The sequence below is a fragment of the Arvicanthis niloticus genome, chromosome 4 (assembly GCF_011762505.2).
Source record: "Arvicanthis niloticus isolate mArvNil1 chromosome 4, mArvNil1.pat.X, whole genome shotgun sequence".
NCBI classification, from domain to species: Eukaryota; Metazoa; Chordata; class Mammalia; order Rodentia; family Muridae; genus Arvicanthis; species Arvicanthis niloticus.
Window position 1 is genome coordinate 122,616,405 of NC_047661.1, and position 144,179 is coordinate 122,760,583.

Below are 144,179 nucleotides of genomic sequence, written 5' to 3' on the forward strand. Positions count from 1 at the left end.
CTCTGTCTTGGCGATGAATTACGGGTGATGCCGAATGTTGAATGCACCCAAGCCTCTGCCTCTGCTCAACAGGAGCAGGGAAAGCAGCTCTTCCTTACTGACCTTCAGGCTGCAGTCTGTTAATCGTAGGAAACTTAGCTCCCGTGCCTTCTCCCTGTGTGTTATCAGGCTGCTTTCTTCACATCACTATAATATTTTTACAGCATTATTGTTGTTGTTATTATTATTTTACTTATTGTCTTTACTTTCTTGCTTGTTATTTAAGCTTACACTGAAGTTGGATTTCTGCTGAGACTCTCTCGAGGTCATTGGGGCTCATCTTCCTTAACCTTCCTTTTGCCTTTGACACTGCCCACTGTTCTTGAGAAGTTTTCTTGTCTTCCAATAATCCCTCCTAGCTGTCCTCATGAGTCTGTGGGTGCTCTGACTCAGTTCTCATTAACATACTGTTAAACAGAGTTGGTGCACCCCAAATGTCTGTCCGGCTCAGCTCCTTTCCTCTCCCACACCCTATCTTTAGCTGGTTAAACCCATGCCATGATTTTACCTCGGACGCACAGGTTAACATATTGATAGTTCTTCAGCCTGGCTATGGGTTCAGGTTCTGCCGGATACTAGCTTCCTGGGCAGAGTGTAGTCAGGTGTGCTTACTTGCACATCTGTACTGTGATGGGCCCACTTCTTCCCCTCCTTGGTTTTAATGTCAGAAATCAATTATTCCCAAGGAGAAAGAAACCAACATTTCTATGGAATTCTCTCTCTTTTATTATGAGTATTAAGTGATTATCAAAAGTTACCTGTTAGCAATAAAAGTACTTTCTTGTCTTCGGTTTTCCCACAAGTTCTGATGGTCAAGAGCTACCTTAAGCGCCAGGCTCACCACGAGTTAAAAAAAAAAAAAAAGAGGTAAAGAAAGAGTCACAAGCAGCAGAAGACCTGGGCCCTGACAGATTTCTTTCATGTCTCATCACATGGAAGAGAGGGGGAAAAAACCCCTCTCCAGGTTTTTTATGCGCGTTTCTGAAACCCTTGGAATATAATTTTGCAGGTGAAATTCGAAGCTGTCTGTTCAAAGTGTCTATCCGCCTCTTCTGTTTTGTTTTAAACTTGGGGGTGGAGGAAGCAAAGCAAAACCAAGACAAACCACAATGAAAGCACCCAGGAAATCAAATCCAAAAGCCTGTGTTTCTGGTCAGCAGGGGGCGCACTGTTCCTTTACTCGGAGAAGATTTTTTTCACCTAGGCAACAAGTCTCCTTTAATAATGACTACATCCTAGCAACAGGAGGAAAAAATAATGAAAAAAAAATCGATACATTTTCTCCCTCGTGGTTGCTATTTTTTAAAATAGCTATTTTTTGCCAGTATAATTGAGGCATGTTTCCATAGGAAGGGGTCCTTGGCTGTCTTTTTGTTGTTTCTCTGTTCTGTCCAGTCACATTGACGTGGGTGGTAGAGTGGAGGTAGGGGTGTGTGGGTGTTTTAATCAAGGCTGTGAGGGCGTTGACAGCGGTAATGGGGACCAGGGCTGTAGCACAGGTCAGCATCCCTCTGACATAGAAACAAAGACTCTGATTTGCTCATTTTCTGTAAAATGGTCAAATTGGCCAGACTGGGTTGCTGTCTGTGGTGACCTTTTGTTTGAGTGAATTGATTCAAGGAGACAGAGATGGGAACATGATGTCCTCAGAGGCAGCTGGAAGGATCCTGTCTAGAGGGCCATGGGTAGCTGACTGAGAACGGGAGAAAAGGGACCCTCTCTTACCTGGATTCTATTTTGATTTTGAAGAAAACATTATGTTCTGTATAATTCTTTCTGCAGTCCATATTTTTATAAAGAGGAAGAGAACACAATGGATTTGAGAATCAAGCTAGTATATTTCTACATAGCAATTCATACAAAAGGACCTAGTTTGGCTCATTAGTATCTGGGCATGTAGGCTGTGCTTGACAGTGCAATATGTGTCCTGTGTACACATGCATAGCTATGTTATATCTACTTAGCAAGCATATGCATATATCTAGACACCAACCAATAATACAGAGGTGCCAGAATGAAGATAATTCTGTTTCAAAGGATTATACTTTTAGAATAATTGCTCTATTCTATAATAATAGCTCATGGGCAGAAATATTAAAGATTAAAAAAACCCTTTACTTCTTCAAATTGTTATTCGATTCAGAGGAATTTATGTCATTTACTTCACTAGCACATTTTCATCAAGAAAGAATTAAAGATGATGCATCTAGTAAATCTTTTAATACAGCTTCGTTCTTATTCAATAATGTGTCTGATTGGACACCCTGTCAGAAATCTTCCTCTCACCCCACTGTTAAAATACTGTATGAACATTTTAAGAGAAAAGGGAATCCAGTTTAACACTAAGAAACCATACATCTTCTTCACCAAAGCTCTGAAATGGCTGACTTTTTCCCATAGTAAATTGTTTTGTGTTTCTAAATGACAGTAGGGGGTTTAATCTGAAATTGACATCACCATCATCATCAACACCAACATCAACACCAACAGTAACAACAATGGATTGAAGGCGCACAAATGGGGCAGGTTTGGCTGCTACCCTTTGCGGAGTGGGATCAGATCTTGCCAGTTAACTCAGAGGTTAATTCAGCCAAGGTGCTAATGAAATCAAGCAGCAATTTTAATTCCCATGTGGCTCAGCGTTACCTGTGCCTGTTGCCACAGATACATCGCTAATCCTACATAACCTTTCATCTCACAAACTGTTGCTGTTCAGATCAGAGACCAGGCAATAAGACTGTCATCTGAGTACGCTAAAACAGTCTCCCTCAAGCTCCCTGGCCTACTTCTGAGCGTTTCCATACCATCCTTGGAAAATCCCTGCAGAACGCTTATGCCTAGGAAAAGAGACCTGTTTCAGGAGACCTGTTCTCGGACTAGACCAGAGCTGACATGCATTGAAGAGGAACCTGGATAACAGGAACTCAGCAATGGAATCCTGGCTTCTTACTCGCCAGCTAGGAGCATTTAGGTCATCCCTGACCCCTTCTCAGTCTCTGTCCCCTCACGGCAGAGGAGAGACTGGTCCCCGTCTTCCAGCTCATCATAGTCATGACATGATTTCACAAATACAAAATGTTCAGTGAAGAGCAGGACTGTCAGCACTATAAATATGTCAGGACAGGGAGCTGACTTTACCTTCCTGGTCACTGAAACTTCACATGTGAAATAGCATAGAGGAGGCAGAATTGAGGGGTAGAGGTGATTGTGAAGATGGAGGAAGGGAGAAAATGAAAAAGTCTTCCTGTCCCCAAAGTTTCATTATTGGATGTATTGGGTTCCTCCCCAGATAGGATGCTATACACACTCCAGTGTGTCCTTGGATACAGTCTTGTGCAAAGTCTCACATGAGTGAGAACTATATCAGTAGGTATAAATATGGTGGCCCTCAGAACAATCGATAATGGGTTAGATTGCTTGGGGACAATATTTCTAATGAGATGAGATCCTGGGCAGAACACTGAGCGAAACAACTTGAGTTCAAATGGAAGAAAGGAAACCTTGGAAGACAGTGATAGGAGAGATGAGGGAGACACACCACACTTACACACAGACACTACACGTATGCACATACATGCATCCCACACACATATCCCACACATACATATATGCCACATACACCACACATACAAATACACACATCACATGACACATACACACATCATATCACACACACACACACACACACACACACACACACACACACACTTTAGTGGACTTATCAGTTAAGAGCACTTAATGCTTTTGTAGAGGCCCTGGGTTCAGATCACAGCACCCACACAACTCACAACCAACTGTAACTTCAGTTCCAGAGGCTCCAACTCATGTATGTGGTACACAGACATATGTACAGGCACACACACACACACACACACACACACACAGAGAGAGAGAGAGAGAGAGAGAGAGAGAGAGAGAGAGAGAGAGAGAGAGAGAGAAACATCTTTAAAACAACACACAAATACAAATGTATATGTGCATAACTTATGTGTGACTCATGCTTGTACACCAGAAAGAACATAAAGAGGAAAAAAACCAATTATCTTTGGATGAGATTTTTAATAGTGTAGCCTGAAATAAATCTCATATTTTAAGTAGAGATGATATTAAAAGCCAGAAACAGAACCTAAACTTGCCAATCTAAAATTTTTATTTTGGAAAGTAATTTCTCCAAGATGCTTCATGTAGTAGTACTTTGCCCTTCTTAAACAGAATGTTCTGAACACGATTTGACCTTTTCTTCATAACTCACTTTAAACATCCATCATCTTGCAGAGCGATAATCTAGCTGTGCCCTCAGGAGTGTCTGGGGTGCACACACAGGGCTGCAGGCCAAAGCTAAATGGCTCCAGACAGCTTAAGAGCGTTGTGTTCCCACCCTGTCATTTGTTACTTCTCTGCCGCTGTCAGTGTGCCCCGACTTCTTTGTTTTGTGTACACCTGCAGAATGAGGGATTCTAACCACACCCAAGGTACAAAGACACAGGAACAGCAGTCTGGTGGGTTCCCCATCCCTCCCCCCCAGCTATGACCCCAAAGAACTCAGGCACTTCCTGCCCACCTGGATCAGGAAGGGGATGAAATTTAGCTACAAGCTGACTTCCTGGACACGGGGAAAACCCAGCGAGTCATACAGCATGGACCAGCCTGTCCCTGGTTCCCAGACCTCCTCCTCCTCAAAGACGTGTAAAACTGAGTCACCAGGAAGCTCTGATTAAGCCCTTATCTACAGATGGTTCTGAGCTACTGGGCACTGGTCTACATGACTCACCAAGTTCAGTGCTTTGCTCCTGTTGCTTTTTTGTCATTTGAGTGGAATTAAATTTGTCCCTACCAAAATTGGCTGTTTCCCGAGCTACTTTTCCTGGTCTCCAGGAACCAGCTATCCTAGAAACAGATTATGCCATAGTTAGAATTTGTTGTTTACTTCCCACACATGAAAATACTGCCTCCATGGGCTGCAGAGTTACCTGCTCACATGGTCATGGGCACTCCCAAGGGCAGAGACAGGACCAAGTGTGACACGTGTCCAACAGCCAGGGCTCCAGGCTGGCAACCATGGAAACAGCAGGGCTGGTTTGACTTTGTACTGAGTCCTTCCTTATGCTTGGAGGTCTTGTGCAGATAGACTTAGTTCTCAGAGGTTCACAATTTTAAACACCAGAAAATGCTAACTTTGTCTTTGGAAGACATGGTGAGAATGTACTCTTGTCTGAGCCCCCACCCCCAGCCCCCTCCTTAATGTATCTGTCAAAAGTCCAGATGCAGAGAGTTATGGCCAGGCACCAAAATACAGATTGAATCACCTTTTCAGAAACAAGTGGACTGCATTCACAGACATCAGCAGGAGCCTCCAGTGGGTTCCTCTGCAATCAGTTGCCATTAAATTATCAACAGCAGACACTGCGATGCAGTCTTTATATAACAAGGCCTTACTCACTAAGTGTGTAATAGTTGTTAAGTCATCAATAATGAGATCCCAGAGGCTGTGAGGGCCGAAGCAGCTTCCTGTCTCTCCCTCCCTGGACCAATGTTCCCTCTTGGGTTTTACCAAGTAAGCTTTGTGGGGCCTGCCAGCTTGGATGGTGAAGTACACATTCAGGTAAGGGAGTAGGAAACAAAGTAAGTAAAAAATATGTTACATCTAATTTAAAAGGCAATGCTATCCTTTGTGTAAAGACACTGAAATGTACAGGAAAATGCCAGATAGGATGTATATAAGAGTATCAACACCATTTTTTTTTTTTTTTTGGATGAAGGACACAGTAGACTTTAAAGTAACTAAGTGTTTAGAGGTATAATTCATATACAGCCAAGTCTTGTCATTTGAGAATATAATCTAATAAATTTTCTAAATGTATATGCATTTGTAACCACTAACACATAAAGAACCAAACCTTTACATAACTTCCAGAACTTGCTTGGTGCCTCTTTTAACCTGTCTCGTTTCCCTTAACCCTCCACCGACTACTGGCCTGCTTTCTCACCTTACATTAAATTTTCCTTTTGCTTAGATGGAATTATGATCTTTTATAGTGAGCACTTTTTAAAGAAAGAAATGACTAAATTTTTTTAAAACTGGAAAGTTACGTTAGAAACAGAGTTGAGGGGACTGGAGAGAAGGCCCAGAAGTTCAAAGCACGTGCTATTCTTCAGGAGGCTTTTGGGTCAGTTCAAAGGGCCCACATTAGGCAACTCACAGCTAGCTGAAACTCTAGCTTCAGGGGATCTGATGCCCTCCTCTGGCCTCTGAGGGAAACCTTCCTTCACCTACATGTGCACATACACACACAGATACACACACAGACAGACAGACAGACAGACAGACAGACAGACAGACACACACACACACACACACACACACACACACAGACAGACACACACACAGACACACACACCCCAAAATAAAAATTGAAGAAATTTTAAAAAAATACAGATGGGCCTTTTATTTTCTTGATTTGCTCTGACTCTCAACCCTGTCCTAAAGACATACTCCAGCCATTTGGCTGACGCATTCCCTGGGACCAGCCTTGTCTCCAAACGCCGAGGGTCCCACCTTCTTGAGTCAATGGCCTCTAAAGATTATTCCAACCTTCTTGCTCCAAGCTGAAAAAGGAAACACAGATCAAATTTTAGATTATATATAAACACATCGTTAGGGTATTGGTGCCAATTTAGGATAACTATTGAGTTACCCCTCTTCCTTCAAGTCTGTCTCAAATATCATATCTTTCTACAGCTAAGGGTCTGGCAGAATGAAAGCTTTAGTAGAAATCCAAATTCATCAAAGGGTTTGCTTTCTGCAGAGAGTTCTGTACCATAGGAAATGAAGAAAACATTGCCAAACGAGATAGGACCTTCCAACTAGAGTAGGATGCTGGAGACTTAGCAAAACAGGAGCTTCCCTACCTGCAAAGGTTATGAAGATGATCCCAGGCTTGGTAGTGGGTACACAAAGTACTTCTATCAGAGCCAAAGCAAACTATCAGATATTTGTTGAACATCACCTGCCTGCCTAACATCCAGATACAAAGTCCCTCTTTGTACTCAGACACTGTGTGTACCTGAGATGGTGTAGCTTAGCAACCCCACTCAGAACTCACACTCTGATTCAGCTAACTTTTCCCACCGAAGAGAAGGATTTCATACCCTCTGAGTACCTGCTTACAGACTTTACATGTGTTGTTTTTTCCTTAATGGTCTTCATTTTAGGAACAAGAAGTCAAGTCCTTGAGGATTTAAGTAAAGCACATGTAGCTAGGCACTGGCAGACCTGGAACTTAAGGCTCCCGCACGCGCTGCCGCCATGGCCTCATGCCTGTTTGCTCTGCAAATAATTGCAGCCTCGTCCTTCAGTCGGCTGTTAACGCAATGTTGGGAACCTGGGGCTGAAGGGATTTGAAAAGAGTTTTTGTGGATGTTTGTAAGATTTAACACATGTGGTCCAAAATCTTCTATATGTGATTTTTCCAGTGTGAAATAAAGTAAAACTGACAGAGTTTTCTTTACTTGTTATTGAGAAAACACCATCGTGTGGAAAAGGGGAGACGGGCCAAATAGTATTTCCAATGCCTCTCTTCTATTTAAGGCAATCTGCTAGATGGATTTTTTCACGCAGCTGAGTAGTTAAAATGCAGCTCAGACAGAGAATTGGTTCCCTGAACCTCTGCAGTAATATGATTAATTAGTATAGTTCATAGTGATGGTTTTCCTGGCAGCTGAAAATGGAAGACAGAGGAAAGATATTAAATGCTAAGCCCTGAACTATTTTACTTAATTACCTCATCCCTTTCAGGAACATGCTTGCTTTTCCTTTTGGAAACTGGCATAGAAAGGTTAAGTAATTTGTTCAAGGTCACACGGCTAGTAATTGCTCAGGGTCATTGGAGTGGCGTTTGTCAAGCTTGGGTGATTCCAAAACTGTTAACCAGTGCTATGATGCCTCCCGGATTCATCTGGGCTCTCGAGGGATGCACTTTTAATTGATTCGAGTAACATGAATATATTTAACATTTTGTTCAAAGAGCCTGGAAAAAAATATGGACAATCCTGAAAGCAGCAAAATCAAGTAGTATTAGAAATAAATGCGCCATATGGAAAGGCCTGTGTAGAAAAAGATGAAAACAGAAGCCAGTTAACCAGGAAGGGGGAAGTGGGATTAGAGAGAGTCCATCTTGTTCTCTACCCATGGCTGCCTATGGAGGGGAGGCATGCAGCTGCTTTGAAGGGCGTTTGGCAGAGTCACAGGACATGGGTCAGTGCTACAGAAAGATGAGGTGATTTCATCATTTGGCTGCTGTGCGGCTTCTAAAAACATTTCTAAAGAGAAGTGGCAGGAAGAGAGGAAGGGATAGGATCTTAAACTGCGTGTGTGTGTGTGTGTGTGTGTGTGTGCGTGTGTGTGTGTTACAGTACTGGGGATTGAACTCAGGGCCTTTTACATGCTAATCAAGCACTCTACCACTGGGCTACATACCCAGCCTCTTCTTATTTTGAGACAAAGTTTCAGTAAGCTGCCAAGGCTGGCCTAGAACCCACTCTGTATTCCAGTCAGGCCTTCAACTCACATCTTCTTGCTTTTGCCTGCGGAGTAGCTGACATTCTAAGCCTACACTAAAAGGCCTGGCTACCTCCACATTGAAAGTGATTAATTAGGAAGCAGTGTATTCACATAAGAGCTGGCAGGTTAGATAAGAAATCATTTTCACAGAGGCCCAGTCTGGCTACATCAAGGGATTCCTGACGGCCTGTGTAGAACACGATTCTAATAAGGCCTCATCATGTGGGTCAAGGGGCTGCATGTGCACCACACAGGATATCTTTTCTGCCCCAGTGTGCTTGGTCAGCACCTTTGAGGCACTCCTAGCAAAGAAATCTGAATGAGAAGTCATGTTACTCCTAGACAAAGACTTAGAGGTGCTTTGCCAATGTTCAGTGAATGTTATGGCATATAAGCAAATATTTCTTAGATACTTGCTATAGCTTGGGCTGTTAGTGTGGGAATGTGGTTCTTTTTAATTTGCAAGTTTAATATGGACACTTTTATTTAAATGCCTTGCATATTGAGCCTGTCTTGCTCCATTTGTTTTGTTTTGGGGCCAGGATGTTATTTATGTCTGGATTGCCATGTAGAGTCCTTTAAAATGGAATAAAATGGAAAAGAATGTACTACTGTAGACCTGGAGGGACTTGGCCATCCAGAGTCACTTCCTTAAGTCATAGCTTTGTCATGGTGTTCATTTGTCATCTCATTTCATGGTTGAAGACACAGAGGCAAAAGTACAGGTATTAAATGCGCTGTTATATTAAAATGGGAACTAGATGGGCAGCAGATGATCTTCTGAGACAGATGTCAAACCTGTAGAAAGAGACAGAAAAGGTCACTGTATAATGATTAAGGGATAAACTCACCAAGAAGTTACAGTAATTGCAAATGTACCTAATACTGGGGTTTTCAGCTTTATGAAGCAGACAGTAAGTATAACCTATCGAGAGGCTACAATACATGGATATCCCATTTCAATAATTAGGTCATCGGCAGAAATTCATTTTAATATTGAAGACAGTAGTGATGAGAATGTCCAGCATGCACATCTGGAAGGAACTATTTAGACAACCAGAAAAGCAAGTGCGTGACTTCCAGGGGTGTGGGTGAATTGGTTAAATGTGCTGTGTTGGGAATATTGGAAGAAGAGCTGTCGATGACACGTTGTGTCTCGGTGGGAGTGGTTTGTAGAATAACTGGGGGGACAAGCCAGAGATAGATGTAGAGTTCATAGCTATCACAAGAGGGTTGCACTTTGTTTGAAGTAGACTTATTTCAGCTTTCCATGTCTTTACCTCAGCCTCTAGGCAACATACTGAACAAGTGCATGCTCCATCCCGTCAGCCTTTTACACAGCCAATCTTGTCCGTAGGAGACTATTTGGAAACAAACATTTTCAACTCTCCCTATTGTCCCATCTGTCATCCTGGGAGCTGGCTCTCCTTAGTAAGTTTCCCATACTTTTTCTATGGTTTCTATAGTTCTTGTAAAACTGCACTTCAACCACCAGCATCGGAGAGAGTAGGGCACTTCCTTGTAATGTCTTCTTTCTTCTCCATTTTTACTCCAGCCTCCCGTCTTGTTTAGTCCTGCTGAGGTCACTGCTGGAGCCTCTACATAATTTTCTATACTGTTGCTGCTACATCACATCTCTTCGCCCTGTGTCTCTCTGGTGACCACTGTGTTCTATTTGGATTTAGAGAAAAATATCACGTCTACCCTTAACATATTTAGTTTTATTCGATTTAACCCATGATGACATGTAGAGATCCAATCTCATTATCTTTTCTGGATCTGCTGTTCCTCTTACCCATTTGCCAGGGCAACAATAGTATTCTCAAATGCTCACATCAAATCACTGTGTCAACTCTCCACTATTGTAACAAATACCTGAAAAGACAAGGCTTATCCTGGCTTGCAGTTTTGGGAATTCAGGTAAGTGATTGGTTAGTCTCATTGAGTTTGATTCTGTGGCCGTGCATATCTTGGTAAAGGCATGTTGTGGAGTAAAATTATTCACCTTGTGGTCAGGAGGCAAGAGAGAGAGGTAGGGGGGAGGGAAGGAGAGAGAGAGAAAGAGAGAGAGAGAAAGAGAGAGAGAGAGAGAGAGAGAGAGAGAGAGAGAGAGGAGAAGAGAAGATGCTTACTCATGTTCACTTTCAGAACATGGCTATAATGATGTAAAGACTTCTAGGCCCCACTTCTTAGAAGTTCCTCCTAGGACTCCTGCTCGGAGGACCACACCTTTAACACATGAACACTTGAGGGACATTGACATTCAGAGCATAGCAGTTAGTTAAAAACATTTTTGAAAACACAAAGGGCAGAGTGAACTATGAGAGCAGAGCAGAGCATTTATCTTTTCTCTGCACATTAGAGTTCCTGAGACACAAAACACAAGTGGATTAAACTGGAAAAGCGTTCGGAGTCTCTCCTGGTTGACAGAGGCCCACTTTTGCTACCTCTGACAATTGCATGGGTTTACTGGGCTGTGATCTTGGTCACCCAATGTTACCATGTTGACCATATTAATACCAAAAAAGGCTTTTAATTGTTGCCATCCAAGGATACTATACCTTTGGCAATTTTATAATGCACCAGTCTTTAAACTCATCATGAATGGAAATGAGGTATCCAGAGACGTCTGGTTCAGGATTTGGACTCAGGTAAAGTACTTACCTAACTTGCAGGAGTCTCTGGGCTCCATCTTCATCACCTCTGAGATGTCTGATTCGTAGACAAGCTGGTTCATGCTGTAGGCTACCTAGAAGATAGTTTTCTCCATACTTATGATCTTATTCTTAAGGTTACTGAAGATTCAGGCTGAGAAATGTACTTAAGACATAAATTCTAGCCAGCTTTAAAAATTAGGATCGTATTTGTCTACCTTCGGTGTCACCTCACAGGTCATTGCACCTTAAGAAGTCCTTGCTTTCACTCATTGACCTGGGAGTGTAACTTAATTGTAGGGAGCTTGCTGTCTTGAAGTTGCTTTATAGAAATCTTGACTGAATTATTTCTGATCATTTTTCTATATTTTAACCCAAAGAAAGAAGACAAAGTTTTTTTTTTATTGAGATTTCATAAATTACTGTTAGTTTCTGATAAGAATCTAAAGTATTTTTAGATATTGATTCTTATTATTTGTATGCACACATGTGTGCATTATGTATATATGGGGGTGCATTCTCGCTATGGCACCCATGTGGGGGTCAGAGGACAACTTCTGGCATCCTTCTACTTTGAGGCAGTTTCCCTTGTTGACAACTGTGCTGTATACTCCAGGCTAGGTAGCCTGCAAGCTTCTGTTAGATTCTACTGGCTCTGCCTCCCACCTCATCCTCTCATCATGGGAGGGCTGGGATTACAGATATGCACCACTCTGTCTGGCTCTTACATGAGCAACTGGGATCCAAATTTAGGTCGTTGAGCCCATGCAATGAGTGCGTTTACCTGCTGCGCCACTTCCCCAGCCCCACAAAACATTTTTAACCATAGCACTTTTTATGAACAGCTGCTATTAAGTCACGGAAGGCCTTAAGGAGCTTGTAAACGGGAAGCTGTGTAGCTACACTGCTGTCTTTTCTTCTTTCTAACATCTTGAACCAATTCCCTTTGAGCATCTTCTTCCAGTGAGCTGTATTCTCTTTTACGGCTCCATCTCAGATCTCATGAATTTGGAGTCTATTCAACCTCTCTTTCCTAATGATCAGTTGCCCCCTAGCCCCGCCTTTTCCCTTGGGGTATCCAGGCACCATTTAGCTCCTGCGCTGGACAGAAGGAAGCTGGGGAGTGTGGTTAGGCAGGACATAAGGGTTAGGCATGAGTGCTAACCTGGCCACCAGGCTATGTGATTACAAGGGCGGCAGAGGCAGGACATGCAGACCCAGAGCAGGGAGGAAGCCATCCTACTCCTGCAGGTCTCAGGATGAGATTTTCGGGGTTTGGACCTCACTCTTGCCCCAGACCAGCTCCTCTGGTCTCAGAGTCTTCTAACTCCACAATCATTCAGATACCCTTGTGGCTAAGGATACTGTTATTTTTATTTGACCAAAAGGGTCTTTGTTTTCGTGAGTCAGACTCAGAGTTGGGACTTCCTCTAGCTAGTAAGTACATCTGTTCCATGGGAGTTGATTGTTTGTTGATTGAATTGTCAGAGTATTAAGCCCAAAGTCAGTCAAGAATTCTTTTAGCTGGGTAACAACAGCTTTAACAAATGTCTGCATATTTGAAGTCCTAACATAAATTCTTCATTTCAGCTCATCCCACCAAATTCTTTCCACTGCTTTTTGTGAAAACTTATTTTTCTGCCCCTTGCTACATTCTCAAGCTTATGTCCTCTTTAATCCACACTCCATGCTGGTATGGAAAGCACCCGTAATTGTGACACGAGGGATGTATACTCCGTGTCTCCATTGGTATTTCTGTTGAAAAGGTTTATACCAAACCTTTTCTGTCACTGCTGGTTCTGCATACAGGCAGATGGTGTCTGCAAGAAGAGGAGCAAGAGCTCCGCTGTGACGGGTGGTTTTATGTCAGTTGGCACGAGCTAGAGTCCCAGGAGAGGAGGATGCCTCAATTGAGAGGATGCTTTCATAAGGTTGGGCTATGGCAAGCCCATAGAATAGTTTTTTAATTAGTGATTGATACCAAGTTTACTAGACAGGCACTTTTACCTGATGAGTCATTGTAGCGGGAAAATTTTATGCCAACTTTTTAAAATTTTATTTTAAAAGGAAGGGTGATAAGTAGCTGGAAATTTTCCCACTACAAGTCATCACACTGGTCCTTGTTCCAATATTAAAACCATGGTTTAAGACTTAAATTTAATTTATTATGTCCAATACTCTCCTCTTTCTTCCAAAGAGAAGTTAGTGAAAATGTTTGTGGTATCACTGAAGTCTCTCAGATTCCTTCAAATGATGTCATATTTCTTGAAGACATCTCCCAGATCTTCCTGAAGGATGTGCTTGACAAAGAGTATGACTGGCTACTTGTATAGCATTGTGGCTGCCTGAAACTCCACCACACAAATTACTAACACAAAGAAACAGACAGAATTGTTCTTCACAGTCTTAGGACCAATAGGGTTGCTATTTTCTCTCTTTCTTTCCTTTCTTATGGGAGGTTGACTATTTCCATTTATATTTCATCAGAAGCCACGGCCTTTGGCCCCGAGGATGGGAGAGTGGGAGAGCAGAAGAGCTTCAGCGTTTGGGAGACAGGGCCATGCACCTCACATAGGCAGCACAATAAAGCTGGCTCTGGTGGCATCAGCACAGTAGAGCCAGTCCCAAGGGCATGAGAGCAGGAGAGCTGGCCCTGCCCCTTGTCTGAGCAAAGCTGAAGCACTGGCCCTGGTGGTCCAGGTGCAGGACAGCTGGCAGTCTGACCAACTCAGTTTTCACCCAGGTCCAGATCCAGGGCTCTGAGTTGGCCTACCCCAACAGCTACCCTATCTATGAATTGCTGGAGTATGTTGAAGGAGCTGGTCCTGCAGATCCAAAGCTGCAGGATCTCCATGACACAAGGGAACAACAGGATATCTGAGAGTGAGAGGAGTTCTAGTGAAGATCCAGTACTGATAGCATAGCAGAACTCAGAGGCCTCAATCCAGACCAAAGACTCATTGCAATGAACATTCACAAGTAAAGGGTATACTGTATAACACACTGTGACACACTGCAGCTTCTATGGCAAGATGGTCTTTGTTTTTGTTTTGTTTTTTTTCTATTTTGGGGGAAGTTGAAAAGGTGGAGAGTAGGTATGAAGGTATGGGGAGTGGGAAATTCATGAAGAATCAATAAAATGTCTTAAAATAAAAGGAGAAGAAGAAGAAGAAGAAGAAGAAGAAGAAGAAGAAGAAGAAGAAGAAGAAGAAGAAGAAGAAGAAGAAGAAGAGAAGGAGGAGGAGGAGGAAGAGGAGGAGGAGGAGGAAGAGAAGGAGAAGGGGAAGGAGAAGGGGAAGGAGAAGGAGAAGGAGGAGAAGGAGGAGAAGGAGGAGAAGGAGGAGAAGGAGAAGGAGAAGGAGATGGAGGAGGAGGAGGAGGAGGAGGAGGAGGAGGAGGAGAAGGAGAAGGAGAAGGAGAAGGAGAAGGAGAAGGAGAAGGAGAAGGAGAAGGAGAAGGAGAAGGAGAAGGAGAAGGAGAAGGAGAAGGAGAAGGAGAAGGAGAAGGAGAAGGAGAAGGAGAAGGAGGAGAAAAGAATTAGAAGAAGCAGCAGCAGCCATGTCCTTCAGTTGTGTGTCTACAGTGGGCCAGCACCTTCCTTTTCTTTTGCTGCTTCTACATTCTTGTTCTATATAATCTGACTTTATTCTGTCTTCCTATTTTTATTTATTCATTTTTGTGAGCATGGGATGTGTTGTTCTCTAGACTGGAGCTATCTGTCGGGAGACAGTTAAACCTAGTGTATATTTTTAGCTCACTAGACCCCTCCATTTGAGCTTTCTTTACATTTGGTTGCCCTTCGCTGTATTACTGGGTCAGTTTTGACCCTCTCCACCTGGACTCATCGTCACCTTCCCATTAACAATCCCATTTCAAGGAGATTATTATACTAGGATGTTTTCTGTGAGACCAAACATTGCTCCCAGCTTTTCACATACCCAAGTAGTCAGACATCACCATAAATACCTATCTTTTGCACTTGATTTTGACAAGAGAACAAGTAACTTTTTCACAGCCTGTCATTGGACCATTAGACCCTACAAACTTTGGTCCGTGTTGAGATCTCAAGATAGTTCTGATCCTATATTTGTTCACTTCCTTTAATTGTCTTCTGGAAGCTCAGTTAAGAGCACAGCTCCAGAGGCCAAATAGACCTCTATTATACTAGGCAAGTGTTTGAAGCTCTGTAAGCCTCCATTGACTTGTCAGTAAAATGAGGATAGTGATACTTATTGCCGAAAAGAATTGCTATGAAAATTAAATAAGAGAGCAGATCGTGAATGTGGACTGCATGCTTCACAGTCACTAAGCGCGGGGCCCAATCCATGTCTGATGACTTTTGCTTGACTCCAAGCTTTTAAACTTGGAACCCACATCCCACAGTCTATTAAGCAACCAAGTTGTGATTTCTTGACTCATATTATGCTTAGATATGATCTCCCTGTTGTAGATTAAAAAATTTAAGAAAATTGCAAGAGAACTCAAGTGGGCAGCTCAAGAATATATTATCAGTAAAGAACACCTGTAGAGGCAACAAGACTAAACTAAAAACCAGGTGTGGGGGAGAAGTTCATGGGCACTATGACCATATGGCCAAACAGTATGAAAGAGGAGGGAGAGAGGGAGGGAGCACCTTTATTTTCTTCAAACAGGACAGTCAAGGTTGCTTTGTGAAAGATGAAATTTAATCCACAAGATAGATTACTGATGATGGTTTATCTGGAAGGAAATATTTCATTCTGTTCCCTTGTGTTATTACCTACATACAATGATTTGGATTTCTAATTCGATAAATACAAATGACTCAGATTTCTCCTGATTTGAACATAGAATGGTAAATGTGGACCCACGGTGTTTTATTGGATGCTAGGTTGTGCACACTCAGAAGCCTTTAACATATGGAGACTAGATCCAAGGAGAGATGTTCCAGTGCCAGTGTTTTCAAGGACACTTGGTGTGACCTTTCTCCAAGCTTAGTAACAAAACTTATAACGGAGAACTAACTTATGAAATGACTGGTAAATGTACCTATTCTTTGTACACATGAATCCTCCGCCTCTCCAGGTTTGGTGTGGGCTTCGATTTAGGTCTCCAATACAGGCCCAACGATTTGTAGAGCCCTTTACGGAAATGCCCCATTTGGAATGGTCATGGTGAGAACTGAAGTTAGTCTTGGGAGTTAGCTGAATGGCCTCGATGTTGTAGACATGGTAAGGCAGCGAACAGTTTGAAGGAAGCTCATAGTTCTTTCGATGCCAGGTTTCTGCTAGCAGATGTGTCTTCAGCCTTTGAGCTATCCAGGCTGCAAAGATGTCTAGGGATCAGGAGAAGAGAAAAAGTAAAAGGGGTCAACCAGATTAATCAATGAAAAGTCCCTCTGGAGCCCAGTCACCCTGGTTCTATGCACTTGACAATAGTAACAACACGACCACATTAGAACATAGTGGATGGGAAAACATTTCCTAAAGCAATGTTCAAACAAAAGTTATAATTGTCATATTGTAAAGATGTTGGATGTCTTCTCTCCCACACAAAGAAAAGCAGTATATGTTTTAGCCATGAAAAGACTTCTGAAAATGATAGGGGTAGAGAATTAGAGAAAATTTCAAGGATGTTTGCGAGCCATACAATTATGATTGGATTTTCTTGAAGCCAGTGGAGGGGATTTTTAGGACAATGTTAGTTGAAAATGAAGAGAAACTAGTTTATGGTCATAAATGTCGGTTGAGAGACACTGTCTAGGATGAACTTGGGAGGGTAGATTTCAGAGGAGGTAGGAAAGACCAGGTGGTCACAACGGTGGGAAAGACAGCACTATGGCGGGGGGGCGGGGGGTGGCGAAGAGCTGGGGAGGGTGTGGTAAATGTAAAAGCTATGACACACATGAAACTGGACAGAGCTGGTGGTTTCTGGAAGGATGGAGAACGGAGTTTGGAATGTCTTGGAGACTGTAGAATGTGAAGGAAAGAGTGGGTACCTGGGAGATAATGGGGAGACCAATTTGGCACGTTTCATCTGGTGTAACTTTACCATCTCCATGTGAAAACAACCCATTCACTGCTGAGTACATCATTAGTGTAGCAGTCTGGGGTGGAGATCCAGCCTTGGGAACCATCCAAGGACATGTAAAACTCAGAGCAGGACAAGAAGGGCAGAAAAGCATACAGCAATCTCCTCTCCTAAGGAGCGAACTCTGGGATAAGGGACTTCAATAAATCAGAGAAGACCAAGAGGCTATTCTCCCAAAATCAGTGGAGGGGAATGTTCTAGGAAGGGAGGGTTTTCATCAGCACAATGGCCTACAATGTCCTTTTCTGTCCCGTTAGCCCCTGTATCTCTAGTGTCTTGACATCAGCTGTAGGTAGTCAGTAAAGTCCCTGTACTGTATACAAGAAAGAAGAAAGCAAAAAGCATGGCTGACCACAAGGTTATGTAAGACTAGCATTCGTTTATGCCTGGAGAGATTGTTTATAGGCAGAGAGGCAAGACTCAGAGTGAAAAGAGTCAAGCCACTGAAAGCTCTCAGATTGTTTCAAAAGAAATTTGGGTAGAAAAAGAAAAGCCAAAGAGATGGCAGTTTAGAGTTAAGGGTTGGTTTTTAAATAAGCTTGCAAGCCTCAAGGAAAGAGCCTGTAAGAGTAGGAAGCTTGAAAGGGAAAACAGATCCAGTAGAAACATTATCAAGGTATTTTGATGCCAGAATGGGTTATAGAGCTGGTGTGTGGTAGCTGTTGGAATGTGTACAAACCCAGGTACAAAAGTATAAGAAAAACTAAGAGTGAGGGGTGCAAACACTGAAGTGATTGCTCCCTTGCTCCCTTGTCATCTTTGTTCTCACTGTGTGAGAGAGAGAAGGGGGCAGGGAGAGAGAGATGTATTATGTAAGGGGCTTGAGAATGAGGAAAGCTCATGAAAACTGTCTGGCGGATGTCAGAAATAGCTGTGGCTTCATGGCCAGCAAAATCTGAAACTGAGCTTCCAGTTTGGTGTGTGTGTACGAAATGCGAAATGCACTGTGGTTGAGTCTGTAACTGCTGCCGTTCCCATGAACAAGTTGGTGCCAGAACTGTCTCTTCCTTTCCCTCCCTCTATTCCCCCCCCCCGCCCCCATTCTCTGTCCTGTATAGCCAGAGTGTCTTCTCTAAGCAGTCCACAACGATTCCTACTGACACACTCTTTGGTGATAGTCATTCATACCATCAATATAAGAATTTGATTTTGCAAAATGGACGAAGTTTAGACCCTGGGCTGACTGAAGTACACCGAGGCGCCGCTTGGGGATCTTTGAGGAACTGGAGTTGGTACACATCTGGGGCATGTGGATGAGTTCCCAGCGAAAGGATTTTGGGATGAAACAGCTGTAGATGTGTGGTTGAAGGACCAAGAGCTGAGTATCTACATTGAGACAATAAGGAAGAGTTAAGAACTTAAGCACAAATGGAAATGCTTCCCGACACTATGGATTTTTGTGTGGATTAAAAATGTCTTTTTTTTTTTTTTTAAATGCAACAGCCTTCAAATGCCTTGTGGTCAAAGTACTAGAAATATATATCTATATATCTATATATCTATATATCTATATATCTATATATCTATATATCTATATATCTATATATCTATATCTATTGTCTGTCTGTCTATCTATCTATCTATCTATCTATCTATCTATCTATCTATCTTCCCATATACTGTTTATGGTATATGTAGTTTTTCATCTTTTCAGGGGTGGGGGCGTATGATGCTTGTGTGTGTATGTGTGTATGTATGTATGTATGTATGATGTGTGTGCATATACATGTGTGGGCATGTGCCTGCCATGTGTAGAGGTCAGAGGACAACCTCAGGTGGCAATTCTTGTCCTCTGTTTTATTTAAGACATGGTCTCTCTGCTGTTTGCCACTGCATATATGAGGTTCGCTGGCCCATGAGCTTCTGTCGCCTCCTCTTTTCTTGCAGTGGGAGTGTTGGGATTCCAATGTAGTGCTCCTATGTTTGACTTTATGTGGAGTCTGAACTTAGGTCCTGGCAAACAGTTTATTCAAACCCTCTCCCCAGGATGAGTTTTGTTTTCCTCACATAATCCTTAAAGTAACATTATTAGCTAAATTCTGTTTCTACCTACAGCCTCATTTTTGACATGAATTAGCTGAGACTCTGGGCCATATACTTATGATTATAAAGCTTGCAGATGCTAGAGTTAAAACTGACTCTTAGACAGCCTTGCCTTGGAAGCCTTGTTTTCTTTCCTATATGTACATGTATAAGAGGAGAGAACTCCTTTGCCAGTTATTCAGCTTGACGAATAATAAACTCATTGTAAATCTTACCACTGTAGTGCTCAACACGCTAATTAGAGAATAAATCCACCAGTTAAATGAGGGATATGACAGCTCTTCTTGGTTGTCAACTTGACTACATCCGGAGTTAACACTGTGCGGGATTTTTCTTAAGTCATTTGGGGTGGAAACACCTACCTTTAATTGAAATCTTTTGAGGTGGAAAGACCTACCTTTAATCTGGGCCACACCTTCTGCAGGCAACATATATAAAGAACATGAAAGAAGGAAGCTTTTCCTCCTTCCTGCATGCCTTGTGCATTCCTTTTTTTTTTTTTTTTTTTTTTTTTTTGGTTTTTTGAGACAGGGTTTCCCTGTGTAGCCCTGGCTGTCCTGGAACTCACTCTGTAGACCAGGCTGGCCTTGAACTCAGAAATCCGCCTGCCTCTGTCTCCCAAGTGCTGGGATTAAAGGCGTACGCCACCACCGCCTTGTGCATTCCTGATGTCAAGGTCAACCCTTCACTGAAATTAGAGCTTATTTCTTTTGATTCTAGTATATATGTAGAGCAGCAGAGACAACCAGTCTCATGGTCTGAATAACTGTTGGATGCTTGAATTTTCAATTGGTAGACCTCCATTGTTAGATTAGCTGTAAGCCACTCTAATAAATCATATATATGTATATATGTATATGTATATGTATGTTTTTAAAACATGTTTTATAAATTGCATATATGTTTATATATGTTTATATATGTATTTTAAAAGTCATATATATATATATGAATATATGTATATATATTTTTAATCAGTTCTATTCCTTTATAGAACCAACAAATACAAGGATGAAAATTGGGTGTGAAACATTTTCTAAGCTTCTTATACCTGGAGGTCAAAACACTACATCTTGTCTTTCTTATGTATCATAGTTTGCCACACATAAGTATTTTGGTCTATTTGAGTGTGAGACTTTAGAAGTTTATATAGTACTGAGGTGTGATGTTGGTGGTATGAAGGCAGCATTTTGTCTGAAGAAATTAAAAAAAAAAAAAAACCCAACATTGAACTTACATTTAAAAATAATGGTTTGTCTCTTATCCCCCCACCTCCCACCATGATTTTTAGTTCCTCATGAGATGTACAGAAATCTCTAGTCAGTAGTCTTGTGTTTCTGAAGGGATCCAAGGGAAAGCCAACATCCAAGTTTGTCACTGTCCCCAGGACACTAGCAATATCTGTCTACCTCTTCTATTTGTTGTTACTCGCCTGGCCCTGAATTCATTTGAAAGTATTACCCTGATCAAGTTCAACTATGTCCTTTACAGACTGGGAACTGGAGCTGGGTAAGGGCTCCCGCCCACACACAGTACAAGAGCACCTACAAATAGACTTACCTGAAGGGGCACACTTACTTACCAGACAGACTCCTGCTTCCCCCACCCCCATGCACGTGCGCATGCGTGCTGCCTCTGCTCATACCTATTGTCTCAAACTGGCTGTATTTGAAAGTGATGCAGATGCCGCTTTGTGCATATCGCCTCCCCGAGTTTGGGTAGACATAGCCAAATTCTGGAACTGGAGGAAACCTGGGAACAGAATGTATCAGCCAGAACCCCTGCATTCTGTTCCATACCAGCAGACCTACCAGAGAAAGACATTTGATTTGGATAAAAAAACAAAATCAGAAACAAACAAAAACAGATCTCCCGTCAAAATACAGTTCAAAGCTGGAATACTGAAGCCTCCTTACACGGTAGGCTAATGTTTTCTTAGGCCCTTGAAAATTATTATGCTTGTTTTTCAAGTATTTCAGTAACAACTCCGTTACACATCATGGCGTGCCTCCGGCCGAAAAGGGGAGCCTGGGCAGACACTTTGTGAAGGGCTAAGAGTAATTCTATGTCGAAACTAGTTTGGCAAATTTGCCAAATTGAAATTTGATCTTGTTAAACATAGGGTCACCTGGCAAGCTTCAGCTAGAGTCTTCAGTGCTAAGTTACTGTCAAAGGGTGGCAAAAAAAAAAAAAAAAGGCAAGATCAAACAGAGGAGGATGCTGGCGGCACTTTGTTTTAAGGGACAGCTGCTCACTTCATTGGAGAAGAGTAACCCAATTTCTACAGATCTGACTTAAAGGAGACAAAGGGGGAAAATACCAGGGAGGCATGCAAAAGCATCCTTGTTGAGCATGGTTCTTTTTTTTTTTTCTTTCTTTCTTTTTTTTTTTTTTTTTTTTTTTTTAAATCTCTGGAGCCCACTAAAATGAAAGCCATGAAGGAAACAAGTAGATTTTCATCACCTTTGTCCTGCACGTTATGTGTTTATCAATGTATGGCGGATTAAGAAGACTTTCTTGTTCACATATAACATGCCAGCGAATCCATTCAAATGTTGGTTGACTGTTGCCTTTCAGAGTCACCATGAACAATACGTGTGGTGGAAACTGGGGAGGGTCTGTCTCCTAACAGGTCTCATGACCTTGGTGTCACCACCTTTTGGGTGTCAGTTACCTGTGGACCAAATCCTTGCTGCAGCTAACAGGTTGGAGGAGGAAGGATGAGAGGCACTTGGTGCGAGGGTAGAAACTATGGCCTGGGTAAATGCCCCTGGGTTCCTTGTTAGCAAGGCTACCATAGGGGCAGCACTGAGATCAAAAGCTTTCAGTGCCTATGTTTGACAGGTGTTACACATGATTTATGTTTGGGGAGGTGTAGGGAGTAGACAGAGTATCATACTAAACCCCAGGCTGATCTCATACTCATGCCAATGCCCCTGCCTCAGCCTCTGCAGTACTGGAATTATTGGTGTTTGTGACCATGCTTGGTGATACACTGTATTTTTAATCAGATATTGCAAATTGGCTGCCCTAGGGCCAAATGTATCTTAAAGATATATTAGGTTTGCTGTGTATTGCTAAACGTGAATTTATTCACTGACAAATGTTAAATTCCAAAATATTTTCTAAAAATACTAATTTTCAGTATCTTCTGAAAAATTGTATCCACACAATTCATGGTGACGGATGCCTTGTTAGATGTTTGATGTACTCTCTAGTCACCTCTTAGTTCTGCTCATGTCACACGCTGACCTTACATGACTTCCTTTGAAGGTATTTGGGTTTGGAACTTTCTGGAGACTACTTATTGTCATAGAAGTTATTTGTGATGTATTAAGTTGAAAACATTGAAAAATAATAATTATAATAGTTTTATAATCTACTGAGTGTTAGCATTACAGATTTTTGTTTTAGCTACATTTTTGCATTTTCTATAAAAACATATACTTACTTATATATAGTTTGCAAATTAAAAAATAACAAATATTGCTATGTTAAATATTACTGTATGAGGTAATAACTTGGAAAGAGAAACCAAGAGCCGCTGATGTACCTTTGGTATGTGCATATGCTCTGCTGTAATTCACAGATGGAGGGACACCGTCGTTGTATATTAGGTAGGCTGTGTCATTCTGCAAGAGCACATAAGGGTTATAATGGCACAGAACTTCCATTTCCCATGACTTTCACTATTTCTATCAGCTGCACCCTGATAGTGCAGCGCTTTCATTAATACACAGACAGGAGCATGAATTCTGTGACATGTAAGATGGGGGATGGGGAAGAAGTCCATTTTCAACCATGAAGATTTTAACTGTATGTGTGCATATTTGTGTGTGCACGTGTGTGTGCAATCTAGAGAACAACCCTGGGTATTTTGCCTGCAGAGAACTAGCCAAATGAAGGAGGCTGACTTGCCAGCTGTCTCAGGGATCCGCCTGACTCCTTCTCCTCAGTTCTTGGGACTACAGGCATGGGCCACATCTTCCAGAGCTTTATTTATTTATTTTTAACCTGAGTACTGGGGCTCAAACTCAGATCCTTCTGCCTGACTGGCAAGTGCTTTCCTGAGCAAGCTGTTTCCTCAGCTCCTGAGCACGTTAGCCCACGTGACAGGAGCCCTGTGTGATCTGTGTGAGGATGAGCGTTACATTTTTCTTGGTTGTTTTGGAAGCAGGTTTCTGATTGAGCAACCAGCGTATGATAAAGAGTGCTCAATTATTTGCTCAGGAAATGAAGTCGGAATAACCAGCCAAAGGTTAGCACCTGGTTTTTTTCCACTGATGTTGTAGGCGCGGTGTGGAAGCTGTCTGGATCTGATTTTCTCTGCCTGTGCCGTACCTCTCTGCCTTCCCAAAGCTTTGATTTAGTCAGGATTCCTTATTGCCTGCTCCCATTCTCTCTCCTGTGAGAGCTGTCTTTTCCTCCAAATCACCAGCACCACATCACCTTCTGACAGTGATATTTTCCTGCTTAGAAACAGTGGTGAAATTTAATGTGCGATATTGGCTTTCTACTGCTAAGATTCTCCAAACACATTGTTTAATCTCTAAGTCAGAGAAAAGCTATTATTTTTGATAGTGTCTGTCTGTCATTTGGGGGGGAGCTGACATTTGTTTTGGGGGGGTCCATTTTATCCATGATGCAGTGATTTTTATTGAAACTGATGATATTGATATTGAAAAAAAAAAACTCAGTCACGAAATAGCAGCAAGGGCTACTCATTTCTATACAAAAACAAAATAACCCTATCCTTGAAGGTAATTATTTGAGGTAATCAAAAAACAGTTAAAAATACATAGTAAGGTTTGGCCTGTCTGGCATTCCCAGGAAAATAAGCGGTTTTATTAGGCCCCTCCCTTTAAAATCAGCTACAAATAATGTGTCCTTCTGAGAATTCTGACAGTTACCCTGTGCTGGCACTTACTGTGGTAATAAGGCCTTATGTATGCCCTTTAGGTGCCACATGGAAGGATGATCTGGTGAGAAGATTTATTCTTATAATAGATGATATCTATTATTATATCTGGGAGTGTACAGCTATGGAGAAGATGGTATTGATAAATGAAGTTAGCATGATAGACTGATGGCATATAGTAGGTTAAGGTTGGCAGATCATGAGTTCAAGACTAGCTGACTAACCTAGGCTACACAGGGAGGCCTTTTTCTCATAGAACATCTGTGTCTCTAGGTGCATTATTTGACTGACTATGAGCCCGTGAAGGCTGGAAGTCCATGTTGGGGGCGTGGTCTTTCACTACTTCATCTTATTTTGAGATTCGTTCTTCCATTGAACCTGGAGCTCACTGGCACAGCCAAGCTTGCTGCCATTAAATCTCAGAGATCTGTTTATCTGAACCCCACAGTGCTGTTGTTGCAGGCACCCCACATTTGGCTTTGGGGGTCCTTATGCTGGCATAGCAAGTACTCGACACACCAAGCCACCTCCCGGGGCCTAGAGATATTCCTTGAACTCATATGTCAAACACTGTCTCAATTATTGGATGTTGGGCAGAGGGGATTATTCTTTGGTGTTAGTCTAGCAGGAGATAGAGTTAGGCAAGGGTAAGCCACTGCAAAGTAATTTGATGATTAAGGAGTATAGAGGGTACTTATTTTGCAAAGATAAAAGGATAAAAACAATTCAAGTGTAACCGGGCTGTTGGACTCAATCACCTTGATATTTGTGATGCAAAATCAGTTAGTTGGTCTGATCTTACATCCCACTATCATCAGATGATCAATACCAGGTCAAAGGCTAGTGACCTCTGTCACTCGGGGCAGATGGTTCTTTGAGTCATACCACCAACAGTGTTCTCATGTAGTCACACCTACCTGCGGTTTGCTCTGTTGCTTTCCTTTTTTGAGCCAATTGGACATGGAAAACAGCCCCCTTCCTGACCTTCTCCTTCCTAGAACCAAGTGTCCAGAGCACCTTGGGTGTCTGGGCTTTACCCAGACAGTCAATGCTTTTACACTTTATGCTTCTCTTTTCTCTCACACTCTTAAATTCCTTGCTTCCTTTAGTTTTAGGGTGAGGGTGGGCAAGATTTTAGTCTGTAATCCAGATGAGCCTGGAAGTAACATTGATCCCAGGCAGGCCTTGAACTCACGGTGATCCTCCTGCTTCAAGCACCCTCTTAATGTTAGGATTATTAGTGTGAATCACACCTGACCCTTGCACTTGTTTCTGTTTTGCTAGACAGTACCTTTTCTCTCCTAGGCCCCGGGCTGCCTTTGCACGCCCGAGGTCATCACTGAGATCTGCCAATCTGAGAATCAAAGGCTCATCTCTTCCAACTAAGGTAGATGACAGTGGCCTCACAGTGTTATCTTTTTTTTTTTTTCTCTGCTCCAAGAGTCCCTGGGACAGAGACGAGAACAATGCAGGGGTTTATTTTCTCGGTAATGGCTTCTGTTCCAGGTTGCCATCACCAACCTTGGAAACAGAAGTGGCTCAGTCAGTTTTCATTTTACATAATAGCCTGGTTATTCAAAATGGGTTTGTTGCTGAGATTAAATCACTTTGGAAAAAAAAAAAAAAACCACCTGAAACAGTGCTTGGTACATCACATGTATTCAAACAGCCTACAGAGTCATTTTAACTGTGGAAGTTTGCTTGAAGCTTGCTTTTAATGGTAAGTGGGTAAAATGAATGTGTCTGCACACTGACAGCTCCGAGTGAGTGTTCAGGCAGACTTGTGCGGTAGCAATGGAAGCTGAAGCAGTCCTGTACTGAGCATTACAATATCTAACAGGCAAAACCTTCAGCAACAAATCTAGCATCTTATAGAAACAGCCAACAAACCTAGCATAGTATAGAAACAGTCATTTTAAACATGTCCATCACGGTCAGGGAATGCATTCGTGAGGAGAAACTGTGTGCCACATCCAGCTTGGTTTTACTTGTCACCCTTCTTTGGGAAACAGTCACTGTAAAACAAATAGATCCTGGAATACTGCAAGGCCAGCCACCCCGAAGCAGCACGCTTTCTTATCTATGTCTTCGTACAGTTCATTACCTAAAGTCTAGGTAACAGACTTCGTCGTCCCTTGGGTGAGCCAGGACTGGGCTCCTGAAGCTAAGGCCTTAGCTGTCTGTCTACACTTCTGAAAACAGCTAATTAAAAGGAAAACCCAGGAGAAACTTTGCTTGAATCATCAGCACTCAACACCATGATTTATACAATCTATAACTCCAGACATAACACTCACAGACCTGTATTGCCCAGCAGAATGAGAGGGCTCTTAACCCCATTTCTGTTAGATTCCTAAGTGCTGAGTGAGTTGGCAGAGGTCTGAAAGCCTGAAGACTTCCAAGATCAGTTCACATCTTCCCTAGTGATGCTGTATCACCTGGGGCCAAATCCCGAGAAACTGTTTTGTTTTTTGTTTTGTTTTGTTTTGTTTTAACCAAAGGTATTTAGCTCGTCAAGGACTTATATTTCCTGAACCTTCCTGGTTTCCTCTGTTTCATCATCTAGTCCGGGATAAAAGATGGAAATCATCTGACCAAGTGTTTTAGCTAGCCCTGTTCGGGTCTCTGCACACCCTTTTTGTAGAAAGAGTTGCCTTGCTGGGCTGGTTTTGCTTGTTTCATGTGTTCCTTTGCACAGCACAGGGATTATTCTTTGTTTTAATAAACTGAGCCAACAATTTGACATTGGTGTGGATTATGATGATGTGCTCCTTAAAGCCTTGGTCAGTTCAATTCAGTTGTCCTAGACTAGTTCTCTGTGAGTTTGTCTCAAGTTTCCGGAGTTAGGTTAGTGTAATATACATATACATACACGTACACGCACAGGTACACATACGTATATATCATTTACATATACACATCATCATATACATATATCTATACCTATATATCATCATATACACATACACATATACATCATATACATATATTTATACATAATATACATATACATCATACACATATTTTAAAAATGTAAGCATGCAAAAGTATATATTCCAAACATGCTTTTTTGAGGAAGGTTTGGATTCTGTTTCCATACCTTCTATGATCCCCACACATGGTTGACTGTAACCTACCTTGGAATTATATGCTTGATACAGCTGTGATAAGGTCCTTCCCAGAGAGCTCCAGTTGCTGTCAATCAGGTGGTCGCTCTGGCTCCAGGTTTCCATTGTAGAGTCCAGGTACAGATACTCTAGCCCCATTGTCTTCTTACTTGCATTGCCAGTCATTTGGGGTAACTTATAAAAGATAAACCTAACAGAGCAAAGAGTTATGATTTGCTATGATTTATTGACTGCTTTTCTAACGACACTTCCTGTTAAATACCTGTCTAGCCATTGGTGTTTCATGGGAGGCCTGCAAGGAAAGGGAATGCCTGAGGCTTCTGCCTCTTTCTCCATTTCTTCCTTTTGACTTTCTCCAGGGAGGGCAAGCTTGGTATGGGTGGTATGTTCTAAGACATTAGCTGGCCTAGGGGCTGGAGCCCCTAAAAGGAAAGCCTGTGTGTCCTGAGAGTGATTCTCGCTGTTGTGCCCATCGCCCCAGTGGTCACAGGGAAGAGAAGGTCAGGGGCTTTGTCTTCACTGAGGAACTGTTGGATTCATTCTCACCACAGTGCTTAGCCTGGTCTCTTTGGACCTACTCAGGTGGGTATGAGATCTGGGTGTGAGCATAGGCGGAGGGGAAGGCTTTCTTCGAGGCTTGGTCCTCAGCAACATTCTTCAGTGGTTTCCCAGAATGCTCTGGATTAAGGATTTGCTTGGTTAGTATGCGAAGCAGGTCTTTTCTATCTGCATCTATGGTTTTCGGCTTGTTATCTCCTTTGAATATCTCCCAGTGAGGGCAAGTGGTTGGATCTATGTAGAGTTCTGACAGCCTTGGAAAAACCAGCCCGTGCTTTCTTATGTGCTGTAGTCCCATTGTGGTCTAACTAATTTTTGCTGAGTTGGTCTGTGTCCTGTAGGATATCTGACCCTTCACTTTTAGATGCCAATAGTATCCCAATGTTGTGACCCTCAAAACTGTCTCTAGATCTTGTCAAACGTTCCCCAAGGGAAAAGTCTCCTTAGTTTAAAAGCTGCTGGCCTAGCCAAATATATTATAATAGGCATAAAACCCTGTAACCAACCCCAAGAGCCTCTGTAAGCCAAACATAATACAAACATAATTACAACGCAATGGCTTTCCCAAGAACATCACCCCAGTGCTTGTGTGGGTCTCTACACACTTACACTTCTGTTCCAGTGTCCTGCCTTCTTATCCCAAGGCCAGGTCCTCGCACATGGCAGGAACTACACTAACTTTGTGACAGTTCAGCAACATCTCTGCTAAGCAGCTATGCTTGTCTCTTGACGTGTATTGCTAAGTAATACACCCATTCAGTTATGATTTTTTTTTTTTAAAAAAAAGGCTATCAATCACACCCCTCCCAAGCAGAGCATCTGAAGACTGTTATTGTGCCACAGTCACTAGGTGAGAGAGGCACTCAGTCATTTCTCCTGGGTGACCATCTCTGTACTCATAGACCTCTGGGCTGAGTTAGACAGCCAGAAGAAAGGATGCCCAGAAGCTTCCAGCTCCACATTTTTAAAACCAAATTTATAGAATTTTGCACCAAGCCAATTCATCCTATGCTATTTTTGAACGTATGTTCTCAAGAGCCACTCATCCCAGCTGCCCATCCACCTTCCTTCTTCCCAGACTCTTCTCTCTGTTTGCACTGTCACCTCTTAACTTGGGTCTTCCACTATGATACTGTGGATGACCTTTTACTCCGTGGTTCCAGGCTGGTTCTCTCCCATCTGTCTTTTGCACATTGGCATGCACATCAGATAGTAGCGCCACCTTGTTCCAAGTCCTTAAGCAGCTCCCTTTCAAACACCAGGTTCAAATCCCAAGGCACAGCCCACAAAGCCCTTCATGACCTACAACCCCATTTGTGGTTTGTTTGCAGACACCTCTGCATATGACTCCACCCCAAATGCCAAGCTTGACGCACTGCCCCTTGATTCTGCACTAACTCTTTGATCCTCTATTGGGCAGAGCCCCCATGGCATCTCCTTATTATTTTTTAAACAACATCATAATTACTCTTAAAACTTAGCTCAATGTTACTTCTTCAAGGAAGCCTTCTGGACTGTGTGCTCCCCAATGTCCTATGCCCACAAATCTGAGCTCCTCAACAGAAAGATCTACACGTTGTTCGTATCTCTGTCTTTAAAACTCAGGGCAGTGCCTAGTCAGAGCTCACAAATGCTGAAAGACTGAACTGATTGTTAGCTTGAACTTCACACTATGACATCAACCACCGCGGCAGACCTGAACTCCGGAGTTGAAGAGCAGAAACCTGGCCAAAGCTCCTAGGAGGATCTCACCATTGTGACTTACTGTGGTTCATCTCTTTGACACTGTGCTATAGACCAAATTACCTCCTGCCCGCTGCCTGGATTGCCTCATGAATGAAGGTTAACCAAACAGGGCTGGGCACCATCAATACTTCTTGTCCCCATCAGAAAAAAGGTATGGCTCAGCTTTAGAAAAGGCCATATGCTTTCTCAGCTATGTGTCTCAGCAACGGTACATGTAATGAAAGGAAACTGCCAGGTGACAGTTATCGGCTCAGTCCCTTTCTGCCTCCCAGCTGTGTCCTCTCAAGAGCACTGACTTGGGTACTGACTTGAGAGCTGCTTCACACTTTCTCAGGGCTATCTCATGCACTCAGCAGCCAGCTCTGCCTGGGGATTGAGCCTGTTCACACATTTTACTCTCCTTCTTTTTAGTTTATTTATTTATTTATTTATTTATTTATTTGACACAGGATCTCATACAAACCAGGCTAGTCTAAAACTCATGTTGTTCCTTGAACGCCAGGTCTCCTGCTGAGATCACACATGTGTGGCATCCTGCCCAGTTTATGTGGCACTGGGGACTGAGCCTAGAACTTCATGCATGCTAAGTAAGCACCCTGTTAACCCAGCCATATCCCCAGCCCCAGTTTCTTTCTTTTTAAAGGGAAGAAGCCAGATGAAGGTTTTCCTTAGGGTCACCACAGACATACCCCGACTTTCTATTTGTACACACCAATCACCTCATTTCTTTGACCTACCAGTCCACAGCTTCGCCATCTTCACTTCTGCATGAGATTTCTGGTCTCCCCAGGACCCCAGAGAGGGCAAAGAAGAACAAAGAAAGAGCTGTTCGTAGAGGCTTTGCTGTCATTTTCTTTCTGTGGCCTTCATTCTCTGTGGAGTCAGTCTTCTTGGGCCACACTGGCTCTACATTGGGTTCTAGTCACTTTTGTTGTTCACTGTTTGGGCACAAACAGAAAAGGCTGAGTCCCGTGTCATCTGATGGTTCTGTCACAGCATTCCAGTGTGACCCTGGATGCCTTTGTGCTCAATTGTTGACTAGTTTTGCAATTTGCAATTTGCAAACAATTTGCAATTGTTTGCAAAGTCATAGAAAAATCTGGAGGGGAAAGGGTATTTATCCAGCTACCTATATAGTTAGCTCTTTGGAGTGAATTCAATAGTGTGAAGTGTGTAAGAAAAGGAATTCCTGACAAACTGATGTTGAGTGAGGTGTATTCCATGTCTCCTTTCTCTTCTGATTGACTATCTGTAAGCGTAAATACATGTAATTCATACATTAGCTAGAAATGACAAAACCTTTGCCTTCGTAATAACTAGGATCTGTCACCTATAATAACCCCTGTCCTTTAGGGAATAACTTCTAAACACTATTCTGAAGGTTGCTTCAAACTAAGAGCAAATTCGATTGCGTTTCAGCAAAAATGTTGACCTATCTTCCACACGCCCCTGGTTCTGACCACTCAGCGAGGCACTTGGCTTTAAAAGGCCTTTGTGTCTCACCGTTTACTACGCAACCAGGTCAATATTGACTGCTTACTCTCCGGGGCTAAATAAAAACCGTTACCAACCTGTCTTCATTTTATACTATTCGCTCTCATTCTTGAAACTGAATCTGAAGTTAAAGGCTGAGGGAAAAATGGCACATTACCATAGCGACTATGGAAAGGTGAGTCACCCTACTCTTGAGAAGAGGGAAGGAAAGATGGATACACACATACATCTGCAAGTATTTCTTTACATATTCTTGAATTCACACTCAGCTGTCATGCTAAGTAGCAGTCACTTCATTCCTGGGAATCACGGTGGCTCTGTCGTGTTCCTCTCCATGATTATGGATTCAGACTGGAGTCATCTGGAGACCTGAACATCAGGTCACTTCTATGGACTAGCCTCACTGGTATACCCCAGGTTCTCGTTTGTAGGAAAGGAAGGGCTTGTGAATCTATTTCTCCTAACACAGAGAACCAAGGAGCACTATAGACGCACTGACAAAACTCACATTATCTGTGTTACCCGTAAAAGGGCAGAATTCTGGGCTTCATCTCAAACCATCAGAATCGGGCTCCCTCCAGCTGGGATCAGGAATCCATAGTGTGTGTACAGTAGTGTGATCACAGTTGCGTGTGTATGTGTGCGAGTGAGATCAGAAGTCCATGTTGAGTGTTTTCCTCAATCACTGTAATTGTTTGAGGTAAGGATTTTCACTGGTCTGGAGTTCACTATCTTGGTTGGGCTGGCTACCTCGTAAACCCTAGTTATCCTTTTACAGGCGCTTGCCACCATGGGCAGCCTTTTAAATGTGGCCTCTGGAGGACTGAACTCAGATCCTTATGCTTGCGTGGCAAGTACTTTATGAACTGAGCCATTTCTCCAGGCTCCCAGAACTTATACTTTAAATAAATTTATTGGCAGCACGGGTTCATCCTAAAATTTAAACCCACTGCCCTGAGGCTTAACTGATGTGCTAACCCAGCAGATCAGCAGCTTTCTACGAGAGAGCTGTCAGAATCAACTAAATCGAGAAACATTTTTCTTACCTTTTCTGCATTTTGATTTATAGGTTATAATAGTGTTCCGAAAAACAATTTTGAAAGCTGTGAATAATGAAATATTCATGGCATGAAGTTTAATTTATTTTAAAATGAAAAAAAAGATTGGGCACATCAAGTACAGAGTTTGTTGAATCGTTTTGAGGACATCAGCCGCTCATTTTCACTCCTGGAACCTAACGGCAGCTTTGTGATCAGGGTAGAGGATAAGTTCTGCTCTTTCCTTGTTGCCACACACATATCACAGCGCTGGGCTGCTGACATCTTAGTAAACGACCCTTACGTGTTAGCCACTGCTATTCTTACCTTCCTTCGAGTGAGGCCGAAGGACATCTGTATTTAGGGTTCATTTGCTAAATCCAATTTTATTTCAAGGCCCTGAAAGACACTTTTAATAAACTTTCTTTTTTGGTGTAGCTGATTCTGTCATGTGGGCTGTCTGTCTGTCAATAACCCTCCTTATGTAACTGCTTCTTTGTCCAACACCGTAATCAGCTGTTGAGAGTTTTCAGGGACTCCAGGATGGCCCCAACTCCTGGAAGCCAATATGTCCTTTTGTTTTTTCTTTTTACTAAACCCAACGAAGTGACATTATAGAAAGAAACCTGAGGTTTGCTGACCAAGGTAGCTGCAAACGGGACAGACGCTTGCCATGATGTCCATTGCTTCTGAAGCCACAGTGTATACACCATGCTTGTTCACAGCCAAAAGATTTGTAAAAACAGTAAAAATTGCTTTCTTCTTGACGTGACCAAGTAAACAGGGAAGAGCCCATTGCTTGGAAATGGACTGACCTTGTGTTTGTTCACCCAGAGATTCTGGAAGATTTGAGCCCTGATTGTGTGGAGAGTGCCTCTTCTTTCTGTCTTTCTCATGGCCCTTGTATGGTTTCATCATTCCCACATTCCAGCTCCCGGGTGTCTGCATTAGTGCTGGACTCCTCTTCCACACATTGTGCTTTGTTTTTAATTGTGTGTGTGTCTATGTGTATGCGCGGGTGCAGTGCACTCAGAGGGCAGAGGCTTGGATCCCCTGGGAGCTGGAGGTGACAAGTATGACCAACTAGACATGGGTGCTGGAAACAAACTCAGCTCCTCTGCCAGAGCAACAGGAGCTCCTGTCTGCAGAGCCAGCCCAGCTTCTGTTTGCAGAACCAGCCCAGAGCTTGATCCTTTATTTGGCTTTTTGCATTCTCTGGAGAATTAATCTGTTGGTCTACCTCTCAAAAATAACCAACTTTTTTTTTAAATTGTGTTCAACAGATTCTTATCTAATTATTAATTCATTGCTAGAATCTTTATTTGTTCATATGTCTATATGAAGTATGCATGCACACGTGTAGGTATATGTGTGTGTGTGTGTGTGTGTGTGTGTGTAAGTAAAGGGATCAGACTTCTGAGTCATCTTCTCAACTTCCTAATTTTATTTCCCCTACATTAATTTTTAAATATCTGCTTGTTATTTGCTTCATGCCCAATCATCTATTTCTCTCAAGATATTAGGTGTATTATTCTGTACATCGTACTTGGTTCTACTAGCTCCTGTACTTCCAGGTTAGACGTGGAAGCGGCTGGTTTTCCGCCGCTTGCTGTCGGTGTCTTTCTCCTGGTGTGAGCTTTTTGCTTTGGGCTGTAGTTTACGTTCCTTGCAAATTTATCTGTGAGATCGCTTAAAAGACAAAGGTAAAGTTGGGGTTTTTCAGCTTCTGCAGCCGCTGACTTAATCTGTGAGGGCTCCTGTAAGTCAGGCTGCTGGCTTTATTTATGTTTCTGGAGTATGATTTACATCCCATAAGATGTGTCTGTGTAAGCACGGCTTTCTTTCTGAGCAGATTTTACAAGTCTGCTGATAGACCGAGAGGGGTCTAGAACGTGACAGCCTGAAGGAAAAGTTGATATGTGCTTGTTGTGTGAGCAGAGGCAGGGGCTTTGAATTGTTGAAAAAAAATAATAAGGAGACAAGACAAGCAAATGTAGAACAAAGATACACTCACATGGGGTGTGGCTAAGGAGAGTGTCACCAGGGGAAGAGGGTAGTCACATCTGGTTGATTCCAATCATCTTCCAGGCTGCTTTGGAATGCTAGTTCCTTCTGGAAGCCTTCCTTAATCTGGCTTTGCTGTCCATATCACATGTCCCAGAACTTACTCTACTGTTTCAGTAGAGTGATCAATCTAGTCGAGTGATTAATGTTTAGCATAATTAGCAAATACAATGTGTCACTACTGACTTGTTTCTTTTTTGAGTCTTTTCCTAGAAAGTGGTGGAGAAACTCTTGTGGGCTAAATCTGGCCCACTGTCTGTTTTTATAAATAAAGTTTTATTTGTACACAGTTGTACCCACTGGTGTATGTATTGTATTTAGTTTCTCTTATGCAATACTGGCAGAACTGAGCTGTTGGAACACAGCCAGAAAAGCCCAGAGTATCAGCAATTTGATTTTTCATGGGAGGAGAATGTTTTACTGTAACATTTCTCCAAAAACAGAGCATTATCTGCCTTGTATGCCCTTCCAGCTCTGAGCATGTCACCCTGCTTTGTCAACTCCATGGCGCTAAGTCAATGTAGCTCTACGAATGTGTGGAGTAGAGGAAATGAACCTACCATCTTCTGTTTGGAGTTGTAAGGAACTTAGAATGATGAGCCTGGACAGGTGCCTCAGCAGTTAAGAGCACTTGTTGCTCTTAGAGAGGACCTGGGTTCAGTTCCCCGGCCCCATGTAGGGGCTCACCATGCTCTGTAACCCCAGATGTAAAGGATCTGATGCTTTCTTCTGACCTCTGTGTCAGGCATGTACATCTGTACATACATACATACATACATACATACACATACACACACACACACACACACACACACACACATATTCGTATGCACACAACATTCGTATGCACAAACTAAGAACACAGAATGAATTAAGCCTAAGGAGAGACGTCATTATAAGAGGGTGTGCAGTAGTAGGGAAATTCCATCACAAGTCATTCTTTCCCTGGTTTGTAAGTCTGCCAGGCAGCAGCAGTAAAGAGAAGCAGGCAGCCTGCACCATGCTGGGTTCTGTGTGGTTCTCACATCACTCCTGGCTTCAGTGGTCTTATCAGGTGGAAGTCATTGCTCACCTCAAATGATTAATGCCTGCAGCTGAAGGCACACTGCTTATCTGCTCCAGAGAGGTCTGCCTTTCGCTTCTCCTCATGCTGACAGCATAAATACACCCATGTCAACACAGGTCATCTGTGTTTAGAATTCCCGCTGTTAAAAGGGATGGTGTGGGAAGAGACACAGCTTGGGGCTGTTAAGTTTCTTCCTCAGACAGTCCAGCCTCAGTCCCCAGTCTGTCCCATGTGTGACTTTGGGCAGGTTCTTCCACATTGATAAGCCTGTTCGTATTAAACTGCTAATTTTTTTTTTTTTTTTGGCCAGCTTACAGAGGAGTAGGGAAGATGACATCAGTCCCAGTGGGTGGAAAATTAGATGACAGAACACTATGTAACTGTGAGTGTCTGGTAGTGGCCAATCCCTTCCCTCTGTCAGGGTCAGTGAGTTCTTTTCCTCACTTAGGAGAAGACCCAGAGAAGACTTTCAGGTAGACTGTTGGGATTGTGACACAGGGTTAAATGCTTGGCAGCACATGGCAGTCATTTTGACCCTCTATCCCCTAACAGTGTATCCTTAGAAGGTAACCTGACTGGCCCTAGTGTCTTCCTTATTCAATAATGGCTACAAAACATACTTTGTAAGGCTCTCGTGAAGACTTAGAGGAAATCTCGTACATGCGAATTTCCTGACAAGTATCAGGCCCTCAGTGCATGGTCCTTGTTCTTATGTTTATTTTCAAGCCTAGCCACGGGGAAGCAGCCCCTTTCAGTGTATACAGCTCAGGAGCATCTCCTTCCAGTCCGTTTCAGATGCCGGTATCAATTCTGTATGTGAGCTTTTCCATCCTTACTCTAGACGTCCCTGGGTACCTTCTTTCTGGTTTCCTATCCTGAGGCTTTTGGTGAAGAGGCTGGCAGGGAAATTAGTTTCTCCCTTGGCTCTTTTCATGATGAGTAGAAGATAAAAATAGCTGAGCGCCCACAGTTGGAGTCTCAGTGAGCTAACAGGTCATCCTTTCTTTTCACCATGGATACGCAATGAGAATTTATTCTTCTCTTGAAATATTGCTTGAAACATCCTTTAGGGTCATTTTAAACAGAATGCATATCTCCATGCTGAGTGTTAAAACCATTCCACAGGATCACACAACAACAGTGTAGTCTCATTGTATATTTTGTAGATTCCATGCAACAAAGCAAACATAATGCAAATACTCTCTCTCTGTCTCTCTCTCTCTCTCTCTCTCTCTCTCTCTCACACACACACACACACACACATACACACACTGTCTCTCACATACACTACACACACACTGTCATATGTATACACATCCTCATATACACTCAGATACACATTCAAACACACACATTCACATACACTGCATACATATATTCACACACATTGTCACACACACATGCATACACACTCACACACCACACACACATACCCAGACACAAACACACTCAGACATACATTCATACATACACATTCACACACACCACACACACTCTCATACATACACACACACACACACACACACACACACACACACACCACATCACCGGCTACTTCTAACACTGTCTTTTCTTGTTCCAACATTATCACTTCTTATTATTCTTCTTATCATTACTATGTATTAAGTCTACGAAGACGACAGTAACATTGATCATATGAGTGCTTGTCTTTCTCATATTACGTCATCGTTCCTTCCCCTCTGTGAAGACTTTATATTCACAGATGCACAAGAAAACATTTAAGGAGGAAGAAACCTGGGCAGAGAATATGGAGACTCTCCTTGGCACATTTCAAGGACAGAAAGAAACAGAGAGGAAAGGAGGGAGAGAGGAAGGACAGAGGGGGAAGAGGAGAAGAGACAGAAACTGGTGTCCTTACCCACAATTCTTACTTGCCACACTATAACTGAATTATGGTATTTAGATGCAAAGTAGCTAAGTTTTTTTTAATCTCTCTTGTCAAAGGTAGAGACTGTCCTTATATTAGTTCTAAGATCTGAGAGAAAACTCTAGTTGCTTTAAATGGATAAAAAATCTCCTCTCGTTTTGCCTACGATTATCCCAGTAGCTTCCCTGCCATTAAATTCGTTCCTACAAGGATGCAAACAGACATACATGTTACACCAACATTTACTTTTAAACATTAGACAGAGCTGAAGTTAACAACAGCAGCAACACCAATCAAAGTGTCTTCCTTTGCCAACAGGGTAAAGAGGTTTGGGGACTGAAGTACAGCATAGTGGAAAGACCATGGAAGACAGAGCTTTGGAAGAAGCTACTAAATAGGGCTCCGTGGAAAGAAAACCAGTGCGTGTGTTAGAGGGATCTGCTGTCATGAATCTTGCCAGACTATTGCAATTTCAGATAACATCTAATATAAGAGGATTCCTGTTGGCTCCACAAGGGATATTCTTTCTATTGTCTGAAAATGATTTGAACTCCTGAGATCCATGAGCCAACCTCAATCCCCTCCCCCTTTAAAAAAATTCTTATTCTAAAAGAATTTCTCTTTTATGTATATGAATGCTTTGTTTGCTTGCATTTTTGTGCATCACATATGTGCCTGGTGCTTGCAGAGAGTAGAAGAGGGTGCCAGATTCTCTGGAATTAGAGTTACAGACAGTTGTGAACTGCCATGTGGGAAACCAAAACTGGGTTTTCTGAAAGAGCAGCAAGTGCTCCTAACTGCTCAGTCACCTCTCCTACCCTGATTAAAGATTGCTGTAAGGAAAACCTAGACTCACATGGGGAGCATTTTCTGTACACTTCCATCTTCCCTAGACTCACGTGGGGAGCACTTCCTGTATACTTCCATCTTCCCTAGACTCATGTGGGGAGCACTGCCTGCATGCTTCCATCTTCTTGACACTTGAGAAGAACTTGAAGCTTGTTATGGTGTCTTAGAACTCAAAACAATTTCCCCCATTGAAGTAAAATGACTATTTTTAAAAATAGTCTGTGAATGAAAAGTCTTGTGTCTTACACAAATTATTCACAGTAGTGTACAGGGCACCACTGAATGCTGGGCCAGATGTGGAGAGAATCTGCTCTAACTTTCATGATGCAGTGCTGGGAAAACTTAGACATGTGTGAAAGAGAATAAAGGAAGGAATGTGTGAGCCTAGTATTGGTACTTGGTGACTACAGTGCCCTGTGAGTTCAAAGAGCCATGTTTTAGGGAAAGGACTGGTGTGTACTAATGAAGACAGGGCAGTCAGGAAGAGGGGATGCCTGTTGACTGGCAGATAAAATTACAGAAACTTGATGTTAATTCCTAGTTGTGTGGTTAGAGAAATGAACCTGTTTCCTCCTTGTGCCAAATCTAGAAAGTAAAAAGAATCCACTGGGTGTCTGGTCCATGCCATTACTAATATGTAAATGTTAATATTTTTAAAAAAACACGGAGGAATGTGCAGAGAGGAGAGTACACAGTGCTTGGGTGAAGGAGAAGATTCACTTCACGTAACTAGTTTCCTTCTCTGCCTATTCAATTAGGATTCACTCAAACTTCAGTTTACACCGATGAGGATTTGTCTGTAGATATGAACGGCTCAAACTGGTGAGCACCCGTTTGACTCGATTCTCACCACTGTGTTATCACAGGGAGAAGGGAGCTGTGTAGCAATGGAGTTGGTATCAAAGCATTGCAGCTATAAAGCATTGCAGCTATAAAGCATTGCAGCTATCCCATCTGGTCAATCTGGCAGCAGACAGCAGTGCTGGCTGACTTACTGATTACCGAACGGCGGCCGTTGTTCTGAGCAGTTCCTTGCAACCTCATAAGTGCACATAATAGGTGCTGTCATTATCCCATTTTATAGATGAAAAAGGGAAGGAAAGAAAAAACAAAAACCACAAACCACAAACCCCACGTACTTGCCCAGGTGCCTGTAGCTAGCTAGCACTTGGGTCAAGCCATCAGGCTCCAAGACCCTGTTCTTATTCCTACATTACTGCCTCCCTGATTCCAGAAGGCCACATCCTCAGAATGACAAATTATCTCTTTCATGCTGTCTCAGGGCTGATGTTAGACCCTAGAAAGCCAGACTGAGCAAAGCCACCCTAACTGTTTGGGCCCCAGTTGCCCAGAGAAATGGTCTTAACATTTCATGGGCCATCAAGTCTTTTATAATGGAATAAAATCGTGTCTGTGCCCTAGAAAACCCCATACCTGCTCTCACAAACACACAAAGATTTAATTACAACTTCATGAAATACATAGTCCTGATTAAAAAACATCTACTGGATACTCAGGAGTTTAACAGACTTGAGACTTAGAAGCCCTAAAGCTGTTACAAAAACCAAACTCCTTTTAGTACAGCTAGAAATAATACTATTTACAAACTCACCGTAGACACAGACATTCAGAAGAGTCCTTTGACATCTCAGAGGTCTTGGTAAGATTATTTGTAGATAGTTCACAAGTCTGAATCCCTGTACATTTCAAAACCCATCTAGGAAAGGAGATTTGTCTTGTACAGAGCCTGGTCAGGATTTGATCAGAGTGTTACTGTAGGACACAGTCTCTCTCTACTCCTGGCTTTGCTTTTTAAGTCATACATGAAGCCTGAGGAAGGACCATTCAAGGTATGGTTATCCGTGATGATGGGAATTCAAATCAGGCGATTGTTACCTGAGGGGAGACAGTTGGAAGCAGGCCCTCTCTGAACAGATATTTCTTGACCTTACCCACTTGGCTTCAGTTTGGAGTGTACCCTAATTGTTTATCTCATCCACAAGAATTCTTTCATGCAAGTTTGGGCAATTGATTGCTATTTATCAGTGATGATTATAAATAACATTTATCAAGCACATATTTTCCAGGCACCCTCCTGGCTGCTTTATGCTTTGTCCTGTACCTCTAAGAGGGGACATTATTATTATTCTAGTTGTATAGATGGATAAATTTACATCCATTTGGAATTAGTGGTAGCTGAACAAAGACCCCCACCAGGGCTGCCTCAGTTAAAGGCCATCCTCTCCAAACGATGCCATTTGTACACACTAAATAGTTGCCATGGCTGTAGATCTCAACCTGTGTTGTACACGGTGGGGTTCCAACACTGACTTGCTGTTCTTTGGCTACCGAACTGGGGGAGGGTGGCCTTGGTTCTCAAGCAGGCTATTATCTACCGATTCTTTCCAGTATTCCACGGTACACTTGGTGCCCCCACTTCAGGTTCAACGGCTATGGTTGTTTGAATGAGATGCCCTCATAATCTTGGGCATTGACTCTTGGTTCCCAGTGGCTGGTGCTGGCGGGGAAGTCTATGGAGGTGTGGCCTTGCTGGAGGAAGTAGGTCAGTGGAGGCAGGCTTTGAGAGTTTAAACACTCATGCCGTGTTGAATTCACTTTCTCCATTTCATGCATGCTGTTCAATATGTGTGCCCTCAGCCTCCTCCTCCTTGTCTCTATGCCTTTGCTTGTCATTGTGGACTCTTGCCTCTGGAACCAAATAAACTATTTCTTCTATAAGTTTCCTTAATCATGGGGTTTTATCACAGCAACAGAGAAGTAACGAATGTGGGTCGTTAGGTCCTTTGAGCCTAACTCATTTCTCAGTCAACTCAGCCAGCTCAAGCGTGAACGGGGGAGGGGGGGGGGGAGGGGGGGGCAGTTTTCTGAGACAAGGTCTTGCCGTGTAACCCCAGCTGGACTTGAATTAATGATCATCCTTTCTTAGCTGAGATTATACACAGACCTCTGACACCTGGCTTAGGGTCTTACTCAACAGCCCTGACCTCTCTTTCTCATGTGCCTTGAACAATCGTTGGCCTAGGATGGTTATATTCTACGTGGATGCTGGACTCTCTCTTTACTCGCTACATCCCATTTTGTCTTTCTGGGATTCCCACCCCTTTCTTGTTGATTGATTAATTGACTGATGTGTGTGTGTGTGTGTGTGTGTGTGTGTGTGTGTGTGTGCGTGCACACACTCATGCATGAGCTATCATGTGTGATAACAGTGATATCTGTCATGACTGATAACAGTCAGAGGACAAGTCGTGGGAGTTGGTTCTCTCCTTTCACCACATGAGTCCTTGGAGGCCATTATAATTGGTGGCTGGCACCTTTATTTGCTGAGCCATCTCACCAGCCGTGGGCCTCTCTTCTCTGGATAGCCTATGCCTGTGATCTTAGGTTTTGGCCCTCAGAAGGCCCATTCTTCCTGTTCCTGTTTGCTCAGGAAGGGGACTTTTTCTTGATGGCATCAGAACTGAACCCACTCTTCCTGTCTTGGACTCTTTCGTGTGTTTTCATTAGCTGTTCTGTGTCATCAGGCAAGCAGAGGAGGTGGTTAGTAGCACTATCCATTCATTCACGACACATTTATCAAGGTCCTATTTAAGATTCAGGCAATGCGCTGAGTGCTGGGGTTGCCATGGTAACCAACATAGAACTTTCTCCTGCTTTCCTGGTTTATTGCTTCAGAATGAATCACACAAGAAGGAGGCACTTGCAATACAATTTGATAAAGATTCCCAGGCAATATTAAACATCCTGACACTACATCAGAGAAGCCACCTACTCCATGTTTGAAAAGCTAAGACAGATTACCTGCAGAAGGTAACACTGGAGACATGATGGATACCTGGGCGAAATAAGGCTGGTGAAGAGGTTGGTAGTCAGAGAGTGAGAAGGAAAGGGAAATTTGAAAGGAAAGATGCAAGGCCTAAGTCAGAGAAAGTATCTGACCCACAATGAGTTCAGAATGGTAGCAGCAGAGTTGAGGAGAGACCAGACAAGCCATTAGAGATACTGTGTAGACTATAGGCTCAGGGGTCACATCTCCATGTCTGCGGGATACCCCATGTTCTCACAGGCTAAGCTACAGCTACAGCTTGAATGTGCAAGGGCAGAAGACGGGACTGAGGAGTGGAGTGCTTCCATAAGGCAGAGATGATTTATATGCTCAGAGTCGTTTGGTCTTGGCCCATCACCCCCATGGTGTTACAGGGCCTTAAGCATCCAAGCCCCTTCCTCCCCTCAGTAGACTCCCCGAAGCTCAGGACATTCTGGTGTTAACAGTGTCTGGTGTTAGCAAGTCAATATCCTTAACCAACATAATCTCTGCTGCAGGTATATCCAACTATTGCTGGCAAGGCCACTGTTGCTACTAGGAACAAAGCTGGAGTCTGCAGAGTCCCCAGCCACCCCACTTGGTGCTGGTGGTTATCCTTATAGGTGCAAATGTCACTGAAGCTCAGCGACATTCAACCACTTGTCACAAGCGACCAGGCTAGAAGTGGCAAATGGAATTGGGTCTGGACTGATCCCAAATCTATGGTAACAACACAACAGCTTTTCTTTCTCTGCTGCCATTACAATCTTTTAAAGAACCATGATATTTCTTATTTCATATTTCACAGTAAGTCATATTTCTTACCGGCATCTTATTTTCCACATGAGTGTTTCTTTAACGAGGTCTTGTATATCTTAGGCTTGACCTGGCTAAGTGGCCTAGAATGACCTTGAAGTTCTGATTCTTCTGCTTCTACTTCCCAAGTGCTACAACTGCAGACATGCACCAGCATGCCCAGTCTATGGGGTACTGCGGATGAATGAGCTATGTCCCCAGGGCCTTATTGATCCTTGTTTTGAAGATGTTCTCAAAGGGTTTTAGGCAATCTCTGGCATCCTAAATGAGAGCAGCAGGAGAGGTTTTCTGACGTTCTACACAGACGTGCAGTGTATTCACTGTGTGTGCACTGTGTGTGCACTGTATGTGTACTGTATGTGCACTGTATGTGTACTGTATGTGCACTGTGTGTGTACTGTATGTTGTTTGATGTTTGCTTTTATTTTTACTACTTTCATAACCACTTTAATGTTCAATATCCAAGCTAAACAGCTATCCAGCTTTACGACTCTTTGCACCCTCAAGCACTTAGCAACAAGTCTGGTGGATGCCAGCTGTAGAAATGGATGAGTTCACTAGCTAAGGCTCCAGCTCCAGACTCAGGTCTTAATGAATAAATCAACAGCCCTTCATTAATGTCTCTCCATTAGAGGCTCAGCTCCCCCTGCAGTCCGATGGCCCTGGCTCTGCATTCCTGACCATATTCTGGACCCTATCACCAATTACCCATCTCCTTCCTGGCAGCAAATAGAAAAGGCAATTTTCAAATTGTTTCCATTATCACAGAGCATTTTCTCAGAAATATCATTTTTTAAAAATTGGGTACGGGAGCATGGAAGTATTTCCAGTTAATACAGTTATTGAATTTTCTAGAAGAAAGCTGGTTTCCATGGTGGCCACTATATAGTTTAGCATTAACAGACCTGAATATGAATATATATATATATATATATATATATATATATTCAAAGTTATATTGCCTTTACTAACCATGTGAAGGAAGGCAAGCCACTTCATCTTTGCCCATGCTCTCTGTAAGACATCAATCCACACAGCTGCTATAGGGACAGGCCACGTGTTACAGATGGGATGTAGCTTTGGCACAGGAGGTTCAAAAATTATTACCAAGAGAGGTTGGAGAGAGGCTCAGGGGTTAAAAGCACATACTGCTCTTGCAGATGACCTAAGTTTAATTCCGAAAACCTGCATTAGGTGACTCAGAACTGCCTGTAACTCCAGCTCAAGGGACCTGACACCTCTGGATTCCATGGGCACCTGCACTCATATTCACAAACTCTCATACACATCCATAATTAAAACTAAATAAATGTTTAAAATTGTTATCAAGAAAGCCATCTGCCAGTCTGTCCTCGGGGTAACTGATATATATATTCAAAGATTGGACATAATATTGCTTTCCTAAGTGTTCTGGATCTCCCCTGTTAGAGTTGTCTGATGAAATGAAAAGCTAGAAAGACTGCAGCTGGCATGCTCAGCATCACTTAGTCTTCTTCTATCAGATAGTTATATTTTCATTACAGAATGATGAAGTGGAATTTGTCCGAACTGGCTATGGGAAGGACATGGTCAAAGTACTCCATATTCAGAGGGATGGAAAATACCACAGCATCAAAGAGGTGGCGACTTCGGTGCAGTTGACTCTGAGATCCAAAAAGGATTACCTACATGGTGATAATTCCGACATCATCCCTACAGACACCATCAAGAACACAGTGCATGTCCTGGCGAAGTTCAAAGGGGTATAATCATTCTTAGATGCTTGCTACTTCTTGATGCAAATTCAGCGCGAGCTCGCGTGGGGGCGGAACTTGCTTTTTTTAAGCTCTCATTTCCTTGTAACCTATTTTTGCATATATGCCATTTTTAAAATTTTCCTTTTTACCCTAAATTCTTCAGGCTTACAGAAAAGCTTGCTCCATTTTATTCATTCAATTGACTTCGTTAGTTAGGAAAAGAAGCTCCTGGGCAAATTAACTTGTTACCTCCCATTGGGATAATGGGCGAGTCAAGGTCACAGGAGGATTTCAGACTATATTTAGCACATTTCTCATGCATTTCTTTAATCTATATCACTTTTAGAATGTGCATTTATAGCAGAAAGTGCCATTGTTGTACAACCGAAGAGAGCATTGGTTATAAGATAGATACTCTACTTATTGGCAAAATCTATTCTCAAATTTTGTCTTCTGGTTGAGTTTTTTGCTCGGTGTAACAAAATACCCCATATTCCAGGATGTGGGGACGCAACTTATGGTGGGAAGAGAATTTATTTTGGCTCATGGTTTGAGGGTAGAGTCCTCTGGTTCTCAACCTTCCCAGTGCTGCAACCCTTTAATACAGTTCCTCATATTGTGGTGACTCCAACCATACAATTATTTTGTTGCTACTTCATAACCGTAATTTTGCTACTGTTATGGATTGTAAAGTAAACATCTGATAAGTGAGTGCTAAAGGGTTTGAGGCCCACGGGTGGAGAATCGCTGCTACACTACACCATGGTTGGGAAGTGGTTGGTCACGTTGGCACTCAGGGTAGGCAGTTAGCCATGTTGTAGCTGTAGTTAGAAAGCAGAGAGATGAACGCTGAGGCTTCACATGCATGCTTTCAGCTTTTTATGTATTCTCTGATCCCAGGAGATGGGATGGGCACACCCACACTCAGGGTGTGTCTTCCCAGTAGGGAGATGCTCCAGCAGCCTCACCTAAGGGTTGGCTTTTTCTTTGGGAACACTGCAGCCTATCTGCAAGGCTCATGAAAAGACCCAGTATTACAAGCAGAAAAGATACCCAGTATTACATTGAGAAAAGATTCAGGAATACAGTTACTTTTTGTTTATCTACTGATACCTCCTTTCATGCAAAGTAGGCTTCTCTTAAACACATGAAGGGGCTGGTGAGATGGCTCATCAGTTAAGAGACTGGCTGCTCTTCCAGCACCAGTGCATCCCACTTTCAACACCAACATGGTGGCTCACAACCACCTGTAACACGAGTTCCAAGGTATCCAACACCCTCCACTGGTTACCATGGCACCAGACATGAACATGGTGCACAGACATACATGCAGGCAAGACACCCATATATGTAAAACAAAAAATGATAAAAATAATAAAAGTAGTATCAGGATAGTTTCCTCAGTGATAGAAATCAATGACCCACCCCAGGGACAGTTGAGAAAAGCCAGGATCGGCCTATATTATTTCCTTAGATCCCAATTCTGTGTTTCTCTCTTTGGGAGAAACAGCTCATAAGGAAAAAAGCTCCACCTGTGCTTAGCAATGACTCTTGGCTGGGTTTGGTGGTGGATGCCTCTATCCACCTCAGCCCTTGGGGGCTGATACAGAAGGACTGCCATGAGCTTGCTGTTTGCCTGGGCTAAACTTTGAGACTCATCTTAAACAAACACAACACAACAAAACATACTTTAAGCCAGATACAGAGGCTTAGAATCCTAGATGGAGACAGAAGGGTCGTGAGTTCAAGGTCAGACAGGGTTGTTCAGTGGAAGAGCCCCAATCTCAAAATAAACAAAGCAAGCAGATCTTTTATATGAGATGTCTTGGATCACAAGTATTTTTCTCTTTCTTTATAGATCAAAAGCATCGAGACTTTTGCTATGAACATCTGTGAACATTTTCTCTCTTCCTTTAACCACGTCACCCGAGTCCACGTCCACGTGGAAGAGGCCCCCTGGAAGCGTTTTGAAAAGGTTTCTTCATTTATGTTCCTAGTTTAATGAAAGAGCTTGCTAGCCTGGTTTGTGCTGGAATATGACTGGTAACAGTTTTGTCCTCCCTTTCAGAACGGAGTCAAGCATGTCCACGCGTTCATCCACACCCCCACGGGAACACACTTCTGTGAGGTGGAGCAGATGAGGAACGGTAAGAAACCAGGTTCTACGGTTTTGTTCAAGAGACAGCAGGTGTCTTTTGTTGATGTCTTCTTGGTGTTTTGTCTTGTTATTTCTAAACAATTCTTTTTCTTAACATGGAGGAAAGCCTTAAAGAATTTGTAAATCTTTCACATCTGAGATGGGACTCCACCTATGACTTTGGATTTTACATTACAAGGTTATGTACTTTTGCCTGAAAGATAACAGATGTGGCAATTCTTTCTATTACAAAATCTGGAGTTTGGTGGTAATTGTCTACTACCTAGTTTTGAAGTGAAACACTGGAAATGACAAGAATACAAATGTCCTCATAGAAGCAGGAGGAGGGGGGATGGGATAGGGGGTTTCTGGGTGGGGGGATGAGGAAAGGGGATAACACCTGAAATGTAAATAAAATATCCAATAAAAATTAATCTAAAAAAATTTTCCACATTTTCTCACCAAAGTTTTTGCTACAGTATCACGATACTGTATCAATGTAACCAATATATGAAAGATACTGTACCAATGATACAGTAACCAATATATGAAATTATGTCTTATTTGCATAATAAAATACTAATAGTATTATAATACCTTTAAAATGAGTCTCACTTAAAATAGTGATGACTATAGCAAAATTCTATTTAGCAAGAAATTTATAATTTAAAACTAACTATGAAACATTATTATAACATAGACCTTATTATTTGATCAGATAATTAATCTGATCAAATAAGGGTCCTAATGTTGGTGTCCCATTGATTTGTTGAGATCATGAGAAGCAGAATTAAATAATCCATTCAGATTTGGAACAAAGAACTTGGAAGCCTAGAGGCAAAGATGGTGGCAATACTTCTATGTCTATAAGAGACGCTTTTGTGACTTACAGAGTCACTGTCAACTCTGAACTTTCTCTGTTTCCTATCTTCTTTCTTTATCAGTTAATGTTTCTATTTGAATTAAATCTGGAGATAGTTAAGGCTGTCTCAGTGTTTGAATAAATGCAATATTATAAAATATAAAGCTATTATTATAGAATAAATCAAAAAGTTGTATTGAACCAAAAGGACAATTTTAATCACCAAATGCGTAGTCACGGGAGTGAAACTCCCCACACTGAGCTGTTCTCTAAAGCAGCACAGACATATTCTCCATCTTGTCTTCCCTCCCTGCCTTCTTCTTTTTCCTCAGTCTCAGACTCTTTTTTACCTCCCTTCTTTCTGCATGTGCGATTTTAGAGACAAAAAAAGAGAAACACTTATTTAACTCACAGGCAACGTTCTCCTTCTTAATCTACACTGACTACTGTCATGAAATTAGAGTCTAAGCCAGTTCTGCTTAACTCTGCATATAATTTTATTGTTTTTTTAGTAGTCGCTTTAGGGAACCAAAGAGAAATGAGGAAAAATATTTTTAATAATAGATTTAGCTTAATCCAAAATGTTATTTATGGAATAAATGCTAGCTAAGTCATTTTCATTCTTTGAAATATCAAGTCTCTAACGTGTAGATATGCTGTGTTTGCAGTACAGCTTCAGTCACGTTAGCAATGTCTCAATGTTGGCTGACGGCAGGCAGCTGGAGGCCACTGAATCTGTTAGCATAGCTTCCAATCCATGTTCACAAATGTTTGGGAACTTAGAATGTTCTCAACCCCATTTTCAACTCTCTTTTAAAGACTAGAAATGACTGGATATCCACCCTAGGAGAGCTGATGAGAATCAAATCCATCTATGGAAAGGGCTAGTGTCATCCACTCACCCTCTTTCCTCCGAGCAAGCAGACTGCTACCACAAAAGATGGTAGGTGAGGGATGCACAGAAGTCTCCCTAATCTCAGAGAATCTATGGTAGATTTCGTTATCGGAGATAGACAAGCAAATTCATTGCAACTTGACTGGCTAGAGACCACAGTGGAGGGATTTAGAGGCATCCTAATGGAATAGAGACAGTCCAAAACTCAACTCTCCCCCAGGGTAGCCATAATTATTGTTTAGTTTAAAAACAGAAAAGCAGAGGTCTGCAATGGTCAAGTGACTGAGTGAGTGTGTGTGTATGGGAGTATTTGTGTGCGTGTGTGTGTGTGTGTGTGTGTGTGTGTGTGTGAGAGAGAGAGAGAGAGAGAGAGAGAGAGAGAGAGAGAGAGAGGGAGGATATGTATAAATCTGTAAGGTCTTCATCAGACACTCATTTTGAATGTTTGCTTCTCAGCTGCTTGCTATGTTAGGAGCCTCTGGCATATTTAAGGGTTGGGACCTAGTGGCAGAAGGGGTGACTAGCTCTTGGTTCTGACCCTGCTCTCCAGTCCCTGGTCTGCTTCCATATACATGAATCTGCCTCATGTTCCCTCTACCACAGGCTTCTCTGCTCTTCTACGCTCTCCCCATCACAGGTGGAAACCTCGGGAAACACTGAGCCCAATAAAGCTTTCCTCCCTTAAGCTGTGGATATGCTCGGATGAGTAGTTGTGACCAAAGTGTGGGGAACAGGCTGGAAAGGCAGAATGAGTGAGAGCCCGGGGATTTGCTGTGGAGATGAAGGACAGAGATGAACAAGGCGGGAGAGGTGGAGATGCACAGATGCACAGACTGGCAGCTTGTTGGAGGTCACTTTGTGCAGCCTATGAGATGTATAACCAGTGTACTAGGGGTCGAGTAGAGCTGGAAGGTGGGAGACAAAGGTCTCGAAGGGGGCAGGACTGGGAGTTAGAATATACACATGAATAAAGTTGGAGGCTGAAGACGGTGAGTTTTGGAATGTGGGATAGAGATAGATTTGGGGACCCTCAACAGTTGGATAAGTGAACAAAGCCCTAGGGATGGAAAAGGGAGGGAAACAGTTCCAGAAAACAGAAGTAACATATAAAGTATATTGGCCAGCCTCTGAAAAAAAAAACTGATGGAATAAATATGTATATATTAGAAGGTAATTTAGTAGATTGGCTTACATGATATGGTCCAGGTGGTCCAGCAATTGCAGCCTGTAGTTAGTTGCCTAGTCTGTAAGGTTGGATGTCTTGGCAGTCCAACCTGGCTTGGAAGGCCTGGAGCTTCCCTGTAGAGCTGCTGGTCTTCAATCTATGTTGGAAGCCCCAAGAATATGCTTCTGATGCCAGCAAAGGAATGCCTCAGCCACAGGATAGATGCACTTGCCAGCAAGAGTAAAGGCAGGCAAGCAAAAAGCAGAATCTGCCAAGCCCTTTTATTTGGGCTGCCTTCAGTATGCACTGCCCACAATTAGGGTGTGTCTTCCTGCTTCAAATAATCTAATCAAGAAAGTCTCTCAGAGGAATGCCAAGTGGCTTGGGTTGTAGTTGTGTCCAGATCTAATCTAGTTGACAATCAAGACAGTCATCACATGGCATGAGAAAAGGAGAGATAAGGCAATAAGGCCCTGGGGGTACATTCTTTAGTTCAAGACTCTGTCAGAGAGGCAGAAGGAGATGTCTAGAGAAAATGGTGTCATGTAAATAGAAGAAAATACGTTTTTATTGGTGCAGCAAGAAGCAAAGACTCCTATATGTGATGGCTCAGCACATGGACTTCTTCCTATGATCCCAGTTTGAGGAAGGTGGGATAAGAGGCGATACATATCAGTTGTGGGGAAGTTAGACAGAATCCTAGACCACCTTACCTTGCTACTCTTTCTTTTGGGGTTCATCTTTATCATAAATTGCCATGTTGGATAAGTAGGAGATACAAAGACATTGAAGAAAAAAAAAGAGAGAGAGCCAGACCCCTCAGACACAAGTACCAGGTCATAATTGGCCCATAGCACTTCCCCTGTGGAGATTCCCACAGTCACACAGGACTTCAGGAGGCCATAAAATGCTGTCTCACTGAGTGTCCAAGCAGAAAGTGGAAACTGATTTGATATCTGCCATGAAAGGTTAATGAAATCTTGGTTAAAAGAGGTCTGGAGAGGAACTCTAGAGTTGGCACACACCCTTGGTGATTTCCACAAAGATACTTTCAGGCAGGGGAGTGGATGCAGACACTACAGTACTTGAGTCTGGTACACTGATGATAATGATCAAACAAAACAGGCTTTTCTTCTTGCCTGCATGCCGGGAGGCAGCATTTGCCTGAGTCCTAATCACTAGGCCGGCACTGCTGAGTAGAAAGATCAGCCTCGGATCGGTTCAAGTCTTTTGTCTCTACAGATGGCTACAAAGCTTCTGGGTGCACATACACCTGCGGCAGTTGCCCAGAAGTCCAGTCAACTGATCTGAAGCTCAGGGCATTCTGATACCCTGCAGGGCTGGCAGGGGTGGGGTAAGAGGATTGATGTTTAGTAAGTGAATTCAGTTTCCCTTGTGCACTGGATGCAAACATGTGTGTACACAGGGCTCCGCATGTGAGATCATTCCTACTCAGTCCCTCTTTTGAGAGTAGAGGTGTACATTCTGTTTGTGGCAAAGTCCAATTCCTAATTTGCTTACTATCTAAGTACTAAACTGGAAGGAAGTGATACAAATTTATGATATCATCATCTTTGTAAGCAACGGAGCAAAGGAGAGATGGCTCGGTGCGGCAGAACTCGTTCCATGAAGGCATGAGGACTTGGGTTTGGATCCATAACACCCATTGCATGGATGTTGTTTGTACATGAAACCTCAATACCTTGAGGAAGACATTTTGATCCCAAGAGCTTTCTGGTCAGCCAGTCTAATAAAAAACAGTGAGCTTCCAGAAAGACTTTGTCTTGAGGCAATTAGGAGGAGAATATTAGAAGAAGACGCTTGACATCCTGTGTTGGCCACTGTATACATGCTCAGAGGTGCTTACATTCACACACTCACATGCATACACAACATACATGCCAACACACATAAAAAAGAAAAAAGAAGAAATGCCCTTGTATCAATCCATACAATTCATTTCAACATTTATAGTGAAGTCTGGTGTTACAAGTCCCTGTGGCTTGTTGGGAGTCAGAGGAAATTGTGAGAATCCTGCCCTTTACCCAACATAGTAACGGTACCCATGTGAGTCCCCAGGGGACCTTCCCAAGAGAATGACTGAGTTACCCCTGGTGGACTCAACTTCTTCCTGTTTCCCTGAACCAAAAGTCTGGGAAAGCTGCTGAATCTTGGATGGCATAGGTCCTGATATTACTCTAAAACTCATTATACTGTAAAGGTAGATCCTTTATAGAGACCTCATTAGGTTGAAATTTTGAGTATTTAATTGCTGCTATTTCCTTGAGAGAATCAGGAGAGAGAAATGTGTTCAACCCTAGAGTCAAAGCTTGCTCTGCTGTTAGTAACTTCCATGCCCTGATAGGAGAACCAGGCTCTCTGCATAGAAGATACAGCATAGGCTGCTAGTATACGTGTCATTGGATCTTCTGGACCAATGCTTTCTCTCCTGAGGCTCTGCTAGACCAGAAGCTTAGCTGAGCCTGGGTACTACTCTGATGTCTGAATCACTAATTTGAACTAAATTAGTCCCCAAGCCTATGAGATATTTGAATTAAAATTCACAATTATTTAAGCATTCAATGACTCCCATTCTGACTTGAACTACAAAACACAACAAAGCAACAACAGCAACAAAAGTGTACCAGATAACCCAAAGCTAGCGAGAGACACAGAAGGTGAAAGAGCAGTTGCAGATCAGAGACACTGTATTAGTTACTGGAAAAGGAAAGCCCTCCCATTTACTGATATGAAGGCTACTTGGGAGGCAGCGATAAGAAAGGACAGAATGTGAACAAAACCCAGGGATAGGGCAGGTAGATTTAAGGGGTGACAAGCTAGGCAAACTGAAGACGTAAGGGGGGCATCAAGAGAGATCTGAGGGGTGATAACCATGTCTAAGACAGCTGCTTTCGTCCTCTGACACCAGGACTGCAGCCCTTTGGTTCTTAAGAGAAGTTCTTGGCAGACACAAGATCCTAAAATCACCTTGCTTGGCACCTAGTTGAAGTAAAGCCGAGTTAGCCGTCTGCCTGGTGACATCATCTCTTTCACTCCCAGAATCGCACAGCCTGGACTTTGAAGATCCCTGGGGGCGCAGAATGGATGCACAGAGGCAACACTATAATTCAGTGGTTCTCAACCTCCCTAAGGATCCGACCCTTTCATACAGTTGTGATGACTTGTGTTGTGATGACTTAAACCACAATTATTTTTGTTGCTACTTCATAACTGTCATATCTGTGTTGTCTGACGGTCTTAGGTGACCTCCGTAAAAGGTTAAAAGGTTTGTTTGAACCTCAAAGGTCGAGACCCACTGGTTGAGAACCACTGCTTTAGTTGCTCTTTGTCTCTCTTTAGCCCTTTATAAGTTTGTGGTTTGATAGTAGAATGATTTAATATGGTTTTAAAATATCCTCCTTTTAGCTATTTTCGTCCATTTTTTGGAGGCGTTAACTGTGGAAGCAATTATCCTCTTCATGACAGTTCCCCACCCCCCTCAGCTCAATAAAGCTTTTTTTGTACTTTTTTGACACCTGATGCGTAGGTAAGGTTCTGGGCTTGTTTCCTATTAATTTGAAGCAAGTTTCTTTCCCTTTGAGAGCTAAACGGTGGGTGCATGCTTCTCTGAGAGATAAACCACAATCTGCCAGGTATGTAGGAGGACACTGGGAGCTGAAGAGCTTACACTCAACTGATGTAAAAATGTGAAAAGTCTTCCTGCTGCATTAACCCTCAACCATGGCGGCTCTGGGGGAAGGTGGGGTACTGACTTCCGGGGCAAGATCTCAGGCTGATTGGGTGCTTTCATGGCACGGTACCCAGATGACACTGCTTCTGGTTGAATTACTTCTTTTGGATCTAAACTGGGATCTTTTTAGAGTGTGTGTGTGTGGCAGCATATTTTTAGTTGATGGCCCCATGCGTTTGAAAGCCTCAGGTTTTTACCAGTGCTCTGCAGGCTGGGGCACTGCCAACAGAGAAGATAAAATAAGCACTCTGGTTTCATCCAGTCTGTTTAATGTGTGCCAAGGAGGGAAAAAAAAATGGTTTCAACATTCAAAGAGGATAGTTTTTGTTGGTTTTGTTCAGAGTGACGGAGGGCATTAGAGTAGTTGGCTTCCCCTAGGACAAAACTAGTAGTAGTTAGTTGTCTGAGGGAACAGAAGGCATTTACGCTGTGGGAATGCCAAAGGACATTTGAAAATGCACGGCCTTTCTCTGTTTCCAGAGTGCATCGAGAGTGACTCATCTCAAGATGGCCAGCCAGGGTCGATATGCATTACTCCAGGGCTGGTGGAACACAGGGTGAAGGCTTTTGGTTTCAAAGTCCATTGAGCCTGTGGGGCACAGGAAGCATTGACAGGTGGTTAGTATGGGTGCAGAAAAGCCAGTTGCAGCAAGGTCATCGTGGAGACTTTCACAGTGCATTTTGGACACGGCAGCTATTCTATGAAACCCTCATGTATGTTACCCTAGAGACCTGTCAACTCTAAAAAACAGGCATGGCTATCTCCATTCCGAAGATGAGAAAATCAAGATAGGAAGAGGGGAAGCGACTCCTCCAGAGGCATTGTTTCCACGGAGAGGGAGAATGCTGTGGTAGGAAGGGCATTGGGACTTGATCTGAGGGAACTCTAAATGCCAAATCTGGGGATTCCAGATATGCAACACTACACCTCAGCATCTTCATGAGTGAGATTATGGGAGGAGCCACAGCTTGGTGAGCAAAGTAGACACTGGGGATCCGAGGCAGATGCACTGGAGAAGATGGAAACAGAGCCTTTAGTCTCTTCCCCTCCCCCTTCTCCTTTGCCTTTGATGGACTCTACTATTTTATTTTAGTGCTGTCTTCTGTTTCTTTGGGGGTGGGTGGGTGGTGTTTTCCAGAAAGAGATATCGGGAAAAGCATTTTAGATTACATGGCTTTGTATATAATGTATGATTGAGGTTATTTTTCACTGGCAACTCATAGGAAATTTGTTCTTTTAAAGATTTAGTTTTATCTTTTAAAAATTATGTCTCTGTGTTGAGTATGTGCACACGAAGTGTCCACAGAGGCCAGAGGCATCAAACCCCACAGGGGCTGCAGTTACAGGTGTTTGTGGGCCACCCGCATGGGTGTTGGGAACTGAACTTGTGTCCTCTGCAAGGGCAAGGACTGTTCTTAGTTGCTGAGTTGTCTCTGTAGTCCCTGTAAATTTTTAAGGAATACCATACTTTCAAGACGCACAGGAGCCATTTTAGAAAGTGATGTTTCACTAGTCAGCAGACAGTGGAGATGCTTTTCAAAGGCTGAGTCGCCCAGAGCTCACTGTGGATGGGAGGTGGGAACCCTCTACTCTCCCGGGAAGCCCTTTTGAAGTACTGAAAAGAGACAAAGGGAGTGTCGGGAAGGAGACACATTGCACAGATGGAGGATGATCTAAAAGGGGGGCAGAAAAATCACGGAATCTCATGGCACGTGGCTGAATTTAAACCTCACCTCCACCCATTTCTAACTGTGTGAGGATGTGTGCAGAAATGAAAGTCTCCTGCACAAAGATATTTACTCCAGAGACTTCCGAGGATTAAGTAGGAAAATGTCTTGGAAAGGCATCCACCAAAAGCATGCTTACACACTGGATGGTTTCAGCCAGAGTTACACCCATTTCTTTCCTTTGCTGCCTAGACTGTGACAAATGGAGGGTGGGGGAAGGCAAAGAGTAACACTGGTGGGCGTCAGCTCTCTAGATGAGAAAGAGGCTCCATTGTGATGTTGTTGCCCCTTGACATAAGTCACCCTTACACTTCTCCGCTCCGCTCAACGGATACCTGTTGTGGGCTCCGCTGTTCTCTTGGGTTTGAAACAGACACTACAGTTACATACTGATGCTGTGGAACCAGAGTCTTGCTACATTTAGAATCTAGGCTGAGAATGCACTTGTGGTGGCAGAGCAGCTACCTAGCATGCAGAAGAATCTGGGTTGTTCTGTACCGGGAACAGACAGGAAAAAAATAAAGTTAGGTAAACCAGGCCAGATGAAGGCAGTCAAGGGCTGCTGGCATCTTCCTCCTGGGCTTTCTTCAAGTACAGCATCCAATGAGAACTTCTGTGTAGCGCACAGCCTCGCGGATAAGGAGAACGCCACACTCAGGATTCTTCTGACAGCATTTATTGAACAGCTCTTCAAGATGGTGAGGTGGAGGGAAGGACGCCGAGCTCAGAAAGCCCGCTGCTTAAATAGAGCTTTGGGAGACGTGCAGATCCCTCATTGGCTCAAATCTTTCATCCAATTGTCATACTCGGTTTTCGCGCCATGCGCAGGCGCATTCTCAAGTAAAGCTTCCGTGAAGAACCAGGAAGCAGAAGCCTGCGCCATCTTTTAATGGCAAATGCGGCTCCTCACACTTCTGGAAGTTGAATTTTTTTCTGTCATGCCAGTTTATCTGAGGACATTCTATACACAACCCTTTATTTAATCAGAACATAACGAATCAGCAGATGTACTGATAACCTCTGGCCACGGCGTTCTCTGATAGCAGGGCTTGTACAGCTTTGAAGATATCAAAATATAGGCATTGCTTATCTGGCTGTGGATTGAGTCACAGCAACTGAAGCCACACAGGTGGGAAGGAAAACCATGGGATTTAGAGAGTTCTGATGGTGTCTTCTGACCCTTCTTGCTATAAAATCCCATATGTAGCCCAGGCTGGCTTCTACATAGCCCAGGCTGGCTTCTAACTTCCAGTGTTTGTCCTGTCTCAACTTCCCAAACATTGCTATCATAGAGGTGGGCTTACATGCCTGGCCCTTGGGTTTTAATTGTGGACTGTAAATTATATTCTCCTTTTACTAACACCATATAGTGTTGTTTAGGAACTCTGACTTTGGACTTTTCAACTAGACAGGCCATGAAGGGTAGGTATTTGTCAGGACCAACTTATAGACTGAAGAGAAGTAACCGTAGGAACCCTGCTTTCGGACTTTGTGGTTTTTCAATCACTCCCCAAATGTCCTCTGTCTGCATGAGCCTGTGCATCCAAATAAGGTTGTAGGGATTTGCATTACTGGATTTTTGTGGTTCCTCAGCTTTCTTGGTACTAAACCTTCTAGGAGTCCAGCCAAATTCCCCTACCTTGGGACAGCTTGTTCAGGCTGCCTTATCCACGCTCAGGAAGAAGTTTACATCCACCGGGGACAGCTGTTACCCCAGAACTCTGCCACATCTCTTAGAAAGTGTTGAGAACCGCACTAGCCCCATGTTGGGTGACAAAAATATTGAGGCCTAAAATGTTGAGGCCCTCTCCACTCTGAGCTTGGCAGCTATTGTTTCCTGGCCAAAGCTGCCGCTCCGGTCTGCAGGTCAGGGTTCAGCAAGAGAGAGAGAGTGAGGATGGACTCGAAGAATGGAGACCAGATAGAACGTGATTCAATCCCGTTTATTCTTCAGTCTCTCTTCTTAGTCCAAGTCCCAAGTCTTGAGTTCCTAGTCCCTAGTTCTTAGTTCCTAGTCCTTAGTGGCTCCAAGTTCCAAGTTACTTCTTCCAGGTTCTCTTCCAAGTGCCTGATTCTCTGTCTTCTCTCTGCTGTGTCTGATTCTCTGTTCCTCCAAATTGTTCTCCTGTACTGTCCTAATTGTTCTGACTAGAGCCAAGTGTCTTCTACCTAATGTCAAGTAATCTGTTCTCTCTCTGTCTGCCTCTAGCCTTTTATATGTCTCACTTCTAAGCCACAACTTCAGGTCACGCCTTTAATCATGCCCTTAGGTCTTGTCTCTAAATCTGATCTCTACACTTCTAAGTCACACTTTTAAGTTACACACCTTTAATCTCACACACCTTTAATCTCACACATCCAAGGAAAGTCCTGGGTATCTAAAGCAAGATGTTATCAGAGTGTGCTCAGCTGTTGTAGGCTATTGTAGTACAAGTCTCATGTCAGGGTATATGGCTCAAGATGGCTGCAAAGCTGATAGCCACTTTCTGCTAAAAGTCGGCCCCCAACAAGAAAGAAAGCTCCTTCTTGCTGAGTCAACCCTGGGTTTTCCCAGTGTGTCAATGTGATGTCCTACCCAGGTCCCACTACCCTGAAAAAGCTAGAGTTTGTTCAAAATTAGAAATAAAGAACTCCTCTTCCCAAATTGTGAAAACCCTCCATCATCTGGGTCCTTGACTTAGTTAAATGCATTAGTCACAACCCCAGAGCACTCAGGATAAGTCAGTGTTGCATAAAGGGAAAGGAATCAAAGGCTTCCATCACAGAGACAAGAGTAAGCCAAAGTCTGAATCCTCTACCTCCCTCCTCATGTCTTCTGTTATCTCCAGTCTGTTGTCTGACTGAGTCTGTCTGCCTGTCTTGTCAAGGGACTTTTACTCCGTTTTATTAAACAGAGTATGACACAGAATGTGTGGCATGGGGAAGGAACGAGGGGTGCTTTTAAGAAATCTTTGATGGAGGTTTATGGGGAGTGATACTCTACCCAGCCCAGCTGACCCAGACACAATATTACCAAGAAGTTTGGGCATGCTGCCTTCAGTATGTACAGCTGATGGTCATTTCATAAGAATGCTTTTGCTCTGTTTGCTGTTTACAGCAAGTGTTTGTCATAGCACATGCACAAACACACACACAACACACACACACACACACACACACACACACACACACCACACACACACTGCTCTCTGGGTTAGTGTAAAGCCATGAAAGGACAGCATGGTTTCTTGTTGAGCACTGGCTAGAGATGGCCAGAGACCCAGCAGATTGGAGACCTTACAGGTTTCCCTGCAAGGGACAGCATGCATTCTGCTATGCTCCCAGACTCCAGGCTCCTGACATGAGGCTGAAGACCTCTGTCAATCTGTGCCTTTCAGGCACATAGGACAATGCCCTCCACAGCCCCTCCCAAAGAGAGGTTTGTAGCACAGACAGAGGGTGTGACTATGAGCTGCAGAGCTTCAAGAGATCTCCATATTCATGAGATACCTAAAGGCCAGAGGGTGTAGCCAATTAAGCATTCCTTCCCAGACCCTCCTACTACTTGCAAAAGATATTTAACCTCAGGCCAGCCCTGAGAACATGAGGTACAACTTCATCCATTTTCCGCTTATAATAAACGTTTTAAAACCATGGACTACCTCTCATCTTTGAGAGGTGGAGAACCGTGGAGAAGGCCTTCAGCTACTGAGCTGCCGCCTAATCTCCTGCCAAAGACCTCTCTGTGGTCCAGCCACTGAAACCCAGCCATGACTGAGCTGTGCCAAAGACCCCCATGTTCCAGCCATGGAGGCTGTCCACTCAAGGGAGCTAGCCAAGCCAGCCATGATCTGGCCAAGCAAGCTGTGACCAAGGATCTCATTCCCCATGGGGTGCCAGAGCTCATCTTCTCCCTCTCCCCCCTTTGGCTGCAGGTTAATCCAGCCCATAGACCCCTGTCTCAGTCCTTTCCGCTGCCTCTCAGCGGCACCTGAGAGCTCAAGGGCTGAGACCAGTCAGTCCCTGGCCGGTCCCCAGCCACTTCCTGGCCTGGCGATCCCCAACCCAAGAGCTCCCGCCCCCATGGGACCTCAGACTCTGTTCTCCCCATGACCCAGAGTGGAGCCCTGTGGCATCTCACAGCCCGGTGGCTGCCCGGTGCAGCATGGAGTGAACATAGTTGATATCCCGCACTTCTGCCTCTTTGATCCACGGCCCTAGCCCCTTGGGGTAGCAGACATGTGGGACCCACAACTCAGCCCAACAGGACCCATGCCCACACACATGCTACAAACCGACAGGTTAGGGGCATGGACCTAATTTCAGATTAAAGCTATACATTAGGTTAGGTTGTAAAACTGGATTACAGGGGAAATCCAGGCAAGTAAGGTTGGTTGTTACACTTTCTTTTAAAGGCAAGCTAAACAATCAGGCTCTGTACACAGTAGGATAGCTGACTTAAGTCTTAAGTGACCTCAAGGTGCATTATTAACTCTGGCTATGAGGTTCAGCAAAAGTTCTAGTTTCTTAGAGCGTAGGAGACTTTTAATAATATGATATTGCCACAGGCATTGAGCTAGCACTACTTGACACTCCAGTAAGCAACATCCTCTTATGTCACCTTCCACCACTCATTCCCTTATGAGGGGAGAAGAAAATGATAAAGCATCCTCTTCCTCGTTTTTACCCTTTCTACAACCCCTGATACCCATCAAGACATTCTCAGGGTATAGTGGTGACTGACGACACTTCAGGAAAGGGACCCCAGTGTCCAAGAGACGACACTGTCGGGGGGGGGGGGTCCCATCAACTCATATCAGACTGCTAGTTGAATGACTGGCATCTTGCATTACACAGATGGCTTGCCTGAGACACCTTTGCAGGTACCAGGAAGGCGTTTTCTCAGTATAGATCAACATATTCTTGACCCTATTTTCCTCAGGCAGGAGAGGTCAGAGAGTCTGGCAATTCATAAAGAAGGAATCCCCAGAGACCAGTGATGAGTAAAGACTGCTCTGCTTACACTCACTCTCTCCCACTCTTCTGTCTGACACAGGACCTCCTGTCATTCACTCCGGAATCAAAGACCTCAAGGTCTTGAAAACAACCCAGTCTGGATTCGAAGGGTTCATCAAAGACCAGTTCACTACTCTCCCTGAGGTGAAGGACAGATGCTTTGCCACTCAAGTGTACTGCAAGTGGCGCTACCAGAGACCGGATGTGGACTTTGAGGCTATCTGGTATGACAAGGGACTGCTAGGACCTAAAACTGGGGCAGGTTAAAGGGATCCTGGAGCAAAAAGGAAACCTAGAGGCCTATCAACTCAAATTCCCCCTGGTGTGTTTGTGTGTGTGTGTGTGTTGGTGTGGGGTGGGTGTGTGTGCGGTGTGTGTGGTATGTGTACATGCATGTGTGTGCGCGCGCGCGTGTGTGTGTGTGTGTATGTGTGTGTGTTGTGTGTTGGTGTGGGGGGTGTGTGTGTTGTGTGTTGGTGTGGGGGGGTTGTGGGTGTGCGTATGCATGCATTTGTATGCACATGCACGTGGAGGCCAGAGAACAACTCCAGGTGGTGTTTCTTACAAGTTATCCCCCTTGTTTTTTGTGACCAGCTTCTTACTAGGACTTGGGACTTGCTTATTCAGCTTAGCTGGCTGGGCCAGGGTCTGCCCGTGTTCTCGGTGTTGGGGTTAAGTAGGCAACATAATGTGCAGCTTGTAATGCAGGTGCTGGAGATGGAGCTTAGATCCCCTTGGTCACATGGCGAGCTATCTTTCCAGCCTCTCTTTCCAGATTCTATCAGTGGCTCTCAGACATAAGTGCACAATAGAATACTTAAGATATTGTTAAAATAAAGATCACTGCATTTGCTCCTGGCCCCTAAGAGAATCTATATCTCTAAAAACACCCCAAGTGACATTTCTGCTTCTGGACTCCTTCAAATGAAGGTAATACCTACCTGTGCAGCAATGCAAAGGGGCCTGAACTAAGGTTCCCAACCCCTCCCAGTTGATGAAGACTGTCTTTGTTTCAATACTGAAATGTCCATGTCCCAGAAAACCCTTTGGTTTTGGACGTATGGTGACAATTGGTCATCCAAGGCTAAGCTCCACGTCTTCTGATATTCACAGAAGCATTTTGTAAATGGGCTGAGGAGAGAGCTCATTTATAAAGCGTTTGCATTGCAAGCACGAGGACCTGCATTTGAGCCCCAGAACTCACACGTTAAAGCCAGGCACGATGGTGTGTACTTAACCAGCAGTGGGAAGATGGAGCCAGGCTGGTCCCTGCAGCTCACTGGACAGCCAGCCTGGACAAAGCAGTAGCAAAGTTCAGGTACATACCACAGACCTGTTCTTAAAAAATAAAAAAATGGAGAGCAACTGACAAAGGCAGCTGAGGTTGACCTCTGTGACACACACACAGAGACATACACACACAAACACATACACACACACACACACACATATATGCTGGCACACACAAATACATACACATGTGCCTACACACACACACACACACACAGAGAGAGAGAGAGAGAGAGAGAGAGAGAGAGAATGACAAATGCTTAAGCCTTGTAAAGTGTGAGTTTTATCACAATTCTGACAAGGAACAATTGGCTTCTGAACTCTGAGCTATGGAGATTGAATTCCTTTGCTGAAATGCTAACTGTTAGACATCTCCACCCAGGGATGAGCCGGAATCTGTTCCTCCCTTACAAAGAATCTCTCACTGGTTGTTTTATCCACTCTTTAATTATTTCTTTTATTACTATTAATTATTATTATTATTATTATTATTATTATTATTATTATTATTATTAAGAGGTTTTTGAATGCTTGGAAGGAAACCTCACCCTGGTCCTCTTTCCTTTCCTTATTTCACGTGCTCTCCCTGGGGGCTAGAGTCTGAGTATTGATGGTGAGAGAATCACCACAGTGAGGGGCCAGGTAGGGGAGGGCTGCAGGCCTCCTACTAAAGACAAAGGTTCAGAGGGGCTGCTTAACTTGTGAGCTCAGATCTATCATCTCCAATCAGGGGTAAGGGGGTGGGGAAGTAAGGGGGTGATCACAGCACTGCCTCCACTGTATTGAAGGTTCGGTGTGTTTGGCTTACAGAATCACACTAAGCCCTGAGTAGGAAGTTCAAGGCCACAGCCGTGAGCAGGGGGGAGGTTCTGTGTTTGGGAGTCACCCTTATGTATCTGCATACGTGGTAGAAGATGGATGCTGAAATCTATTTGGCCTAAGTGTCACTCTATGAGAAAAGGTAGCTGCTTAGTGTTTGTTAATGCAGTGTTGGTGTGTGTGTGTGTGTGTGTGTGTGTGTGTGTGTGAGAGAGAGAGAGAGAGAGAGAGAGAGAGAGAGAGAGAGAGAGAGAGAGAGGAAAGGGATATGAAGTGGATTCTGCTTGTTTTCATTGTAGCATTGCAGAATAAGGATCCTTCCTAAAAACCATCCGTACCATGGCTTTTGGGCACTCCTCTTTAGCTTTATAATACATCCCTAATAAATTGCATGAGCGCCTCCAATCTCCACCGTTGTGTCCTAGGGGCGCTGTCCGGGACATTGTCCTGCAGAAATTTGCTGGACCCTATGACAAAGGCGAATACTCACCTTCTGTACAGAAGACCCTCTATGACATACAAGTGCTGTCCCTGAGCCAGCTTCCTGAGGTATGCTTTGTCACTTGTATTGGGAGGACGGAGAGGAACTGTGTCTCCTGTCAGCTCTGAGGAAGAGTTGAGTGTTAAAATAGGAGAGTGGAAGACACTTGAGAAGTGACATCTGTTGTTGTTCAAAAGCTTGTTATAGCAAGTGAGAAGACAGCAGAACATGGGAAAATCTGTTCAACCTAAAAACACAGGCGGCTGCCACAGTGCTGCAGTTTTGTTGAAAACTCCTTTGATTTCCTTCAACCTACTGCAGATTTAAACTTCAAGTTCTGGCCACTTTCCTATCTTTATCTGGAGAGATAACTAGACAAAGGTTGTATGTTTCAAGGCATAAATGATAAATGTAGAGAAATTCAATCCAATTTCCCTTCTTTCTTTCCTTCCTTTCATCCACCCAGCCACCCATCCATCTTGCCCATTTGTCCACCTATCCATCCATCTATTTATCTATTTGATATTCCTGGACATTGTGTCTCTGGTAGGACCCAAGAGATACAAAGATAACCTAGACATGGTCCTTACCCTCAAATATTTCATCATTATGTAAACACAGAAAACAAGTAAAAGTTTTAAAAGATCAATAATACATTATTATGGGAATATGAGGGAAGTCTCACTGAGGTATAAGAGGTATCACTAGGTTGGTTTTCTAGGAGAGGAGTGTGCTGAGTCTTCAAAAACGATAGGGGTAATCTGGGTTCACACTCAAGGGCTAGGGGCCAGGATAAATGTGGAGACAGGAGATAGGCATGACATAGACATTTACTGTTAAGGGCCAACAGCATGTGACATGTTAGGAGGGAAGTATTTTCCTGTGTGCAGGCATAAGGTGTAAATGGGTCAAGAGGACATTTGTAGGCTTATTTATAGCCTATGTTTTATTCTAAACCACCCGGGGCCACTTAGTGTAGCAAAGTATAGCGTGGTAAGGTTTGCATTCTAGAGTGATCACATGTCATAGTATGATAAAAAGTCAAGACAGACCACGGGCTAGGAGACTTGTGAGATGATGTTACAGAGGTGTGGCCAAGAAAGCATGGGCCAATGCTATGTTGAATTAAGAGAAGCATCGCCTGGACCAGCGTGACTTCTCTTCCTTAGTCAGGACTGTAGCATCCTTCTTTTTGCTTCTTCTGCCTGTGCCTACCTCCACTGGGTAGAGCTGGTAAAAACTGATAAACTCTTTGGGTGCCCATAGCTCCCCCAGAATTTTTCACCCAGTAGTCTGGAGACTCCTTCCAGAACCTGGGCAGATCTCTACTAGAGACCTGTTCCTTGGGGGAAGGCTCATTTCATGATGCAGTGCATTCTGAGGCCTTCAAGTGGACCAGAGAAATGGATAGGGCTTGACATACCAAGAGGATATCTATCTACATGATCCAAGAAGATGGGCTCGCCTGAGGCTGGGCTGGCTTTTCCCATGATGCCACGTCCTGGCACAGTATCACAAAGAGTCAGAATTTTAAATTACAATATAACCTTAAAGATTTAACATGAGTATTGTTTTCCATTTGAAAAATCGAGTATAGTTCATTAAATCTTTATGTCATGTACACAGGTCTACAATTTTACACTTATTCTAGGACCTATTGTTAGGAATCATCCTATGGGGAGGGACGGACTAGGGAAGACATGAGCATGTTGGCTGGCCAGTTTCTGAAGGCCAATTAGATGTGGAAGGGATCTACCAGATTCCCACCTCAAAGAGCCTGAGTTCTTCAGAGACAGTTTAATATTGAAGGGGGAGGGTTGAGCCTGCTATCAATGTAACAGGAAGACTAGTGTGGGTGGAGGGAGGGAGGGAGTGATTGGCAGCAGAGGATCATGGGAGAGTATCTTAAGGTACAATCATGGCTACAGGAAGTAGTCAGGATGGATGATTAGATGGAGGAAGAGAGAGAGTCTCCAGTGCTCAGTCTAACCCCTGCTGTTGTGGATTCCAGATAGAAGACATGGAGGTCAGCCTTCCGAACATTCACTACTTTAACATCGACATGTCCAAAATGGGGCTAATCAACAAGGAAGAGGTAAGAAACTGTAAAAACACTGAAAGCACATTTCTGCACCATCTCCCTCCAGTCTCCTTGTCAACGTGGGACAATATAAACGTGTAAAACCTGTAGCAGCTGCTGGCTAGGCAGAGTATTTACAGTTGCCGCTGATTAGAACCCTCTTTGGCTCTGGGTCTCCTGAGGCTGAGTACTCCAGACATGGATGAGAGATTACAGAGGATGCATGCTAGTTGCAGGGAGGAACAAAGAGAAGGAACAGAGCGTGCCCAAGGAAACAGTTCTAAGATCTCCTTGGCAAAGTGCCACCGAAGGTCGCAGCTGCATTATTCTTCCGTCATGAGGCAATGGAAAAGGAAGGCTATATTTTCATTTTCTTTTACCATGCCCACCTTTTGACTAAAAGTCAATTCAGCAGCACACAATATGCTTGGGAGACATGAGAGTGTGTTTGTGCTACGGATGGCAAAACCAAGAAATGTATGCTTTCAAAGGGAACCTTTGTCTCAGGAAAATATACAGCCCTGACTTCCTTTTAGCTGTGACAATTAAAATTGTCTGACTAGGCATCCTGGAGCCCTGACTGGTGGCCTCTATGGTCACTTCCTGGGAAATCAGGACTGACCCTGCCCCATGGACATTTTCAGTCATAGACCTTTGGCCCATCTGCAGCATTGTTTTGGGTAATTGCTTTTAGTGTGTGCAAGGGAGAGAGGTAAGGAAGAGACTCTATTTGAATGTTTCTGCCATTGGAAACCATACTTTCTGATGCATAAGCTTAACAGAAGAGTCTCTAGGAACTTACGGCTGGAGACTGCTGACCAGGAGTCTTTCAACCCTCCCTCCAATACCTGATTTCTCTTTTGCAAATAGTGCTAGTGGGTTCCATTGGCTCCGAGCCATCAGTCACACTCGGATGCCTGTCTTGGTGCTGGCGCATGAGTACCAGGTGTACATATCTTGTACGAGGTGATGTAGGGCCCTGGCTGCTGGAAGAGGGAAAGTTAGGCCCCACGTTCACTGAGCTGACTAGACAGTTACCTCAGAAGAAGGAGAGGATAGCCAGTGTGCTTTGTTTGTGAATGAGGACGGAAGCCTTTGGGAGTGATTTCTTGCTGAATGGTAGGAGATAGATCCGAGAACAATCTTAGCCATGTCTGCTAGAGGCAAATGAGCTCCAAACAGAAAGAAACGGCCAGACTAATGCTCAGCTCCCAGCACAGTCGAGAGGGTTTCTGAGGTGTCTACCGAGCCTTAAGCTTGCATCCATCCCCTCCAGAGCTAAGTGGATGCATCATTGCTGCAGAGGGAGTGGGAGGTGGTAGGTGGGGAGGGCATGGGAGGGATAGGGGTGAGGGGGTGAGGGGGGAGTGGGCAGTGGTTGGGAGTTGCAGAGAGCAAAATAAAAACCTGCAGAGGAAGCTCCTTCCTAGATCCCAGCCCTGGCTCTCTCTCTCTCTCTCTCTCTCTCTCTCTCTCTCTCTCTCTCTCTCTCTCTCTCTCTCTCTCGACAAGTGACAGGATGGGAAGATAGAAAGACTCTACAACACAGCAGCCTAGACATTTCACACTGCACTCACAGCCTGTGGATCTCAGATGCTCTTGGGGTGTTGGACCTAAAGATCCAAAACCAGGGGATGTGCTCCCCCAGAAACACTCAGGGACAGAATTCATTGCAATAACATGAGGTTTATTGATGATAAGATGAAAGCCAGTATACTGGGGTTCCCCTGTATGCAGACAAGAGGAACCATTTTTTACAGAGTTCACAAGGACAGTTAATTACTTCTTAAACAATAACCATAAAGGCTAAATTTCAAACAGCCGTTCCTAAGCCTGGTTTCCTTTCCCAGGCCCAGTTGCTAAGTAACTCAAATTTGCACCTTATTTTTTACAGCAAACAGGGTCAGCTTAAGCAGCTTCTGTTTACCCAGGTTTTACTATGTTAAGGACTCATAAACTCCTATCTTGGGTCTTTCTTCCTGGAATGTTTGTTTGAGTCTTTGAAATGTGCTTCTCCTGGGATGCGTCCCTGGGGGAAGTTAATGTTTGAGTTTAAAACTGAAATCGGAGCTTCTTTTTAATCTTAAGTTTCTGCAGGGGCATGGCTAAAATATAGCTATGGACAATGACCGATGTCCAAAATGAGTTATCAGAGAAGGTCAGATTTACTCGATGAATTTTAAAAAGCAGGATTGTATAATGCATTAAAAACATCCATATCCTAATGACTAACAAACAAGGTGCTTCTTGGCAGCTGGTGGAATGGTATGATCAGTAAACCACTCGCTGTGCAAGCATGGAGACCCGAGCTTGGGTCCCCAACATCCATGTAATCAGCCAAGCACTGTGACATGTGTCAGTAGTCACAGCACTGATAAAGTAGAGGCTGTAGGACCCTTGGGGCTCACAGGTTGGCCAGTCTAGCTGAACTGATGAGCTGAGGGTCAGGAGACAATTCAGTAGGAAAAGGCACTTGATCTATAAGCCTGATGACCTGAGTTAGAACCCTGAATCCCATAGAAAGGTAAAAGAAAAAAGATGCTACTACACAAAATTACCTTCTGACTTCCCAAAGAGTGGTGTGACACATGCAACACCCTTCCCAGTTCTTACACACACACACACACACACACACACACACACACACACACACACAAATATATACACATGTCACCCACATGCACACATTTAAACATACATACGATAACCCAAAGCTACCATACAAAACTTTCAAAATCTCTATACTTTCTGAAAAAGTAACCCATCCACCAACTATAGCATGGGAACTCAGGCCCTGCTAGATTTGAAGTCATTGTCTTGCAGAGGAACTTCCTCCTTGACAATGTGACATTCTTGCTCATAGTAAGGAGAATGCTCTCTCTAAAGTTGTTACCCTGTGCTTTCTCTACAGGTTTTGTTGCCTCTGGACAATCCCTACGGAAAAATAACAGGGAGGGTCAAGAGGAAGCTGCCCTCAAGGCTGTGACTTTATAGCTCCAGCCAATTGTGATGCTGGGGATGACTGTGTTTACCTGCAAAAATTTCATCTCAGGATATTGATTGCTTTGTTCTGTATGAAGTAATTGTGGGGTTTTTTGTTGTTGTTGTTGTTTTTGTTTTTTGTTCCTAGTTCAACAAGGAACTTGTAGTTGTGTACATGTGGAGCCCCATGGCCTTGGGCAGTTTCCTTAAAAATTACTGGGCAGTGTTAGGAGAATCACAATGATATTTCTTCTTGCTGTTCTTTGCCTTAGAATCTGTCTTTAGAATCTGATTGTTCAGGAAATAATTATAAAGTACTGGCTGCTGCCACATCGATTAATTTGAACACTTTACTAAGCAAACACTGTCATCAGGGATATGTCTGGGCAGTGCAGAAAACATAATAAAACCGTGTGAAAAAAAATCATCATAGTGTTTTTAAAGACTCTGGCGCTCTGACAGAAGCTCAGCATGGAGGAGGGCAGGAGGGCATGAAACTCCAACCCTAGCTGAGGAGTTAGTGGGGTTTGGTTGAGGCTGGAGGAGAGAAAGCCAGCTTCGGTTGGGGTGTGGCACCTGGTATGTCAGTCACACTGAAGGTGTGAGAATAAATTGTAAAAATGAAATTTTAGGTCTCAATATGAAAGATTCTTAGGTTCGGAGTTTTTTTTTTTTTTTTTTTTTTCTTTCTTTTTTTTTTTTTCTTTATTAGATCTTTCATTTACACTTCAGATGCCATCCCCTTTCCCCATTCCCCCCCCCTTAGAAAACCCCTATCCCATGCCCCCTTTTCCTTTTTGCATTTATACATTTTTTTAAAAAATGTTAATCATAGGCTTTATAAGTTTGGTATTGTTCAATCAGAGGTGTAACCCACTACCCAACCTAGATATATCAACTATCTTTGACTGGTGGAGATACATGAACATCTGCCTCCCTGTCTCCCCCCTCTATCTCTCTTTCATCACCTAGCTTCTCCTCTCCTTCTTCTTCTCCTCTTCTTACTCCTTTTCTTCCTCTCAGTACTCCTCCCACCTTAGCTCCTCCTACACATCACCCTTCCTGTTAAAAGGAAACTTTTCTCTCAAAATACAATTAGAGCATAATTATGCCAATTTGTACCAGTGAGGTACAAGATAGTCCTAATACCCAGTCCATCCTTTTGTTGACTAACCAGCACCTCTGTCATCTATCCTAACTAAAACACTTAGTTCTGAACCTGGCTTTTTCCTTGGCTTTAGGATGAATGTCAGCTGACGACCATCCACTCAAATCTTTTCTCTCAAGGTAAATAGCTATAAGTTTTCAACCCCGTCAGAAATCCAGAATGACTGAGCTGGTTCTTTGAGAAAATCAACAAGATAGACAAACCCTTAGCCAGACTAACCAAAGGGCGCAGAGACAGCATTCAAATTAATAAAATCAGAACTGAAAAGGGAGACATAACAACAGAAACAGAGGAAATTAAAAAAATTATCAGATCCTACTACAAAGGCCTATACTCAACAAAATTGGAAAATTTGGAGGAAATGGACAATTTTCTAGATAGATACCAGGTACCAAAGTTAAACGAGGAGCAGATAAACCACCTAAACAGTCCCATAACGCCTAAAGAAATAGACACAGTCATTAAAAATCTTCCCACCATAAAATGTCCGGGGCCAGATGGTTTCAGTGCAGAATTCTTTCAGACCTTCAAGGAAGACCTAATACCAATCCTCTTCAAGTTATTCCATCGAATAGAAACAGAAGGAACACTACCCAATTCATTCTATGAAGCTACCATTACACTCATACCTAAACCACAGAAGGTTCGGAGTTTCAATTTACACTCAAGTGTTAGCTGCCCCTGGGATGCATCCCAGGGACTTGAACTAACATTTCAAAAGAACAAAGGACCCAAGACAGAGGCAATAAAACACCTGGGTAAACAGTCACTTAAAGGAATTCTCTTGGAGATACAGATGTAAATTGGGATGGAGACTGGGAAGGAAACTAAGCTTGGAAATGTTTGAAATCTCTTTTTATTGTCCAAGAAGCAATTAACTATCTTTTTGAACTTTGTATAAAAACTATCCTTTTCCACCACTTGGGGTCCCTTCTTGCCTATGAGTGGAGGGGCCCAGTACACGGGCCACTGTCATTCAATAAACCTCATGCGATTGCAGCGAGTCCGTTCCCTGAGTATTTCTGGGAGAGAGCTTCCCGTGGGTTTGGATCCTTAAAATCCAATAAAGGGTACTAGGCTTCATGCCCAGAAGTAGCCAGACAAACCCAAACTGGCCTCAGTGGGAGAGAAAGAAAAAACATGAAGTTGAGTGAGTGAGGTAGACCTGAGATGAACTGAGATGGGAGGCAAATATTATCAAAATGTATCACATAAAATTCTCAAATAATTAATAAAAACATTATTTTAAATGTTTAAAAACTACTTTTAAGTTCCTCTACCAGTTAGCATGAATAAAAACAAGAACATTAAAAAAAAAAACAAAACCTTTGGCATTTGCAACTGACGATTTATTTCTAGCCTAATAATGATTTTTCTGACCTTGTTGTGCTGCGTTTATGATTGTTACAACCCTTGCGGAATGCTTAGTGCATACTGGGACATTAAAATAAGTATACATTGTTTTTCCTTGAGTAATGTGTATCCACTCCTCTGGTGTAAAGAGCCGCTTTTTCTAAGTGTTCAGACAGTTGACAGACGGGTGAATGTGCACATGGAAAGAGGCTCTAACATACTTCTCTGGAAATATGTTTACAAAGACTGAACAACAGGATTCAGGAATGAGATTTCCCTTGGATCGTGCACTTTCCTGACTTTTCCAACTATGAAAACCTATTGCTTTCATGACCAGAGGAATTCGAGCATAACTGATGACTTAAAATGGATTCAGACTGGAGAGGTGACTAGCTTTATATCAATCACTGACATTATTCATTACACGTTACTCTACAGAGCCTAAAAAGAACGACTTTAGAAACCACAGTTAAGACCTGTGTGTATGAACAACCCACTAACCTTCCTGGGCTTTTAAATGCTTCCTTTATTTATTTTTTTAAAAAACACTTATTTATGTATTTATTTATTTACTTGTTTTATGTGAGTACATGGTAGCTGTTTTCAGACATATAAAAGGAGGGCATTGAACCCTATTACAGATGGTTGTGAGCCACCATGTGGTTGCTGAGAATTGAACTCAGGACCTCTGGAAAAGCAGTCAGTGTTCTTAACCACTGAGCCATCTCTCCAGCCCCCTCCCTTTATTTTTAACATGTTAATTTTCTTATGTGCATGAATGTATGTCTGTGCATTATATGTATATGTTGTGCCCAAAGGGGCCAAAAAAAGAGTATTGATCCATAGGACTGGAGTTATAGACAGCTGTGAATCTCCATATAATTGAACTCCGATCCCCTGGAAGGGCAGTCAGTGCTCCTCACCACAGAGCCATCTCTCCAGCCCTTCCTTTATTTTCAAAACAATAAAGTCTACATTGTTTAGAAATCTTCCCTATAAAGCTCTTAGTATTGTGGATAAATTGCTCCATTTACCTTTATTCTACTTTGGTTTTATGTGCTGTTAGCATTAGGCTTCTAGTGGTATAAAGAACTGCTTGAGGCAATTAACTTTAAAAGAGAAAAGGCTTGTTTGGGCTCAAGGTTTTTAGAGATCTCAGGTGGCCACTTTGCATTGGGCCTCTTGCAAGGGTGGCTCATGCTATTGAGAAGACACACACAGAGGTACTTATGCCACAGCTCAGAAGCAAGGAACCAGAGGAAGACCCTGGGATCCTTGAATAGTGTACCCTAGTGACCTAAGAATGTCTCACAGAGCCCCCGTTCTTCAAGGCTCCACTGTCTCTCAATAACACCATCCTGGGGACCAAACACCTTTGGGAACGCTCATCCTAGTCATAGCAAGGGTGTGGCCGATGGACACACTAAAATCCTGGCTCCGCCAGGAGTAGCAGTTCTCAGTGGGTTTCAACCCCTTTGGAGGTCAAACGACCCTTTCACAGGGGTTGCCTATCAGATATCTTGCATATCAGATATGTACAGTACGATTCACAACAGTACCAAAATTACAGTTATGAAATAGCAAAGGAATAATTGTATGGTTGGGGGTCACCACAACATGAGGGACTGTATTAAAGGGTCGCAGCATCAGGAAGTTTGAGAGCCACTATGTACATGTCCGGCCTCTTTCCATTGCTGTGAGACCCGAGTGTAAAGTTAGCATCAGCCTGTGTGTGTCACGTGAGAGGTGAGAGGCCTGGAAACCAGTAACTTACAAAATGCTCTGTGCCGGCTTGGACAGGGCTCCGGAGAAGAAAGATCAAACGGTTGGATAAGGAAAATGCCACAACCACATTGAGTGCTCGTGTTACAAAGCTTGTGAAACTCACAGGACTTTCATAACCGAATGTTGAGTGTAGTTTTAAGTGCACACTCGCCCCTTGCTCTGCCCAGCGCTATGCTTCAAGATCAACCACTGCCATGGCCTGCTCACCCAGCCCCCACAGCTAGCTTCTGCAAGTTGCTTCGGTCTCACTCAGCTCTGCCAAACTGCCAGCTCCTGCTTTTCCTAAGAAAAGTGATTGCCAGGAGCTGCAATCACTCTAAACAGACCAACCAGTGCTCTAACCACTGCCCAGGCCACGCCCTTTCTCTTGCCCACCTGAGTGGCTTCAGATGGAAAACACCAGACAGCCTTAATATTTTAAAACCAGCCAGATAACACAACGGCTGGGTACATAATCTACAACCCTAAACCCATCAGCTATCTTGTTTTAGAATTCTGTCAGTGGTGGAGGCCGCCACTGGCTCAGTCGCCCCCAGGACTTACATGGTTCATGTTCCTCCCTCCCCCCCCCTCCCCCCTCCCCCAATCTCTTTTCCTCCTCTTCCTCCTGGGACCTGGAAAACCCTTTTATCTTTCACCCAGCGATTAGCTTCTGCTGTCTTTATTGACATAATTAAGAATCAATTAGGGAACTAGATTTTAGTATCAGCTCCTCCCCTTACAACCAAATTACTGGAGATTCAGTATCAGAAGCCCATGTTTGTGTCCTGATTTGTGAGGGATGTTTTCTTTCTTTCTTTCTTTCTCTCTCTCTCTCTCTCTCTCTCTCTCTCTCTCTCTCTCTCTCTCTCTCTCTCTCTCTCTCTCTCTCTCTTGTTCTTTTGGTTTTTTGTTTTTGTTTTTTCGAGAAAGGGTTTCTCTGTGTAGCCCTTGCTGTCCTGGAACTCAATCTGTGTAGACCAGGCTGGCCTGAAACTCAGAGATCTGCCTGCCTCTGCCTCCCAAGTGCTGGGATTAAAGGCGTGCGCCACCACTGCCCAGTAGAGGGATGTTTTCTTAAGAGTGAGGAGACACATTGAAAACCAGCCTGTAGTTTTGTGTGCTCCTTTCGGCTGTGACCAAAGGGGCGAGGGTTGAATTGTAAACATCTGTGAAGTCCTTTCTACTGTACTGCTGATCAGTTCGCTCTGGGAGGCTCTGGGGGTAATCCTCTAAGTAAACGTCTTCTTTCTGGAGCTTGCAGTTGTGGCAGTCTGGATTCCGGTTGAGGCTTCTGGTTCTGGGGGCGGCTTCCTCTATACCATCTAAATCTCATCTCACAGTGAGAGACTTGGAACTCTGCGTCCCTTTCTTTTCCTTCCTGGAATAAGCTCATATCATTCTTCATTTAAAAACAAAAAACTGGCTTTCCCTTTTTTCTACCCTGTATTAAATGAATTGCCTTTTTGAGATTTACATATTCACCACTGAAATAGAATCCAACATTTGTCACTGGCTTCCATGTTTTAAGTGTAGAACTTTGAACTTTTCTTTTCCAATCCTTTTAATGCCTTTTTTGTGGGAAGAACACGTGCCTGCATGTTTGCCTGGTAAGTGTCTTTGTAAACCTTTGCCTCCATGTCTGTGCTGACCAGGAAGCCAGACATGTTTCCAAAGTGACGGATTTCAAGTGTTCCCACCAGACACACTCCAGCTTCTGAAGGCCATCGGTCTCAAGACTCCACCTCTCGTGTGTTTCATGGCTCTGGTCTCTCACAGAGTCTGGCGCTCTCCTTCCTGCCATTTGCCTTATCTTCGTTCTAGATTTTTTCTATTAGTTATTTGAAAGCTTTGTACAACATGTTTTTAAAAAGTATACCTCTGTTGAGAGCCAGGCCAACCCAAGGCTTTCCCGGAGGCTCTGATAAGTGGAGAAGGAACACAGTTCCTTTTCTAAAAAAACAGGAATACACTGGAAAAGTCCAACAATAGCCTGAGGCCAGAGCCGTGGGGGAGCTACAGTTTCAGAACCTGAGAACCCAACCCTTTCCATCCTAAGGCTATGGCTATCAGTCCCAAGGCCACTGTGTGCTTGGCCTGTGGTACATTTGCAATATCCTGTGTTCCCTCTGTACAACATTGCTTGCTTAGCTTCCTGCTGACTTTGTCTCTTTTCTTCTGGAACTAGTGTATAGGATGTTGTCATCGTGATAAGCTTGCTTGGCTTAAGGCATAGCTTATACAAGACCTCTTGGTCCCAGCTTTCTGTCTTCTTTATCTTCCTGTCTTGGTCCTCCCTTCTTAAGACTCTGTCAGTGAAGGTAACTGAACAAGTTCAAGTCGTATTACCCACCTTCCCCCAACTAACTCCCAGTTCATCACCCTTTCCCTTCCCACCATGTCTTTTGGTTTTATCCTTAAAAATGAATTTGTCACTCAAATATTCTTATATGTGAGGTCTTCCAGTGGGATATGGTTGACTCACCAGGGGCTGCACTCTTAGGGGAAAAAACCGGTCTCTCCCTCCCTCAGCAGCTAATGATTGCCAATAGCTCCACAGATATGGGTTGAAACTGTGTGCCTGACTCATCCACCTTTCCATTCGGGGATTTGTCTTGCTTTCACCTGTACAGTATTAGGACTGCTGTGTTGTACTCAGAGGATACTGTTTCCCTACAGCTATCTACCACACCAGTCTTACATTCCTTCTGCCCTCTCTTCCATCTGAGGGATCCTTGAGCCTTGGGAGTGGACTGCAGTGTATATGTTCCTCGTAGGCCTGAGAATTCTGCAGTCTCTTATTCTCCACACTGTGGCTAAAGTCAAGTCATTATATTACTATCTCTGCAGACAGAAGCTTCTCAGACAAGGAATGAGAGATTCTTTCATCTATGGGTGGAATGGTAAGTGATTAGGAGTCAGTTTAATATTCTGTCCATTTGGCAGCACAATAGTAGAAGGTTTCCCCCTAAGGCCTATGACCTGTCTATCTATAGGTTCTTAGCTGAATAATGGTGCAGATATGGGCTTCATCCTATAGAGTAGGACTTGTGTTCAATTCGAAAGCTGTTGGATCCTCAAGCCACTACTGCAGCAGATGGCACGTCTTTTCAGATCTGTCATGAGTGCATCTTACAGGGCTCATAGCGGTGTGACTGGAGATTACCTTTCCCCTCTGGAAGCTTGCACAGCACCTTCAAGCACCATGAAAGCTAGCCAGTAAGGATGAAGCTTCCAGGCCTGTACACCTTGGTTTTTGTCATGTTCTATGACTCAAACATGTAGTGTCTTCAACAATAAAGTTCTGAGAGTCATTAAGAGTAATAGAAATATCTTGCAATGTTGGTTTTTAGTTTTTTTTTTTTTTTTTTTTTTTTTTTTTTTTTGGTTGGGAGGAGGTATATGGGTCTATGGTACCAAGGCTGGCTAGTTTTATGTCAACTTGACACAATCAAAAGTCGTTTGAGAGGAGGGAGATTCAATTAAGAAACTGTCTCCATAAAATCTGGCTTCAGGCAAGCTATATTTTCTTAATCGGTGACTGATGGGGGAGGGCCCAGCCCATTGTAGGAAGTGCCCTTCCTGAGACGATGGTCAAAGGATCTATAAAAACCAGGCTGAGCAAGCCATGAGGAGCAAGTCAGTAAGCAGCCTCCTCCACGGTCTCTGTATCAGCTCCTGCCTCCAGGTTCCTGTCCTGTTTGAGTTTCTGTCCTGCTTCCTTTGATGATGAACTGTGTTGTGGAAGCATAAGCTGAATAAACCCTTTCCTCCCCAAGTTGCTTTTTGTTACGGTGTTTCATCGTGGCAACAGAAACCATAACTAAGACAGAACCTCACTGGCCAGCAGTTCCAAAAGAAGCCAGTCATTGCCATTGCCAGAGCCCTCCCCCCCCTTTCCTCCCCCCCCCCGTGTATGTATGTACATGTATATTTTAAAGTGTATGTGTACATGTATGTGTATGTATATACCAGTGTGTTCTACCTTCTCTCTCTTGAACATCTCTTCCCATAGCGTTGGCCCAGACTGGCTCTCGGGAATGCTTGAGGGTTTTTGAACCCTACTCAGACTTGAGAATATAGTGGTTTTGTGCCTTTTTCCAAGAAAAAATATGGGTTCATGTCTCTGTAAGGACATAAACTTAGTTCCACTGAAGAACTAATTTCCACTCTATCCATAAAATATAAAGGAATCTAATAGAAATGTATTACATGAGGAATGGGGACAACCAAATCTGCAGGAAACTGTCCTGCTAGCCTTTTATGAGAAAGAGAGTAAACATATGAAGAACAGAAGAGGAGGCTCAGTGTGGGGAGCCGACAGAAGGCGGCTATCATCCTTGCAGCCATCTTGAGCCATATACCCTGAAAAGAGACTTGATTACATTAGCCTACAACAGCTGAGCACACTCTGATAACATCTTGCTTTAGATACCCAGGATCTTCCCTTGGTTGTGTGAGACTTAAAGGTGTGATTTAGAGCCGAGACTTAAGGGCGTGACTTAGAGATCAGATTTAGAGACAAGGCCTAAGGGCATGACTTAAAGGCGTGGCTTAAGGGCGTGGCTTAGAAGTGAGACATATAAAAGGCAAGAGGCAGACAGAAGAGTGAACAGAGAATCAGACACTTCAGAGAGTACAACGTGGAGTAGGAATTAGGCACTTGAGTCTTGGCACTTAGAGGAAGAACTTGGAATTAGACATTAGGCACTTAGCACTTGGAAGAAGAAACTTGGAACTTGGAGGCACTAGGGATTAGGAACTAGGGACTAGGAAGTCAAGACTTGGGACTTGGAGAAGAAGAGAGACTGAAGAATAAACAGGGATGAATCACACTCTGTCTGGTCTCCATTCCTCGCGTCCATCCTCAACTCTCTCTTGCTGAACCCCGACCCGCAGACCGGAGCAGCTTAGGGCAGTGCAGGCTCTAACAACTTAGCCCCCAAGGCTTTGGCAGTATGGGTTCCAACACTGACAGAACGGTCTGAGACATTTTGAACCCCAAACGTGGGGTAGAGCAGTTCTCAACATTTCTGGCCCCCAAGCATGGGGAAGCTCAGGCTGCAACAGGTCACCACAGCATTAAAAGTCTAAAAGGTGCCAATGGGTGGTGCCCGAGACACAGCATAACCAGCCTTGCTGCATGTTCCCCCTTAGCAGATGGTGCACAGATTTGGTTTCCCAGACAATGTGACCCCTGCAAGTGACAGGTACATTTAGCCTTATTTACCACTTACCCAGGACCCGGTGTTGAGTGAGTAGTGGGGCTGGATTCCAGCTCAAGGCTGAGTAGCACAATACAAGCTTCTGCCGACAATACTCTCCCAGCCTTGCCTGTCTGCTGCTGCTGAGGAGAGAGGCCAGCCTATGTTCTTATTCAGCAGAAGAGAGGAACATTTTCTAACCAGAGAAGGCTTTGCATCCCAGGCCTTCCTGATTCTGCCTTTGAAAATGGTAAAATATTCCCACTTTACAGGTGTAGAGTTTAGCCACCTGCTTGTGGGTAACCAAAGACTTCTGTGTTCTTACTTGCACGATGCTCCATCACTGGACATCACTGCTAGTCTGTGCATGTGACTCTAAGAGGCAAATTGTCATAATCACCAAATGGACTTGGATTTCATTATCTTTTGTCGTCACACTGCCACAACTGGCCAGAGCTGGTACCAGGTTAGTGATTGCCTATGGGACTCCTGCATAGAACTTACAAGCTGCTTGTTAGTGCACAATACACTTCCTTCTCCTTCCTGGGGTTTCTCTTCCCTGTCTCAAAGCAGAATGAACAAGTTTTTCCTAAGAAGCATTTCTGTCCTGAAGTAGTCAGTTCTTTCAACATTTAACTTCACCCCCACATCATTACGGAGAAGCATCTCCTGGCTCTGGGCCCAGACCTGACCCCTGCAGCTCCCATTCGCAAGGATTGTCTCAGGCAGATGAATCACCCACTACCAGTAAGTACTTTTTTCCTTTGGCTTCCAAATCTGGCAGTGGTTGGGCAACAGTGGGCCATTAAGACTTTTGCAAATTAAATTCCCCCAAAGACAAATTTCACTAATACAGTAAAAAAATGATTTGTGTTCCTGACAACATATACTAAACTCCAAGGACAAAAAATTTTAATATTCATTTGGTTATTTGTTAAAAACAAAATGAAAAGTGTGGCAGAAATTGACCTCTTTTTCTCCACATTGATGTCCATTAGCTATCTGCTACCAAAAATAAATCTCATGAGGGAGGGAGAAAACAGAAGGAATTGTGTAATTATATTTTAATTAAAATTTCTTTTAAAATAATGCTTATGCTTGCTGCATGCTCTGGTGTAATATGGCCGTTTGTTTCTTTTCAATTAAATTGGCTTGCAATCTCTAATTCCTGAATTCTCTCTCATTCTCTCTCTCTCTCTCTGTGTGTGTGTGTGTGTGAGAGAGAGAGAGAGAGAGAGAGAGAGAGAGAGAGATTAAAATAGTGCAGGGCACAGTTAGTGTCTAAAACTCAAGTACCTTTGAAATCCAGACAATTAGTGCAAAAGTGTAGAACTAAAATGGAAGGCATTAACACACTGGAAATTTCACTTAAACACACACACACACACACACACACACTGGCCAAAGGAAAATGTGTCAATTTATAATTCCACTGGACAGTGACCAAGCTTGTGACCCAGACTTGCAATAGTTCATTGCATGTAATTTATAGGGTCTGAATTCAAACAGCATGGACTTCTTTGACTCCCTTTGCTTCTGGTATCCTGTCTGCTTGTGTTGTTAAAATTAATACCCACCAGTTTTCACACATATTTTACCATAAAAATATATTGGCATCCAGGCAGGCTCTTTCCCACTGCACACATGGTATGTGTTCTCATGTGGCAAGTGCATTTGTGATGAGCTATAGACCAAAGGTAACACGCAAAAAAGTCCAAAGTGAGGAATAAAAGCTCCGATCTGCAGAATGTCAGCTATACCAGCGGCCTGTTTCAATGCTAGTGTGATCTTTCCTGGATGGAGAGGGACAGAGAACCTTCCACGACTGCTAAGGGACCCATTCACTCTGCCTGTCCCGGACCCTTCATCCCGTCTGTGGGGACAGCAGTCTGTGGGGACAGCAGTCTGTAGGGACAGCATATGGGCTTGAACTTAGTGATTTTGTGTGAAAGCTGTCGTCAGAAGCTGAAAGATGCTTTTTGTATTTTTCCATTTGCTTTTCAATAACTTTCCTGTTCTCAATACCCACAGAGAAACTCTACGCTAAGGCCCAGTTAGGATATGACAAGTTCCACCTGGAGAAAAATAGAGCTAAAATCCCTCATGTGATATCATTTGCTTGGTGACCTGCAGGTAGGAGTAACTACAAGTTGTTCCCAAATCGTCCTTACGATTGGGAACAACTCATGTGCATTAAAAGGAAAGCAAACCCTGAAATTTAAGAAATCTTGAGCAAGAATCAGGTTCTAGAAAGAGACATTGTCGAAGCCTGAGGATGCTGTTGGATGCCTTCTGACCATGAGGGGTTGTTTCATAACCACAGAGAGAAATGACCCAGTTGCTCCAGTTTGGTGTTATACTTTGTCAGGGTTTTGATAACCTTCAGCTTGGGACTGGTTCAGGCTCAGGGGCCCAGTTACTAGGGTGTTCTTTGGCTTAGGTTACAATGTCCATAAATAGGGTGTAGTATACTATAGAGAGAGGCCACCTGTGGTCAGATTTTATTGCTCATGTAAGCTGGGTTAGGGCAAATCTATTTCAGTTTTGTAACAGAATGAGGCCTGGGCTTGTAACTAGGTTCATAGGTTCTCAGTAAGTGAATAGTTCTATATTTCTAGTGCCCTTTGCAGCTTCCAAATGGCAATGAGACTGGTTCTGGTTGGGTATAAGATGGAGCATCAGAAATGTCCTGAAGATGGAAGTTCTAGTTCCTTCCTCCTTCTCTCGCTGGTTAAAATTCATGTGGTGATAGCAATGTCTATGACAGCGATTTTGTGCTGTACGATGACAGAGCAGAAAGACAGGAGGAACTATGTTCCATCCTTGCCAAGGGCACGTTGTCATCTGCTCCCTTTCTTTGGACATTTAGACAGGGACAACGTAGGCTGGATCTTGTTAGAATAACTGGTAATGAGGGTGAGGTGGGCAGCTTCTGCTCCTACATAGCAGCTTGTTTCCAAGGACCCCTGAGGTGCTAGAGCAGAGGAGGTTCGGGGTGTCCCCAGCTGCTAGAGCAGAGGAGGTTTGGGGTGTCTCTTGAGTGATCTGTTGAACTGTATGAACTCAAACGCCAATAGACTTCCACAGCTGCAAATTCCTTTACGAGAACTTTAATCAAGTTTTTCCTTCTGCCCTCCTGTTCCTCTGAGCAGGTCTTCACAGGCTCAGGCTGTTGTTGTCTTGGTTGCCTTTATCACTTCTCAGTGCTAACTGTGTTCTGTGTCTGTGCCCTAGGTGGGAATTTGCCCTAGGTGAGGTAGAACTTACCTTTGATTGTCACTTCTTCCTATTTATAGTATAAAGCAAATCATTTAACTTCTACATACCCCATAAACTCCTTAACTGATGTAATTTGAAACTCATTTTTTGTTTAAGAGAGGATATCCTACAACCCAGGCTAGCCTGACACTCAGTATATCAGCCCAGGCTGGCTTGAACTCCTGATGCACTCGCCTCCACTTCCAAGTGCTAGGGTGACAGATGCTTGCCACAATTCCTGGACTGTGTGGTGCTGGGAATCAGATTTAGGGATCAGTGTGTGATAGGCAGGTACTCTACCAACTGAATGACCAGCCTGGAATACATCTTTGAACTTTGAATTATCCTATTTTCTAGGTCATTTCCCTCTCGTCTTTAGGTTTTATGTTCTCCTAAAGAGCTGGAGAGCTGCTCTTCCAGAGACTGGGCTTTGACTCCCTGCACCCACATGCTGGCTCATAAGAGTCTGTAACTCCAGTTTCAGGTGAACTGATGTCCTCTTTTGTCTTCATGTGGGAACCAAAGGTGCACCCATGATACCCAAACATTCATGGAGACAAATATCCACACACATAAGATATAATAATAAAAAATAGAATTAGATTTTATGTTATTCATAAAAAACAATCCCTATAGAGTAACAGGGTATTCTCTAAAATAAGGAGAGGCAAACTCAGAGGCCTACGGACTTCCTTCTAAGCTCTGTGTCAAAAAATGATAGTGATAGGCAAATTTAAAAAATGTATTTGTTAAAATCTCACCAAAAATTGATTGCTGGACTATAAGGAAGAGTGAGGTCTGCTGGGGTGTTTAATTCATATGAGGCTCAAATTACAGTTTAGTTTTATTTAAAAAATTAAAATTTTTATCATCACCATCGTCATCATTCTGTGTGTGTGTGTGTGTGTGTGTGTGTGTGTGTGTGTGTGTATCTGTGTGTCTATGTGTGTCTGTGTGTGTACCCAGGGCTTGAATTCAAGTTCTTAATTTGGTGGCAAGCACCTTTACCCACTAAGCCATCTCATTCACTCTAAAGTTTTCTTTGTAAAGCATAACCTTCTCCCTGTAACTTGAAGGAGATATTAATATCTAATCCTCAAAGAAGGGAGCAAACGAGAAGAAACTAAAGACATACCTGGTGGAACTAAAATGGTGTTTTATTGCAATCACAAAGCACCAACACTCAACGAGGCATAGACACACATCACTAAGTAAGTGTCTCTTGGAACAGATATGTAGTAAGCTTACTTTTTCAAGTTCTGAAAGATAGGTACTCAAACCAGGGGCCAAGTACAGCAGAGGACAGCTAAAAAGCAATTACAGCATCATGGAGGGATATACATTTTATATGTAAAATATAAAAATATTCTGTGCTATCAACAAAGCCTTGGGATCATCTATTAACTCTTGGCAAAAGAAATTATTATAAATACAAACCATAAGGTAGAAAAAGCAAAATAACAACAACAACAAAACAAAAAACCAAAACATTAAATGCTTTTTCAGCAATAAGGAAACCAACGTAAGCAGGAAATATTCTTACCTCCCTGTGACAGTGAGTTGATGACAATAGATATCTCCAGTGCAAAACAAGTTTCTCTTTCTCAGAGAGAGTTCTGCTCCTGAAGGGGGTCTGGGGTGTGTTCGAGTCAAACACAGCATGGTACATCCCCGTGAAACCTTAACAAGGTCTACTGGAGAACCCTCTACAAGAAAGGGCGTAGGAATTTCCATCCAAGGAAGGATATCTAGGAGCAGAGTGAATCCAGGAAGATGGCAGTCCTCCTCACTCCCCCTCCCCAGGGAGCTCTGTTTATTGTCATTTCTAAGTCTATAACCCAAGGGCACACATTCTACTTCCATCCTTTTTTTTTTTTAAGGAGTTGATGGAAAACACTGATGAAACAAAGAAAGTTCCTGTGATATCAAAGTGCCCGAGGGGAGGGGTGCCTAAGAGTCAGTGACGACTCCTCGGTTTGACAAGGACAACCATATGTCTGCTCTGCTTTTGCTCCTCCAGGCTGAGACAGGTCAGTAGATGGATTTCCTGGTCTATCCAACAGGATAACACTTTGTTGGATCGAAATTCTTTACAAATACATGTCTATGTATTCTGTTTGCAGTTTCACAACATGAAACTAAATTACAACACTGTACTCTGTTCTGAGGACTGAGACCTCAGTGTGATTTTACTAAGAAGAGTTGTTCTTTAAATGCTTGGTCTGAAGAGGTTTTACATGATACTCATAGATTTTCAGAGCAGGCCCCAGTTTTAACTGAAGTCCTGTCAACACGTCATTTCTCGTCATCAAGAGCAGGGATTTTCCATCAATTTCCTAGAAGGGAAACAGAGAAAAAAGCCAGAGTGTGAGTAAGCCCAGATGCTCTCGGGGATGAAGATAATGGGAAGGCTTGAGGCAGAGGTCACACTGGTCCCTGACTAAACTCTGCTGGGGTGTCGAAATGCAGTCTTCTATTCCATTTTATCTTTCCGTTTGGAGATTAAACACAATCTGTAGCTGATATTGCTTTCAAGACCCTGTTACAAATCTTAAGAAGCGCAGTGGGCAAGTTTAAAACCGTGTTACCACCTCAGGGAGCAGAGCTTGCTTCTGAGAGGGAGACAGACATGCTCCAACCACAAAATACATTCAAAGTTGCTAGAATTTTCTATATCCTTTAAGTCTCAAAACCACTGTATAAATACAACAAGCAGAGATTATCATTCTTAATTTACAGCCAGAACAAGGATATAGCAAGAAGTCTATTGGCTTGAGACAAAAAGAATTAGGAAAGAGGAACATGAGACTCGAACTGTTGTCTGCTCACAGCCTTTGCAAGCTCTCCTGCTGTCTCCCTCTCTCCTCACTCCCCTTTCTACTGTCAGAGAGGGAAAGGAAGGCTTTAAGGATATGCTAGGTCAGCACTCTGCCCCCAAACCTTGTCCCAGCCCACCCCTACTTAATGCACAATTCGTTTGTTATCTAGGTGGCCCAACTGAGTCTGACTCTAAGGTTTCTGGAAATCTGGCTAACTGCAATATTAGGGAAGAGAGTCAGCATGGCTCACCCAGTGGGAGAGTCTTTCTTCTGGTCACACCTCATTCTAAAAACTACTCTTCGAATGCTGAGGCTCACTACCGTGCTTCCTCTTCCCAGATCAAGGCCGTGAGCATTAGGACCCAGCCAGCTGCCAGTCCCTTTCCGCTGGAGCCTCAGACTCAGTCAGGCAGACCCCTCTGGTGTTGTGGGGTCTACAAAGGGCGAGACTAGAATGGGCTTCTCGGAAGAGGTGAAGGCCGAGAACGGCCATGCCGTCTGTGGCCCTGCCTTTGTTACTGTTTGCTTGTGGAAGTTTCATGTCTCTTAAGGCAGAGCTGGTCCGTAGGAGGCATGGGTCAGATGTGCTGACCCAAGGAGACCCTGAAGTGGCTACACTGAACTGTGATTCCTGTTTACTCCGGCTCCTAGGGAGGCCATTGCTCCTAACTCTCATCGACCCTGTCAGGCTGTGGAAAACATGTGATGGGTTCTAAGAGTGTAAAGAAGTAGCAGTGCCAGGTCAAGGGCTAGAGAACTCTACACTCTGTCTCCTGGGAGAGGTGGGGACACGGGTTTCTAGGAGGATTCCATGTGCCTGGTTATGTTCCTTTTAGCTGAGTGATACCTCCCTGTCATTGTCTACACCTCAGGTGACAAGTCAGTCACTGTCACCACACCAGAATAGGGAACTGCTTCTTGTGGCCCTACAGTGTTTTTCATTTGGGGAAACATTTATTTATCTTTAGCTACTAAAACACCTGCTGATTTGTGAGAGACAGCCACCTCGTAGGACAATGCAGCGGCTTCAGGGCAGAGCTGACCATGGCATACAGACCTAGAAGTTGATTCTAATACTAAAGCCCCTACCTCACGGTGCAGTTAGTGGTCATGATTGCCCATCAATGTGACGCACAAGAGTCCCAGTCTCCTGTTAACTATTTTGAGGTGAAGTTACTTGAGAAGAACTGTTGTCCCTACAGAATCCCAGGAGCAGAGCAGAAGGGGCTACGTGACGGCAGCAGAACCCAGGACACTGTGTGACCACAATGGAACCCAGGACACTGTGCCACCACAGCATTCTAAAGTTTGGTGGCCTCATCGCTCAGCTCAGCCTCTGCTCTGGAACACATGTGGAGGTGAGCCCTACCTGCTAAGACATAACCCTGTAGTTTTTCAAACAGGCACCTCTGTTTTTAGACCCTGTTTTCATTTCTACGCAAACAGACTTCCTTTACTAACTGAAAGTAAACTGTGCAGAGAAGAGATCAGCGGTGGCCAAGCATCCCTCTGTGACTCGGAGCTTCTGCCGGCTGTGTCTGTGAAAAGGCCGAGGTCTGGATTCTACTTGAGAGAAAATGGAAAGTCATGGTTTATGTCCCAATTTGATGTCTTTCTGTTGTCCCCACAGGCACACCAGAGCTCACACAGGAGTAGTGGCGAAAGGATCCATTTGGAGACGTCACTGTGTAAGTGTTGAAACGCATTGGTATCAACTCCCTATGCTTTCCTCTTTGAGCCCAGCTCTCGAAGCTCAGACACAGAATGCACTACTGGGTACTTGTAAGCTCTGGATCAGGCAGGCAGCTGTCTGAATCCTATTACCACAACCTAGGGGGCAGACAAGCACAGGGACTAACTTAGTAGCAGGGGAATCTGTTCAGAATGAGCCATGTATTCATATGGACTCATATGGACTCACATCAACTCATATGGACTCATATGTATTCATATGGACTCACATGTACTCAGTGCATCTGGCAGCTTGACACCCTTATTTGTGGGTACTAAGCACATATGCCCTTTTCTGAACAATGTACCTAGCAACATGTGAGCAACCTTGGACCACCAGCTACACATATATGCCCTACTCCAAAGCAGGGAATATTTCTTCTCCCCTTTGCAAATGACAGGCACCAAAGAAGGCAGTGTGTTCTGAGCCCAGGTCCACTCTCAGGTCCCTTTCTGCATTGTTGCTAGAGGGATGCAAGTGTATTCCCACTCCAGGTGAGAAAATTCACCAAAACTAATATTTTCAAGGACTGCATAAAACATGCACCTCACCAAAATCCCACACAGGAAAGTCCCTTGATTAAAAAAGCTAATGATTTGTTATCTAACTCCCATAATAGATTATAATTGCAAATGGAGCCCAAGTTTTGCCAAGCAACCGTGACTGCACTGTAACTTCATCCATAGCCTTCCTGAGGAGAGACTCGCCTAGATCCCAGCAGTTCACTGCTACAGACTGAAGGGGTGAAATGGCACCAACCGACTCTGGCTCAGCGGGACAAACAACCAACCCAAGATTTTGTAAATACATCATCACAACTAAAGCCAGAACAAAGACAGGCTGGGATTTCTGTGTTAGTAGGCAAGTGTTTGCTTGCTTGCTTCACTGTGTTACAGTGTTCCTGTCTTCGTGTATAAGCAAACGTCACATTCCTGTTGGATCTCAACGTTAAAATGTTTGTCTGCTTTGAAAGTTCCAGCAAGTATGGATTCATTCAAGCAAGGTGCAAGGCATAGAGAAGACAGGACTGAACTCCCAGAAGAGACAAGGGAGGGGGGAAGACTTGCCAATGAAGGAGACAGAGTGGTTACAACTTTACTAGGCATTAGGCAGGCTCTAATACTGTTATCTCTTTAAGCCTCTTCCCTCACCTGTTAGATGGGGCAAGCAGCTACTTGACTGCACCGCTGGCTGGATTCAGAGAACATCTACTAAGTAGCCAGCACATGACTTGCAGATCAACCCTTAACCCAGTCCTTCTCACTGTCTCTGTCAGCATTAATCCACATGGAGGACAGACCTCAAGTTTGACTTGATCATGATATAAACCATGGGAAACTCGTGGGAAGAGAAAGAGAAGACACAAAAAGAGGCCCCAGGAAAGAATAGGGACAGTCACCAAGAAGGAGGCTGCTATGTGGGAGACAGCATGGGAAAAGCACCGTGAGTCTGCTTTTCACTGTGGTGTGGTGTCCAGCCCACATGTCCTGACTGAGGAAAGAACGCTGTTTTGAGAAGACAGGCTGGAAGCTCAGTCTGCTGCTCATGGGGTTCTTTGTGTTAACATCTGACCCAGACTCCCCTCCACAGTGGAGAGAGCTTTGGGCTCCCCTGCCCTCTGTCTATTCCATCCCCCCTCAGATTCCTACTGTCTCCAATAGGCATCAAGACACACAAATCTCATTTGCAATTCCTGGTAAAGAAGTCAATGGCAGTTCCTTACCAACCACGTGAAGGATTCTGACGAAATAGCCGTTCATTCTCTATTTTCTTTGGTCCTGGAATGTTCTCTACAACTCGCTTTGTGACAACTCTGTTACCATTCACTATCTTGCTACAAGTGGTGACCAGTTTGAACGCGCCCATTCCATGGCTTACATATGGTACGAATGTTTCAGGGTCATCAGGATTCAATCTGGATCCTTGGGACACAAAAGTAGAAAATCCTGTGTCCATGATGGGGGTGACAGTAAAGAAGGAGGAAGAGGCTCTTCTGGACCGAGTCATGGGACCAGTGAACAAACAGTCTCCTGAAAAAAGGTCTTCATCTTCAATGACCTTCTGGAAGGTGTGGCGTGGCCTCCGAGAGCATATTTCTTCTTCCCAGTTGGTTTTGTCTCTGCCTTCATTGTTGTCTTCATCTCTGATGATCTCTTCTTTGGCACGGCCATCACCTCTGATTTCCCCTTTGGATCGGTGCCATCGGGACCTGTCATAGTCCTTTCGCTTCTTGGCATCAGATAGGGTGTGATAGGCTTCTGCTACTTGCTTGAATTTCTCCTCAGCTGCTTCCTTGTCTCCCGGGTTCTTGTCTGGGTGTACCTGCAGAGCCAGCTGATGGAAAGCCCGCTTGATATCTGAGGAGGACGCGTTCTGTGGCACCCCTAGTACTTTGTAATAGTTCACCATGTTTCTTCAAACAGCCTTGCCCCACCAAGATGCAGGGTTGAGATTTTGAATTTCCATATAACTTCAGAAAGGAAGATGGTCAATTGTTCAAGTTTACAGCTTTGAATTTCCTCACATGGTTCTTGGGGTGAAGCCTCTTCTGGTGGAGAAATTCCTCTTCAGTGGGTTGAACCTTCACATGCCACCACACCCTGTCCTGTCTTTGCTGGTCATTGTGGGGGATGACTATGAGGTCATCACTTCAGCACCTCACAGACTCTCAGCTGAGGCTCTGCCTGCCTTGTTTCCATAGTGGTGGGGAATCTGAGGTGGCCACTACAAAAACCAGAAAGACCTTCTCTGGTTCAAAGACAAACGCGCACACACAATAAACAAATACCTGGTGTCTTGTTAACAGAGAGAAGCCATTTGTATAGCTTAAAAAGTATCTGCCTTGCTTGTTTTTAACAGCCACAAGCCAGCAGACCCAACATCCACTTTGGGTCACTGTGGGAGCAAATGCTTTTAGTATCCTCTTCTGTGTTGCTGGGACTTGCCTTTGTGGTGTTTAAAATGATTTCATTTCACTGTTTTATGTGGACGTATATTTTGCCTGCACGTATGTCTGTGTGCTGCTTGTGTACAGTGCTGGGTGCTATTTGCATGCAGTCTCTGCAGAGGCTACAAGAGGGTGTCAGATCCCCTGGAACTGAAGTACACACAGTTGTGAGCCATCATGTGGGTGTGGAGATTTGAACATGGGTCCTTTGGAAGAGCAGCTAGTGCTCCTTATTGCTGAGTCAGCTCTTCAGTCCCTGCCCTTTGTCATTTACTATTCCCACTGTCATGATGACGGTGATGGGTAGGGGTTTGTCATAATTTTTTTAAATCATATATACATTTCTGATGAAAGAAAAAATAAAATTCGTTCATCAAACAAGGAAACTAGATCAGAGGTGAATCTAGGTAGGGCTGTCAATGGACACACTGTCAAAGGACACATTGTTAATGGAGGCATCTAGGGAACCAAATCTGGAATTGACTCTTCATTCAGTACCTACTGATCTATCCATCACTGGGAACCTTTTGGAATGTTATCTTGGAATTTAAACTAAACTAAGTAGCAATATCAAAACAACAAATACTTTTTAAAAGGCAGTGGCACTGGGACTAGCAAGGCAGGGGCGTTCACTACCTACCTCGACTTCTTTCTTGTTGCTGTAGCAAAATGTCCACATGTATGACTGTGTACTGACTGTGTGCAGTGCTGGGTGCCAGCTGCATGTAGTGTCTGCAGAGGCTACAAGTGGCTACAAGGAGAAGGTTTATTCTGGCCCACTGTTCAAGGTGTCTGTCATGGTGGCTGAGTCAAAGCAGCAGCCCTTGAGGCAGATGATCACGGAATCCATGGTCAGGACTATATGCTTTGGCTCGGCTCCCTGGCTCTGTGTACAGACAGGCCGGCTTCAGTGGGCGGCTCTTCCCATGTCAGTTAATACAAAGAAGAATAATCCCCCACAGGCAGGCACACTCTAGGTTTGTCTTCCAGGAGATTCTAGAGCACTAAGCATCTCACTGGCTGTTCCACAGGACACATAACTTCACCTTCTCCACACTGCACAGTTTAATGTAGTCCTCCACTGACTTAGAGCCATGGAGATGGGAAGGGTGGAAGGGAGAGGGGGGTGTGTGGAGGTATACCTCTTCCAGGCAGATTATGTCACCACCTGCTTGGGGCCTTCTTGCTCTTCCTTCTTTTACTGGTGTCAGTGTCCAGAGGATCTTGAAAACTGCCACCAAGATCCTCTGGCAATCCAACTGGCTCAGACTGTTGGTCTGATGAAGAAATAAACTATGCTATCCGTCATGGTCTCTCCTGTTTGTGACAGTGGTCTACTTAAATTTAGAACCTATATATGACATACCATCAGCTTGACAAACCCTATCTCTGCAGCACCAAAACCCAACCAGACCCTCCCTGTCTTCTCTCCCTCTTACAAATCAACATTCCTTTCCAATGCCATATTCTGCAGTGGTCCAGGACCCTCTACATCCTTCTATGTGGGGCCTATGGTTGGCAGGGGAGCCATTCTTCCACTAATTCTACAACGCAACCTCTAAGACTAATCTCGTGGCCATACCGTGAACATCCACGCCAGGAGGGGCCTGTGACTCTGTTTCTTTAACTCCTAATTAACTGCTGCTGACAATAATGGAACAAAACCCCCGAAGATGACACACCCCTCTCCCACAAGGATAGGTCCAATATCGAGGCAGAATTTATCTTTCACCATCTCCCTTTTCATTCTCCTTGACAGTCCTTGTTAACTGTTACTACTATTCTTTTGTTTCTAATTAAACCTCTGCCCCCCTTTCAATCTAAGTGGAAAAAAGCAAACAAAAACAGAAAACAAAAAGAGAAACTGGCAGGAATTCCCTAAATGTCTCCCCAAAACAATGCATTGGGTCATCTGAGGAAATGAACCAAATGGTGGTTGATAAGTTAGGTCTAACTAAACTGGAAACTCAGACTCTAAGAAAATTCGTGGTGTTGATTCAAAAGTCTAGAGACCGGAAAATGTTGAGGTAGAGGGTACTTGAGTCCTGGTCAGCATCTGAGGCCTGAAAACTGAGAGCTGCCCAGTTTGATGGCAGAAGACAGATAACTCAGGTCACACAGGGGAGATCCATTCTCCCTCCATGTTCTAGTTTCCTTCCTGTTGCTATGATAAAATGTTCTGACAAAAAGTGACTTAGTTCAGGAATGGATTTATGTGACTTACATTTTCAGGTCAAGGTTCATTGCTGAGGGAAGTCAAGGCTGGAATCAAAGTAGTGTAAGTTGAAGTAGGAAGGCTGGAGGAAGGCTGCTTGCTGACTTGCTCATAGGCTCAGCTCAGCTCAGCTACCTCCTTGGGTACTCCAGGTCTACCGGTGCAAAGATACTGCTCACATGGGAATTATCCTAACACAATCATCAAAGTAGTAGCCCTCATAGACACTCCTGCAGCCCAAGCTAATAAAGATAATTACTCAATTGAGATTCTTTTTTTCCAGCTGACAGCAGGCTATATAAAGTTGACAGTTATATTAACTAGGATACTCTACCTTTGCTATCTACTAGAGAATCATTGGCTGAGATGATGCCCACCCACCCTGGTACTGATTCAGGTGTTAATCTCCTCGTAAACACTCTCAGAGACACACCCAGACCACAATCCTGCACTGGCCTGGACACCCCTTAGTTTGGTCAAGTTCCCATATAAACTTGATCATCACCTATGTCTCCAGTGCAGCTTAAAGCTCATTGCTCCTTCATATTTTTAAAATAAAATATTTAAAAGTTTTATCAACCAACTGAACCATCAGATATTATGGTTAAGATTGCATTAGAAATTTTTATTGTAGTAAAACTTATATCATAGGCTGGTGAGACCCCCAAAACCATGGTGACCTGGGTATCATCCATAGAATTCATGTTAAAGGTGGATAGAGAGATTTGACTCTCTATCCACCTTTGACATGTCATGTTAAACCTTCTTTAACAACCTTTAACATGTAATGTCAACATTTGGCCTCCACATATATGCTGAGATGTGTGTTCCACTATACCGTATACACATGCAATAAATAATTATAAATAGTAATTAAATAATATAATTGTTTAATTTTTAAATTAAGTCTTATATAAACTATGCAGTGTTGACCATTTCTAGGTATATAGTAGCATAGTAAGTATTCTTACCATGTTGTTCAGTGGTGACTACTATTTACTTTTAATTATTTTATCATTCTAGTAAACTTTGTATTCATTACAGGTGACTCAGCTCCTGGTGACCACTAATAATCTTCTGGGTCTATGAGTGTCTACTTCAGATATTTCATATAGATAAACTATATAACAATTACTTAGCATATTCTCAAAGTTCATCCTTGTACTCCTCTTTTTTATGGATAAATAATTGTCCATTTTATGTGCATACCATATCTTGTTTATCTATTTACTTGGTTGTGGCTTTTGGGTTGCTTCTGCCTGGTTACTGTGAATGATGCCTCTATGGCCCTTGTGCAAGTGCAAGCAGCTGAGCTTTCCCTCTTATGTTTGAAAACTGCTGAGTCATGGTAATTTATGCCTGACTTTCTGCAGAGTCATGGTAATTTGACTGACTTTACTGTAGAGTCATAATTTATGCCTGACTTTCTGCTGAATCATGGTAATTGATGCCTGACTTTCTGCTGAGTCATGGTAATTTATGACCGACTTTGTGAAATCATGGGTAATTTATGCCTAACTTTCTGCAGAGCCACTGAGCAATTTTCCAGAGTGCTATACCATTTTATATTGATATCTTCAGGGCACAAAGCTCCAGTTTCCCCACATTCCAGCTCTTCCACAAGCAGGGTTGAATTCCCTTCCCTGGGCTAGTTAACTGTTCTCCACTTCCTGTCATTTTAATTGGTCTAATTCTTTTGGCTACTTCCTGCATATCAATAAGTCTAGACTTCCTGTCTTAGAAGAGAGCCCACATCCTTCAATGACCTTCTGGTGTCTGTCTCTCCCTACACTTGCTTGCCTTCCACTCAGTCCTGTGTGACACAGGAAGGGTTCTCCACCCTCCTCCCCACCTGCACTACTGAAATTCCACTGGCCAACTTCCCAGACCCCACTGGACAGGACCTTTATTAAGTCTTTGAACTTGTTGATTAGTCCAGTCTCCATAAAACCCACCCTTTTAGAGATTTCTAGACAACTTCTCTCCAGTAGTATCCCCCTATTTCTAATGGTGTCTTCTCCCCCTTTTCCCAAAGGTTCCAGTGTTGGGAGCCGACTTGTAGCAGAAAGCGGCTATCATCCTTGCAGTCATCTCGAGAGCCATATACCCTGACAAGAGACTTGTTTTTCAACAGCCTACAACAGCTGAGCATACTCTGATATCCCACATATCTTGTTTTGCTGTTTAGTGCCCCCAGCTGCAAGGCGCACGTGGTATCCACGCCTGCAAGGCATGCGGTGCATGTGCTATCCACGCCTTACATGCCTACAAGGCACACTATATACACCTGTAAGGCTTATGTCATATCCACACCTGCTAGGTACATGATATCCACGAGTCTACAAGGCACGTGGCAAAAGCCAATAAATACCCTGGACTTCCCTTCAATGAGAAGAGAGAGAGACAATGAGAGAGACAACAAGGGAGACAATAAGAGAGGCAATAAGCGAGAGAAATGGGACTTGATCACACACCCTGTCTTGTCTCTTGCTAGGCCCTGACCCGAGGACCGGGGCAGCAGAGTGGGCCGTGACATTTTGGCCCCAAAGTGTGGGGCAGCTCGGGTGAAACACAGTGGCCGCCAAGCCGGGCAGTACAGGCCGAAACATTCCAGAACTTCTCAAACAGTACCACTAGCTCAGGTTCAAGTTTTCAAGTGTGTGTGTGTGTGTGTGTGTGTGTGTGTGTGTGTGTGACTCAGTCCCAGCCATTACACTCACAGACCCCTCACTGTTGGACCTGAATTCCTTGGTGGCTCTCTTCTAGGAGAGCCAAGTTCCTCTCTGTGCCCTGCTTGCTTCTCAGCCCCACTGTTCATTAATCTACTCAATGCTCTCAATACAAGTGTCTTGGAGTTGCCAAGACAACAAGTGTTTCAAGGCCCCATGCTTCTGTGTTTGGTCTTTCCAGTGCATGGAATAGTCTGGGCTTTCTTTGGGAGGGTATCCTAACAGTGATGGTTTTAGTCAGCTTTATTAATGTTTGTTGTTACTATTACTTTTAATGTTGTATCCTTTCTTAATGGGAATTGTTAGAACCATGGAAATTACTAAATAAGTAAACGTTCCACACATGGCTCTCTTTCTGTTTTACTGTTATTTTTATCTCAAACAACTGATTTAGCTGTTTAGTTTAGTCTATGCAAACAAAATAAACTCTATATAAACAAAAATATTTTAAGTATTTTTTCATTACCAGTTTTGCCTTCAATTAACCCCTTCGGCTACTTTCTGTTTCGCATTTCTTATTTGCTTGCTTTTAACTTTTTTCTTGATCTTTACAAATGGAAGGGAGTGAGTTGCCATATCCCCTATGTATTCATTATACTAGAGGATATTTTAAGCAATTCAGAGATTTCCCCCAACTGTTAAGAAATAGCAAGCATCAGAGTACACTAGATATTTTCAGTGCTGGTAGTGCAAAATGCTAACTAGGTAAATAACATTTCCCCCCTCTAAGGTGTGAGGGTTTAATTGGCCCAATTTAGAGCTGAATTTGTCACAAAGCCAGAGAAATCACGCTTCACTTGAACAATTTTGTATATGTTTGTCATAATTTTGTGACATATTTCAAAGCAGGGCTCCAGTATTGTAGGAACCTGAAGCTACACAGAGGCAGGGCTTGTCCCTGCCTCTAATGAGAATCATGAATGGTCTAATGAGAATCATGAATCTCAAGTCACCACAGTTGCCTGAGTCTGGGCGCAGAGCTCAACACTGTTCTGATAGGTTTCCCTCCTAGCTACCCGCTTCTGAGAAGGGTATTTGGCAAACTGCAGCAATACAAAGCTCTATTTATCGTTATTAAGATGGTGCATTCAGAGTTTGTCCAATGTTAGCAGCTATGAGCCAGGTGAGAACAAAGTCTAGTCTTCAGGCTCCAAATTATGTCTTATTCAGATAGGTACTCAAATGAGAGATTGTTTGTTCCTATGGCTAAGGGAAAGGTAATAAAGGAAAATTAATTTGCCACTTTGAGTTGCATGTTATTTTGTTATACTCCGAGGGGGGAAATGATCTCAGAGATACACAGTGTTCCAGAAATAAAATGACTGATGTCACTCACTCACTCACTCACTCAGTCACTCACTCACTCACAGGAATGGGAACACGGCACTGTCGAAACCACATGATAGTGACTGAATGTCAGCTCTCTGCCTGTGTCTTCCACACTGTGAGTACACATGAGTCAGAAGGACAGAGACAGAGAAGTGAAATAACTGTACAACCCTGGGGAGGACTGTGACCTGGGAATCACAACACAACCCTTGGGAGGACTACCTCTGTAACCTGGAATCAGGTCCAGCTTGAGTGGTGAAGGGCTGTGGAGAATGCACTGTCGAGAGATGACACTGCTTAAACCAGAACATGTTACTTCTTAGCCTTCAGAGTCTACTACAGTGAATCCCATCATAATGTTCCAGGGCAGGAGGAGGTATTTTTGCTAAGATCAGGCAACCCATGTCCATGGGTAGGCATCAGTTATTTTTTTAAATCACCCAGTTTAAAAAAAAAATCACTAAGCCTCAAGTCACTTTCATGTTTTGCTCTATGCCATGGGAAGCCTACTTCAGAAGGACCCATCTCAAGATGAAATCTTAGACTCAAAGTAGAAGCTTAGGCAACGTTTCACTGTGTAACTCAACGTTAACTGTGTAGACATCTGAGTCCTACCAAAGTAAACATCCCAGGACCACTGAGTGACTATGAAGAAATTAGGAGACAATAAGCCAAGGGTGGTGACTCTGCTCATGTCGTTACTAAGATACTTGGGAAATCGGTCACTTTATCACAGAGTTTTTGGGAGGGTGGTGCTGGTGCATAGCCATCCCTGATTCCCACTTTCCCTAACAAAAGGATCCTTCTGCAGAACCATGTTCATGAATCCAGTTGTAGAGTCCCCAGAGGTTAAAGAGCAGCAGTCTAATGCCAGAAGCCACCAGCCGAACCCAGAGAAGACCACATCCCTAGCCTGAAGAGGATTGGCTAGAAGAGCAATGTGGCCTGACCCACATGTGGTCCTGATGCCTGGACTTCCTTCTTGGTGGTGCTGATGATGAGTTTCCAGCTTAAGCTTGGCTTGTCAGAAAACCTGATGCAAGTCTTTGAGCCGGGGGAACCTTAATGGTTCTAACTGCTAAGTGGAAGTAAGGTGTGTACAATGAGAAAAGGTTAGTCAGCTTCAGGTGCCCAGCCACTTTGTGCTAAAGCTGTATGTAGGGGCAGAGTAGACAGAGCAGTACAGTGAGCTACTTCAGTTCTTCTGGAAGGGCACTAATCCTATCATGGGGCCCCACTGTTAGCATCTCATCCAAGTCTGATTTCCTCCCAAAAGCCTTCATGCCTAGGATCACTCCATTTAGTGTCAGATCTTCACTATGGGTCTTATGCGGAACTCAAACATCCAGGCTATCCACCCTGAAACAATGCACTCCCCCAAATCACTGGCAACTGTGCTGCCCACCAGGGACCTGTTCTTTTCAAGGGTGTTTTAGTGGTTATTCTCTGTCTTTGCACTGCTCCTGCCAAATGGCAAGGCAAATCTAGCACTGAGGAGATTTTAAAAATGTTTTACTATAGGTGGAAACTACCTTCCAATGTATGAACAAATTGAATTCCAAGACATGTGCCATCTTCTGGGAATTCGTTTATCAAGCTCCAGAGCTGGCAGACTAGATACACCGATGTTGTGAGGGATTTCTCAATGACATGTTCCAATTTACATCTCAGTGTCCCCAGTGCCAGAATGAGGTCATCCCTGGGAAGAAAATGCCATTGCTGGGCCAAGCCGTGTGCTGGCCAATCTCATTTGCAAGGCTCTGTACAGAATCTGCAAGGCCCAGAGAGCATGCTGCCCCCCACCTGGGATGTCTGGCAGTAGTCTGAGCAGAGATGCAACCTGGGAAGGCTCTGGGCATCAGGAACCTGGCCAGGAAACCTTTTATCTGAGCCCCCTTTTTTGTAAACCTTTTACAGTATTACTTAAATTTAATTTCAGAAGAGAGCTACTCAATTTCAATGATACAAATGGATATTGTACCATTAAAAACTAAAACAAAACATGCTCTAGACATATTAGTTTCTACTTTCCAACTTGAGCTATTATTTTCCACTAGAATTTTATTATAAAAATTTTCAGACATGAAGAAAATCACTTTTTGTGAATACTTACACCCTCCCTCTTAAATTTTACAATTAAAATTTTCTAAACTTACTATATATATATATATATATATATATATATATATATATATATATATTCCTCTCCAAATACTTCAATTTTTATGTCATTGTTGAGTATTCTTGTAGTTTTTTTCCTTCTGATAAAAAATTTATAGGCCATGTAACATAAAGATATGAATAATTTGAACACGCCAGTATCCATGCAGTGACTACATATGTAGACACCTACATTCCACAGCCTGATGAGGAGACAGTGGCATATAGCCTCCTTGTCCCAGCTGTAGAGGTTTGAATGGGAATGTCTCCCATAGGCTCAGATTTAAACACTTGATTCCTGTTTTGTGGTACTGTTTGGGAAGGTTAAGGGACGTGGTCTTATTGAAAGTATAACACTATGGAAAGGCTTTGCAATCCGACTTACAGACTCTTCCCAACTCCTGTTCATTGTCTCTGACGTGTATGTGTGATTCAAGATGTGAGCTATGAGCTTCCTACTCCTGCCACTATGCCTGCCACATGCTGCCATGCTTAGTCACCCTGGATGGGCCCTTTGGGACCATCAGTCCAAATAGATTCTTTCTTCTATACGTTGTCTTGGCCATAAGTAACGAATATACTAATCCTCAGTAAGATCACACACACATACACACACATACACACACCATACACACACACACATACACACCACACACACACCAAACCACACACACACACACACACACACACACACACACTACACGTACCGCTGGTAATTCTAGCCTTTACCAACATACAGAATGTTGGCATCACCAGAAGGTCCCCTCATATCACTTCAGAAATCATTCCCCATCTCTGCCTATTCACATCAAAGTACTGATTTTTTTTTTTTAACTTGGCTATTGATCTGTTTTACCAGTCTGAAAATTTAACGGACCCATTTGGCATGAACTCCGGTGCATAATGCTTCTCTCATCTAGTATGATGTTATTGATATTCATCTAAACTGCTGTGTATGTCAGGAATTCCTTTGTTTTCATTACTGGGTGCTATTCCATTATGTATACATCTTAGTCTGTACACTCATTTTGTATCCAACTGTCAGCCCAGGCTTCCGAGTTTCGCCGACAATGGGGAAGCTGCTGACGACAATTTGAGGCAGATCGCCTTAGAGACGCGCCGCCTTTGCTTTTCCTTTGGTGAATACTCAGGAGTGAACCTGCTGATCTTGGTAGGTGTGAGTATTTCTTTTACACTCTCACCAGCAGTGTGGGAGCATCCTGTTTTGTTACACATGCTCACTTGGCACCAACTCTCTTTCTAATTTTAACTCTTCTAGTGGGTGTAGAGCTATTAAGCTTCTATTTTGGCAAATTTTCCAAACTAGCAAAAAAATAAATATGTGTAAGGATCAAGTTTGAAGAAAATGCTGCCGGAGCAGACCGGCCTAGGTGGCATTAAAGGGTTACTTATCTGAATCTGGGCTGTGATGGGAAGTGAAACGGATAGGCAGACGCATCCTTCATGCAATTCTCTCACCTAGGGTATGAGACAATGAAGGTAGCACCTAGGAGACTCCAGGCTGCTGCAGTGGGGTACGAGCTGTGTTCTGAAGGGAGGACGACAAGCTCTTCCCCTATCTGCCTCTAGGAGAGCCATTCCTGGAGCGTTGGCTCAGCCTACTCCATGGAGTCACAAATTACCCAGAACAGAGATGCCTGGTCTTCCCTGTCTCTAATCCTGGGCCCCAGAGAAAGAAATTATCATTTTTGAACATCAACACTGTGCCAATACCTTTGGGGTAAATTTGTATATTTTTCCTTTAAATTGTTAGAACAATGTCCCTGTCAATCAAGTATGAACAATCTCATGATCAAGACGTGCAACAAAGACTCAATAGAACTCGCGTAACTCTCCCCTGGACAGACAGACACACATGCAGGCACACAGGATCCTGAACCTGACTCTGCACCCTAGGCTCTACCTTGATGAGCACCCGCAAAGCAAATCACTGGGGCTGAACAGTCTCTTGGGATCTGGAGTCAGTAGTGGTAGTAAGCACTGTGTGTCTCACTAATGAGTCTGTCTCCCTCTCTTTTCTGCAGCCTGCTTCCTCCAGTAGTGAAGACAGGACTGGTTCTTTCCACCCATGAACATGGTCTGTCCTTCAGGGGCCTCCAATGGAAATGATCCTAGCCAGCCTCTCTGTAGCTCTGCTCCAGCCTCAGGGCTTTCCTCTTGGAGAGAACAACCACCAGCTGCCAGTCTCCTGCTGCTGCTCCTTGCTGTCTCAGTGCCTCTCTGCCTGCTCGGTGCTCTCTGGTCTCCCTCTTCATTCCCCTTTCAGTGTCAGGTGGCCAGGAAACAGTGCCTCTCTAGTCTGAGTTACCTGCTCCTGAAATGCACCAGCTTGCTCCTCAAATCCTGCTGTTCGGAAATAGTTGACAACGTCCATCACGGCCCAGTCTGCGGGATCGGGAGGCCTCCCATTTTCCATGGACCTGCAAAATACAAATCCAGTCAGAGTGTGGCATGTATGCAGGTATGCACAGGCTCACTGCCTTGCCTCCCAGGGCTGGTCTGAGCTGGCTCACTAGGAGCCTGGTGTTCATCTCCTTCAGAGTCTATCCCAGTCTAGCCACAAAAGGACTTACGATGTTTCCTCTATGTCTTGGTTTCTTGTGATCCCTACTCACACTGGTGCAGCCAATGCTTTCTTAGTGAAGTGCTTGACCTTGAATGACAACGATTACCACAAATACCTTTTCTCTACTCACTTTTGGTGGGCTATAGCTTAATATGTCTATTGTAATTTCTATATAAATGTTCACTGTACAATGGGACTCAGAAAGCCATTCCTTTAGATGGCCTCTCTGCTGCATTCTGCCTCTCCCCTTATGACACTCTCTCAGCCTGATGAAACCTTACCATTCCTACCTATTCAGGGATCACCTCTGCACTAAGGTACTTCCTGGCACTGCTAGGAAATTACTTAAGTTATAATCTGCTCTGAGACTCAATACTCCATCCAAATTACAACCGTACTACCTGTTATACCGGGGTTAACACTGTTTTCAAGACTCAAGTGAGAGATGTGGACCAAAGATATACATGTGAACCTGGTCTGGTTCTCCTTGTATTATTCCGAGTGTCAAGCATGTGCTTAAGGAAGTCAGTTGACGACATTGTTTAGAATGAATTACAGTGACTAGGTAGATGGGATCAAATGAATTACAGTGACTAGGTAGATGGGACCAGGCATCTGTTTGAGAGGCTCAGGTCACCCTTTCTCAGTGGTTCAGAGAGGAGGGAATAAATGACAGTTGGAGGAAAAAAAGCAACAGTGCATCGTCTGGGATGCTCTCATTTCAGACTCATTTCAGGTGGATCTGTCTATACATCACCCAAGGGAGTTCCCAGAAGGTCCATCTGATCACACTGTTTCCCTGATAAATCCTTCAAAGGCTTCCTACTCCTGTGGCAAATTCCCACAAGCTTAATAGAAGTCCTCCAGGACAAAGACCTCCACCTCTCTAACTAGGGATGCATTTGGGAACAAAAGACAGAGCAACGCTCATCTATGTGGCTCCCTGTTCTGAGAGGGCACTGGTCACCAACAGGCTGCAGATGTACAGGACATGAATCTGTTCTGTGACAGGCCAGACCTAGAATGTTTCATCTGACGCAAGGCCTAAAAGGCCATCAGGGGTTAACTATAAAGATGTCAGAGGAAGATTATTCCAAGATCTGTGGGAGGGATGCAGTCAGCCAAGAAGCCATGACAGTCTTGGAGGTCACATTGAGGATTCCAGAGTTTTCCTGAGAGAATCGGGAAGTTGGGAAGTATGTGATCTGGTTGAGGCACATCTAGAAGAGTATTGAAGACGGGGAGACAGGGTGTGGATGAGAAATGTACTGCAGTCACCTCTGCAGGTCAGGATCTCAGACAAGAGTAGTGGCTAAGGAAAACAAGGAGCATGGCTTAAAATACTCAATGATAAAATCTAGATGGGCTCGGAGGCGGACGAGACACAGAGCATACAGGGGTAGACATGCCACGAAACTGAATGGACGGTGGTGCCGTCACTGGCACTGCATCCCTGGGTTTTTGTCATGTCAGGATTTCATGGGTCTGAGTGCAGAGGGGGGAGCTGGAGGACATCTGGGAGGCAGAGCCTTGGTGACAAATGAACCCCACCTCCCCCAGCACCATGAGAAGACTGCCATTCTGGAATTAGGCTGCTCAATATTTAGTGCAAGTCAAAAAGATTTTTGCTACTGTTAGGACCAAATGCCTAGATTTGGAGAGATCCTGGAAGGTCTTCACATTTCTAAATAGCCAGAATCTAGACATAATGTTTCACTCATACCAAGAACCTAAATACTTGGTTACAAACAAATGATAACCACTACAACAAAACACCAACCAACCAACCAACCAAACAAACAAACAAATTCCATTCTTGGAGAAAGGGGAGCACGTGGCTCACCAACAGACATGTCATTGCTCATTTCTCAGTGGTACTTAATTTACAAACATTAGAGCCCAGATTCATCTAGTTAGATGAGTTTCCTTTCTAAGTTTAGCCTGAATCCTAGGTAGTGTTTGCCTATGTCTTCCAGTTTCTATTCCTGTGAAAAACCACCATGACCAAAAAGCAACACGGGAAAGAAAGGGTTCATTTGTCTTATACCTCTATGTCACAGTCCATCGAAAGGAAGTCAGGGTAGGACCCAGAGTCATGGTGCTGATTACTAGCTCGATCCTTGTCGCCTGTTTATGTTTTGTCTTGTTCTTTAGACCCTGACACCATCTGCATAGGGGTAGTGCCACTTGTAATGACCCCTCTCCCGACCTCAATCATTATTCAAGAAAATGCCCATGAACTTACAATAGGAACACTCGCTAAGCTCAACTGTTGTTCCCTCTTCTCAGATAATGCCAGCTTGTGTCGAGTTGACAAACAAAACAACAACAAAACCACCACACACTAGCTGGTTGTATGTCAATGTGACACAAGCTAGAGTCAGCAGAGAGGTCGGAGTCTAACTGAGGAAATGTCTCCATGAGATCCGGCTGTAAGACACTTTCTCAATTACTGATTGATGAGGAGGGCCTAGCCCATGGGTGTGGTACAGTCCCTGGCATGGTAGTCCTGGGTTCTATAAGAAATCAAACTAAGCAAGCCATATGAGATAAGCCAGTAAGCAACACTCTCTATGGCCTCTGTATCAGCTCCTGCCTCCAGGTTCCTGCCCTGCCTGAGTTCCAGTCCTGACTTCCTTCAATAATGAACAGCTGTATGGACGTGTAAACCAAACAAACCCGTTCTCTCCAGCTTGCTTTCTGGTCATGGTGTTTAGTCACAGCAATAGAAACCCTAACTAAGACAGACCATAACAGCCTTGTATTTTTAAATACACAACTTCCTACTACTTAAATTATCAGTGATATTACTGAGGGGAGGAATTTATTTTCACAATAGTAATAGTAACAATAATCAAGCACTAATTATACATTTTTTCCAATGTGATTTTTTGGGGGTGGGGTGATCCATGTGCTGAGATTTTCCATCATCTTAGTAAAATAGACAAGTGTGAGCTGACCCTGAGGAATGTCATCAAGACGCCACTTTCCTTCCCTCACTTGGTCACAACAGGCTTGAAGAATGTTTCTGCAGGAGTTTGCTATTCTGACAGATCTCTTGGGCTTTCTAATAGCCCCACTTCTAGCAATAAGCAGAGTCCCATGGAGCAGACTTTTAAGTGCCTGGGAAATACTTGAGTTTGCATTTCCTGTGGTTGACTTCAGTTAGCCACCTGTCTTCATAAAGCACGGTGTTTGACGGTGAAAACTGTATGCCAAGGTATGATTTCAAGATGGGAGGCTCTCTGGAGTCCTTTTGAGCTGCTGTAACATCATCACTTCCACCATTCTGAGATGCCTTTGATGATTGAAATGCTGTAGAGAAAAAGGTTGGCAAAATTGCTGGTGGTGTGGGCAAGTACTGGGGTGCTGGGGGCCTGTCACTTTCTCCTAGGCCGGGTGAGGAAATCCACAGAGGGTAAATGGGGTTAGTAACTGATTAGTATACATTTATGGTCTGTCTAGTTTATGTTTGATAGCCGAGAAGACTGAGGTAATTTAGAAAAATATAACAATATGGGACTACTCATCTCCTGAGAGGAAAGACCTGTTTAACTTCATTGCTTTTGTCTACCAGCCTCTATTGCAGGTTTGTGTGGACACACAAAGACGTGTTACGTGAGACGGACTACAGAATACAATAAGCTTCTCATGGGTCACAAAATGTCAGTCTTCCACCCCCATCTGAACTGGAAACTCACTTTTAAAACCCACTTTTAGGAAATGAAGCTCAGAACAAGGAAGGAACCCACCCCAAATAGCACTGCAGGCTAGATCACCCCAGGACTAGACTCCAGAGACTCTTTACTGCAAACCCATGCTCTTCCTCTGAACTCACCATTAGACAACTACTGATTGGCAGCTATGCTTTTCTCAGTATTGTACTAGGTGCAAGGATAAAGAACAGAGAATGCACAATTCTTGCCCGGGGGAGGGGGGGGAGGCACTAATCACTCGAGGGAAAACAGAGACAGCCAAGTAATGCTAGAACTGAGGGGTTCAGAGTACTAGTTAGGATGTATACAACAGAAGGCTGGTGAGCTGTCCCACTAGAACAGCTAAAGACCACTCATTTAAAAAGGTATCTGTTACTCCAAACGCTCAGCTTCTAAGCTCTACCTCCAAAGAGAAATGAGTTTGCTGACCCCAGCAGGGACTTCAGCAACAGTTTCAAGGACAGTACAATGGTATCGTTCAAGGGAATGTGGAGAAGCAGGATTTAAGACCAAATAATATCTGAAGCTGGGTAAGTGTGAAGAGTGGATTGACATGGCCATTTGTTTGCTGAGGAAGTACTATATCTGCGTCAAAGACTTTTTTTGTTGCCAAACTGAGAGACTCAACTTTCTCCACTATAAATGGACTGTTGTCTTCACATATTATTACAAGTACACATCAGATTCCAGCAAGAATTTAAACGGCCTTGTTCAAGACACTTCTGAGATGGTGGCTCCACTGTGGCCCGAGTTTTGCATTGATGAACTGAGACAGAAGCCTGCCATGGTCTCTTTGACACTTCCTGTTCACTATCACAGTGGAGTCTTCCTTGGAAAATGTATATAAACTTGTTACATTTATGAGTAATTTACAGGCATGATATCTTAAAATGTATGAATATTATGCTTCATTCAAAATATCAAGAAAGCAAAGGGCAGAGTTTATCTTTAATTTTCTTACTTTTGAGTAAGTCAGTGTTCCCACTTACCCTTTAACTCATGAGGATACAGCTAGAAATACCGTGCACCAGTGAAAATTCTATCATGACTGAATAACACATACAAGAAAACCCTTCTCCTTTAATGATATAACTCACTTTTAAGAAGAGATAAAGATGGAATAATTGTGTTAGTCAATAAATAAAATCCTGGCATATATATGCAACTTTACTGAGATTTTTATTTTGAGCATTTTCATATTGGCACAATCATGATTTTACAAGACCAATGCGCTGCCCACCGCACCAAGTGAACAATACATCACACTTTTAAGTCCTAGCAGAAAAAAATCTCCATGTCTCTTTCCATGGAGGCTGGCAGAAATAGCAGAAACTCTCTCAGGATCTAGCTCAGGTATATTTTATGGTTTTTATGATGTACAGACTCTGGGGTCTGGTCAGAGCAGAAAGGTTATGATGGCTGGATGATCTCCACTGGCTATTTGCACACTTCTGGGAATGTTAGTGAGGAGGGTCCCAGAGAAAACACACAGGCACAGGCACACACATAAACACAGAGAGAGAGAGAGAGAGAGAGAGAGAGAGAGAGAGAGAGAGAGAGAGAGAGAGAGAGAGAGAGGAGGGAGGAGGGAGGGAGAGAGGGAGAGAGAGAGAGAGAGAGAGAGAGAGAGAGAGAGAGAGAGAGAGAGAGAGCTCCTCTAGTGAATGCTAACACACTAAAATTCATTTTGATGCTCCCTTAAGCGTGTTATAGATCCATCCATCCTGAAACAACTGAATGGGGGGGGGGGGGGAGGTGGACAATGCAGAGCCAAGGGAATGTGATGTCCTCATGTCTGGTATTTGATAAAGAAAACTGGTGCCAGGAAACAGAGTAGTTGCTACAATTTTACTTGTCCATTTGAATTAGAAAAACTAGGAATTTGTTGGTGGGAAGAACTAGAAAACACGTGAAGGTAAAGGCTGGAGGAGCTCTAGAATGTTCTAAGCAAAGTCTGATGGAGAACCAGAAAAGCAGAGAGCTAAGAAAACGTAAGACAGTGAATGCCTGGCCATAAGGTCACGGGGTGAGAACTATAACAGAATCGGATTAGTGGCCTCCAGGTTATATTCTGGCAATGAGTTTGTCTTCATCTTGTCTGTGCCTTGAGACTGGAGGCTGAGGTTAAAGGGAGTGCAGTAGCTAACCCACAAGAGGATTTTATAGTTGGCACCAATGCTCAACACTGGCATAAGGCCACGATTTACTAGAAGAGCCAAAGTGAAGACTGGGAGCAAAAACAAAATGGATCCATTGGAAACACTTGTAGTCTGCCCCAAAAGGGTGTGTTCAATGTGGAGGGCAAAGAATTGTAATTTGTTAGAGATTGGCCACTAAAAAGAAGCCAAGTACTTTGTCCTAGGCATAAGAACGAAGCCTTGGGGACACTTCATGAAAAAGCAAGACTCTTACCCATTTATGGTCACATTATAGGATGCAGAAATGTAAATTTAGCCGACAGACTTTCCCTGGAGAAGAGAATATCTCTAGGACATCCTATTTGTACAGTTTATGTAGTGAAGAGTTTCCCAAGATCCAGCCACTCAAAAGTCACAGCCCAAGAGACCTGGATACTTCTTGAACTGGAGGCCAACTCTGGCTTGGCAGGCATGTGGAATGTAATATTCTAGAATTCCAGAGCCTTCTGGAGAGCAGGAAGTGTGCAGCTGCAGTGGACTCCCTGGGGGCAGCTCCTGAGAGGGAAATGCACAAAACTATGAGAGTAAATTTGAAGATGCAAGGGAGACCCAGGAAGAGTCTGAATGTCTCCAGTAAACATGAGTGTCTGCTGGGAAGATAGGCAGGCAGTGCGTGGTACAAGCCTAAGGATGAGCCATATGGCCTAAAATGGCAAGGCCACAGGGCAGGGCTGCTCTCTGGATCCTATATCCTATCCTGAATAAGCTACAGACTTCGTATTTGTCCCGCCGGGCTTTGGTCTTACTTTGGTTTCATTCATCTCTACTCTGCAAATATCTCATTTTTTTTAAACTAAGAATGATTCCTGGGTAATTGTGTATTGTAAAAACGTAATTTCTAAGTTGTGTTCACAGGTAAGGGTTGCAGCCCATCTCAGAGGAGACACTGGGCTTAAACTTTTGAACAGTGTTGAAACTGTTAAGAATAAGGGTCCTCTTGGCATTTGACTAGGTACAGGCAGCTTGGGTTCTGAGAAGGCTGTGAGCCTCTGGGAACCGGAGGGGGAGTGCTGAGGTTTGACATGAAGCACACCACTGAATTAACCCACAGATGGAGCCATAATTTGATGACATGATTGGCAGGTGATCTGTCAAGGGGTGGAGCCTAGTGGGAGGAAGTAGGTCACTGATAGGTAAATCTCGCCCTGTACTCTATCTCTCTCAGCCACCTTGAGTTGACTGTCTTTACTGTTGGACACCATTGCAGCACCATGATGCTGTGTCCTTCTTCATGGAGACGGCTGACTATGACTAAAGCCTCTGAGATACATGAACCCAAATACACTCTTCCTCCTTCAAAGTTTACATTTCTCAGGTATTTGATACACAAATAAAAGGCTGGCCAAGAACACTGTGGATAAATATAATCTGTATGAATTCCACAACACTTTTTTTTTAACCATTATATCTCCTTCAATTTAGGAGAGAAAAGGAGCTTCAGATCCTGGCTAATGATTACGGCAATATGTCTGCAACCCTGCTCTCTCCGTAAGGCTCTTTCTAAACGCTACTTATTTCTACACTCAGAAACGAACCCTAATTTTGTACTGTCTTTATTCTTATGACTTATTTTTAAATCAAATTATGCTACTCCTTGCCCATGTTTTAAAATAGTCTTTGGCTAAAAGTAATTTAACTCCAATTATGATAAACTAATGTTGATCTCTTTGCTTATGAAAAAAAAAAAAAAAAAAAAAAACCCGAAGAACTCAGCAACTAAACAGGATTTCACTTTCTCTCCATTCCCTGCCCCTCCTCTCCCATCATAGCAACAAGCAGAGATCTGGCTAAAGGCTGACCCAGGAAAAGGAAGGAACGGTTCAAAGGTTCTTGATGGGATATTTTTCATTTAAAAATATTCAGATAAATGGGGGTTGAGTGTGTTTAGTTGTAGCATACCCAAGGGATGAGATTTCTGGGAAGCAAACAGCCCATCAAGCGTTCTGTGTGTTCTGAGGTCTGAAGTTGAACATTCAGGGAGTTGATTTAAATACAGCTTTGGTTTGAACTGAATCAAATGGACAACAGCCTCATCTCCCCCTTGCCCATGATTTTGCTTATGCCCCATAAATCTTCCTCTCTGTTTAACTTCTAGACATTAAGGATGCTACTCCCTTGTTTTTAAAGTAGCAGTTAAATGTCCCCTTCTGAATGCTGCCAGTAAAGGTTTCATTCCAATTATTAATTTTTAATAAACTTTTAATGAGTCTATGCTGAAACAGACACTTGATAAATATTGGAACCCACAGCCTTTCGGAAAGGACAGTATTTTTGGAGTTGGATGGGTATGTGGTCATGCCTTTTCCAACTGTGAATTACATAAAATACAAATGCATATCTAAGAAGAAAATCTGTGTTCAACCTGAGATATACAGAAATTGAAACTACACAATAGATTTATAAAACATGGCAAAAATGTGAAATATCCCAATAATGTTATAACATGTTAAAGTAACATTTTTGATAGTTAAACATATTACTGAAATTTCTTTCATTGTTTCAAAAATGACCTATAGAAACTTTTAAATTGCCTAATTGCTACAGAATACATATGTATATGTATCCATATATATATATATGGATAAATATAATCTGTATGTATATTAAACATTTACCAAGTGAATGAGTTTGTGACTGTGACTTGATTTGCATTTTCCTTGTCACTTTCAGTATTGAGCGTGATGGTTTTATATATGCTTGGCCCAAGGAGTGGCACTTTTAGTAGGTGTGGCCCTGTTGGAGTAGGAGTGGTATTGTGGAGGAAGTGTGTCACTATGGGCGTGGGCTTTAAGACCCTCATTCTACCTGCCTGTAAGCCAGCCACAATTAAATGTTGTCTTATTAATGTTGCCTTGGTCACAGTGTCTGTTCACAGCAGTAGAACCCTAACTAAGACAGGAGTGTCTCCTCACATGCTAACTAGCCATTTAAATATCACCTCCTGTGGAATCTCTTGCCCTTCAGAAAGTATTCAGTGGAATCAAAGCTTGGATATTGGTTGCCAACATCTTACTGATGTGAATGAAAAAGAATCAAAACAATTTTAACAAGGAACGGTATTAGAAACCAAAGATTTGTAGTTCAATCTGGGGGATTTTAGTGTGACCCAATGAAAGAAGCAAGCAGGAAGAGTATTCCTCAGTAGTGTTTGTTTAAAATTGTCGAGGTATCACACGAAAATATGTGAAATGGTACCACACATACCATATAGTGAATATGCATGCTGGAAAATGTCTTAGACAGATCAAATACATGTTTTAGTATGTATCCTTTCCCTTTTAGGATAATAAGCTTGAAAAAGCAAAGACCTGAAGTTGGAGTTTCCATTTTCCTTTGATTCTCTTGTTGCCACAACATAGACCAGGGTTCAACTTTGAGACAAGTCTGCTTCAAGATGCCTACAACCAGACTCCCTCCAGCATGTGGGACTGAGGAAAGGGTTGGTAGCTCAAAATCTGTCTGGGATCAAAGTGAGCCATCTTGGATTCCAAACAGCTGAGTTCAGATCTCAGATTTCCCACTTTCCCGTGTGGTTTTCAAATGAAAATCCGTTTCACATGGTGACTTCCTGGCCTCTGGTTATTCATTTTAAATGCTGTAATATACTTAAATATCAAGGACTGCATTAATCAAATGAAATGCTATTTATGAAGACAGCACAAGGCATGACTCATAGTAGGTAGGCTTGACTCACAGTAGGTACTGTGATGCTTTCTGACTTGGAACAATGACTGTCACTGCAAGTCACTGTATAATTCATTAAACACATATTTTCTTTTGATCCTTACAACCCTCAGTCTCTTCTTTATTGTCAAGAGAATCAAAGCAGGGATAAATTAAGTGAGTGTTATTCTTCTGAAATCTAAGAAGCAAAATCAAGGTGAACTCCAAGTGTTCTGAAGATATGATTTGATTCAAAGTCTCAAGGTTAGGCTTGCTGGCCTCTGGCTTCCTAATCTGGGTTGAGAGGGTTTTTTTTCCTAAAGGGAGATATATCATCTCTTCTTACTTTCTTCATTGGCACAAAATGTTTTTTTTTTTAAAGTAATTTCAAGTGGGGCGGTGGTGGCCCACGCCTTTAATCCCAGCACTTGGGAGGCAGAGGCAGGTGGATTTCTGAGTTTGAGGCCAGCCTGGTCTACAGAGTGAGTTCCAGGACAGCCAGGACTACACAGAGAAACCCTGTCTCTAAAAATCAAAAAAAAAAAAAAAAAAAAAAAAAAAAAGTAATTTCAGATTTACAGAAAACTAATGAACAGTGACTAAAGAACAGTGCAAATATCTCACATACCTTTCACCCAGATTCTCCAATTTGTTAATATTTTACAACATTTGCTTTATTAGATATCTTTCTCTCTTCTGTAATATATAAAGTAAGAAGCACAAAAGGGAAGGTGAAGGAATGCTCCAGACTGAAATATATTAAAAATGTATGGTCCTCTTACAATCACAAGCGGAAAGGACAAGTACAAGAATGTCAATGAGTCATGATGTGTGACGTTAGTGTCACATGCTCCTCAGCTCAGCTTTGCTCAGGATGGCTGGCAGTTCCCAACAAGGGATGATTTGTGCCCTGGGAAACTTTTGGCAGTATTGGGAGGCATGCTTGATTGCCAGGACAGAAATTAGATATAATGGAGACCCAACAGCAGAGGCTGTAGATGCTGCTAAACATTTGAGGATGCATGGTCACATCCTTAAGACTTCATGCTTCATGCTTGTAGAGAGTCTACATTAGACCCAACTGTTCCCTCTCCCATGTTCCCTCTCCCATGTTACCTGAGGCCATGTGGATTAAATGGGATGCCTACTTCCAGTCAAGATAGAGTAACGGAGGCCATGTTTACTCTTCTACTCTTAGAAGAGAAATGAACGAGTAGACAAAATATATAAAATAATACGGCACTCAAAACATTGGTCATAGCCAGTTAAAGACCATGACCCTGAAAGACAGAAAAGAAGACATATAAGACCATTGACTTAGGGCCTGGAAAAGGTTTTCAGCATGAACTCTAAACACATAGGAGGAGAGAAAGATACTGAGAGACTAACTCAAAAGACCTGCACAGGGCTTCCCTGAAGTGCTCAGCAGAACTCTTGGGAGCATCTCTGTAGAACTTACCAGAGGTTGAGGCAAAAAAATAAATAAATAAATAAATCACCCAGAAGTACTAGAGGGAGGGAAAAAAAATCACTGGAGTCTTTGCATGGACAAAGGTAGTGCCTTTTCTCACGTGACAGAGAAGAAAATCTCATAACTCAGGAGCACTGGAGCAGTACAAAGGAGGGTCTTGTCTCAGTAAAAGGCCAGGCAGCCCTAGATCAAATGCAGCTCTGGTCCTGGGATAATAAAGCTTAAAGAGATACTTGAAACAGCTTCTAAGAAAACAGTACCCAAAAACCTGTATCGTGCAATTACAGGACTTTCAGAAAAATCCAGCCCCCAACAGAGTAAAATCCATGCTGCCTACCCTACAATCAAAAATTACCGAACAGTTCTTCCCAAACCAATTTATGCAAATACTAATTGAAATGTTGGCAGTTTTTGTCAATGTAAACACCACCAGATTTCTTTTTGGGGGATGGTGATGGTGGTAGTGGGAAGAGCCGATTCTAAAACTATAAGGAAATATAAAAAACTACCATGACTACCATGGCAACTAAGAACAAAGTTGGGTAACACTACCTGACATGAGGCCATAGCTAGTAAAGCTCTGTTTATCAACACAGTGATACATTGGCACACATATATGCAAACAATCCATGGAACAGGATAGTCTACTAATAGACTCACACACAGAATCAATTTGTCAACTGAAAAATTGCAGAAGCATTTGAATAAATGGTGCTAGAAAAAAATGGCTATCCATACGTTAAAAGAAAACCCACAACCATCAAAAACCTACTTTAATACTCACATTCCACATAAAACATAAAAAAAACTAATTTGAAGGGCTGTAGAGAGAGCTCAGAGGTTAAGAGTGCTTATTGCTCTCACAGAGGCCTTGGGTTTGGGTCCCAGCATCCACACCGGGCAGCTCCCATCTGCCTGTAGCTCCAGCTCTACAGCATCCTACAACTTCTGGCCTCCACTCATGTTCACATACCCGCAAAGAGACACAAAACATATACGTAAAAATAGAACAAATCTTAAAAAAAAAAACCAACGTACTTAAACATCATAGTTCTGCATCCCTAAATCTAAAATTATCACGCTTTTGGAAGAAAGTTACTAAGACCTTGGTTTATGAATTCTTAAATATGGCACCCAAAGCATTCTCCATAAAAAAATAAACAAATAAATGTGACGACAGAAAATTAAAAAATCAAAGACGTTAAAGAGAGAATGACAAAACAAGCCGTGAACTGTGAGAAAGTTTCAAATCAAGGAACGCGTATTCACAATGCACAGAGATTCTATGGCACAAATATGAAAAAAAGAAACTAACCCAATAAAATACGTATCCATAGTACATGAAAATTCTACACAACAAATGAATAAAAGCCAACAAAAGTTGAGGTGAAAAATCTGAACGACAGTGCACACAGGAAGATTTACAGATATCAAATCAGCACCAGAGAAGGCAGTTAAAATCAGAGGGCATTAGAGAAATGAGAACTAAACCCTCACCAACTATCACTAATAGGAAAAAGATTTCATGAGAAAACGGGACAGCTGAATATGCACTGTTGGCAGTCATGTAGTTGGGAAAAACTTTTTAAAAAGTTTAACATACACCTATGACATAGCCAAGCACTTTAATTCCGTCCCAAGCACTTTTACAAATGAAATAATGCACGCGTTCACATAGAGACATGGACATGAACAACCAAAGCAACGTATTTCCATGATACCTACAGAAATGGAAACAACTCCACTCTCTGGAACCACGAAGCTGGATAAGTAGTTCTATGCCTGTCTAACAAAATATCACTCTGTAGTACAATGAACCAAGCTGCATATGGTAATGCATGCCTTTAATCCTAGCACTTGGGAGGCAGGGTTGACAGAGGCAGGCAGATCTCCATGGGTTCAAAACCAGCCCGGTTTGCATAACAAGTCCCAGGCAAGCAAAGGCTACATACTAAGACCTTGACTCAAAACAACAACAAACAAAACAAAACAACAAAAACAAAAACCAACCAAACAAAAAGCAATGAACCTGTAATATAGTAATATGCATAAAATTATAAACTATGTTGAGATACCAGCCCATATAGGTATGCGTTTTATGTGCATATTATATATGTATACTATTTACTTATACAAAATTCTAGAGAAGTCAAAGTAGTTTACAATAGCATATCCATTGTTGCCTGGGGATATGGACCCAGGAAGAAGACAGGAAGGTGAGACTACTGTGGGTTATGAAGACGGTGGAGGTGTGTGTGGGGGGGGAGGGTAACAGTGGTTTTATGGGTATAAATTTGTTATGTACATGCATTATATTTCACCATAGTTATGGTACTCTTGAGGATTAAATCTAGGTCTTCACACGTCCTGGGTGAGTGCTCCACCACTGGGCTACCTCCCAATTCCTCCTTCCTCTTTTATTCTTGAGATAGAGTCACACTTTGTTCCCCAAGCCAGCCTTGAACTCACTCTAGAACCCATGTCGGGCCTTCAACCTGCCTCAGCCTCCCAGGTAGCTGGGTTCACAGGCCTTATTAGGTTTGACTAAAATTGTTCGTCTTTAAATTGAAATAAAAAGAATAAAGAGTTGGGTTCATCAGGTACATTAATCGTATTACCATGTAGTTAGCAGACGTGCGGGGCTCACGGCTACCATGCTGGACAAGACAGCATGAGTAGAGAATATCCCTGTCCCGGCTTGTACTGTAGCTCATCTTTCACATGTCCCGCCCATAAAGGACACGTGACTCTGTCGCCTCGCCCACCGCTGTCTGCCTCAACTGAACCGGAAAAGACCGCAGTGCTGCAGCAACGCACTTGTTGCTGGAATTGTTTTAAAGCAGATTTTACTGAGTTAATTTTAATGTAACGTTTTCTGTGAAGCAAATCATACCTTGTACTCATAAGCCTATAGCACATGGTTCGCTGCTCACTTGTCAAGGTTTCTAGGGACAAGACACTAAACAAACGGAAAGAAAGGACAACCGCCTGAACTTCCCTCCTCCTTGTAACCAAGAGGGTCGCAGTTTCAATACAGTTCTTTAATAGACTCAAAGATATCCTACAAGTTACTATTTTCTTATAGTCTACTGTGTATAGGAAAATACAGTCTCCTTGTATTTTTCCCATTAAAAAGAGTCCAACACATAACCCTTAGACAGAAAACGTAACTGGGAGTGTCTGAGTGAGAGGAGATATTAGAAACCCCTTCCGTATGCACTAAAATACATCGCCTTCAAGGAAAGGTTCAAAAGCCAGGCAGAGAAGTTGTTAATCTCAGCGTCTAATGACTGTGAACTTCTCTCCTCGCTATGACCACTCTCAGTTTTGAAGGTAAACATGTTATTAAAACAAATACAAAAACTCAAACAGTGCTTTCGGTGCCCACCTAGCAGCCTCTGGTCTGGGGAATCTGCCTTCTCAGTTTCTGCCTCATTGGAGACTGTGGGGCTGAATTCCTCAAGCCTCTTTGATGGCAGCCTGAAACCATCATCCTTCCACACACGTGCCTGACATCACCGTTGTCAGACAGTGGGATACCGAAAAGGCAGCTGGAGTTGAGATGGAAGGAGACAGGTAGCTGGTGGCCAGTGTAGATGACCAGATCCCCCAAACTCTGTACTACAGCAGCCAAGGTGAATGGAAACAGAAACTGGGTCCCAGAGTGGTTGGCAGAAACAGAACTCAGAAGCCGGCTTCACTTACTTTGTGACACCGACACAGCCATTTCCCTTGTTGTTCATGTCAACAGAGAGCATGGGGCAGCTTGCAGAGTTCCTTTACTTCCGCAACTAATCAATAAGGGAGAAAAGCTTGGGTTTAATTCTTTGAAAGCGAGAGGATACATATTCTCAACTGGAAACATGATGGTCCTTTACAGCTTCACACAGTTCACTTGTGGTTGTTTATGTCTCCAGTTCCCTCCTGCTGGAGAGATACAGATCACAGCTCAGAGACTGGAGGACAGGTTGGAGGGCTTTCTTTTGCATTCCCTTCACAGTAAGACTGTGCAAATACATAACTGAAGCCTCCTTCCAAACGAGGTATCTTGACCTGGCAGGGCTTCCTCTGAATGCCTAGCTCCCTGAAGACATTGCAACCCATGCTCAGAAGTAGAGATAAACAAGCCACAGTTTCTGACCCCCTCCCAGTACAGGCTGTGATTTTTTTTTTTTTTCATTTTTCTTTCGGTCCCCTCCCCCTGCTTCTATCTTTCAATGAAATGCAGAATAGACTTAAAGTTTTTTCACAAAGTATTTCCCTACCTCTTATATTTTCAGCAAAACTCAGTCTGGGAGATAGCCATGCCAAAGTAAGCAGAAAGCTAAACCAACCAACCAACCAAACAAACAAACAAAAAACCAAAACCAAACAAACAAAATAACAACAACAGCAAAATCCCCAGATATCATATCACAGAAGGAGTGGTGGTTGTGATAGGATGTTGGGATGTGTGTGGGGGTGGGGGTGGGGGGTTAGGCACCTCATCAGATGTATGTAAAACTATAAAAACAGTTGAGATTACTGTCTTCTTATTTATCGGATGAGGAATATATATATATATATATATATATATATATATATGCCCTCCACAACTCATATACAATTAGCAAAACTGGGGAAGGGGAATCTGCTTAAAATACAAGAAAGTCAAAACATAAGGAATGGTCTGGAAATCTGTTTCCTTGAATTCAGTCGAAGGCATAATTTAAATACACTTTCTCTCAGATCACTTTGGCCTTCGACATTCCTCCTCCAGGGAGTACTGTGACAGGGCAAGTGCATCGCTCAGTAAACCGAGAAGATGCTGTTACTCTGCCAGAAGTGGGTGATTAGCAAACAACATTGTAAGTGTGAGATCAGAGTGCTTGTGCACAGCCATGTGCATTTACACACTTACACACACACACACACACACACACACACACACACCTTCCAGTTGCTAAGTCTCTGAGATCACTGCTAAAGAAAGCCGATATTTAATATAATATAGACATTAGCACCCATCCACACAGTCACAAAGCGGACAGGGAGAGAGCGCTGCCACTCTAGCCACAGGAAGAGTGGCACTTTAGCTGGAACCTAGTATACAGTCACCATTTTCTCTGCATTTCCAAAACAAAACAAAACTCACAGCAACATTCTGCAACAGCGCCACACTGTCTTATCACCACTACCATTATTTCCCTTTTCTTTCGTGAAAGAGTAAAAAGCAAACCTATATAGAAGCAACTAGAACATATCATTTTTATAGGCTTATCAAGAACAGCCAAAGAAACCCCAATGCTTTCTTTCACAAAGTAGTTGGGCAAAGGAATTCAATAAGGAGGTGCAATCTGACACACTGAAATAAGACCAGGCTGGCTAGCAGCCAACAGGACCTTAGGAATCACACACAAGCCGCAACTGCCTTCTGGTTGGTTCATGGCTGACTTTTTAAAGCTACAGCGTGCCCGCTCATTTTGGCTAACTACCTTCAGCACAATTAGTGGGAGGGGATGATCCCCACTTCCAAAGAGGCAGAATTCTTGCATGTGTCTTATACAAAGAAGAAGCTGTTTCTGGAGCTGCACACTTCCCTCTACCCTTCCCTGTTGCCACATAGGTCTTTACTGTTCTTCTGCACATCCATACATGCCATGTTTCAAACTATTTCATTTTCTCCCGGTGGGAAAATAAGAGAAAACCCAGGGCTTACGGGCACTACACAGTGAATGCTCAGAAGCTCAGAAGTCCTGCATTAGGCTTTTTTTCCTAACAGAGGCGGGGACAAAGTTCCCAGAGCTGACTTTTAAGTAATCTCTTTGTGAGGATAAGGAAGGCTCTGGTCAGCTAGCAAATCCCTCACTCCTCATAGGAAGCAGCATCTCTCAGAGAGAAGGTGAAATAGAAGACAGAGCTCCTGCAAACACTCACATTCCACCCCAGGAAGCCAAGCAAAACCAAACAGAAACAAACAAATCCTTTTTCTACAAAAGAAAACCCCTTCAAACATAACAGTTGTCTCAGTTGCATAAAGAGCATAACCTTGTTTCTCCCACCCCTACCCCTGCCTCCAAGAAAGATTTAGCTAACACTTGTTACCCTGAGCACTTGGTCCTGCTGAGGTCACATATAATCAAGGCATGCCAGCCTACCGCCATCTTAAGTTCCAATTCACAAAACTGAGAGTAGAGGGAAGAGTTTTCAATTGTTACCTGGTCAATCTTATATTCCTGGATGGGCTGGAAACTGCTACTTGATTTGTAGGTGTGGGTTGTGGGGGTATTCCTGAGTGTGTGTGTGGGGGGGGTATTCCTGAGTGTGTGTGTGTGGGGGGGGTATTCCTGCCCCATAATCCTTGATATTTTGTATGTGAGTGGGAAACAAATATTAACATTTCAATGCTTTTAATTCAAGATATCCACTGACCACCCCCCACCCCAATGCCTGGTGCCAACAAAAACCCAAGCCTCAAAACAGTGACAAAACTAATAAAACCCACTCCAAACAATGGCACATTCAAGATCTATACAAGGACCCTGAGGACCCTCGGTTCTCAGCAAGTGTGATGTGTGCATTTTAGGCAGAACCTTTGCAGAACCTAGGATAAACTGGCTTCCCTTTCCTCTCCTAACCCTTAAGGGCATTCAGAGATCAAAAGTCAACAAGTATAGTCTAAATCTGGATCCTGAATTCCTAAATCACCCACACACATGATTTTAGGGATGGCATTTGAAATTTCCAGCTTCCCAAAAGACCACAGCTGAGAAATATTTATTTCAAAGGCTCTGTTTTCTGGGCTTTGCTACTGCCTCATTGCAAAAGCAGCTATAGATTTTTTCGGGGTGACTGGTAAGTGCTCAGTATTTCTGGGTATTGTTTTGAGCAGGGGTCAGCATGTGGGTGCATTACCATGAATGACTGAAATAGGGTCATGGGGCACTGACTCGTCAGCAGATCCATACTCTGGGACTTCATGAGAATCCTGACTCATTTCCCAACGACAGCTAAAAGGAATGGCTTTGCATTCTAAGTCTGAAGGGTAAGAAAGCCAGGGGGACAGCACAGCTCAGAATGGTTCTCAAAGCCACTCTGATCATCTCCTCCAAGGGAAAGGCTCAGAGATGAAGGCATGCCTGGGTGCACTCACAGGAGGGAGGACTCTAAGTTTCTCCAAGCACCTTCCCCTTCACAGAGAAAGGGCCATCCTCACCCCTCCTGCCTGCCGTGTTCAAAAGTTTGCCTGTTACATGAATGTGTTTCTGGAAGTGTTGCAGGAAATTGGTCTCATTTCATCAAGAATGAACCACAAAGGTGCCCTAAATGATGGCAACAGGTTTCACTTAGTAGCTAGTTTCTAACTTTGGAAATAAAAAGACATTTGTGAAAGTCTGTGTGGATTCAGTCACGCATCTTTGTACACTGCATAAGCACAGTAGCCATTTGCTCTTATATGTATGTTAACACTGTGTTTGTGTTACATGAAGCACGTGAATGTTGTGTGCTGTATGCAGGAGGTGTGCTTTCTGATTATAGAACGTGGTGTGTGTGTGTGTGTGTGTGTGTGTGTGTGTGTGTGTGTGTGGTGTACTGTGTTGTGTATAGAGGGGCACCCAAACAAGACTTTCTAAGACAGTACATCTGTATTGAGGTAATTGTGGATACCCTGGCCTCTGGATTCTGGAACAGAGAACCTTTGGGACGACATGAAAGTGCCCTCGGATGGGGGAGGGGAGCCAGTTAGGAAGAGCGGGAGACTGGGCACTTTGAGTGGCTTCTATGTTGACCCGCACCCACCTCCAAGATTCACCGACGGCCCAGGAAAGCCAGGCTGTTCTGTAGGAACCTTCCACCTAGTCCGGTGCTGGACCGAAGTCCCGGAGGGCAGGGCTGCACGGGTCCCGAAGGGCGTCTCCTGGGCACAGGACGGGCGTCCTCACTGGCAGCGGTCGGCTAAGCAACTCGCGGTGGCGCCGGGGACAGAGGGGAAAGTTTCTGCTGAGATTCTGAGGGAGAACAGGGCGGTCAGCATTGGGTGGGAGCTGCTGGGTGTGTGGCGCAGACCCTAGCACTCACGACCTGTCCCGTCCCACCAGCTCTGTCCCGCTCCACTCCAGGTGACAAAGTGCACGCCCGCGGGGCACCGAACTCACGGGGACCGCGGGGCGGGCTTTGGAGTAATTTGGGGGGGTTTTGTTTGTTTGTTCCTTTGTTTTGCTTTTGTTTTTGTTCTTATCTTGGTGTTCTCTGGTTCCTTTCATCCTGGAGAGGAGGGAGGGCGGGCGTGTTCCTAGGACAGCCTGCGAGCCCATCACTTACCTCCCGCCCAGCCGCCCTGAGGCCGCCACACGCGGAGCCCAGACAGCGCGGGGCGCGGGGCACGCCGGGAGTTGTAGTCCACTGTGGCGCCCGAGTGGGGTCTCGGAAACGGGGGCGGAGGGAGCGTGGAGAGGCAGAGGCTCTAAGAAGGAAAGGACCGAGTTCGCTGGGATTCGGAGGAAGACTTTTGCCAATGTCTCAAAACTTCCCGGGAGCAGAAGGGAGGGGTTTCTCCCTTCTCTCACAACGGAGGTTTTCGAGTCACCAACATTTTCTGTGGATAACTCCACTGATGTTATAAGTCGAACTTTAGCAATAACGATTACAAGACATTTCCCAGGCCAAGTTCTTATTTTGTAGGGCTCTGCTTCCTCTTCACTGAGATCACCTGTGTGGCATACTTTGCTTAGAAGCTCCTGTTTTCTTGTTGGAGAAACTGCATCGCTCCATCAAAGGGTAATTGGACTCTCCGTTTACAGACCACTCTGTAGCACTCTTACAAAGCGCTGTTTTGTAAGAGTTTTGCTCTATTCTCTTACATCCATAAAACAACACTGAGATTTAAGCAAAGTAAAGCTAAAGATGCAGTTTTGTGTGTCTGCACCTGAGGAGCTTGGAGTCACCTGTACTTAGTCACTTCCTCCTCCCACCCTTGTTAGGAGGAGAGAGGCAGGGAGGCCTGGAAACAGCTGTAGCACACAGATCTAAAAATGAGGAACTTCTGTGGAGCGTTTTTCTTGAAATAGCTGGTGAGGTCTGTGGAGCTAGCTTGGCCAGTAACATGCTTGCCTGTTAAATATAAAAATCTCAGAATGTGTTCTAGAAATTAGGCCTATTTAAAAAAAAAAAAAAAATGAGCCATAAAGGTGGCTGCAGATTTCACTTACCAGCAAGTGGGGGGAGGGGAGGAGTCAGGTGTAGTGACTTCAACTCTGGGAAGGCAGGGGATCCCAAAGGCTTGCTGGCCAGCTAGCCTGGGATTCTTGGCTAGTTCTAGTCCAAAGAGAGACTAGGTAACAAACAATTGGAGACTGTACCTTTAGACCAGCATTTGAGTTTGCCTCCGGCCTCTACACTCGTGCACACAGATGTGCAAAGACACTTGCACAAAGGAATACACACCACACACTGCTTCCCCCTTCTGCAATAGTTGGTAAATAGATTAACAAATGGCTGCCCTAGATTTAAGCCAGACTGGGTGCTAGTAGACACAAGTCCCCTCCCCAACTCAGAAGCTACCTTGAATTGATAGCCCCTTGCAAAGGATTATAAACCATACCTAGGGACAGATCCATGTCTAGCAGTGGCTTGTCAGTGATGATACATTGTGGCATCCAGTCTTGTGTCCTTGTGGGACTTCTGAGTGTGTGAGTGTGTGTGCCTCTGCATCTATACGTTTCTTTGGCTCTATTGTTGTTGTTGGCTTGTGTGCTTGTTTCGTCTTTTTCTTTGATTTTATTTCATCATATTTTATTATTACATTTTTAGATGCCTGTTTTCTAATGAGAGAGAAAAAGGAAGGGCATGGATTTGGGTGTGTGGGGAGATGGGGAGAATCTGGAAGGAGTTAGGGGAGGGGAACCAAATATATTTTAGAAAAAATCTATTTTTATTATATATATATATATATATATATATATATATATATATATAATGAATCATAAGTGATAGATACATAGGTAGTCACCTGATGCATTAGGAGAGCAAAGTGGGAAGGAAAAAGCAATGGGAAAGAAATTCAACACAAGATTGTAAGATGATATATGATACTGTAAGAGTCACAGAAGACCAATGACAGCCAGGAGATCAGAGGCCACTGAGACCCAGAATCCCAATGTTGTCACTCCTGAGTTAGGTCTAGAAACGAAAAGTTTTTTAACCTCTCTAAATCTCTTTGACCTCAGCATTAAAATGTAAGAAATGCCAGTTGTGTAACAATAGCTCTGAGTGGCAGTTCAGATTAAAATAGGCAGGAGACACTTAGAATAAATAGTACGTGGCCTATTCTAAGCACGGATCTAATGTTACCTACTATTATTATCTACAGAAATTCCTTTTGTGGAAGTATCAAGAAAGGAATTGGTGTGGAAGCCGTGTTGGGAGGCTGTGACTATGTTCTAAGCTACAGCGGCATCTTAAACTGCAGTGACAGACAGGAAGCAGCTAGGAGAGTCTTCAGAGAGAATAGGCAAGGCGGGGCAAGCATTTGCATGTGGGGGAAGATGAAGAGGGAATCCCAGGCAGTTATCATTTTCTGGATTGAGAATATTCTTGGGGTTGTTGTTTCAGACATAGCCATTGGAATACAGAGGGGTTGTTTTGGAAGTTGATGGGGGTGAGTTTTTTCTTGCTGCTGACAGGGAAAGGATAGGGTTGCTGGAGCTAAAAATGCTGGGGGTCTTCCAGTGCCTGGGACTCCTGGATTGTCTTACACTCATGTGCCTCACTGTTCCACAGCCTCACCTCACAGTTCATATAGGTGAAAACCCATGGTCAGTCATGCCAGCTTGCACTTAAACAGAGGGTTTTCCACGTGGTTCTAAGATAATATTGGCTTTTCCTGGAGTGTAGCAGCTTGAAGGACAGCACCATCCACAGAATTTGGGCCACCAGTACAGTTCACCTTGTGGCTGCCCATTTCTCCCCAGGTGACTGTAGCATGTGAACACAAAGATCTACTTCACCAGCCTTTATTTCTCCTTCCTAACAGTGATTACCTCCTAAGATGGTTAAATTTGATTGTCCACTGGAGTAGATATGGGATCAACTAAGGCATGCATGGGGCAGGTGGGTGAGGGAATATCAAGGAACGGTTAGATGAGGTGAGGAGGCTCTTTCTCGTGCTCAGCACCCTCCCCGTTTCTCCCTCCCCCTCAATCTCCACAGCATCTGCTGAGCGCTGCTCTGTAGATTTCTGAACAAAGAAATAGCCAGGTCACTAGTGTGGCTGGATTAGGAACTAGAGGACTAAGCAGAGGAAGGCTAGGGATGGCCGTGGAGGTGGAGACAGATGCTGTGGGGTTCGTAGGCAATGCAAGGACTTTGCTTTGACTCTGAAGTGGGCAGCTGTTGCAGAGACTTGAGCAGATGAGTAATAGGGTGGAACATATTTTTTTTAAGGATGATTTTGGCTACTCTGTAAAAGGATACATCATAGAGAACAAAGTGGGGATAGACTAGTAACATCATTGCAGTAATTCCAGCAAGCTGCAGTAGAATCTTGAATCAGAGTTGATAGCACTGAAAATGAGGGATTACTGTCAAGAGTGTGCACTGCCCTTGCAGAGGATCTAAGTTGGATTCCCGGTACCACACCACCATCACAATTGGCTTGCAAACAAATATAATTCAGCTCTGGGGACTCAGCTGCCTCTGTCCACCAAAGATGACACACACATGTCCCCTGACACATGGTACACATACATAATTTTTAAATGTAAATATTGGTGCTGGAGAGATAGCTCAGCTGTTAAGAACACTTGTTGCTCTTCGATTCCCAGAATGTGCATGGTGCTTCACCACCATCTATAAGTCTAGTTCTTCGGGATCTGATACCTTCTTCTGGCCTCCGAGGGTCCCAAGCATGCATACGGTGTACAGATACACATAGAGGCAAAACACCTATACACACAAAAGAAATCTTAAGAATAGATTAGATGAGAAAAAAAACTCAAGAATTTCTGAGCACACAAAAAAATTCAGGATGGAAGAAAAATGTAGACAAAGGATGTGAGAGCTTTGGAGGAAAGAGATTTTGGGAATGGCCCCAATCTTGGACTTGTTATGAATATTGACATGTTTGGATAAGTGGAGATAATGAAGTCTTCCTAGAGGAATCAAGAAATGCAGTGGCTTTGAGTTTCTGAGTGTGGGGAGTGAGGATATATATTTGGGTTCTGTAGATGGAAAGGAAGAATCAGGCTAAGAATCAAGTAGATTCTTGGCCCATATAATATTGTGAGCCTAGGGCAGGAATCTTCTGGAACCATGGTCACTGATGACCTCTGTCAGGAGTGAGCCAAACTTAATCAGAATGCATCCTCCCTACTCCCTGTGCCTTCAACTTACTGTGTCACAAAAAATCACCAAAGCTCTGATCTTTCTGATGGTCTTTCAGTGCAAAGGTTTTCAGGCCTGGCGAACAACACTACTGACATCTAGGGAATACAGGTGTATGTGGGGAAACTAAGGTAAGACTCACAATTGAAAACTCTCTTTAGCTAAAAGGTGGTCATAGAAAATTCATTTGTCCACCTTCAGCATTTTGATACAGACATTTTAAGGTGGCTGGGACAAACTAGGGATGTGATCTTGAGTTGTTAGCAACTTTATGTTTGTTGAAGTTTTATGAGCCAAGTCTGAGACCTTGTAGATAGGGCGCAGATGGATTTGTCCAGAGTTTGGTAAAAAGGAGAAAATTGTCAGTAGCTATTTTTGTGTACCAAACTACCCCTAAATGGAGTAGCTTCAGATAATATTAGTTCCTACTTCATGTGAGTTGTTTTATGGTCCCTCACGGGGCTATAGAACTGGACTCTAGTCTCAGCAGAAGGCTCATCTTTGGAAGCACGGACTTCCAATCCACGTCTCTGGTTGGTGGCAGGTTTACATCCTCTGTAGCCTTCAGTTTCTTGCTACGTGGGCTTTAAAAAAAGAGGCAGCTAGCAACATGGCACCTGGCTTATCAGAGCAAGCACCTAAGAAGAGCTGGAGTAAAACAAGACAGGAATTATAATGTCTCCCAGGCCAATTCCGGAAATGAACTTTACAGACTGTTGATTAGAGGCCAGATCATATGGTGTAACCCGGAGAGAAGGCATGGATACCAGGAGGTGGGGGCTACTGGGAGTTCTCTAGAAGGCTTTTAATCACACAGTTTGTTGGCAATCGAGTGTCATGTCTGATCCGGATAATATCCTTACATTAATAAAGAGATGGTACAAGAAGGCTCCACCCCAGTCAATCAGTAGAACAAATGATGGCCTCCTTCTAGCTCATCAGCATCAAAACAGCTTTCTTTATATTGTACAAGTTTTCAGAATTGTAAATTACGCTTAATTTTATGAATTAAAGGCCAGCTATTTAACTGTAGATTTATGGATTAAACAGACTCAAAGTTGTTTCCAGGCCAGGATTTTGTACTTTATGACTTTGTGATTTCTTGAACTCCTTGTTGTTGCTCACCTGTCCACTGTCTTGGACTTCCTGGTGGAGCCTTCAGAAGTTCACAGATGCTGTGATGGTTGAGATCTTGCTTATGTGAGCGCCAATCCTGCTGTCACTGCATAGGAGAGAGACCACACAGGCACGGGCTCCCCTTTCGCTGTCCATTAACCTCAGTTCTGTTCTCCTCTAGCCCCTAATATTGCTGAAAATGCATCTCGTTTCTTTGTTTATGAAGAATTTTCATCCTCTCTCGGACAACCCGCAGAGATGTTTAAATATCCTCACAGCCTTAGAGTTCCCATTAGGCTTTCCTGGGATATGATCAGCCCTTTTCAAAATGAGAATTGAAGGCCACCTGCATTTCATAAAACTCCCTTATTACATTTCTTTTCATTTCCACTTGTTCTTCTACGTCTTTAAAAACAGCAAGCATTTTGGGTACTTCTCGCTGTGGGTGATGCAGGCCTTCCATCACCCCTCTGATCTGTCTCATTCCATGTCATTATTTCCCATTCAAGATGGAGGGGCCTTCATTTGTTTCCTTACATTTAGAGAGGGAGGAGAGAATGCTCATGAGAGTGTACACACACAGGTGATGGAACAGCCTGCTGGAGTCACTTCTCACCTCCCATGAAGCAGGACCTGGGGATCGAACTTAGGCCATCAGGCTTTGCAGCAAGACCTTTATGTACTGAGCCCTGTTGCTAGCTTTCAAATGGCTTCTTTCCCATCCAGCTTGCTGCAGTTTTGACTCCTCTTCCTTGGTGCTTTTAATACAATTTTCAGCGACCCTCTTATTCATTTTCTCTGCTTTTCCAGGTGTCTTTTATTTTTACTATTATATAGATTCCACATTGTTTTTCTTATTTTTCCCATCACTGAAGGAATCAGATCTACCTACCTGATTTTCTCAAGAGTAAAGTGGATGAACCACATTACCCTCTCTATGGCTGGGGTCTTCCACACGTTCAGCCTCCGATGCCAATGGCTCCTATTCATTGGTTTGTCATGAATGATGGGCATGCTGAGACAACAGAAAATTGGCCATAAATGAGGGAGCCTCGGGACGTCACTCTCCCGGTTATTACAAGCTTTTTCCCCACAGAGAATTAGGAGTGACTTGTAATAAGAACCAATTTTAAAAGCTGTTCAACACCAGAATGAAAATAAAACATTAACACTGGAAGAAAAGTAAAAATACACACATATGTGGTTATGGCATGGTGCAAAGTTATTAAAATTAACGAGTCACTAGATTCTTAAGCTTCCTGACAAAAATAAGAAACAAGTAATTAGACATATGATTTTTCTTCGACTCTAAAATAAAACCTACAAGTTATTCAGAGAAAAGTTTTTTAAAAAACACTTGGTCCTAGGGAAAAAAAATAACCAAATGGAGCGAGGTTTTTTAATGACAGGATTAGTACACGGAACAGTGACATCCATTAAGTGTCTATTTATAGTAATACTTAATGAAAGCAGAAAACAGAAGAGCCAAGTGTTGTCCAGAGAAAATGCATCCCTGTTTCTGAGACAATATGATTCAGACCTATTTGGAAGATTAAAATCTCCCATATGACCACAGACTATGTCTTCCTTTGGAAATTGTCATTGTAGGTATAATTAGTTAAGAGAAAAACCATTAGTGATCAAGCTAACTCAGTAGTGCTGGTGTCCTTGTTAAAAGCAGAAGGAAATAGAGAGGAAAGCGGGGTATATGAAGGCAAAGAGATACAGGCAGGGGTAGAGGTTGATGTTAGGCTACCACAAGCAAGGGGTGCCAGCAGCAACAAGAACCTGTTAGAGGCAAGGATAGATCCAGTCTTAGAAAAGTTAGGGGGAGCGCGACTTTGTCAGCGCCTGGTTTCAGATGGTGAGTAGCAGGCGTCTTTGTGTTTTCATGGACTCGGATTGTGATGCTTTCAACAGAGCAGCTGCTAGTTTTGCACCAGTTTGACACAAGCTAGAGTCACGAGAGAGGGAGGGAGGAGCCTCAATTGAGAAAATGCCTCCACAAGATCTAGCTGTAGGCAAGACTGTAGTCCATTTTCTTAATTAGTTATCAATGGGGGAGGGTCCAGCCCATTGTGAGTGGTGTCAGTCCTGGACTGGTAGTCCTGGGTTCTTTAAGAAAGCATTCAGAGCAAGCCAGTAAGCAGCGTCCCTCCATGGCCTCTGCATAGAATCCTGTTTCAAGGTTCCTGTCCTGTTTGAATTCCTGTCCTGACTTCCTTCAATGATGAACAGTGCAGTGGAAGTGTGAGCCAAATAAATGCTTTCCTCCCCAGGTTTCTTTGATCATGGAGTTCCTTCATAGCAATAGTAACCTTAACTAAGACTGCAGGCTTTGGAAACTAATGCAGATGGTTACAGTTTGTTCAACCGTCTTTCTTAAATGTTAGCTCTTCCAAGTTATGTTATATATTTTACAACAGAATTTCATATTGCAAAATTTGGGTTTTGGGTACTGAACAGAAAATGGATCCATGTATCTCTAATGAAAGAGAACTTGCCAGTACTGGCGGAGTCGATGTCCCTGTGAACACTGCAATACCTGAGGTTCGCACTTAGAATTCTGGTCGTCACACCACATGTGGAGAAAGTCAGATACATATTTGAAAACAAATCCAATGTGAGATGTGTTTGTCACATGAGACAGATGAACACTGCAGAGGTGATTTAGTCTAGAACATTTACAGGACACGTAATGCCAACACTTTTCTGTAAGGACTGGATAACGCACGAGTCAATGAGGAATGAGGGATAGTTTCAGAATAACTGATGAATCGGGACTTAGCAACGAGGGATAGCAGACTGGATTCTCTGTTGAAACTACTCCATCCCTGAAAATTCACCATGGAAACACAGCCGTCTCCCCTCATGCTCTGTATCAGGTCAGAATGTTCATATGCACTTTCCACTCATCATCCCAAGTCCTCTGTTTCTTCCCTGTGGGAATCCCCTCCCCCACCCCAATCATGGGCAAATGGCAGTAAGAAGCAAAAGTTTGCACAGAGTCCCTTTATCTAAAGATCAAACTTTTAAACATTCTCCAAACATCAAGCATCTGTCTAGTGGGTATGAGAAAGACATGGCAAGACCCTTGAGAGGCAAAAATGATTGCAAACTCTGAATTAACATGACAAAGTTTGTAGGAAAAGGATGAACCATTGGAACAAGGCTTATTGTCAGAAGAAAGTCGTAGAAATGAGAAGGGCAGGGCTCCGGTTTAGGCTGGAATGGTATGGGTTCTCTTACAACCAGTAAGGGTTTTTAAGTAGTGAACACGGGGATTCTCACATCCGAATAATTGCAAATGATAGGAATATGATAGAAATGAAGGACACCCACTCTGAAGCATTTAACACCAGTAGTAAAATATCTCTGAAATGTCAGGGCGAGCCTAAAACCCATGCTAAAATATATCATATTAAGATAAACTATACAGAACAAAGTTCATAAGGAGTCACTTAAAGAAACCAGACACAGAAAGACAATACTGCAAGACCTCACTCACACGCAGACTTTAGACGGGTTGAGCTCTCAGAAGTTGAGGGAGAAGAAGGGTTGCCATGGGAGGCTTGGGCAGATGGGGGAGGCCCAGGTCACAGTTGGCTGATAGTTACTAAGTGACATTAGAGAGGGGCAATAAGTCATTGTGTGGTATTTATTGCATAAAAGGTGACAGTGGAAACAGGGATATACTGTGTAGTTCAAAAGGAGGAGTTTAGCATAAGGACATAGTTTCTGAGGAGACAGAAATAGTCAACCTGTACTGGATAGTAACATAGTACTCTTATAATATGTATCGTTGTTTTTTGTCAGTTAAAAACAAATTAATAAAAATAGGAAATTATACTCACTATAGATAAAAAGGAACAAAATAGTATTTTTAGAAGTGAGACAATAATAAGAAGGCTCCCCACATAGAGGCAATAATATTTGAGGTGGCAGAGATATTAATTACTATGATTTGGGCATCATACATTGTTTACATCTATCAAATCAGGTGGCACCGTACCTCATAAATGAGCACAAACATTGTATCTCAGTTAAGACTAAGAATTAAATATTTTCAAAAACATAAACATTAAAACTGTAAAAATAGAAAGGCTTATGAGCAGAAAGGCCACTCCAGAAGAGGGAGTGGGGAAGGGGTACCAGGTAGAGTGGGGTGCCTGACACAGAACACTGCACTGGGCATCAAGTGATGGAATGTCCAGCCATGATCTTAGCAGCTGCAGAGGATGCAGTTAGGCAGTCATTTATGCCTGCAAGTAGGACCCCAAGTGCAAATGATCAGGGAGACAGTAAATGAGGCATTTAAAGGCTGATGAGAGAAATCAAAGAGCCCCAAATTCCCAGAAATCTTAAGTGAGAAACAGAAAGATACTGACCCAAACACCCTGAAGATCTTCAAAATGCCAGAGACAAGAACAATACATTAAAATTAGGTAAACATGAGATGGAGAGGTGGTCAGCAGGTTGGAACACCTCTGCTCTTTCAGAGGACCTGGGTCCAATTGCTAACTCACAACCATCTGTAACTCCAATCGCAGGGAATCTAATATCCTCCCCAGGCCTTGGTGTGCAGCAGGCAAGCACATGACGCACAAACATACATGCAGGCAGAACACTCATACATGTAGAGTAAAAAGCCTGTGCTGTCCTTGAACCCGTAAGGTCTTCTTGCCTCAGTCTCTGAGTGCTGAAACTATGGTTCTATGCCACCACCCCCTGCATAGCAGAGAAGTCAATTGACTCCAAGTGCCTGCATATGCAGGGTGACCCTGATTGTTTAGCCAGTGGCAAACAAAATATCATTTATTGGAAATTCAAAAGACTAAAGGCTAGACATGTTGCTTAAAGAGATGTAACAGATAGTATGAGCAAAAGAGTGATAAAAAGTAATGACTGACTCTGGTGCAGACAGAGGACATGCAGCATAATGAGCAGAGCTCTGGAACCTTCTATGACTCTGTGTGTGTGTGTGTGTGTGTGTGTGTGTGCATACATCTCCCTAAATTCATAAATGCAATCTGCTTGCTCAGTCCATATAATGGTGGTTGCATGTTTATATTTTCAGGGCTGACCATTTAGCACTAGATAACCAATCGGTGTGTTCTTCCCTGGCAAAATTATTTTTCTCACCCTCAAGCATTCTTACTTGCCAGCGAGAACGTTTATCTCTTGGTCGTTTAGTAACAGCAAAGCTAGGTCCAAAGGGCCGGCTATTCATAGCCTTTCTGCCCATCTTCCTGCTGGTTCTCTTCTCTTCCTCCATGTTCACTGAGCCTTGGGGGAGGGGCTCTCCTGTCTACTCTGTGCTCAGACCCAAGGCTGCAGTGAAGCCATGCCATGCCATGCCATGCCATGGGACACAGGCAAACTCTGCGGCATCACCTCATTTCATTCAAAATTTTATTTTAATATATTTTATTTTTATTTTATTTATTTTTTATTTATTTATTTTATTTATTTTATTTTTATTTTATTTAATATATTTTATTTTATTTTAATATAAATATTTTAATATTTAATGTATGATCATTATGCACTCAGAAACCTTTCATTGTTGCAAGTTTTTGTGTTTGTTTGTTTTGGTCGGTCGGTTGGTTGGTTCATGCGACCCTCATACCTCTGTTTCTGGGACCCACCTTCAATATCCCAGAATTACCATCAATATCCCGGAACTTTAGTTTACTCCGCCCTCAACACTGAACAGGAAAGCCCCTTCCTCCTGTAAGTCCTGTGCTTTCTTAGACCACAGAGTTAGCTGCAGAGCTCTGAAACCTTCAGTGTTCCTGTGAGGCTTCCCCTCTAGTCATTAATTAAAGCAATAAATGTTATTTGTCGAGCAATTGACGGCAATTACACACATTACTTCTCATTCCCAGTACAACTTGAAGCTTGGAGAGCGACAGGCAGATCTGTAATATCTCCTCTGACTCTGTTTGCACAGACCCCGCCTGTCACTCATCTGGCTGGCTGAATGTGGATGAATGGATAACCTGGGCTAAAAGAAATCTTAGTTTCAGTGGTTGGGAAAAAGCCAGATTTTTGAACTCAGATTACATATTTGTGCTGGAGAACCACCTCTTGCTCTAATTAGCTGCTAAAACAAGAGAGTTCCTAGAAAGAAAATCACTTCCAGAAGTATTTGTGTGGCGAGGGGACTTCTGGAGTGGGGGGATGATGCCAGCAAGCGAGGTTGCAGATCAGCTGCTGGAGTAGAGAGATTCTTAACAGGGAGGCAGTGTGACTGTCAACATAAGCTTGCCTTGTGGAAAGGCTATCTTGTCATGCGATAGGCATCTCAGTTCCTCTGATGGAAGATGGGGCTTTGTTATCTCTGTGAACAGCTGTGACCAGAGGGATTGATGTGGGCCTTGGTCTCTGAGAAAATGCCTGCATGCTGCTTGCCTCTTGGTTTGTGTTGAAGGCTGCTGGTTTCTGAAAATAGAACCTCATCCTGCCTCTGACTCAGTCCATTTTATCTCACTTTCTTTCTGGCCCATCAGTGGTAAAGAATCAGTTTGTCTCTGGATTCTGGTTACATGCATTGAAAATTTTTTTTTTTTGCAAATTTTTGAAATTTGCACATTTTCTAAGACATTTAACTTTTCTTATCAGATCCAGAAGCAGGTATGTGGATACACATTGATCTATTACTTCACTGATCTAGAGACTTATGAGGCTTGTTTTACTTAGACTTCTATGTCATTAAATCCATCTCCTGAGAGGCTATCCCACCTCAGAGGGGAGTGAGGTCATGCTTGTGAGCTAACCTTTAACCTGCCACGATCTGTGATCACCCTCGACTTTCTTGCTGGGAACCCCTCTCCATGAATAGCTTCTCTATTTTAATTTAAAATGTTTCATAAATTATATTTTGATCATATTTCTTCCCCTCCCCAACTCCTCTCAGATCCTTCCCACCTCTCTACCTCACACGTTTCATGTATTCTCTTTCTCTCCCCCCTCTTTTTCTCACAAAAAGCCAGAACAAAGAAAAAAAAAGAAAGGAGGGAAAGCAGAGGAAGGAGGAAGGAAGGAAGGAAGGAAGGAAGGAAGGAAGGAAGGAAGGAAGGAAGGAAAGGAAGGAAGGAAGGAAAGAAGGAAGGAAGGAAGGAGGGAAGAAGGAAGGAAGGAGGGAGGGAAAAAAGGAAGGAAGGAGGAAGATTAAAATAAAACAAACAAAAAAGTTAAGTCTTTTTTCTTGGTCTGCTACTCCTGGCCCCAGTGCCTGCCCTGGAGTGTGGTTGATAAACTTAGTGACAGTCCACTGGAGAAAACAGTTTCCCTTTTCCAGCGAGTATCAGTTTCAGCTAGCTTCTCGTTAGGGGTGACGCTGTGTGTCCATTTCCTCCTCTCAGCGCTGGAAGATTGCCTTTTCTGAACCAGTGTAAGTCACAGTTGTGCTGCCATGGTCTCTGTGAGTTCATATGGCACGGGTACTGTTGTTTCCGGAAGGTGCTGCTTCCTTGGCGTCCTGTGGAGGATGTGGAGATAAATCGAGTGGAGGAAAAGAGGGACGAAGAGTAAGGCACCATCAGCCCCTGCGACTCCTTGAAGAGCCCTGTTCCACTATACACAGTATATGATTTGACATGGTTCCCGCACACTGGTGAGACCACACAAAGGACCCACGGCCAGGGTGGCGGCTGGTTCCTGTCTTCATGAAAAAATCTCCCTGGGGGATTGGACCCTCCCCTGTCCGCTTCTGGACAGGCAAGTCAGATTTGGCTAAACAACACAGGTTGCACCCCGGTTTGCCCTTGAATACATAAACGTACCCTAATTGGTTAAAACACTATATATAAACTTGTGTAATAAACAATAAAGTTAGATCTGCATTCTGATGCAGGGTCCAGAGTCTGAATCCCGGGCACCGTGGACTCCGTCTTCACTTTCCCCCACTTCCCAGTCCCTGTTCCCACAGCACCATCCACCACCTCTGGCTCATGCCGAGTTTCTATCCCCCACTCCTCTTCCCTACACACCCCTAAGCCCTGAAGAGGGGAGGGGTATGATAAAGAGTCCATTTATGGCAAAAGCAAATACAACATCTAAAGAAACATTACATACTGAAGCTGTAATAGCCTTAAGCACAGTACGTAAGGCAAAGCCCAATATTGCTGCAGGCTAGAAAGGCTGATGTCTGTGCTATAGCTGGAGTTTTCTATTTCCCTTTATGGTAAATGGACAGAGTTAGCTGGTTGAAAATGAGTCAGTATGGACCTGAACTCAGTGCCACTACCATTAGTTGGACACAACGGAAAGATACAGAGTATTTCATCCAACAACTACCCAATACACGTGCATCTCAAGCTCACCTGAAACTTTGACCAAGATTGACCACATACTGGACCACAACACATAAACAGTAAAAGTAATTTAAAATTAATTATTACAATTAAATTAAAATGATCACTTAAACCACAATAAGATTAAGTTAGAACTCAGTAATAGAAAGGCAGCTAGAAAAAAGTGAATGGCACACAGAGCAAGAGAGAGAGAGAGAGAGAGAGAGAGAGAGAGAGAGAGAGAGAATCTTTAAGAGAAAAATTTAAGCTATATTTTAAATTGAATGAGAATGAAAATATAGCATCAGACTTTTTGGAGTGCAGCTGAAATAGGGATTAGCAAGCATCTATAACACGGAATGCATATTACAAAGAGATAGATATGCAGCCAATTGTTGGAGCATCTACTTAGGGAAAAAGAGAGTAAAACCAATCTGTGGGAAACTGACAAAATAAGCAAGGGAATAACTAAATCAGTCAGTAAAGCAGGGCGGACATTAGTGAAAATGAAAACTGAGAAGCAGTAGAAATCAGGCAACCCAAAAGCAACTTTTATGAAAATGATAGATAAAAATCAATAACATACTGGCTGAGTTAACTACGAAAAAGTGAGAGAGGTCCGGTTCCTACTGGCAGAGAAGGAGAGACAGCCCTACAACTCTCATTGTTCTTAAAGCAACAGTAAAGGCCAGGAAGGTCATGGCTACAAAGTAACCTAGACCCCAGACCAAGTCTCTGTTCAGGAAGTGGAGTAAATCACTAATAACCACCTTAGCAGAAAGCAGCAGGGTGAGTTTACAGCAGTTATGGGAGACATCATACAGTTATCTATATGTTTGTCTTAGAAAACAGAAAGGGGAATACTTCCCAAAGTCAAACGAAGGATCACAGAACCGAGAAGCTGCACACCAACAGCTCTTGTAAGTGTAGGAACAACTTTTTCAAAATACTATTGGTGAAATGAGTGCAAAAGTGGATACCAAGAATTATGCACAAAGTAATATTTATCTCAGATATGCAAGGTTAATAAAAATTAATTAATACTGAGCTGAAGATGTAGCCCAGTTGATAAAATACTTTTCTAACGTACATGAAACCCCAGGATTAATCTCTAGTACCTAGTTTCTAGTTCCTAACACATAGTCTGCATGTGGTGGCCCACGCCTGTAATTCCAGCAGCCAGGAGATAGTGACAGAAAGATCACTAGTTCAATGTCATCCTCAGTTACATGGGGCGTTGGAAACCAGCTGGAGCTATATGAGACCATATTTCAGGCAATGAACTAATATAAGCCATCACCATCAACAAGATAATAAAGAAACATTACTCTCACCCCCAATAAATGGAGAAAAAGCATTTGAAAAAAAACAATGTTAATTTATGATTAAAAAAATTACTTAATCTAGAAACACAGGGGAACTTCCCTAACAACACAGAAGATACCTGTAAGAATTTATAGCTACTATCATAGTTAATGATGAGAAGCCTGAAGATTTCCCACCAGATTAGGAAAGAGGCAAAATGTTTCCATTTGCCATTGTTTTGCAACAGTAAAACCAACATTCATGGATATGTAATAAGACACAAAGAGAAAAGGTTGAGAAGCAGGTAATCAAATTGCGCTTGTTTGCACAGGACATGACATGCTTGCGTGGATTGCAGCAACTCTGTCCCAGAGTTTCTCTTGTATAAACAATGGCAGTACAATCGTAGAATTCAAGGACTGTATGCAGAAGCCACCTGTTTTCCTGTTGGCCACTGGTAGACAACAGTGGAAAAATGGAGTTTGAGATTAATACACAGTACCTTTGTATTAGCACTGAAGAGATAGGCATAAACTTAGCAGAATATGATGCATATACAGGAAGCCCCAACACCAGCATACATCAAAGAGGGTCTCAATAAACTGAGAGAAAACCGTGAAGGGCGCAAGTCCTCATGTTCACAGATAAGCACTGGAGAAACCAGGAATGTTACATGCATGCTTATCTCTTCAATGGAAGAAGTGTATACCTACCTGTTTTTCACCTGAAGGCTGTGAGTGGATGGAATTAATAACATGGTGATCTCTGCTACCTGTGGGGCTGAGCCTCCCGTCAATCCCCCCCAAATGCTTATCCTGGATCTTTTCTCCTTAGACCTATATCTTTAGCTTGATTCCCAGTCAGCAGAACCTTTCTTTAGGGGAGGTGTCACACGCACTTCACAGTCTGATGACCTCTGCCATCTATATGACTGAGACCACACCAGATCCTAGGCCCTTCTGCTATAGAACCCATCTTGATGGGTCCTGTTTTTGCAAAAGACTTTCAGTGTGGTCATGATTAAGCTTTATGGTGCATGTGAGATTGAGACCATTGTTACCCAAGACATTTTTTCCCCAAAATCGTACTGTAGGTAAATATGTCTAAGATAAACTGCCCAGAATCAGATTCTGAGTTTGAACTAGCACCAGGTAACTAAGTCTTGTTGAGCTGGATTTCCTTCTTGTCTCATGTGGATTGTTCTGTGGTCTGTAGCACTTGGAGGGACCCCACAGAAAATTCATCTTTTCTTCTCCTCTTGATGTATAGACTCAAGGCAATCCCAACAGAGAACCCTGCAATCTATTTTGGAATCTCAGCAACTTTATTGTAAAATTCAAATGCAAAAGCAAGAGCCTTGAAAATTTGGCACACCAAGCAAGGCAGGAGAACGTAGCTGGAGACTGAAGCACTACTTTATTTCAAGATTTACTATAAGACTTGACCAATCAGAACTACAATGTTGTCAGTGATGGGCAAATAGATCAGAAGAACACCAGACAGAGCCTAGAAATAAATCTGCACACATAATCAACTGATACTTAGTCAAAAGAAGCAAAAATGGATATTATCTCCTTGCAAAAATGGGGCATCCAGTTGCAAAATGATGAATCTAGACATAGACTTTATCTCTTTCTCAAAAATTAGCTCAAGACAGACCAACAAGCTAAACATAAAGCTATGGATATCCTAGGAAGTAGACCATCCTAGGTATGTAGGATATACCTAGATGATGACAGGCATCTATGGTGACTTTAAGTTTAATGTTGTACCACCATCTGTGAAAAAAAAATGTTGACAAGTGCATACAAGGTCACAAGAAACACATGATAAAATTAAAATTTAAAATTTAAAAATTTGTCTGGCAGAAGATAGGAGAAATTAAATGATAAGTCAAAAACACTGAGATAAATTATTTATCGAAGGCTCTTTTGAGGATAGATCATCTCTAAAATACATAAATAATTTTTTTATCACTTTTATTTTTTTACAGTCCTGTTGTTACCCCCCTCCTGGTCAGCCCTCCCACAGTTCCTCATCCTATTCCTTCTCCCTGCCCCCTTCTCCAAGAGTATTCCCTGCTAGGTCCCCACTCCTCACCTCCTGTCAGGCCTCCTTCTCCCTGGGGCCTCAAGTCTCTCCTTAGGTACATCTTCTCTCACTGAGGCCAGACCAGGCAGTCCTTTGCTGTATATGGGGGGAATGGGAGCAGGCTCTACCAGCTAGTGTATACTACCTGGTTGGTGGCTCAGTGTCTGAGTGATCTGGGGGTGGGAGGCAGGTTAGTTGAGATTGCTAGTCTTCCTATGGAGTCTGCCCCCCTCCTCCTCAGCTTCTTCCAGCTTTTCTCTAATTCAACCACAGGGGTCCCTGACTTCAGTCCATTGGTTGGGTATAAGTATCTGCTCTGTCTCACATAAAGAATTCTTAAGCCTTCAGAACAAGCAAACATCACAATTAAACTGTGGACCAAAGAGTCTCATGGATGTCTTGCTTTACAAGATGTCCAGATGGAAAATAAACACACTAGAAGGTGCTTCACATAACACATCATCTAGGAAATGTAAATAAAACAGCAGTGAGCTACCTGTTAGAATGGCCAAAATCTGTAACACTCTCATCAAAGGGCAGGAAGCAAGTTTAGCCCTCGCCGCCGCCCCCCAGCTCTCCTGCATCCCGGCAGAGAGTGGAAACACCTGCACTCTGGGAGACAACTCAGTAAACTCCCATCCTGAGATGTTGCACTCTTCCTTGCTGTTTACCCAAAGGAATTGGAAGCTTATGTCCAGACAAAAGCACCACAGACGTGGTGGCTGTTTTTAGAAATTTTATTTAAAAAGTTGTTCTGCCTTGGAAAGGACTAAGAGGTCCTGCAGCAGATGCGCAGAGATCCTGAGCTGGGGCGCATGAGGAGAACAGCAGCTGGGACTCTGCATGGAAGAGGAATGAATCACAAGCCTCTGGGGCGGGGCTTATGCACAGTGCACACTGCTAAGTGAGAGAAACTCGTCAAAAGGGCAACAGCCTGAAGGACAGACCTTATGTAGAACTCCAACCTGTAGAGCCCAGTATGCTGGAGAAGGCCAAACTAAAGAAGGAATAGATGGTTGGTTAACGGAGATGAGGAGAAAGGAAAGACAGAGGACTTTTCAGGGTTGGTGAAAGTTCTGTGTGTACTCTAATGGCGTCTCCTTGTCATTGTAAAGTTTCCAAACCCAAAGACTGGATGGCACCAAGAACAGAACCTTCTCATAAATGGACTTTGGGGGATGATGACATATCAATGTTGATTTATCAGTTATAATTACCACAGCAGTAGGACCTGTGGAAACATAAGGGTGCACACATAAGGTCAGGAATTTATAGGGAGCCGGCATCTTTTGTTTAGTTTTCCTGTAAACCAACAACTGGTTTGAAAAATAAAGTCTTATCTAAAAAGGAGGTAACCCAGCTGGTTTTATGATAGGCTAGGTTGGGAAAGGTAAACTTATAAACCACTAGGAAAATCTTCTTCCATTTTAAAGAGCAGTGGCTGGGTAGGTGTGGGCTGCTTTTCCTGTCATGTAAACAAATGGCCCTGGCCAGATGTGTTACAGACTTGTGTGTCCAAGCCTCTCCCACACTTTTACACAAGCCGGTTATTTTTATTCCTAGGATAGATCTGGGGTGGAATGTTCTTCCTAGGTTTGGGGACTTCCAGGTTCTATTCTTACTGACGATTTTACAATGGGAAATTCCTCGTCGAGGGAGAGGAAGCCAATGCATGGAGACACATAAAGAGGCATTCTCCAGCCAGACCTTCATGCAGATCATGCATGCCAGAGCAAATCAGAAGAACTTTGCAACCCAACATAGCATGCAACCTTCAGGGCACAATGAGACAAATTGAGTTTGTACTAAAAATCCCACATACGAGGGAGTCCCTGGCTGAGAGCCACACAGACTCACAGAGTAAAGCCTGCACAATGAGAACGGAACATACTTTGAGGTGGCTTCTAGAAACCCAGACCTTGACCCTGGCAGTCATCAGAACACCAGGAAAAGCTCAACCTTTATCTCTCTTTTCTGCTTAAAAGGGGCCGTAATTCGGATTCTTTCCCTCTGTGAAATATACATGGGTCCTGCTATAACTCAGGGTATTTTGTCTCCTCATTCTCCTGCTCCCTCTGAGTGGGAAGGGTACACACTTGGTCTTCCAGTCTGCTGAAGGACAGAATAACGTCTGTGGTTGAAGTTAGTGAGCACCATTGGCTTAGTCACACATTTATACTGACCAACACTATGATTTTCACCACCTGGACATCTCTGGGTCTCACACCCAGTCTAATTCTGTCACCTCTTCCGTCTGACTTTCCAACAACCTTCTTCATAGAGTGCAGCCCTTCCCCCTCCATTCAGTAGTCAGTATTTTAGCTAATATATGACTTTCTGTATCTTTGGTGTGGCTGAGAAGAGTGTGAAGTTTAAAGTTTTTTTAATATTAATCATATTTTTAAAAATATGTGTGTGCTTGTATATGTGTCTCTGTGTAACTATGTGTGTACATATAACTAAGTACTGATGCTGTAGAGGCCAGAGGAGGGTATCAGATCCCCTGGAGTTGAAGGTGGAGGCTATTGTCCGAACTGGAGTCCCATGAAAAAGTAATACATGTAAGCACATAGCCATCTCACTAGCACCATGAATCAAATGGAGCGTGTGCTTCTCAGTTAGCTGTGTTCTGCGTTTCTGTCAGACGGAGCTGGTCCATAGCTTCTGGGTCCTCCATAAAACTGCTTCTGTTCCTGCCTGCTCTTCACTCTTGTTCTTGCTCACTTCATCTTAGTAATGCTTGCTGGTCCTTTGCTAGTCCTCAAGCATACGTGCCCATCGAATGTGTTTTTGACACGGGGTTATTTATAATTGCTGCTTCTGCTCATGGGAAACCTCCCATCCAATGATCTGAATTTTTTTTTTTTTTTTTTTTTTTTTTACCTTCTCTGGAATCCATTCCAACTTCACCCCTTCACAAATGACTTCCTGGGCATCTTATTGAAAACTACGTTCCATATCTGCATCCCTTTACACATTCGTGTGCTACCTTGCTCACCTGTATGTGTCATATGTGTGCATATGTGGTACACGTACATGTAGTGCATTCTTGCATATGTGTGGGTGCATATGCCCATGTGCGAGTGCCCATGCAGGCACCAGAGCAGGGTGTCAGGTGTCACCTCTAGCTCTCTCCACTTCTCAGAATTCACCAGTTACTGTCCCCAGTGCTGGGGTACACACATAGTCATGCAAAGCTTTTTGTGTGGGTGGTAGGAAGTCAAATGCAGGTCCCTATGCCAGGAGAACAAATGCTCTTACCCACTGAGCAACCTCTTAGTCCCAACTTCTTTGTTTTACTTTTGTCTGTAGCATTCGCCATTACGTTTGCTCCATGCTTTTGTAGTTTGCTTTGTTTGTTGTTTAATTTTACCTCTAAAATCCATAAGAGCAGGGTGTTCTGTTTATAGCTTTAAATCCCAACGCCTACATTATTATCTGTAATATGCCAGGTGCTCAGTAAATATTTGTCGAATATAATTCTGAATGACTCTCAATCAAATACTTGTCTCCGTAGACAAAGATGTTCAGCAACTCAGAATATGTAGCTTTTTCAAGATCTCACAATGAGCTGGGGACAGAGTGGTTATGTCCTCAGTAAGATCAGATGCCAGTGACCACAAATCAGGGCCACCACTCAGATCTCAGCACTTCACACTTACCTGTACTTCCTCACCAGACTATGGCCGAATTTGGGCACTGTTCTAGTTAGGGTTTTACTGCCGTGAACAGACACCATGACCAATGCAACTCTTATAAGAACAACATTTAATTGGAGCTGGCTTACAGGTTCAGAGGTTCAGTCCATTATCATCAAAGTGGGAACATGGCAGCATCCAGGCAGGCATGGTGCAGGCAGAGCTGAGAGTTCTACATCTTCATCTGAAGGCTGCTAGTGAAAGACTGGCTTCCAAGCAGCTAGGATGAGGGTCTTATGCCGACACCCACAGTGACACACCTTCTCCAACAGGGCCACACCTCCTAATAGTGCCACTCCCTGAGCAGAGTATATATAAACCATAACAGACACCTGTTTTTAAGCTTTGTACTTAAGGGAAGAAAGATCCTTAGAGAAGTCCACCCAGTCACACCCACGATGGCTGCAAACATTCTTTCTTATTCCAAAAGGTGACTGTTGAGATCTTTTACTCTTATTCAGGAATTCTGGATCTGTCTGATCAAACACAGTGAGTGACATTGCACCAGGGAGCAAAATGTCCTTAAGGAAGCAATTACATTCAATTATAAAATGAAATAGAGTTTTGCACAACCTGAAGACGTTTCTGCTCATGATGGTGGTCCCATGAGATCATAACACCTAATGGTTTACACACTTAAGTCTGGCTGGTACCCACTGTGAGGAACCCACACAGTCATGTCACCTCACAGCACATCAAAGCGCTCTGCAATCCTAAAAGAATGACTATTTTAAGGCATAGTTTCAACAATTTAAATTGTTTGATTTATCCAACTGGCCATTTTTCCTGAGTACTGACATTTGCGTAATACAGATTTCAATGGTGTTGTTCCAAAGGGCTGACGGTGGCGTCTGTGGGGTTTGCTTTGGGAACAAACGAGAAGAGGGTGCTTGGGATTTTATTCCTAGTATCACAAATTATCCCCAATTTACTGGCTTATAAAAAGACCTGTGTGGTTTTTAGAATTGTGATGTGATCTTTAATACTTCTGAAAATCAGAAATCCAAAATGGATCTTATTCGACTAAATCTAGGAACCAGGGAACTCTGTCTCCTCTCCTGGCTCTACGATACCATCTATTTTCTTGTTTTAATTTCAACGGCCACCTACATTCTTTGTTTATAGACACTTTCTCCATCACAATACTCAGCCTTCTTGTCCTTCTTCAGCCTTCTTGTCCTCTGCCTCTTTCTGAGGATCTTTGTGAAGATATTGACCTCAGCAGCTCACCCAGAACAATCTCTTCATCTCAAGATCCTTAACTTAATCATATCACAAAGATATGATTATATAAGGCATTTGACCATATAAGGCATTGTTTGAAGGCCTGGGGATTGAGATGTGCATATGTTACATGACCCTTACTCAGCCTGCCACACAGGGCTATGTGACTAAGGTGACAATGGAGGTGAGTGGCAGGTGATCTGGCAGAGGGGATATGGAAGAGATTTATAGAATTAATTTTTAGCTAAGGCTTGCATAGGTGCCAGTGGCGGTAGGGATGCATTGTAGATGTGGTAGGGACAGGAGACAGCAATGACATTTGAATTAGTTACATACCATGGTGTATTACACTCTGATTAAACAGTTCTAGCAATGTGTGTTTTTGGGATCTCACAGTGTCTGAGAATCATGAATCCAAGATAGCCTTAACATTGTGGCTGGGCATTGTGGGCTTTGTGAGGTGGTAGTCAAGATCTGAGATGGGGCTGTGTTCACTTCTGCTGCTATGAGCGGAGGTATCCATCTCTTGTTACAAGGACATCTAAATAGACTAAGCACATAGCATGGTCCCCATCTGAACAAGGATGGAGGCAGGAAGAAAAGAAGAAGGGTGAAAGAGAGGTCCCTTCAAGGAAACCAAGTATTTACAACCTAACCTCAGAAATGGCATACTCTTGTTTCTGCCATGGTATTGGTCACAAAAAGCAAGTTTATATGGAAGGACCACACAAAGGGGTGAGCACCATTGATGACTGAGCATCTTATAAGCAGGTACTTGTTGCTGTCGTGTCGGCCTAACTAACATGGGAGACAGGCAAGGATAAAGCCAGCTTGGGAAGGGAGGGACAGAGCAAGTGACAGCTATTCATACCCAAGGAATCTAGACAGAATCTCTTTATAGACAGGATGGTTTTCTGAGGCTTAGTCACAGGAATGAATGACTAAGGATGTTGGAGTAATTCAGTGGGCAGGAAGTGGGTCTCAGTTCAAGCCAGTAGTGTCAGGACAAATTCAGTGGATGGTGTGGTGGCGAAACTAGGAGAGGAGAGGACAGGAGAGAAGAGGAGAGGAGGGGGGAGGGGAGGGGAGGGGAGGGGAGGGGAGGAGAGGAGAGGAGAGGAGAGGAGAGGAGAGGAGAGGAGAGGAGAGGAGAGGAGAGGAGAGGAGAGGAGAGGAGAGGAGAGGAGAGGTCCCAGGGAGCTGCTTTGAGAGAGACGGAGAACATTAAATGAACCTACAGAGTTGGCGTGTGGGTGAATAAGGATTAAGATGTCTGATTCTAGTATGCTGTGTTTCTAGAACTTTCAGGTTCAAATTACTACTGAAGGGAGTCTAGACTAAGTTTAGGAATGACACTGAGGGGTCTGTTCAGAGGATCTGTGTCCTCCCTCAGAGGAGAACTCTTCTTACTTTGTGTTGTTGGTTCTATGTTGCAGACTATGCAGAATAATATTTTCTAGATAGCTTTTTGGTTTGTTTGCTTTTTTATATTACCACTATCCCTGTAACTTCTGTTGACTTTGTACCTTGTGCTGACCACAGTTTCTTACAGTGTGAGCCCTAAGCCCAGAGGAGATCATGTAAAGAAATATGAGAGTCATGAAAAGGTTTAGAAACATGGAAAGGTTTGCGAACACGTAATGATCAAAAGTTAGTTCAAAAGAAACATGTAATGAACCAGAGATGATTCTGGCAGTATGTACCTGCGTCATATAATGTAGCTTCCCAACGACCTTGGTATTGACACACACATGGGCCTTCCATACATTTCAGGCTGTGTAACAATAGTGAATAGCACATCTCGAACATCTCAGCTCGGATTGGAGATTATATGTAAACTGCGGTGCGTTTTACTGTACATGCCAAGTTCTCTGCTCTTATGGAAACAATTTAATTATGGAAAACAACAACTTTTAATATTTTCTACTGTCATTCTTTAGCTTGTATCAAATTCATCGGTCCTTGAATTGTATTGAGTTAGAATGATTTCTAAAATTCTTTGAGTTACTGAGTGAGTTGCATAAATAACTATGAAATGAGTTTTGGCTTTGTAATAAGAAGGCATTTCCAACAATTTCTGAAATGTCCCTAAACATATGTTTGTCATCTTGTACTATTTATTTATGTGAAGCAGGAGTTCTCAGCATTGACAATAATAAAATCAAAATATCAATTAATGCTGAACATTTTAAAAGACACTTCCTGTCTTTCAGAGTCAAATATTCAGTCACGAGTCAAGCCTTTGCATGAAAATAAATAAGCAGATCGGTCTCTTCATTAGAATGTAAATTTGGGTTTTGATTTAATAAGTGGAAAAATTATATGTCTACCAAAGAACTGTTTTCAAATAAATGTCTTTTCATTTAGTGTCAGTAAGAGCTTGCTTTGTATACATGTTTTAAACGCTGATGACAGCATGGCTGTATCTTGGGCATGTAGGAGCCATGATGAGGAATGCCTAAGAAGCCCCCTGTACAGCAGTCGGTCTGGTTTGTATGATGCACTGATTGTTTCAGATCCCATTCAAACCCAACCAGAAATGTAATGTTCTCATCACTCTTCTACAGACAAAGCAATGGGAAAAGGCGCACACACTACGTTACTGATGTACAGATGAGTGGGGAATATCAAGAACTTATGCTCACAGTTACCCCATGAGTAATTGAGGATCACATTTCTCAGTTCTCCATGTCCTTACTGGATCACCACCTGCAGTAGCATCTTAGAGCAGCAGAGACACTTCCATGGTGGATCTGTGTTTTATAAGCTGATATGTGTGCGAGAGAGGAAAATAAATGAAACAGGAGGATGTTCCTGAATTCTTACCTGCTGGGAAGAGTCAAGTGGCCTTTTCCTGCTACACACAAACATACACACACACACACACACACACACACACACACGCATGCACACTCAAACACACATATCCACACATTGGCAACACTTACATATACCCCCACCCTTAGAATTCTCCTCCTATTTTTCCTGTTTCTGGGAAACAAATGTGAAGAACTGTTTTTATTTTCTTAAAGACTATGAAATTGTTCATTTTCCTGTCAAAGGAAAGCATTCTGCAGTAGCCAGACAGCCCTTCAGGCGTAGGATCCTTGCAAAGCAAGTTTTCCCACAGTGGCTTTTTTTTTTTTTTTTTTTTCCTAAGCAAAGAGAAGAGGAGTAGGTGGAAGAAAGCTGCCAGAGGCAGGCGTGCCTTTTTCTCAGGGAAGGCTCTCATAATGGCAATACATTAGCTGCAAAATCTTGTTATTTATGTGAAACTCAAATTGTACGCGGTTCTTCTATCTGGGGCTGTGCAGTGAAATATGAGAGACGAAAGGAACAGCAGACATGATCAGAGTAGTCTACCGCCCCCAGGCTGGTCATTTTCCCAAAGAACAGGACCCCCAAAAAGCAGTTCGGAGAAGGTCAGAATGTGAGAACGCAATGTTCTACAGAGGCAAGAGGCACTTCACAGCCTTGCTGAGGTTGTCGGAAACCTTTCAGAGGAAGCAGAAAGAAGTGGATAAATATAGACTTTCACCTTGAAATGCCACAGAGGCAATCAAAGCAGCCATTGAGGGTGAGGATTGGGTGTCGTTGAGTGCTTCTCCTCTAGTCCTTATGTGAGTTTCCAAGCAACAGAGCTGCTCAAATCTAGGGAAGGAAGGATTTGAGTGACAGGCTGGGCAGAGTCGGGTACTGGGTGTCTTGGCTTTCAAAGAGAGCTCTGAACATAGCAAGTGGCTTTTCCCAGCTGTAGCTCTGTTTACACCTAACCATTTACCAATCCGTGTGGTTTTGCCAGCTAACCATCCTTTTCGCCTCCTCCTCCTCCTCCTCCTCCTCCTCCTCCTCCTCCTCCTCCTCCTCCTCCTCCTCCTCCTCCTCCTCCTCCTCCTCCTCGCCGTCCTCAGAACCTTTGGACAGCGCCATAAATCTTACTTGTCCAAACAGTCATGCGTGACCCCTGTCTTAGTCTTACTTCGTAGTTACTATGATCGAATACCACAAGGGTGCCTTGCAAAAAACCACAAAAGTTTACTCAGGTTTCTGGAGTTTGGAAGGCTACGTTTAATGTGGAATTTATTTTTTTTTTTTAAAA

At 43.3% G+C, this 144,179-nt stretch overlaps 4 protein-coding genes across 6 annotated transcripts; 1 reads left to right on the plus strand and 3 right to left on the minus strand.

The window, feature by feature from the left end:
• Positions 1-15,870: 15,870 nt before the first annotated feature.
• Dnase2b (deoxyribonuclease 2 beta) lies at positions 15,871-30,704 on the minus strand. Its single transcript, XM_034500364.2, has 6 exons — positions 30,453-30,704; positions 27,421-27,601; positions 22,919-22,997; positions 21,011-21,172; positions 18,451-18,648; positions 15,871-16,567 (listed from the first exon to the last, which is right to left on the minus strand). The coding sequence occupies exons 1-6, from the start codon at positions 30,563-30,565 to the stop codon at positions 16,227-16,229; spliced, it is 1,074 nt and encodes a 357-aa protein (XP_034356255.1). The 5' UTR covers positions 30,566-30,704; the 3' UTR covers positions 15,871-16,226.
• A 521-nt stretch (positions 30,705-31,225) lies between these two features.
• Positions 31,226-68,103, plus strand: LOC117707839 (uricase). Its single transcript, XM_034501382.2, has 8 exons — positions 31,226-31,384; positions 44,279-44,497; positions 46,350-46,466; positions 46,560-46,638; positions 60,065-60,248; positions 62,559-62,682; positions 64,626-64,709; positions 67,606-68,103. The coding sequence occupies exons 1-8, from the start codon at positions 31,355-31,357 to the stop codon at positions 67,678-67,680; spliced, it is 912 nt and encodes a 303-aa protein (XP_034357273.1). The 5' UTR covers positions 31,226-31,354; the 3' UTR covers positions 67,681-68,103.
• A 13,456-nt stretch (positions 68,104-81,559) lies between these two features.
• LOC117707633 (dnaJ homolog subfamily B member 3-like) lies at positions 81,560-87,690 on the minus strand. The gene is made up of 2 exons (XM_034501069.2): positions 86,698-87,690; positions 81,560-82,759 (listed from the first exon to the last, which is right to left on the minus strand). Exons 1-2 carry the CDS (start codon positions 87,381-87,383, stop codon positions 82,732-82,734), a joined length of 714 nt encoding a protein of 237 aa, XP_034356960.1. The 5' UTR covers positions 87,384-87,690; the 3' UTR covers positions 81,560-82,731.
• Positions 81,560-118,328, minus strand: Samd13 (sterile alpha motif domain containing 13). Of its 3 annotated transcripts, XM_076933352.1 has the most exons (5): positions 118,291-118,328; positions 117,769-117,977; positions 113,695-113,780; positions 98,684-98,795; positions 81,560-82,759 (listed from the first exon to the last, which is right to left on the minus strand). In XM_076933352.1, exons 3-5 carry the CDS (start codon positions 113,745-113,747, stop codon positions 82,616-82,618), a joined length of 309 nt encoding a protein of 102 aa, XP_076789467.1. In that variant the 5' UTR covers positions 113,748-113,780; positions 117,769-117,977; positions 118,291-118,328; the 3' UTR covers positions 81,560-82,615. The 3 variants fall into 3 exon arrangements, with proteins under 3 accessions (XP_076789467.1, XP_076789466.1, XP_034356961.1); XM_076933351.1 differs by lacking the exon at positions 118,291-118,328 and having other exon boundaries at positions 117,769-118,260; XM_034501070.2 differs by lacking the exons at positions 113,695-113,780; positions 118,291-118,328 and having other exon boundaries at positions 117,769-118,260.
• Positions 118,329-144,179: the final 25,851 nt, after the last annotated feature.

What these genes read in the sequence shown, in the direction of transcription:
- Dnase2b (XM_034500364.2), bottom strand. Translation starts at nt 30,565, where the DNA reads ATGACAGCAAAGCCTCTACGAACAGCTCTTTCTTTGTTCTTCTTTGCC. An exon ending in GATGGCGAAGCTGTGGACTG is followed by an intron (nt 27,602 to 30,452) that starts GTAGGTCAAAGA and finishes TTGCTCTGTTAG; the next exon opens with GTTTATCTTTTATAAGTTAC. An exon ending in ATCAAGCATATAATTCCAAG is followed by an intron (nt 22,998 to 27,420) that starts GTAGGTTACAGT and finishes GTGCTCTTGCAG; the next exon opens with AATGACACAGCCTACCTAAT.
- LOC117707839 (XM_034501382.2), top strand. Translation starts at nt 31,355, where the DNA reads ATGGCACATTACCATAGCGACTATGGAAAG. An exon ending in ACCATAGCGACTATGGAAAG is followed by an intron (nt 31,385 to 44,278) that starts GTGAGTCACCCT and finishes TTTTCATTACAG; the next exon opens with AATGATGAAGTGGAATTTGT. An exon ending in TCCTGGCGAAGTTCAAAGGG is followed by an intron (nt 44,498 to 46,349) that starts GTATAATCATTC and finishes CTTTCTTTATAG; the next exon opens with ATCAAAAGCATCGAGACTTT.
- LOC117707633 (XM_034501069.2), bottom strand. Translation starts at nt 87,383, where the DNA reads ATGGTGAACTATTACAAAGTACTAGGGGTGCCACAGAACGCGTCCTCC. An exon ending in CAGAATCCTTCACGTGGTTG is followed by an intron (nt 82,760 to 86,697) that starts GTAAGGAACTGC and finishes TTTCCCTTCTAG; the next exon opens with GAAATTGATGGAAAATCCCT.
- Samd13 (XM_076933352.1), bottom strand. Translation starts at nt 113,747, where the DNA reads ATGCTCTCTGTTGACATGAACAACAAGGGAAATGGCTGTGTCGGTGTC. An exon ending in GGCTGTGTCGGTGTCACAAA is followed by an intron (nt 98,796 to 113,694) that starts GTAAGTGAAGCC and finishes TGTATTTTGCAG; the next exon opens with GTCCATGGAAAATGGGAGGC. An exon ending in CTGGTGCATTTCAGGAGCAG is followed by an intron (nt 82,760 to 98,683) that starts GTAACTCAGACT and finishes TTTCCCTTCTAG; the next exon opens with GAAATTGATGGAAAATCCCT.